The sequence below is a fragment of the Macaca thibetana genome, chromosome 15 (assembly GCF_024542745.1).
Source record: "Macaca thibetana thibetana isolate TM-01 chromosome 15, ASM2454274v1, whole genome shotgun sequence".
Classification (NCBI taxonomy): domain Eukaryota; kingdom Metazoa; phylum Chordata; class Mammalia; order Primates; family Cercopithecidae; genus Macaca; species Macaca thibetana.
The window spans coordinates 106,275,393-106,400,637 of NC_065592.1; the positions used below are offsets into that span (position 1 = coordinate 106,275,393).

Genomic DNA, 125,245 nt, shown 5'->3' on the forward strand with positions numbered 1-125,245 from the left:
TTGGGAGAGTACGGTAGGATAAATCAAGTTTGGTTATTATTAGTAGTATATATTATTTAGTATATATTATTATTAATATATACCCAGAAGTAGAATTGCTGGATCATAGTGTAATTCTCTCTTTAATTTTTTGAGGAGCCACCATACTCTTTACCTTAGTGGCTACACCATGTTACATTCTCATGACAACAGTGCTCAAGAGTTTCAGTTTCTCCATATTCTTGCCGGTGTTACCAAAAAGGGGTCCTGACCCAGACCCCAAGAGAGGGTTCTTGGACACAAGTCCATAGAGTAAAGTGAAAGCAGGTTTATTAAGAAAGTAAAGGAAAAGGCCAGGCGCGGTGGCTCATGCCTGTCATCCCAGCACTTTGGGAGGCTGAGGCGGGTGGATCACAAGGTCAGGAGTTGGAGACCAGCCTGGCCGATATGGTGAAACCCCATCTCTAATAAAAATACAAAAATTAGCTGAGCATAGTGGTGTGTGCCTATAGTCCCAGCTGCTCGGGAGGCTGAGGCAGGAGAGTTGCTTGAACCCAGGAGGCAGAGGTTGTAGTGAGCCAAGATCACACCACTGCACTCCAGCACTCCAGCCTGGGTGACAGAGCAGGACTCAGTCTCAAAAAAAAAAAAAAAAAACAGTGGCTACTCCATAGGCAGAGCAGTGGCATGGGCTGCTTGACTTAGAGTTATTTCTTGATGATATGCTAAACAAGGGGTGGATTATTCATGAGTTTTCTGGGAAAGGGGTGGGCAATCCCCAGAACTGAGGGTTCCTCCCCTTTTTAGACCATATAGGGCAACTTCCTGACATTGCCATGGCGTTTGTAAAAGGTCATGGTGCTAGTGGGAGTATCTCTTAGCATGCTAATGCATTATAATTAGTGTATAATGAGCAGCGAGGACCACCAGAGGTCACTGTCATCACCATCTTGGTTTTGGTGGGTTTTGTCTGGCTTCTTTACTGCAACCTGTTTTATCAGCAAGGTCTTTGTGACCTGTATCTTGTACCGACCTCCTATTTCATCCTGTGACTTAGAATGCCTAGCCTCCTGGGAATGCAGCCCAGCAGGTCTCAGCCTTATTTTCTCCAGCTCCTATTCAAGATGGAGTTGCTCTGGTGCAAACGCTCATTATTTTCTGTTTTTCGTTTTGTTTTACAGTAGTCATTCTGATGGGTAAGAGGTGATGGCCAATTGATTTTTGGCAAAGGTGCAAAAGTAATTCAAAGGAGAAAGGACAGTCTTTCCAAAACCAGTGTTGGAATAATTAGTCATCCGGCAAAAAACTGAACCTTGACCTAAATTTCACCTTATACACAGACTAACTAAAAATTGATTATACATGTAAATGTGAAAATTCAAAGCATATCTAAAAAAGAAAACAGAAGAAAATATTCATGAACTGAAGTTAGACAAAAAGTTCTTAGATATGATGTCGAAAGCCTAATCCACTAAAAACATGACAAATTGGATTTCATAAAAGTTAAAACCCCTGCTCTGCAAAATACACTGTGAAGAGAATAAAAATACACACCACAGAGTTGGAGAAAATGTTGAGAAATCACTTATCTGACAGACTGGTATTCAGAGAATATAAAGACCTCTCAAAACTCAACAGAAGGAAAATAGAGTTTAAGTAAAAAATGGGTAAAAGACTTGAGCAGATACTTCATCAAAGAAGTTATATCAATGGAAAATAAGCACAAGAAAATATTTTCAACATCATTAGCCATCAGGAAGTGCAAATTAAAACCATAGTGAGGCTGGGGGCAGTGGCTCATGCGTGTAATGCCAGCATTTTGGGAAGCCAAGGAGGATTGCTTGAGCTCAGGAGTTCCAGACCAGCCTGGTCAACATAGTGAGACCCTGTCTCTACTAAAAATAAAAAATAGCTGGGAATGGTGGCACACCCCTGTAGTCCCAGCTACTTGGGAGGCTGAAGTGAGAGGATTACTTGAGCCCTGGAGATGGAAGTTACAGTGGGCTACGATAGCGCCACTGCACCCCTGCCTGGGCGACAGAATGAGACCTTGCCTCCATAAAAACAAAACAAAAAAACCATAGTGATACACCACACCATTAGCTAAAATAAAAAAACTGACCTGACCAAGTGATGTCAAGAATGTGGAGTAACTGGAACTTGCACACATTGCTGGTGGGAATGCAGAATGATGCAGTCACTCTGGAAGAACGCTTGTCAGCCTTTTATAAAGTTAAACATATGCTTACTATATGACCCACCAGTCCCACTCCTAGTTATTTACCTTAGCAAATGAAAAGTTATGGCCGGGTGCGGTGGCTCACACCTGTAATCCCAGCACTGGGAGGCTGAGGCGGGCAGATCACAAGGTCAGCAGATTGAGACCATCCTGGCTAACATGGTGAAACCCTGTCTCTACTAAAAATACAAAAAAATTAGCCGGGCGTGGTGATGGGTACCTGTAGTCCCAGCTACTCGGAAGACTGAGGCTGGAGAATGGCGTGAACCCGGGAGGCGGAGCTTGCAGTGAGGAGAGATCGCGCCACTGCACTCCAGCCTGGGCAATAGAGCTAGACTCTGTCTCAAAAACGAACAAACAAGCAAGCAAGCAAACAAACAAAGAAAAGTTATGGTCACATGAAAACTTGTATAGCAGTGTTTCATAAAGCTTTGTTTGTAATACCCCCAAACTGGAAACAACTGAAAACTTCTCCCGCTGGTAAATAGGTTAGTAATCTTTGGTACATCCATACGGTGAATGGAACACTACCGCGCAAAAAAAGGGACCCAGCAAGTTGGTTGGGTCTCAAAGGTAACATTCTGAGTGAAAGAAGCCCGTCTCAAAGGTTTACATATTGTATTATTTCATTTATATGACAACCTCAAAAAGATGCAACTATAAATATTAGAGAACAAATTGGTGGTTGCTAGGAGTTAGTGGGAGAATGTGGCCTTAAGGGAGCGGCACGAGGGAGTTTCTTAGGGTGATAGAGCTCTTTTGTATCTGCATTGAAGCAGTGGCTATATGAATCTGTATTTTTTTAAACTTCTGGAAATGGCCAGTCAGGGTGGCTTATGCCTGTAATTCCAGGACTTTGGGAGGCCAAGGCTCGGGGATCATTTGAGCCAAGGTGTTTAAGACCAGCCTGGGCAACATGGCAAAACCCCATCTCTACAAAAAATACAAAAATTAGCCCAGTGTGATGGTGCATGCCTGTAGTCCCAGCTACTCGGGAGCCTGAGGTGAGAGGATCGCTGGAGCCCAGGAGGTGGAGGCTGCAGTGAGCTGTGATCATGCCGGTGTACTTCAGCCTGGGTGACAGTGAGACCCTGTTTCAAAAAAAAAACCAAACAAACTGATAGAACTGTACATAAGAAAAGTCAATTTTACCGTAGGCTAACTTAAAAATGAAATATCTAAAATAATATTGACATGAATACAATAAAAATGTTAACATAAATAACATAGTTATGCAAAAGAGAACTTCACAAAAGAATATCCAAAAGAAAAATGTTATAGTGAGAAGAATGGCATTGTTTTACAATTTTGCAAAATTTTTTTTCTGCCTTAACAGAAGACATTGGATTCAATTGTATATATATAATACTATGTATCTTACAGACTCAGCAGAGCTCTATTGTACACTCATGAGACAATGAAAGTAAATTAGACAAGTCATTCCCAGTATTTTTTTTGTGTGAGATGGAGTTTCGCTCTTGCCCAGGCTGGAGTGCACTGGTGTGATCTTGGCTCACTGCAACCTCTGCCTCCTGGGTTCAAGCAATTCTCCTGCCTCAGCCTCCCAAGTAGCTGGGATTACAGGCAAGTGCCACCACACCCAGCTAATTTTTGTATTTTTAGTAGAGACAGGGTTTCACCATGTTGGCCAGGCTGGTCTGGAACTCCTGACCTCCAGTGATCTACCCGCCTCGGCCTCCCAAAGTGCTGGGATTACAGGCATGAGCCACCACGCTTGGCCCCAGTATTGTTTTGAGAATACTTTTGACCTCATAGACCGTTCTCCTAAAAAAAGATTTGGGGATTCTCCAGGGTTCCCTATGCCACACTTTGAGAACCACTGGCCTATGTTATAACTTTGTGCTAAAGGAAGTACTTTTCTTCTTATGATTAGTTTTAGGGAAAATATTACTTTATCCTTCACAGAAAAAAAATCATTTAATCTATTTATTGATTGAATTATGATATACAGTCATAATTTTAAAAGTCTAATTCAGATGTTTCTTTTTTTTTTTTTTGAGACAGAGTTTGCCCAGGCTGGAGTGCAATGGCACGATCTTGGTCACTGCAATCCCCACGTCCCGGGTTCAAGCCATTCTCTTGCCTCAGCCTCCCAAGTAGCTGGGATTACAGGTGCATGTGCCACCATGCACCATGCCTGGCTAATTTCTGTATTTTTAGTAAAGACAGTGTTTCACCACATTGGCCAGGCTAGATATTCAGATGATTCTTATACTTAAATGGTCATTTTGTTTATGATTTCCAGTAAAAACCAGCCCTAGGAACCTTAAAAAAACCTTCCTTAAAGGGTTTTTTTCAGGCTGGGCGTGGCAGCTCATGCCTATAATCCCAGTGCTTTGGGAGGCTGAGGTGGGGGGATCACCTTAGGTCAGGAGTTTGAGACCAACCTGGCCAATATGGTGGTGAAACCTCGTCTCTACTAAAAATAAAAAAAGTTAGCTGAGCGTGGTGATGCGCGTCTGTAGTCCCAGTTACTTGGGAGGCTGAGGCAGGAGAATTGCTTGAAACTGGGAGGCAGAGGCTGTAGTGAGCCGAGATTGTGCCACTGCACTCCAGCTTGGGCGACAGAGTCAGACTCTGTCTCAAAAAAAAAAAAAAAAAAAGTTTTTTTTTTTTTCATTATAGGAGAGTAGATATTGTTTTCACCATATGAGAGGAATGACTTACAAATTATTTACTGTCAAAACTTTAACATAGCCATTTCTTTTTTTTTTTTCCACCCCGAGACAGAGTCTTGCTCTGTTGCCCAGGCTGGAGTGCTATGGCCTAATCTCGGCTCACTGCAACCTCTGCCTCCCCGGTTCAAGCAGTTCTCCTGCTTCAGCCTCCTGAGTAGCTGGGATTACAGGCATGCACCACCATGCCCAGCTAATTTTTGTATTTTTAGTAGAGATGAGGTTTTACCAGGTTGGCCAGGCTGGTCTTGAACTCCTGACCTCATGATCCGCCCGCCTCGGCCTCCCAAAGTGCTGGGATTATAGGCATGAGCCACTGCACCCGGCCGCCATTTCTTTTTTAAAGTGAATAATGGGATTCCTTGTAAGGAATGGCCTATCATGGGTGAAAAGATGCTTGTATACCCCATTTCAGGTTATACTGCACTGTTCTTTTGTTTGTTTTGTTTTGTTCAGACAGAGTTTCGCTCTTATTGCCTAGATTGGAGTGCAGTGGTGCGATCTTGGCTCACTGCAATCTCTGCCTCCCAGGTTCAAGTGATTCTCCTGCCTCAGCCTCCCAAGTAGCTGAGATGACAGGCATGTACCATCATGCCCGGCTAACTTTTTGTATTTTTAGTAGAGATGGGGTTTCTCCATGTTGATCAGGCTGGTCTCAAACTCCTGACCTCAGGTGATCTGCTTGCCTCGACCTTCCAAGGTGCTGGGATTACAGGCATGAGCCACTGTACCTGGCTCATACTGCACTGTTATGTGAGCAGTACTATTCTTCTTGGAAACCATTTGCTGTCTATACATCAGAAAGTTTCACTTCCTAAGAAACTTCATGAAATCTATAAGCAGCTTCTTTGAAGATGGCCTTTTGTAATCTGCATATGACCCCAAATTCTGAAACTGACTAGGACTGATTGCAGCATCAGGAAGGAGGAACTTCCTGCCTCTGCAAGGTTTGGGCAATGTGGAGGTTGGGGCAGGTGCCACCACCCCGGGGCTTAGACTCAGTGAGTTTGCCTGGGACCCAGCTCTGTGAGCTTAACCAATATCTCAGAGTAAAAGCTATTAAGTAGGACAATCTGATCTGGTCTAAACTAATTTTGGCCTGGTGCAGTGGCTAACGCCTGTAATCCCATCATTTTGGGAGGTCAAGGCCAGAGGATTGCTTGAGCCCAGGAGTTTGAGACCAGCCTGGGCAACGTGGCAAAACATTTTATTACTAAAAAATAAAAAATTAGCGGGATGTGGTGGCACACACCTATAGTCCCAGCTACTCAGGAGGCTGAGGTAGGAGGATCGCGTCAGTGAACCAAGGTTTAGGTTTAGACCTGTGGACCAAGATGGCACCACTGCACCCCAGCCTGGGAGACAGAGGAATACCCTGTCTCAAACAAACAAACAACACAAGAAAATCCCATTATATTTGGAGTTGGCTGTGTTTCCCTCAGTAGGCACGTTCATTATTGAGAGTTGGAGGCTTACCATCTAGCTAATATTTGTGGATGGTGAGACTGCTTTTCCCTGCCAGTCTCTTGGAAGCAGTCAAGGCAACCAGGCCTTTAGTGGAAAAAGGAGAAGAGACAGGAATACCAGAGGCAGTCCCTCAACCTTGGATTTCTCAGCCTCCATAACTGTAAGAAATAAATTCGTTTTATTTATAAAATACCTAGTTTCAGGAATTCTGATATAGGTAACAGAAAATGAACCAATATAGTACCTATGGCCCAAGATCTTTAAAGGGAGCTCCTAGGTCCAATATCTGGAAGAAATGTTACAACTAAATAACAGAAAGATTAAAATATGGGTAAAGGACTTAGACATTTCTCTAAAGATATACAAATAGTCAACAAGCACATGAAAAGATATTCAGCATCATTACTTATTAGGGAAATGCAAATCAAGACCACAATGAGGTACCACATCATGCCTACAAGGATAACTATATATATATATATATTTTTTTTTTTGAGACGGAGTCTTACTCTGTCACCCAGGCTAGAGTGCAGTGGCGTGATCTCAACTCACTTTAAAAAGAAGGAAATTTTGACACACTGATGAACCTTGAAAACATTATAGTAAGTTAAATAACTCAGTCACAAAAGGAAAAGCACTGTATGATTTGACTTATAGGAGGTACCTAGAATACTCACAATCGGGCAGACAGAAAGTAGAATGGTGGTTGTCAGGGATTTGGGGGACAGGGAGTGGAAAGTCTATAATGGACTTAGAGTTTCAGTTTGGGAAGGTGAAAAAGTTCTGGAGATGGACAGTGGTGTAGGTTGTCCCAAAATGAGAATGTACTTAAATGTTACAGAACCGTGGTTAAAATGGGCCAGGCATGGTGGCTCACGCCTGTAATTGCAGCACTTTGAGAGGCCCAGGTGGGTGGAACACTTTGGGAGGCCCAGATGGGTGGATCACCTGAGGTTAGGAGTTCGAGACCAGCCTGGCCAACATGATAAAACTCCATCTCTACTAAAAATACAAAAATTAGCCAGGCATGGTGCTGCACACCTGTAATCCCAGCTACTCGGGAGGCTGAGGCATGAGAATCGCTTGAGCCCGGGAGGCAGAGGTTGCAGTGAGCCAAGATTATGCCCCTGAACTCCAGCCTGGGCAATAGAGGGAGACTCTGTCTCAAAGAAAAAAAAAAAAAGGAAATGGTTAAAATGATAAATTTTTGTTATGTATATTTTACCACGATTTTTAAAAATAAATGAGGTATTGATACTTCATTGACAATGTAGATGAACCCAGAAAACATTATGACAAGTGAAAGAAGGCAGAAATTGAAGGTCATATGTTGTGGTATGATTCCAATTATATGGAACATGCAAGATAGGTAAATTCATAGAAACACAAAGCAGATTGGTGGGTACCAGGGGCTAGGGGGAGGAGGGAACAGCGAGTGACTGCTTGGTGGGTACAGGGGTTGGTCTCCTTTGGTGTGAAGAAAATATTTTAGAACTAGAGGTGATGTTTCTTACAACCTTGTGAATATACTAAGTGCCTCTGAAATGTGTGTTTTAAATTGGCTAATTTTATATTACGTGAATTTCACCTCAATTTTTTGCAACAGAGACTCCTTCAGGGTGAGCAAAGGCCTGGAAACCAGTATGCAGATAAAGAAAAGGAGAGAAAGAGATAATCAGTGCATGCAGTTGTCAGCTGGCTGGGACCTGAGGAGAGTCACTTCTGGAGGCACCTGGTCTTTATCCCGGTCATCAGGTACAAGGCAGGCATTAATCCTGTGATCCTTATCTGAAGCTCAGGTTTGATTCGTTGTTTTCTTAAGTACCTAGTGTTATCCCCAAGCTTGTAATAATAGTTTCTTAATTGTTACAGCCAGTATCTCACCTTCAGAAGTAAGATGCTTAGGAAACCAAGACAAGGAACTGTGTGTTGCAAACACGATCACCCTGGAGAAGAGGTGGCAGGAGGTGACCTACAGAAAATGGAGCAATAGCCTAGAGCAAGAAACACAGAACAAAAGAGAAATGAGGGGTTAGGCAACCTCCTGGAAGCACCAACGGGACAAGCACATATTCAGGGGCCTCCTAACAGACTCGACTTCCAGCATCCTCAGATGCGGGTAGACATGTGACATAGACATTCAAGACTGGAGAACTCAGGGACTTCTGATTTATATCAAGAAATGCAAAGGCCTGGCGCGGTGGCTCACGCCTGTAATCCCAGCACTTTGGGAGGTCGAGGCGGGCAGACCATGAGGTCAGGAGATCGAGACCATCCTGGCTAACATGGTGAAACCCTGTCTCTACTAAAAATACAAAACATTAGCCGGGCATGGTGGTGGGTGCCTGTAGTCCCAGCTACTGTGGGAGGTTGAGCCAGAAGAATGGCACGAACCCAGGAGGTGGAGCTTGCAGTGAGCCAAGATTGCGCCACTGCACTCCAGCCTGGGTGACAGAGTGAGACTCTGTTTCAAAAAAAAAAGAAAAAAGAAATGCATACACAGCAGACGTGTGCCTGTGGAGTGGAATTCTGGAAAAGCTCACAGCGCAGAACATAATGCAGACTCCCCCAGCCACAGCACCTTCCAATCCTGAGAAGAGTGCTGATTCTCCATCTGCGCACCCATTCTCCTGCAACATAAGGGAGAGGATTTCACCTGAGGTTCAGACCAGCATCTCTAAACCCAGCTCCCCACCTCGGCCTGTTGGTGGCACTTGTAGGAGAAGGGGAGATAGTATGAAAAGAGCCACAACTGGAGTCACCTGGACAGGGTGGAGCTTGATGGAAACTGACATTTGTGCCCGTTGGAGGCAAATGTAGAATTTGGTATCTTCCCTAGTGTCAGGCACATGAAACTCTTCAGTGCCCATGACTTTTGACAGTGACTTCAGAGCACATCTGGAAGACCCATGTGGCCCAGGCTTCACACAGGCAGGAGCTCAGCTTCACTCACAGCAGGATTCCTAGTGCCAAGAACACCACAGGTGCATAGCAGGTGATCAAAATAATTGTATGTGGCTGAATCAGTGAGGGGTGAGAGAGAAGACTTGATCCTAGCTGCAAACTAAGAGACCTCATTAAAACCTAACGTGGCTGGGCGCGGTGGCTCACGCCTGTAATCCCAGCACTTTGGGAGGCCGAGGTGGGTGGATCACCTGAGGTCAGGAGTTCGAGACAAGCCTGGCCAACATGGCAAAACCCTGTGTCTACTAAAAATACAAAAAATACAAAAAATTAGCTTGGCATGGTGGTGGGTGCCTGTAATCCCAGCTACTTGGGAGGCTGAGGCAGGAGAATCGCTTGAACCCAGGAGGCGGAGGTTGCAGTGAGCTGAGATTGCACCACTACACTCCAGCCTGGCAATAGGAGCGAAACTCCAACTCAAAGCAAAAAACAAACAAACAAAAAACACCTAACATGTGAGGTCCGGCACGGTGGTTCAGACCTGTAAGCCCAGGATTTTGGGAGGCTGAGGCTGGAAGATTGCTTGAGCCTAGGAATTCAAGACCAACTTGGGCAACATAGTGAGACCCTGTTTCTGGGAAGAAAAAAATTACCTGGGCATGGTTACAGTCCTAGCTACTTGGGAGGCCGAGGCAGGAGGATTCCTAGAGCCCAGGAGTTTGAGGTTATGATTGCGCCACTGCATTCCAGCCTGGGCAATGGAGCGACACCCTGTCCCTCTACAAAAACTATATATATATATATAGTGTATGTGTGTGTATGTATGTGTGTGATACCAGAAAAAAAAAAAAAAAAAAAACCTATTCATTGTGGGGGAAAAAAGAGCCTGACTTTGGAGGTGTATAAGCATGGAGTCCGGTTCAAATCAGGCTCTGATCTTTCTGGCTCTGTGATATGGGGCAGGGCATATTACCAAGCTCAGCCTCAGCGTCTCTACCTGTGAAATGGGCTTGATTCGGTACCTACCACACAGGGCTATTGTAGAACTATATGAATTAATGTTTGTGAAATATTTAGCATGGTACCCAACACATGGTACTCAGGAAGAAACAACTCTTGCTATTAAGTGCTTTGCACTTTGGTTTCCCCAGAGCTAACAATTTTTACTGTCTAGCTTTGTGTCTTTGAAAGATTTTTGAGCTCTGAGAATAACCTCTTAAGACCCCAGCACTTCTGGAAGAGGTCACACTTTGAGCTTCAGTAGCTGGCATATTTGTCAATTAGTTAACAGTGTGCTGCAAGCAAGTCCCTGTAGAGACTGTTCACGGGCATGAGCCACAGGGAATACAGTGCGAGGTCTGTGGAGGTGGCAGCTGAGGATGTCAACAGGGAAAGCACAGAGTACCAAAGACAAAAGTTGCCCAGGACAGTTCTGTGTTAGCTACCTGGTGGCAGTCTGGACACCCAAAGATAGAGCTGAAGACACCTCTAATGCAAGAGGCGGATGCCCCGGAGACGTGGCTGATTCCTTGGCTGATTCCTCAGCCCCGCCATCGTGCAGCTTTGTGACTTCCTGGAGTGCCTACATGCAAGCAGAAAAGTCCCAGGATAAAGAAATGTGGATATTCCACATATTTTAAAAAGAACTGGAGGGATGAAGAGGATGAGCTGTCCCAGTAGGCCCGGGACTGCCCTGGTTTTAACACTGAATGTTCCACATCCTGATAACCCTTAGTCCCAGGCAAATCAGGCCAGTTGGTCATCTAATTGGAGGTTATCAAAGGAGGTTGGTTTTAGCACCCTCTTCCCTTTCCTGTTACATTGAGACCATAAGGTGCAATTGAATAAACTTGATTCGATTTCTTCAAAAAAGCCAGAAATTGATCTAATAGGTTTTGCTCGTATTTGATAATTGAATTGGACTGTATACAGTCTGCATGTTTACCTTATTTTCTATTATATAATGGTACCAAATATCACAATGATTTTTAAAAATTAATGTCTTTAGTAGTGGATTACTAGGTGTTGAAATGCTTTGTAATATACTTATGAAAACATTTGTACAAATAATTTTATCCTCCACATGACATTTAGAAAAGTTTAGTCTGGCTGGGCGCGGTGGCACACTCCTCTAATCCCAGCACTTTGGGAGGCCAAGGTGGGTGGATCACCTTAGGTTAGGAGTTCCAGACCAGCCTGGCCAACATGGTGAAACCCCATCTCTACTAAAAATACAAAAATTAGCCCGGTGTGGTGGCGTGCACATGTAGTCCTAGCTACTTGGGAGGCTGAGGCAGCAGAATCACTTGAATCTGGGAGTTGGAGGTTGCAGTGAGCCAAGATCACGCCACTGCACTCCAGCCCAGGAGTCGGGGTGAGACTCTGTTTCAAAAAGAAAGAAAAGAGAAGAGAAAAGATGAAAAGAAAAGGAAAGGTTTAGTTTGAAATTCTGTTACTGAAAGTTCTTGGGGTTGGAGGAGGTGGGAGGCAGTATCTTTCTGTTGTTATATTTCTTTTTTTTTTTTTTTTTTTTGAGATGGAGTCTTGCTCTGTCGCCTAGGCTGGAGTGCAGTGGTGCGATCTCGGCTCACTGCAAGCTCCGCCTCCCGGGTTCACGCCATTCTCCTGCCTCCGCCTCCCCAATAGCTGGGACTACAGGCGCCCGCCACCACGCCCGGCTAATTTTTTGTATTTTTAGTAGAGACGGGGTTTCACCGTGTCAGCCAGGATGGTCTCGATCTCCTGACCTCGTGATCCGCCCGTCTCGGCCTCCCAAAGTGCGGGGATTACAGGCGTGAGCCACCGCGCCCGGCCTGCTGTTATATTTCTTATACTCCAGTGTCAGTGAAACTATATCATCCTTTGTAAAATCAATAAAATCCCTGTCAATGTATCTGGCCATTTGATACTTTATCATCTATAATTTTTCAAGACATCTATTTGGTTGAAGTGCCTTCATCAATTGATGGACTGTACCTCAGTCTGGTTTGGCAATTTATATTGTATTTTCATCTGAGTTTATCTTCTCTATTTCATGGGCTTCACTAGGGTCCATGGTTCTCAAGTTGGATGACAAGAAACCCCAATCTTCCATATAGGGTACAATTTGGCCGTTGGTTTTAACTCAGGTCATGGAATAGCAGTTGCATTTCTATGGAAACAAAGCTAACCTTGGAAATGGACCCTAATCAAAGACTCACTAACATCAAACAAGTCATAACCACATTAAGTAATGACTTAAAGGCAAAAATCAATAGTAATTCACTTTGAGCATTTAAAGAGTCAGGCTCTCAGTCACTGTCTTTGAGATTTTGAAAGGATAGTAGAAAACAGCTCATTCAACTGCCTTATTTAATAGATGAGCTCACAGAAATGAAGTAACTCAGTCAAAGTGACATTGGTTTTCATGGCTAAGTGCAGGAACTGGAAAATAATGGAAATATTGTTAGAAATTACAATAATATTGAAATTTGACTTCAAGCTAATGGGTCAAGTATGAAGATATTAGCTTCACAAACTCAATAGCAAACATGTCCTAAAAGAAAAGACAATTTTATTTAGCACTATCTTTTTTTTTGCAAAAGATTTATAATAAGATAAAGAAAATAAAGTTTGTCTGCTAAGAGAACAATGCATTACTTCCATAATTTCTTGAACAACTGTAATGAAGCCAGAGTATCCCAAGCTTCCCTAGCCTAAAACAGTCTACCACATGAACGTGAGGCTGTAGCCTCACACATCTGAGCACCTCCTCACTATCCACATCTGCTCATGCCGGGGTTTAGTCCCTACCCAAGTGTCACCCTAGTCTTGCCCATGAGGACATGCCCAGTGGACTCAAGTGCAAGTCCATCTGTATTTTTGGGCCTTTCTCTCATGATGGTGGCTTTCACTGTGATGCTCCCATGCCCTTCGAGCCCTGAGTGCAAGGCCAGGGTGCCCCACAGCCCCCTAGCTGCTGCTGAGTTCCCCACCCCACAGATGGGAGGTATGTTCCTCCCATTCTGGGTCTCAGTAGGTCACCTGGGCCCTGGTCCTCTGAAAGCCTATTGAATACAAGTCAGCAACACAAGGCTGTTTTATTCATTACCCATACAATTCAAGAAATCCAATTTGCGGCCAGGCGTGGTGGCTCAAGCCTGTAATCCCAGCACTTTGGGAGGCTGAGACGGGCGGATCATGAGGTCAGGAGATCGAGACCATCCTGGCTAATACGGTGAAACCCCATCTCTACTAAAAATACAAAAAAAAAAACTAGCCAGGCGAGGTGGCGGGCGCCTGTAGTCCCAGCTACTCGGGAGGCTGAGGCAGGAGAATGGCATAAACCTGGGAGGCGGAGCTTGCAGTGAGCTGAGATCCAGCCACTGCACTCCAGCCTGGGCGACAGAGTGAGACTCCGTCTCAAAAAAAAAAAAAAAAAAAAAAAAAAAAGAAATCTAATTTGCGAGCCAGTATTGACTTGAGGCCAAAACCTCCAGGGTTATTCTGCCCCAACTTGAATCCTAGCACCACTTATTGCTATGTGATCTCAGATGCCATAACCAATCTCTGTAATTCTGTTTCCCTGCATTTAAAATGCAGACAATGCCCATGGTTTGCCCTAATGACTCAATGACTATGTATTAAAGGGCTTACTATTGGCCTGTCATGTCTCAATAAATGTGCTACCGTTCTTTCTTTGTGTTGACCCTGGATGTACAATTGCAAATAAAACAAATACTTGTCTTCAGGATGCTTGCAGTCTACTGGGCCAGTTGGATTTATTTCAGTTCAACTATTGGCTAACAGATGAACAATAAAAAGTATTGTCAAAAAGATGAACATCCAGAAAGAGTCTATTTGGTATACAGATAATTGTGATAATTACAACAAAAATATGTGCACAGGGTAAAAAGTAACAGGGAAAGTGACCAGGAGACTTTATAATTATAGTAATGTGATCCAGGCTACATTGACTGGCACTTCCCAAACACTCTCCACAGGGGAACCAGGATGGGATCAATCCTAAGACCTCACTCATTCAACTAAGGCAGTGAGGAATGAAACAGACAGAAAGGGGTGGTTTAGACCAGCACTCAAAGTGTTAAAATCAAACCAGTGGAAAAGGATCAGCTGACCAGGCTGAAGGGAAAGGCAAACTAACCAAAGGAGGTGACACAATGCTCAGCGAGTCAACAGCAAGAAGACGAGGGTCTTGGCTGTGGCTTCCACCGGAGTTCGGAGGTACGGAATTTTCCTCGTATGCAGTGGCCTTCAGTGTTGTGCTTGTTGATCCTTAAAAGAATGTTGGTTAGGTGCAGTGGCTTGTGCCTTTAACTCCAGCACTTGGGGAGGCCAAGGCAGGAGAATCCTTGAGGCCAGGAGTTTGAGACCAGACCGAGCAACAAAGTGAAACCAACCTTGGCTCTACAACAGCAACAACAACAAACTAGCTGGGCATGGTGGTGCATGCCAGTAGTCTTAGCTACTCTGGAGGCTGAAGTGGGAAGATTGCTTAAGCACAGGAATTTGAGGCTGCAGTGAGCTATGATCATGTCACTGTACTCCAGCCTAGGTGATAGTGTGAGACCCTGTCTCCTAAGGAAAAAAAAAAAATGTTAACAAACTGTTTAACACTCCCTGTACACTTTTAAGTTGACATTTAAGTTTACCATTAGTTTGTAGATAAAGAATGTATTTTCTGGGATATTGTAGACTGGCTTTCAGTATATTTTTGTCAGACTTTTGAGGCCAATTTGGCTCTTTTGCTTAATGGAAAATGGGAGTGTTTAGGTCTCAGGGTGTGCTCATGAGCAGGCTGGGATGGGTGGGAGGCTTTGGTGAGGTGGCAGAAGGGTGATTGGACTGGGAGGAAAACAGGAACTTGGAGAACAGAGACACTTCAGGGAGCAGGTTAGCTGTAAGAAAAAGTACACACCTAGGACGAGGGCCTGGAAATTGGTGATCTAAAAGCTATCCATGGCCACGTAACCCCTGAAAAGTCTTTCCATATTACAAGGGGTATACATACCCTAGTTTGAACACCAATGCTTACGTTCTCTCAAGTTCACAGTGTGTGCCAGGATTGAGTGAATTAAAAAGTATAGCATCAGGGTAGACAATGATAGTAGTGCTAGGCAAAATTACTCAAAACTTGGAAACAAAGTAAAGAGATTCCACTTCCATCAATGTCATGCTATAAGACGACTGTCTGACAAACCCACCCAAGGGTCTTCTGACTCAAAGGGTTTTGACTATTTATTTTTGATATTATGACTGATTAGGCTCAGATATTTTACAACCCTGTAAAGTTAGAAATTGTCTCCTAAGAAACTGATGAGTTGGTTTTCTTTTCCATGGTGGAAAAATGAGAACCCCAACTGCTACAGTTTGATTGCCCAATAGGACATTAACCGGGGCTACATCTAATGTACCGACATTAATTCATCCTTCCATTTTGTTCACACTGACTGTAATAATCCTAGTTTTTCAAATTCTCTTTTGAACCCACTTTATGGGTTCCCTTATTACTGAGATAAATAAAATGTGGGCATGTGCTCACTATCTCTTGGGTAAGATTTTTTTTTGTTTGTTTATTTGTTTTTGTTTTTTGAGACGGAGTCTCACTGTGTTGCCAGGCTGGAGTGCAGTGGCACAATCTTGGCTCATGCAACCTCTGTCTCCCGGTTTCAAGCGATTCTCCTGCCTCAGCCTCCCGAGTAGCTGGGATTACAGGCACACACCACCACACCTGGCTAATTTTTGTATTTTAGTAGAGATGAGGTTTCTCCATGTTGGCCAGGCTGGTCTCAAACCCCTGACCTCAAGTGATCTGCCTGCCTTGGCCTCCCAAAGTGCTGGGATTACAGGCGTGAGCCACAGTGCCCAACAAGATTATGTATTTTTTTTTTTTTAACATTCAGAGAACTATATGTTGACAGAAATCTAAACAAAGTGTACAGAAGGTGCGAGGAAAGGTTTTGCAATATGGAAAGGGAAACTTGGAGAAGACCTGGTGGAGATCATACCTGAGCTGAGTCTTAACAGGAATTGGAATTCCTATAAACAGGAATTAGACAAATGGCTGGAGGAGAAGGAGAAAGAGGCTATTTCAGACTGAGGGAGCCTCACAGGTGATGGGAGCCCAATGACATGGGTGTAGAAAAATGCCAGGAGATAAGGCTGACAGGTGGGCAGAGGGCAGAGCCTGAGGCATTCATGTCATGCTAACGCGCCAGAGGCCTTTCCTTCATGAAAATGGGGTATCTTGAAGAATTTTTAGCAAGAAAGTGACATAGTAAGATAGATTTGTATTTCAGAAAGACCATTTTTTTTCAAACTTTTAGGTTTAGGGGTACGTGTGCAGGTTTGTTATATAGGTAACCTAGTGTCATGGGGGTTTGTTGTACAGATTGTTTTGTCACCCAGGTACTAAGCCTAATACCCAATAGTTATTTTTTTTCAAATCCTCTCCCTCCTCCCACCCTCCACCCTCAAGTAGTCCCCACTGTCTCTTGTTCCCCTATTTGTGTCATTGAGTTCTTATCAATTAGCTCCCACCTGTAAGTGAGAACATGTGGTATTTGGTTTTCTGTTTGTGTGCTAGTTTGCTAAGGATAATAGCCTTCAGCTCCATGAGTGGTCAAGCAAAAGATATGATCTCATTATTTCCTATGGCTGCATACTATTCCATGGCATGTATGTACCACATTTTCTTTATCCAATCTGTCATTGATGGCCGTTTAGGTTGATTCCATGTCTTTGCTATTGTGAATAGTGCCACCATAAACATACATGTGCATGTGTCTTTATGATAGAATGATTTATATTCCTCTGGGTAATATACCCAGTGATGGGACTGCTACGTTGAATGATAGTTCTGTTTTTAGCTCTTCAAGGAATTGTCACAGTGCTTTCCACAATGGTTTGAACTAATTTACACTCCCGCCAACAGTGTAAAAGCATTCCCTTCTCTCTGCAACCTTGTCAGAATCTGTTAGTTTTTGACTTTTTAATAATGGCTATCCTGACTGGTGTGAGATGGTATCTCATTGTGGTTTTGATTTGCATTTCTCTAATGATAAGTGATATTGAGCTTTTTTTCATATGTTCATTGGCCGCATGTATGTTTTCTTTTGAAAATTGTCTGCTCGTGTCCTTTGCCTACTTTTTAATGGGGTTGGTTTTTTTTCTTGTTGATTTGTTTGAGTTCCTTATATTAATAGAGGCTGGATATTAGACTTTTGTCAGATGCATAGTTTGCAAAAATTTTCTCCTATTCTGTAGGCTGTTTATTGATAGTTTCTTAACTATGTAGAAGCTCTTACATTTAATTAGATCCCATTTGTCAATTTTTGCTTTTGTCACAATTGCTTTTGGTGAGAAAGACTAATTCTGTGTAAAGAGTACATGCATAAGTGGAAGTGAACCCAAAGATATACAGCAAACTACTGTGAAATTGGAAGGGTATGAACTAAGGCAGTAAGCAGGCATAGAACAATCTGACATATAAAATAAAGAGGGCATAACAGTTGCTTTGATGTATGAGTGGTGAAAGAGATAGGAGGTGAGAAAGGGCATAAGCAAGATTTGATCATTGACTATGCGAGGGTGACAAGGAAAAAGAGGAGTTGACCTACATCAGCAATTCCTGCTTCTGGCATGGAGACGGTTGTGAAGACTACAGGGACAGCAGGCAGCATGCTGCATACATTTCCAGCATGTGAAACAGAAGTAGGGCAAGGAAAAATGTCCTTACATTCCTACTTTTTACATGATTCACACACATTGTAGAATAAACCCTTTGCCTGGGTCACTCAAAATTCCACCTTATTATTATTACACTTTAAGTTCTAGGGTACATGTGCACAATGTGCAGGTTTGTTACATAGGTATACGTGTGCCATGTTGGTTTGCTGCATCCATTAACTCATCATTTACATTAGGTATTTCTCCTAATGCTATCCCTCCCCCTGCCCCCACTCCACAACAGGCCCCCGTGTGTGATGTTTCCTGCCCTGTGTCAAGGTTTTCTGTCCTCGTGATAGTTTGCTCAGAATGATGGTTTCCAGCTTCATCCATGTCCCTACAAAGGACATGAACTCATCTTTTTTTATGGCTGCATAGTATTCCATGGTGTATAGGTGCCACATTTTCTTAATCCAGTCTATCACTGATGGACGTTTGGGTTGGTTCCACGTTTTTGCTATTGTGAATATTGCCACAATAAACATACATGTGCAGGTGTCTTTATAGTAGCATGATTTATAATCCCGTGGGTATATACCCAGTAATGGGGTCACTGGGTCAAATGATATTTCTAGTTCTAGATCCTTGAGGAATCACCACACTGTCTTCTACAATGGTTGAACTAGTTTACACTCCCACCAACAGTGTAAAAGCATTGCTATTTCTCCACATCCTCTCCAGCATCTGTTGTTTCCTGACTTTTTAATGATCACCATTCTAACTAAAATCCCACCCTTTTTATAAAACGTTTGCCTGGTCCATCTGACTCTGAATCATCTTGGTATGTATAATTGCCAAATATACTTTTTTTTCAGATGGCAATTCACATCTGCCTTTTAGGCTAGTGCTGAATGGAAGGCAAATAATTGAGGAGTTTCAGTAAGCATAGTTCTCCATGAAAAAAAAAAAAAAAAAAAAAAAAGCACCAACCAAACTGAATACTCTCAAATAGGACTGACTATGCATTGCAAATACTGAAAACAAGTTTTGATTAGAATTTTATCTTAAACTAAAATCTGTTGCCAGGCGCAGTGGCTTACCCTTGTAATCCCAGCACTTTGGGAGACCAAGGCGGGCAGATCACCTGAGATCAGGAGTTTGAGACCAGCCTGGCCAACATGGTGAAGCCCTATCTCTACTAAAAATACAAAAGTTATCTGGGCGTCATGGTGATCCCAGCTCCTCAGGAGGCTGAGGCCAGAGAATTGTTTGAACTCAGGAGGTGGAGGTTGCAGTGAACTGATATTGGGCCACTATACTCTAGCCTAGGTGACAGAGCGAGACGCCGTCTGAAAAAACAAAAAAATTATCTGGGTCTGGTAGTATGCGCCTGTGGTCCCAAGCTATTGGGAGGCCAAGACAGGAGAATCGCTTGGGCCCGGGAGGCAGAGGTTTGCAGTGAGCCAAAATCGCACCACTGCACTCCAGTCTGGGCGACAGAGCAAGAGTCCATCTCAAAAAAAAAAAAAAAAAAAAAAATTATCTGGGTGTGGTAGTATGCACCTGTAATCCCAGCTACTTGGGAAGCTGAGATAGGAGAATTGCTTGAGCCTGAGAGGCGGAGGTTGCAGTGAGCCGAAATTGCACCACTGCACCCCACACTCCAGCCTGGGTGAGAGAGCGATATTCCATCTCAAAATAAAAAAAAAAAATCTGTGAAAATAAGTTTATCTTAACACATTAGGTTATAATTGCAATTACAAAGTAGTGCTTGGAACAAACAAAATTAAGTGAAGTGTGTTTTAAACATTTAGACAATTATCATAAGACAGTCTGATATCCTTTCACACAGGGAACAGCAGACAGGTGGAGAAAGAGCAACAAAGATACCACGTGGAGGTATTGCTTTATACACCTTGGCTGGGATCTGGGCCATGCAGGTGCCAGCTCTGGATTTCCTTCCCAGCAGACAACTGCCAGTACAAGGAGACTCACATACGTTATTGAACAACTCAATTGCATCATACTTTTAAAAAGATTCAAATTATATATAAAAGTGATGAATTCAATACCATTTACCCCTTTCTGTTGATTACAAAGTGACCACACAAGGGAATATTTAGGGTTGTGTGGTGGTAAATGCATAACTCTACCTATTTCTCTTGAACTCCTGGTCTCAAGTGATCCTCCCACCTCAACCTCCCAAAGGCCTTACAGGCCTGAGCCACTGCACCTGGCCCATCCATTTGTCAAAATCCACATTAACTATACACTGCAGAGAGTTAACTTTATGCAAAGTAAAGTGGGATCTTAGGATAGAATGGCCAGTAGGACAAATGAACTTAATTATATTACAAAGGTATTTTATAACCTCACCAAAGTGAATGGGAAAAAAATAAATTGATTTGAGTAAATAAATAAATAAATCAAATTTTGATTGATTACTCAATCAAAGAAGAATTGATTTGTGTAAATAAAATAGAAATTGAATTGATTTGGAAAAGTGTTTTGACTGGCTATCAGGATAAAGACAAAAAAAACTGTACATAAACACTATAGTTGGAAAACTTGCTTCCACAGAGTTAGAAATTCTGAAACTACATGTATTGTTAACACACACACACACTCACATAAGTAGAGAGAGAGAGAACACAGCACCCAGATCCATATCATTGCTGGGAGAATTAAGTGCTGCCCATAGACTCAGAAAGGATAACTGGAAGCTTGTGCGTGGTCTCTCGTGGACTCTGCTGCCTCTTACCTTTGCTGATTTTCATCTGTATCCTTTCACTATAATAAACTGTAACTATGAGTAAAATAGCTTTTTGGGGTTCTTCTAGTGAATCATTAAACCAGAGAATAGTCTTGGGGATTAAAGACTCTCAGTTATTAGATACCCTATTTTAGCATTAAGTTTAACCCAATCTTAGAATCCAGCTTCAAGACCAGATAATTAATTTATTTAAAGCTAAAAATCTCAACAAAAGTATTAAATAGAAATCAGCAAGGCTAGGCACAGTGGCTCACACCTATAATCCCAGTACTTTGGGAGGCTGAGGTAGGAAGATTGCTTGAGCTCAGGAGTTGGAGACCAGCCTGGGCAACATAGTGAGACACTGTCTCTACCAAAAATGAAAAAGGTCCAGGCATGGTTTTATGCATCTGTGGTCCCAACTACCCAGGAGGCTGAGGTGGGAGGATCACTTGAGCCCAGGAGGTCAAGGCTACAGTGAGCTGTGATCGCGCCACTGAGCTCTAGCCTAGGCGACAGAGCAAGATTCTGTATCAAAAAAAAAAAAAAAGCAAATTGTTTGAATTTCTCCTCTTAGGAAAAAGAACTGTATTAGCATATATTACTCTGACATAGTTGATATGGCAATATCAACCATCAAAGATATAATGGTATACTTATCTGGTATAATTTATAAATTTGCCTCAGTAGAATCACAGCCTCTTCTATAGTTAAATATATACACTGCTAGTATTATAGCAAACTTCAGTGGCTTTTGTGATAAAGAAAATAAACTTCAAAAACTTCATTATTCCCTCTAGAATAACTTTATTGTGAGTCTATTTAAGAAGACAGTCCAGGCTGGGCACAGTGGCTCACGCCCCTAATCCCAGCACTTTGGAATGTTGAGACGGGCAGATCACTTGAGGTCAGGAGTTGGAGGCCAGTTCAGCCAACATGGTGAAACCCTGTCTCTACTAAAAATACAAAAGTTGGCTGGGTGTGGTCGCAGGTGCCTGTAATCCCAGCTACTCGGGAGGCTGAGGCACCACAATCATTTGAACCCAGGAGGCAGAGGTTGCAGTGAGCTGAGATCATGCCCTGTACTCCGAACTGGGCAACAGAGCGAGACTGTCTCAAAACAAAACAAAAAAAGTCTACAAAATTTTCTGTTTCATGGATACAGGAATCAGAAAATGATACCCAAGCTCATAAGTGGCATAAACGTAATACTCAAACAGCATGATATAATGCATATATTCCCTTTGTGTTTTGAAAACTATTATTTAAAACAATCATTCAGAAAAGTAGACAAATCTGGGTGTAGTGGCTCACGCCTGTAATCCCAGCACTTTGGGAGGCTGAGGAGGGTGGATCACCTGAGATCAGGAATTCAAGAACAGCCTGGCCAACATGGTGAACTTGTCTCTACTAAAAATATAAAAGTTAGTTATGTCATGGCATGCACCTGTAATCCCAGCTACTTGAAAGGCTGAGGCAGGAGAATTGCTTGAGCCCAGGAGGCAGAGGTTGCAGTGAGCTGAGATCGAGCCACTGATCTAGGCTGGGCGACAAGAGCGAAATTTTGTCTCGGAAAAAAAAAAAAAAAAAAAAAAAAAGGCCAGGCCAGCATGGTGAGTCCGAGGGGGGCGGATCACTTGAGGTCAGAAATTCAATACCAGCCCAGTCAACATGGTTAAACCCTGTCTCTACTGAAAATACAAAAATTAGCCAGGTGTGGTGACGTGCACGTGTAATCCCAGCTACTCCACAGGCTCAGGCAGGAGAGTCGCTTGAATGCGGGAGACAGACGTTGCAGTGAGCCTAGATCACGCCACTGATCTAGGCTGGGTAACTGTAGCCTGGGTAACAGAGCGAGACTCTGTCTCAAATAAAAAGTAACAGTCAAAGACTTCTGCAAAGTGTGTGTGTGTGTTTGGGGGTGTTGGGTGGGAAGAGAAAGAGAGGCTTTTTTTTTTTTTTTTTTTTTTTAAGACGAAGTCTCACTCTGTCACCCAGGCTGGAGTGCAGTGGCACATCTCGGCTCACTGCAACCTCCGCCTCCTGGGTTCAAGCGATTCTCTTGCCTCAGCCTCCCAAGTAGCTGGGATTACAGGCGCCCACCACCACGCCTGGCTAATTTTTGTATTTTTAGTAGAGATGTGGTTTCACCATGTTGGCCAGGCTGGTCTGGAACTCTTGACCTCAGGCAATCCGCCCATCTCTGCCTGCCAAAGTGCTGGGATTACAGGCGTGAGCCACCCCGCCCGGCCTGAAAAAATTCTTTTTTTTTTTTTTTTTTTTTTGAGACGGAGTCTCGCTCTGTCGCCCAGGCTGGAGTGCAGTGGCGCTATCTCGGCTCACTGCAAGCTCCGCCTCCCGGGTTTACGCCATTCTCCTGCCTCAGCCTCCCGAGTAGCTGGGACTACAGGCGCCCGCCACCTCGCCCGGCTAATTTTTTTGTATTTTTAGTAGAGACGGGGTTTCATTGTGTTAGCCAGGATGGTCTCGATCTCCTGACCTCGTGATCCGCCCGTCTCGGCCTCCCAAAGTGCTGGGATTACAGGCTTGAGCCACCGCGCCCGGCCGAAAAAATTCTTAAATGAAATAACTTTAATTCAATTAAAATTATTAATCCTGTTAATAGAAATAATTTTATTCTTTTTTCTATTGATGTTTGTAAAAAGATCAAAATATATTATTGTTTTGTAGTCTTTTTCTTTTTCTTTTTTTGAGACAGAGCCTCACTCTGTCACCCAGGCTGGAGTGCAGTGACGCTATCTCGGCTCACTGCAACCTCCGGCTCCCAGGTTCAAACTATTCTCCTGCCTCAGCCTCCAGAGTAGCTGGGATTACAGGCGTGGGCCACGTGGCCAGGCTGGTCTCTTAACTCCTGACCTCAGGTGATCCAGCCCCCTCGGCCTCCCAAAGTGCTGGGATTACAGGCGTGAGCCACTGCACCAGGCCTCTAGGCTTTTTTATACTTCAGTATTCGGTAAATATCTTTCAAATTAAATAAACATAAAAAGCGAGGCTTTTCCAACTGTTTCCTACACATTCTGCAAGATATTAATCATGTTTCAAGAAAAAGTGTTGTGTTCAAGTACGTTTGGGAAACATTGTTATTATATTATTTTCTTCTTGGAGAATCATAGAAAAACTTGAGAGGTTGGTAGGTTGGCGCAAACCAAGACCAAAAACTGAACTGCAATCACTACCAAACCCTCCCGAGTTTGCTCCTCCCTACTTGCTAGGCTCAGTCCACACTCTCCGGAAAAAGAAATCAGACGTCGGGGGTTCTCGAGATGACGTATTTCCCGCGCGCCGCGAAGTCCTGACGTTAAGGCGCCAGTCGCGAGGTGAAGGCGGGGTCTGAAGTGGGCGTGGCGTCGCTGGAGGCTAGTCAGGCGCGGGACCCGTTCTCGAGGCGGGAGCTGAGGTGCGGGGCGGGGCCTCCTGCCTGGCGCCGGCCTGTGGGGAGGCGGGGCGGGGCACAGTCTCTTGACCGTCCAGCCCGCCCCTGACGCCGGCGGCAACTGCGGGAGTCGGGGTCGGAGCGGTTTCCTAAGCGGTTGGTTCTTAGAGCTGCGGTCCTTTGCTAACCTGACCCGCAGCTTCAGCCTCCGCCGCCTCCTCAGCCCTCGGCGCCGCCGCTGGCGCCGCCGCCCGACCCGCAGGCCGCCGCGGGCCGCAGAGCCCATGAGGGCGCGGGCACCGCCGCCGCTTCCGCGGCGTCGCCGTCGTCCCGGAGCGCCTCGAGCTGGCGCGGGCATGGCCGCGGCATGAGCGTGGAGCCGCCGCCGGAGCCAGAGGAGAAGGCGGCGTCGGAGCCTGAGGCGGGAGCCATGCCGGAGAAGCGCGCGGGCGCGCAGGCCGCGGGGAGCAGCTGGGTGAGCGCGGGCGCGGGGCCCGGCGGCCTGAATCCCGGGAAGGCTGGGTGGGGTCGCACGCGGGGCCCGCGAGTCCGTCGCTCTGGGCGGGGGCTTCGGCTCTCGGAAAGCCAGTCTTTTTCCATGGGGTGGGGGGAGGCGAATTCATCCCGAATACAAGTTTTTCCATCCCGAATACAAGTTTTTCCTAGTGACCGCAGACAGAACTTTACAGGATTTGGTTATTGTTTCAAAAGGCGCTAGACATGGGACAGTGAATATAAGTAGTCATTCGGTTATTTCAGAGTTCTCCATCCCTGTAACAGTGGATAACAGTTTTCCTGGCGCATTTCTGCCCAAGTCTACGTGGAAAACGGGTAGGGAGCATTTGAATCAGGCCGTCGACCGGGAAGTTGGCGGCAGATGCTGGGCAGCGCCTCGCTGCTCCTTCCGTGTCCTCCCGGCGTCGGAGGGGCGGTCGCAGCGATGGGGAGCAGAGTTTCAGGGGCGTTGCTGGGGACCAGCCGAGGAGCAAGTTAGGCCGGCCTCTTTCTCCAGTTTTACTTTTACTTGAGGTCGAGATGGCTTCTGACAATAATACAGAAGCAATTGAGCCCTGACTTAATTGGCCTGGTTTCGGCAGAACAGGCCTTGTCTGTGTCAGTGGTTTCATATGGTGGAATGTCCGAGAGGGTTTGTCGTTTCTTTAAGGCCTGAGTTTAAAAAGGAGTTTTTGTTTTTTGGTCTTAGTACCTGAAATATAGAGAATGTTATAGTGAATAGAAACTCTGACACAATGGGAAAGTTTTCCCAAAGAAAAGTAGAAATTTAAATATATGCTTTTTGGCTTTAGATTTTTAGCGTACATACCTGATTTTGTTTTTAGTTGAAGAATGCTAAGTGTTTACATGAACGTATTTGGGGGATGTAAATCCCTATTAGTAGTTTGGGAGGGCAGGTGAAGCAGGAGGAGCAGTAGGTAGAACGGAGCCGGCAGAGCTGGTTTTTCGTCCTGATTTTGCCTGAACAGTGCGCACTCTGGACAGGGTATTGAAACAGCCTTGCTCCTCAGTGCCTAATCTGTAAGATGAGTACTTAGTTGAAGTCCCCTCCCAGCCCAAGTGACTCCCTATTTTTGAAAAGCATTTCAAAGTTAAGATCTGTAATATGAGAAGCTTATCTTGTCGGGGGAGAGGAATTCTGTAGAATTGCTTTCTCTCATTTTGATTCGTGTTAGGTAGACTTGTCCTCTTCCTGCTTGCTACACAAAACTAAAGCACCAGTTCCTCCTTCTGTCTGCCATGAATTGATGGACAGTAATAACTAACCGGTGGCCCAGCTAGTAACCTGCGAGGTAGCTTCCTTCACCCCTTCCCATGCTTACAACAACCAGAAAGTCCAGCTAAGTTTATTAGATACAGATTTTAGGTTTTTATCCTCTCCTATGCATTCTTGTGCTCATTTCCTCAGCATTTTTGACCCAGACTTGGACTATCTCTTTCAAGACCCTTGCTCACCCCAGCGTCAGTCCACCTTGCACATGGCTGAGTAGTGTGTTCTAGCATGTGAAGATGATCATTACTGCTGTCCTTAATTTTTTTCATTGGCTCCTTATGACTTACAGAATAAAAAATAGATCGGCAGGTTGAAGCATTATTAGCGTAGTGATTAGACGAGCATGCTTGGAATCCCAGTTTCCACAGTTTGGTAAGTTAACATAACTCCTGATTAATAATGGCATTTACCTCATAGGGTTGTGAGGGTTGCTGCAACTTGGCATCTAGTAAGCCCTTAATACATATTAATGTTATTATTTTTTAATAATCTTCGCATGTATGATTGAACGATCATAATCTATAGGTGATCTTCTGACTGTGATAAAAGGAGTAGTTGTCTCCCATTTCCTAATGTTGACAGGAACTAGACCCCAACCTAAAAATTAAAGTTGCTAAATTTATGTGCCTAAGAGCAGAAATTTGTGAGGGATATTTACTCAAAAAAACCTAGACTCAGTTTATTCCCCAATTCTTTCTCCGTTGAATCCTGATGGTAACTTGATTTTGGGCACGGGTAGGTTCCTGCCTGGTCTTTCCTCCTCTCTGAGAACACATGGAGTTGATGTTAATAAACTGATGAATACTGAGTTTTCTTGGTGTTTGCTGTAGATAGAAGACTAGCGTGAGCAGGTAGCAGTGTTTTTCTGTGTGTGTGGACGTTGGGAGAACAGTGAATGCTTTTGATGGTATGTGTTCGTGTCATATGCTAGTACCCCTGAATTATGCATTTTTCCTGTTTGCAGTTTCTAATGTCACCTCCGGGTGCTGTGTCCTATAGCCCCTGTATGAACTGATTTCATTTTAATGTGTTGGAATTTCCTTACAGCTTGGTTTCAGTGACACTCATGATTTCAGGTTCTTAGATGCTACTGGTAATCACAGGGAAGATTGTCCAGCTGATAACTTTTTTGTTTTTTGTTTTTTGTTTTTTTTTTTTGAGATAGGGTCTTGCTCTGTCATCCAGGCTGGGATTCAGTGGCCAGTCATGGCTCACTGCAGCGTTGAATTCTTGGGCTCAAGCAGTCCTCTCACCTCGGCCTCCTGAGTAGCTGGGACAACAGATATGTGCCACCATGCCTGGCTTTTTTTTTTTTTAATTTACTTTTGTAGAGATGGAGTCTTGCTCTGTTTCCCAGGCTGGTCTCAAACTCTTGGGCTCAAATGATCCTCCTGTCTCAGCCTCCCAGTGTTGGGGTTACAGGTTAGAACCACTGTGCCTGGCCCTTCAACTTTTTTCTACCTTGTTTGGCAAAAAGGTATATTGACCAGAAAAAGATACTGGCAAAGAGATGTCATAATCTGAAAAATAAAAGATAATCAAGTATTTGCTCCAAGAGATCATTTCCTTCTAGAAAAGGGAGGTATGCAGCTGGGTGCGGTGGCTCACACCTGTAATCCCAGCACTTTGGGAGGCTGATGTGGGTGGATCACAAGGTCAAGAGATCAAGACCATCGTGGCCAATATATTGAAATCCTGTCTCTATAAAAATACAAAAGTTAGCTGGGCACGGTGGCGTGTGCCTGTAGTCCCAGCTACTCAGGAGGCTGAGGCAGGAGAATCGCTTGAACCTGGGAGGCGGAGGCTGAGACTGGGGAATTTATCAAGAAAAGAGGTTCTTTAGTCTGTACAGGAAGTGTAGCACCAGCATCTACTTCTGGTGAGGGCCTCAGAAAGCTTGCAATCATGGCAGAAGGCCAAGGGGAAGCCGCTTATCATGTGTGGGGGAGGCAGCAAGAGAGAGGGGAGGAGGTGCCAGGCTCCTTTTAGCAATGAGATCTTGGCCGTGTTCGGTGGATCACTTAAGGTCAGCAGTTCGAGACCAGCGTGGCCAACATAGTGAAACCCTGTCTCTACTAAATATACAAAAATTAGCCGGATGTGATGGTGCATGCCTGTATTCCTAGCTTCCTGGGTGGCTGAGACGGGAGAATCGTTTGAAACTGGGAGGCGCCACTGCACTCCACCCTGGGTGACAGAGTGAGACTCTGTCTCAGAAACACACAATAAACAAAACCAATCAGATCTTGTGGTAACTAATGGAGCTAGAACTTACTCATTACCGCGAGAAGGACACCACACAACTGAGCAGAGATCAGCCACCATGACCCAAACACCTGCCGCTAGGCCCCACCTCCAACATTGGGGGTCACATTTCAACATGAGATTTGGAGGAGACAGATATCCAAATGGTATCTGCCTTAAAAACAAGTTGGATAGTTTGGTTTTCTATTCTCTAGAAGAGTTTGTCTAAGATTGGTAATACAGTTCTAGAACTTTATAGTTCTTGGCCTTTTGGAGGTTAATTCTAGAACAGTGTAGGTTTTCTGTTTGATTTTTAGTTCTGTCAGTTTCAGTAAGTTGTGTTTTGTTGGGAATTTGCCCATTTTCTGTAAAATGTCAAATTAATTGGCATAAAGTTGTGAATAATGACCTCTTAGGCTCTTTTCACCTTCTGTAGGGATTCTTGGTGTACATTTTTTTTTTTTTTTTTTTTAGGCAGAGTTTTGCTTTTGTTGCCCAGGCTGGAGTGCAATGGTGCAATCTCGGCTCACTGCAGCCTCCGCCTCCCGGGTTCAAGTGATTCTCGTGCCTCAGCCTCCCGAGTAGCTGGGATTGCAGGCATGTGCCACCATGCCTGGGTAATTTTGTATTTTTAGTAGAGACGGGGTTTCTCCATGTTGGTCAGGCTGGTCTTGAACTCCTGACCTCAGGTGATCCACCCTTCTTGGCCTCCCAAAGTGCTGGAATTACAGGCGTGAGCCACAGTGCCCGGCCCCCCCGCTTTTTTTTTTCCCTTTAAAGAAGTGGGGCCTCACTCTGTCATCCAGGCTGGAGTTCTGTGGCGCACAATCATAGCTTGCTGTAACCTTGAACTCCTGGGTTCAAACCTCCTGCCTCGGCCTCCCTAGTAGCAAGGACTATAGGCACGTGGCACTATGCCTGGCTAGTTTTTAAATTTTTTTGTAGAGATTGGGTCTCACTATGTTGTCCAGGCTTGTCTTGAACTCCTGGCCTCAAGTAATCCTCTAGCCTAAGCCTCTCGAAAGTGCTGGGATTATAGGCATGAGCCACCGTGCCTGGCTGGTGCTCTGCATTGGTAACTTGTGCTTTTTCTTTCAAAAAATATTTAATTTTCTAGCATCTTCTGGATAAATATTCACAAATATTGCATGTGGTGATAATTTTGTATGTTATTTTGATTTTAAATAAACTAGAATATCCAGGAAAGTATTCAATGGTAATGGTAAAAGTGCATACAACCTCCTCTGTATAACAGGAATACATTAATTTTTTCTTACTGTTAGGTATCCTGTTGGCTGTATACATGTAAACATACTTTTACCCTATGGAAGCATTTTTGAAATTTCTCAGTTTCAGCTGGGTGAGGTGGCTCATGCCTGTAATCCCAGCACTTTGGGAGGCTGAGGCAGGTGGATCACGAGGTCAGGAGATTGAGACTGTCCTGGCTAACACGGTGAAACCCCATCTCTACTAAAAATGCAAAAAATTAGCCGGGCGTGGTGGCAGGCGCCTGTAGTCCCAGCTACTTGGGAGGCTGAGGCAGGAGAATGATGTGAACCCGGGAGGCGGAGCTTGCAGTGAGCCGAGATCGGGCCACTGCACTCCAGCCTGGGCGAGAGAGCGAGACTCCGTCTCAAAAAAAAAAAAAAAAAAAGAAATTTCTCGGTTTCTTACATGTGTTCTGTCTTCCCCTTTCCCTCTTCCCTTCCTCCAGTTCAGCATGTCGTAGAACTTTCACAAGTGGTTATGAAATCGTCAGATATGCTATGGAGAAAGAGGTTATGGCATAGCAAGAGCAAGAGCATTGTTCTGTGAGAATTGGAGAGAAATCTATTCTTAATGTGTATTAATTTATTTTTTTACTTTTGAGACAAGAGTCTTGCTCTTTCATCCAGGCTGGAGTGCAGTGGTGTGATTATGGCTCAGTGTAGCTGGGAACTCCTGGGCTCAAGTGATCTTCCTGCCTCACCTTCCTGGTAGCTGAGACTGCACGTACGTCCCACCATGACTGGCAAATTTTTAAATTTTTATTTGTAGAGATGTGATCTTGTTTTGTTGTCCAAGCTGGTCTTGAACTCCTGGCTTCAAATAATCCTCCTGCCTTGGCCTCCTAAAGCATTGGGATTGCAGGTGTGAGCCACTGTGCCCAGCCTTAGTCTGACTTTTTTATAGTTAGCTTTGTATTTGCTTGTCCTTTTTAAACAACCTTATTCAGTTTAATTGACATAAAATGAACTGTATGTGTTTGGAGTGCACAGTTTTGTGTTGCGACGTGTCTATACACCTGTGAAACCATTATCATAATCAAGATAGTAAACATATTCATCACCCTCAAATGTTTGTTTTTACGTCCCTCTGCACCTCCATTTCCAGGCAATAATTTATCTATTCTGTCACTATATATTGGCTTGAATTTTCTTCCCTTTTTTTTTTTTTTTTTTAAAGAGATGGAGTTTCATTCTTGTTGCCCAGGCTGGAGTGCAGTGGTGCGATAATGGTTCACCGCAACCTCTGCCTCCGGGGTTCAAGTGATTCTCCTGCCTCAGCCTCCCCAGTAGCGCGGATTACAGGCATGCACCACCATGCCTGGCTAATTTTGTATTTTTAGTAGAGACGGGGTTTCTCCATGTTGGTCAGGCTGGTCTCAAACTCCTGACCTCAGGCGATCCGCCCGCCTCGGCCTTCCAAAGTGCTGGAATTACAGGCGTGAGCCACCACGCCTGGCTGGTTTGAATTTTCTAGCATTTTTTTTTTTTGTTATTTTATAAATACAGCATATTCTCCTCTTTGGCTTTTAAAAAGTTCAGCCTAAATTATTTTGAGATTTATCAATGTTATGTAAATCCACAGTTCATTCTTTTTAATTACTGAGTAGTATTCCATTTTGTGGATGAACCACATTTGTACATTCCCTTGTTGATGGACTTTCGGCTTCTCACCAGTTTTTGGCTATTACAAATAAAGCTGCTGTGAACATCTGTGTACCAATCTTTGTACATAATACACTTTTTTAAAAGTAAATAGGAGTGGAATGGCTGGGTCATATGGTAGATGTATTTAACTTTTTAAGAATCGGCTGGCCGGGCATGGTGGTTCATGCTTGTAATCCCAGCACTTTGGGAGGCCGAGGCAGGAGGATTGCCTGAGCCCGGGAGTTTGAGACCAGCCTGGGCAACATGGTGAGACCTCCGTCTTTAAAAAAATAATAAAATAAATTGCCAAACTAATTATTTTAAAAGTAATTGTACAGTATTACATTGCAGCTAGCACTGTATGATAATTCTAGTTCATCCACATCCTTACACCTGGCCAATTTTAGCCCTTCCAATTGGTCTTTAGTGATGTCTCATTGTTCTTTTAATTTGTGCTTCCCTATGGCTAGTGGTATTCAATATCTTTACATCATTTTTTTTTTCGAGACGGAGTCTCACTGTCTCGCCCAGGCTGGAGTGCAGTGACTTGATCTTGGCTCAGTGCAAGCTCTGCCTCCCGGGTTCACGCCATTCTCCTGCCTCAGCCTCCTGAGTAGCTGGGACTATAGGCATCTGCTACCACGCTCAGCTAATTTTTTGTATTTTTAGTAGAGACAGGGTTTCACCGTGTTAGCCAGGATAGTCTGGATCTCCTGACCTCGTGATCTGCCCATCTCGGCTTCACAAACCAAAGTGGTGGGATTACAGGCGTGAGCCACTGTGCCCGGCCAAGGTTTTTTTTGTTTTGTTTTGTTTTGTTTTTTGTTTTTTTTGTTTTTTTTTTTTGCCTCTGGCAGAGTCTCACTTTGGTTGCCCAGGCTGGGGTGCAGTGGCATGATCTTGGCTCACTGCAGCCTTGACCTCCTGGGCGCAGGTAATTCTCCCACCTAAACCTCTCGAGTAACTGGGACTACAGGCATATGCCACCATACCCAGCTAATTTTTTAGTTTTTTGTAGAGATGGGGTCTTGCTGTGTTGCCCAGACTGGTCTTGAACTCCTGGATTCAAGTAGTCCGCCTGCCTCAGCCTCCCAAAGTGCTGGGATTACAGGTGTGAGCCATGTGCCCATCTTCCCTAAGCCTATATGTCATCTGTGTATCCCTTTTGGCAAAATGTCTTTTCTTGTCTTTTGCCTATTTTTTGTTGTTGTTGTTGTTGTTGGTTGGTTGTCTTCTTATAATTGAGTTCTGAGAGTTCTTTATATATTTGGGATGCAAGTCCCTTGTCAAATGATTTGCAAATACATTCTAGTCTGTGGTTGATCTTTTCATTCTCTCAGCAGTGTCTTGAAGAACAGGAATTTTAAATTTTGATGAAATTTATCAATTTTTTCTTTTATAGATCAGGGTTTTGGTTTCATATTTAAGAAATTGTTGCCTAATCCCAAATCATAGGAATTTCCTTCTATTTTTTCTTTTTATTAGATGGAGTCTCATGCTCTGTTGCCCAGGCTGGAGTGCAGTGGCACAATTTCGGCTCACTGCAATCTGCATCTCTTGGGTTCCAGCGATTCTCCTGCCTCAGCCTCCCAAGTAGCTGGGACTATAGGCACAGGTGCGTGCCACCACGCCTGGCTAATTTTTTTTTTGTATTATTATTATTATTATTTTTTTGAGGCAGAGTCTCACTCTGTCACCCAGGCTCAAGTGCAGTGGTGCAATCTCAGCTCACTGCAAGCTCCGCCTCCCGGGTTCATGCCACTCTCCTGCCTCAGCCTCCTGAGTAGCTGGAACTATAGGCATCTGCTACCACGCCCAGCTAATTTTTTGTATTTTTAGTAGAGACGGGGTTTCACCGTGTTCGCCAGGATGGTCTCCATCTCCTGACCTTGTGATCTACTCACCTCAGCCTCCCAAAGTGCTGGGATTTCAGGCGTGAGCTCAATCTACTGACCTTAATATCCACCCGCCTCGGCCTCCAAAAGTGCTGGGATTACAGGCGTGAATCATTGTGCTTGGCCTTCCTTCTATGTTTATGGAAGCTTTATAGTTTTAGATTTTACAATTGGGTTTATGTTTCATTTTGATTACATTTTTATATGGTGCAAGATAAAAATGGAAATTATTTATGAATAATCAGTTGTTCATTTGCTGAAAAGTATGTTTTTATTTATTGAATAGCTTTTGCATCTTTTTTTTTTTTTTTTTTTGGAAATGGCGTCTTGTCTTGTCGCCCAGGCTAGAGTGCAGTGGCGCAATCTTGGCTCACTGTAACCTCCACTTCCCAGGTTCAAGTGATTCTCCTGACTCAGCCTCCTGAGTAGCTGGGATTACAAGCACATGCCACCATGCTTGGCTAATTTTTTTTTTTTTTTTTTTTTTTTGAGACGGAGTCTGGCTGTCACCCAGGCTGGAGTGCAGTGGTGCAATCTTGGCTCACTGCAAGCTCCGCCTCCCGGGTTCACGCCATTCTCCTGCCTCAGCCTCCGAGTGAGTAGCTGGGACTACACGTGCCCGCCACCACGCCTGGCTTATTTTTTGTAGTTTTAGTAGAGATGGAGTTTCACTGTGTTAGCCAGGATGGTCTCGATCTGACCTCGTGATCCGCCCATCTTGGCCTCCCAAAGTGCTGGGATTACAGGTGTGAGCCACTGCGCCTGGCCTAATTTTTGTATTTTTAATAGAGACAGGGTTTTACCATGTTGGTCAGGCTAGTCTTGAACTCCTGACCTCGTGATCCGCCCATCTCAGCCTCCCAAAGTGTTGGGATTACAGGCGTGAGCCACCGCACCCGGCTTGCTTTTGCATCTTTATCAAAAATCAATTGTCTGTATATCAGTCAGTCTCTGAACTCTTTATTCTGTTCCTTTGATCTATTTGTCTTTACATCAATACCATGCAGTCTTGATTACTGGAGGTTCATAAGACTTGAAAACTAGGTTAGTCCCCTGATGTTGTTATTTTTTAAAGTCGTTTTAGTGATTCCGTGTCTTTGCATTTTAGAATTAGCCTGGCAATTTCCACAAGAAAACGTTTTGGGATTGCCATTGGTATTCTTTTGCCCTGAAGATCTGTTTGGGAAGAATTGATCAAGTCTTCTGATGCATGAATGTAGTATCTCCATTTATTTTAGATATGTAATTTCTTTCAGCTGAGTTTTGTAGTTTTCAGTTGACATGTCTTTCCCATCTTTTGTCAAATTATTCCGTTTCGTATTTCTTGACGTTATTGTAAATGGTATCATTACATAAATGTAAATTTTTAAAATTTAAATTCGCAATTGTTTGTTGCCATTATATAGAAATACAGTTGATGTAAAAAAATTGTTTAATTGTGGTAAAATACACATAGCAAAGAAGTTACCATCTTAACCATTCTTAAGTGTAGACTTCAGTAGTGTAAGTATATTCACATTGTTCTGCAGCCAATTTCCAGAACTTTTTCTTCTTTCAAAACAAATTCTTTACCCATGAAACAACAACTTTCCATTTTTTGCCACCCTCCCATTCCCTGACAATCACCATTCTCCTTTCTGTTTCTATGTGTTTGACTTGCTTTAGATACCTCATATATATGGAATCATACGGTATTCATCCATACCTTTTTATGATTGACTTATTTCACCTCGCATAATGTCCTCAAGGTTTGTCTGTGTGTGCCATGTGTCAGAATTTTCCTCTTTTTTTTTTTTTTTTGGAGACATGGTCTCTCTCTCTTGCTCAGGGCGGGAGTGCAGTGGCATGATCCCGGCTCGGGAGCCTCCACCTCCTCAGGCTCAGGCGATCCTCCCACCTCAGCCTCCCGAGTAGCTGAGAGTACAGGCGCGCACCAGCAAGCTCAGCTAATTTTTGTATTTTTTGTAGAGTTGCAGTTTTGTCATGTTACCCAGGGTAGTCTAAAACTCCTATGCTCAAGCGATCCACCCACCTGGGCCTCCCAAAGTGCAGGGATTACAGGCATGAGCCACCATGCCTGGCCTCTTTGCCCATTTTTAAATTGGGTTATTTAAGTAAAAATAAGTGTATCTATTTTTACTTTGTTGCCTGGGTTTTTGTTGTCATATCCAAGAAGTCATTGCCAAATTCATACCATGAAGTTTTTGCCCTATGTTTTCTTCCAAGTTTTATAGTTTTAAGTCTAATGATAGGTCTTTGGTTCATTTTAAAAGTTTGTGGTTTAAGAAAGCCCAACTTCTTTCTCTCTCTCTCTCTTGTATTTTTAGTGTCAAAAATAAGAATCTATTATCAAATCCAATATTTATCTGTTTTATGTTTTTAGCTCTTATGTGTAGGCCATTAATCCCTTTGAGTTGATTTTCATATATAATGTGAAGTAGGGGTCCAACTTTATTCTTTTACATGTGAAAAATTAGTTGCTCTAACAGCATTTGTTCAAGAGACCTTTCTTTTATGGCACCCTTAAAATCAGTTGGCATTCACGGCTTATTTCTGGAGTTTCCATTCTACTCCATTGGTGTATGTCTATCCTTATGCAAGTACCACGCTATTTTGATCTCTGTAGCTTTGTAGTTTTGAAATCAGGAAGTGTGCGTTTTCCAATTTTGTAATTTTTCAAGATTGTTTTGGCTATTTGGTGTCCTTTGCAATTCCATATGAATTTGAGGTGACCCTTAATTCTTAATAATGACTTCCTTTTTATTCTTTACTTATTTTTTTGAGAGAAGGTCTTGCTGTGTAGGGATTGTATTGAATCTGTATATCACATTGAATAGTATAGCTTAGTGATAGTAAGTCTTCCTTCCTGTGCACATAAATGTCTTTATTTAGGTGAAATTTGTTTTTGGTAATGATTTGCAGTTTTCAGTGTGTAAGTCTTTCACCTCCTTGGTTAAATTTATTTTTAGGTTTTTTTTTCTTTTAGATGCTATTGTAAATGAAATTACTTTCTTAATTTCATGTATGTATAGAACATATCGTGTGTTTATATAGTTTTTCTGCATTGTCTAATCTGCAGTTATCTTATTAGGCACATTTGGAGCAGTACTACTCATTGTAGGACTAATTATTCTCCACTACCCAGGCAAGGTTTTCCTGATTTTGTACTCAGCACTATGTGAGTGAAATAAGTTTTTTAAGGTTAGTTGGTGGAAACATGCATAGGCTCAGAGTGACATCTGGCCAGATCTGTATACTGGTCAGATGTTTTTTCCCTGGTTTTTGGTAATTATGTCACATGCATGTGCTTATCAGTATCCTGCTGAATTCTTGAAGTGCATCTTCCGCAGATCTCTGGGCTTCTATCTCTCTTCTCTCCATTACTCTGTTCTGCCTTGATCTCCATTAGCTCTCATTTTCATGTCAACTCAGGAAGTTGTCCTCCAGGCCTTTGTCTGGGTTCTTCCTACTAGAGCAGCTCATCTTTTCTTTCCTGATTTTCAGGGATCTCTGTCCTTCATTGCCTGGCATCCAGTTTGTCTTGGTTGTCTAAAGCAGTAGGGTAGTTTTGATTACTATTAACTATTTTTTTCCCACTTTGTTAAAGATGGATTTTGTGGCTCTTTCTTGAGATGGATGAAAAACTCAGCTTTTCAGATTTTTTTCTATCCATTTATATTAATTTTAAATTAACAGTTGTCTTCTCTCTGGCTTAGAAGTTTCTTCCTCTTATAAAATCAGTATTTCAATATGCATATTACTATTTTGCCCCGGTGGTTTTCTACCTTTTCTTAACTTTCGCATCAGCTCTGGGCCATCCTCTCAATATTTTTATGGAGAACACTCTCGTGTCTACTGTGACATTCATTAAGGTGGGTGGGGCTGGGCGCGGTGGCTCAAGCCTGTAATCCCAGCACTTTGGGAGGCTGAGACGGGCGGATCACAAGGTCAGGAGATCGAGACCATCCTGGCTAACACGGTGAAACCCCGTCTCTACTAAAAAAATACAAAAAACTAGCCGGGCGAGGTGGTGGGCGCCTGTAGTCCCAGCTACTTGGGAGGCTGAGGCAGGAGAATGGCGTAAATCCAGGAGGCGGAGCTTGCAGTGAGCTGAGATCCGGCCACTGCACTGCAGCCTGGGCGACAGATCGAGACTCCGTCTCAACAAAAAAAAAAAAAAAAAAAAAAAAAAAAAAAAAAGGTGGGTGGGAAGGGGCACTTCCTAGGAAAGGCACTATGTATAGTGTAAACAAGTTTTTTCCCTCACCATCTTCATTTTCCTATGCTTCCCACATCCCTTTCTGTACTTACTTTTTTTTTGAAATCTATTGTTCTACTAGAAATCATATTAATATTATTTATATACAGTATTAGACCTTTCCACTGAGGCAGAATAACTAAGCACCTAAAAATCTGGATGTTTTCTTGCCTTTTAAATTTAATCTTAATTGCGTGAGTGTATCTCACCTGGTTTTGCTATAATTTTTTTTAGAATTCATGAATATTCTAATTAATGTTCTAAGGAATGTGATATGTTTTTATTGACTATGACTCATCAATTCTCATGATAGCTTTGAAGTAGGTGGTAGAGCAGTGCATGATTTAATGGTGAGAAACATCAGTGCATGGAGATAAATTGACTTGCTGAAAGTGACCAGGCTGACTGAACAATGGAGCTGGGACTTTCCTCATCTCTGTTCTCAAATCTAATTTTTATTTGACAGCTCAGTTCCTTATGTTGCCTAGATAGGCAATTTTGTTTTTCATATTCAACAGTAGAGGTAGGAAAAAGACTCCTGAGTTATCTGAGCATTGTTTTTTGTTGTCATTTGTGTGCTGTCACAGAGTTAGGCATTGTAGTCCTGCCTAAATAGCTTCTCTGCTCTACATTGTCTATTGTTAAATTAGGTCAAGCCAGGAGGAGATCTGAAGAAAAATTTAAAATTCTGTGGTTAGTCTGCTTCTTGGTAATTACTATTCATCTGACTAATTGCTTCAATTTAAAAATAGCAAAAGAGTATGAATTTTATGTATTAGTAGTTCTTTGTGCATAGATCTTTGAAATAAGTAATTAAATGAAAGTGTCTTTTGCACGTAATGTAGAAGAATCTCTCTTTATACTGTGATACAGTAGAAGTACAGAAACTTCATTTAAGATCTGTAACATGGTAATGTGTTCCCTGAAGAAAAATAGTGGCTTTATATTTTAAACTATTAGCCAGCCAGATACATGTGAGTATCATGGGTCATGAAAAAAGAGTCATAAGATGGTGTGTAGTGAAATGTGGAGTTTTTTTTAGCTTTAGGCATCTTGAATACTGCTTTAGAGAAATTCTTAAGTTACCATTCTTTTGTGATATACTGCTTGGGTGGAAAACTTATGGAGGCCAGTTAATGTACACTAAAAAAAAGCCCATACCGATTGACCTGACAGTCACTCTTCAAGGAACTTACTGTAAGGCACTATTGGGACAAGACCACGGAGGTTTATTTGTAAGATATGTGTGTATTATATATATTCATGAAAGATTGTAATTTAAAAGGGACTTGGTGAAACAGTTGTGGCACATACATTAGGTGGAGTACTAAGCTGCCGTTAAAAGTGATGAAATGATTATATGCCTATTGATATGAATATGGTGAATATATTTTTATGTCAATTGGCTACACAGCTTTTATCACATTAAAAATGCGTTTATATATTTGCATGGAAAAATGTCTGGAAGGGTTTATACCAAACTTTAAAACACTAGTGATCATTGCTGGTATTGAGATTTTTGTTGATTTTAATATAATTTCTTGCCTGTTTCTTTATTTTCATTTATATGTTTTCTGGTAAACATGTATATCAGTTACAAAGCCAAAAGAAAAAAATAAAAAGACCAATGGAAAGGATACGTGAATACTGGAAGTTAGACACACCGTTGCCTCACAGACTTCCTGGTCCTGATTGTTTGGGTTGCCTCAAGCTCTTTCTTGTTTTCTGACCTATCTTCCCTCCTTCCTCATTGCCTGTCTAAGGATCCCCCTTTTGTGTGAGTTGATCCTGCTTTCAGATATATATGCACTAGAGGCTATAAGGGGCCTTAGACGCCAGTCCTAGTTTTCTCAGTATATGTATGAAAGCACTAAAGGCCAGAAAATTGGTTAAAGACAGGAAGCTATTAATAGTTAGCAGCAGAGCCAGAAATAGAACTCAGGTTTCCTTGCTTCTACTTGATAATTTTTTCCATATTATGTGTGCTTTTCATAAGTAGGGTGATCAGACATCTCAGTTTATGCCTTTTGTCTACACTTAATTCTGTCTTTTTTTTGTTGTTGAGACAGAGTCTCACTGTTGCCCAGGCTGGAGTGCGGTGGTGGAATCTCGGCTTGCTGCAACCTCCGCCTCCCACGTTCAAGTGATTCTCTTGCGTCAGCCTCCCAAATTGCTGGGACTACAAGCATACACTGTCACCTCCAGCTAATTTTTGTATTTTTTTTTTTTCCCAGTAGGGACGAAGCTTCACCATGTTGGCCAGGCTGGTCTCAAACTCCTGACCTCAAGTGATCTGCCCGCCTTGGCCTCCCAAATTGCTGGGATTACAGGTGTGAGCCTCTGCGCCCATCCTATGCTTAATTCTTAACAAGGACCCCCTTTTATTCCTTATTTATTTGAGACAAGATCTTGCCCTGTTGCCCAGGCTGGAGTGCAGTGGTATGATAATGGCTCACTTTAGCCTCAAACTCCTGGGCTTAAGTGATTCTCTCACCTGAGCCTCTGGAGTAGCTAGGACTATAGGTGTGCACCCCCATGCCTGGCTAATTTGTTAATTTTTTTTGCAGAGATGGGGTCTCACTATGTTGCCCAGGATAGTCTCAAACTCTTGGCCTTAGGCAGTGCTCCCACGTCGGCCTCCCAAAGTGCTGGGATTACAGGCATTAGCCCCATGCTTGACCCCTCTTTTACTCTTAAAAGTGTCTCGGCTGGGTGCGGTGGCTCACACCTGTAATCCCAGCACTTTGGGAGGCCGAGGCGGGTGGATCACGAGGTCAGGAGATCGAGACCATCCTGGCTAACACAATGAAACTCCATCTCTACTAAAAATACAAAAAATTAGCCGGGCGTGGTGTCAGGCGCCTGTAGTCCCAGCTACTCAGGAGGCTGAGGCAGGAGAGTGGCGTGAACCCGGGAGGCAGAGCTTGCAGTGATAGGAGATCGTGCCACTGCACTCCAGCCTGGGAAACAGAGCGAGACTCCGTCTAAAAAAAAAAAAAAAAAAAAAAAAAGTGTCTCATTTGTGTGATAAATGTTTACCCCACTCATAAGGGAAACAGGCATAATGGATAGTGTCATACAGACTAACCCTGTAACCAGGATCCATTAATAGAAATTGGAATGATTGGAAGGAAAGGCAGTTTGTAGAGATGCTTTTCATATGTTGAATTGAAGGTGTTGCCAGGACATCTAAGTCATTATTTTCTAGTCAGTAAAAGTAGCTGGGACATCATTTTGAGAGAGAGATGTTTGTGAGCTTTTTTTGTTTGGAGATGATAGTTGAAGCTGCATCAAGACAGTCCATTCATTTTTAATCTTATCGGGGGAGGATTAGTGAGCTCAGCTTATGAAGATGAAAGAATGGGTTACCCAGTATAATATACATGCCTGAGGACACATGTTGATCCCGCATATGGATGTGCACATGTGACTGCTTTGATTTTTTTCTAGTGTAGACATGCTTGAACATTTATGTTTTGAAATATGTAATACTTCGTTAAATTTCTTTTCTTTCCTTCTCCTTTATGTCACAGAGCATGAAACAATATTTTTTGATAGTGGCTGGAAAGAGTTGGGTAGTACTGATACATGCAAGGCTGGTTGATGAAGAGCACAGTCTCTAGGAATTAGGAGCACCTCAATTCAAATGCTGCCTATGTAACTATGCATAGCTTATTACTTCCTTTCTTCAAAGTTTAGACAAGTTTGATCATGGGAACAATGAGAAACTATGCTCATGATTGTTCTTCAGGAAGATTTATCTGATGCAATGCCTGAGTGTGGAGAGACACAAGAGTTAAGTGATTGATAAGGAGGCAAAACCTTGGGAGAAAAGAGCTTCTGGACCAGGGTCTTGACCTAGTAGAAAAAGATTGGCTGGGTATGGTAGCTCACACCTGTAATTCCATTACTTTGGGAGGCAGATGCAGGAGGATTGCTGGAGCCCCAGAATTTGATGCCAGCCTAGTGTCTCTACCAAAAACGAAACAAAACAAAACAAAATGCTGAGCTTGGTGGTGTGTGTCTGTAGTCCCAGCTACCTGGGAGGCAGAAGGATCACTTGAGCCTGGGAGATTGTGGCTACAGTGAGCTGTGATCAGGCCACTGCACTCCAGCCTGTGCAACAGAGTGAGACTCTGTCTTTGAAACAAAAAAAAAAAAAAAAAAAAAGGAAAAAGAAAGGTGATTAATGTGAGAGATGTTAAGGAACTAGTAGAGGAGCTAGAAGCAGATTGAATTTTGGGGAATGAGAAAATCTAATCAGGTAAAAAATCAGTACAGTACTATCACTAGAGAAGTCAGGAGGAGAAATTAATTACTATGATTAGTTTTCTTTTGGTATTGTTGACTTTGAGAGTGCTGACTACCCTTGGATGTGAACTCTTTAAAAAATATTTTGGCCAGGTATGGGGGCTTAGGCCTGTAATCCCAGCACTTTGGGAGGCTGAGGCAGACGGATCGCCTGAGGTCAGGAGTTTGAGACCAGCCTGGCCAACATAGTGAAACCCCGTCTCTACTAAATATACAGAAAATTAGCCAGGTATGGTAGTGGGGACCTATAGTCCCAGCTACTCCGGAGGCTGAGGCAGGAGAATCCCTTGAACCTAAGAGGCGGAGGTTGCAGTAAGCCACGATCATGCCACTGCAATCCAGCCTGGGCAACACCCCATGTCAAAAAATTTTTTTTTTTTTTTTTTTTTTTTTTTAGTAGAGACAAGATCTCACTAAATTGCCCAGGCTGGTCTTGAACCCCTGGGCTCCAGTGATCCTTCTGCCTTGGCTTCCCAATGTGTTGTGATTACAGGCATGAACCATTGCGCCTCCCCACAACCCCCTTTCTTTTTTCCAGATATGTGTTTTTGAGGCTGGATGGTGAGAAAATCTAGAGATAGGAATCAGGGAGAGATGTTGGAGGTAGAGACACTGGTTATTTGTATCAAAGTTGTAGTGTCAACTGAGCCCATAAGATTGAAAGAGAGCAGGAGATTGAGGGGTGGGAGAAGGGACACTCTAAAGAAACCCTTGGGAATGCTGACATTTCTGTTATTTTGCTCTCCTGATACACACTGTTCATCCTTATTATTGATACTTGTTCTTGATCCTTCCCAGTGCTGGGCTTCCTATTTTCAGCATTCAGACTATACATGCCTTGTACCTTCTCTTGACTGTAGCTCCACCCTGACTTCTCAAGACTCCTTAGACTGCCTTCGAGGAAGATTATAGCTGTTGTTAAATGTGTGATATCTGTCTCAAGATCTTCAATTGAACTGAAAGATTGCAGTATAGTGGGAGTATTTTCTTTGTATTTAAAAGCAATGTGTGGTTTTTTGTTTTTTGTTTTTTGTTTTTTTGAGACGTAGTCTCACTCTATTGCCAGGCTGGAGTGCAGTGGTGTGATCTTGGCTTACTGCAACCTCTGCCTCCTGGGTTCAAGTGATTCTCCTGCCTCAGCCTCCCAAGTAGCTGGGACTACAGGCTTGTGCCACCACACCTGGCTAATTTTTGTATTTTTAATAGAGACGGGGTTTCACCATATTGGCCAGGCTGGTCTTGAATTCCTGACCTTAAGTCATCCGCCCGCCTCGGCCTCCCAAAGTGCTGGGATTACAGGAATGAACCACCGTGCTGGCCTTGTGGCAGTATGTTCAAATTAGGGAAGCACCAGTTTTCAATTTGAATATATTTTAGAATAATATATATTTTTTTGTTTAGAAGTACAGTAGAGTCAACAGTTTAGGCAGTTATATTCTTGATTTCTTAACTTGCTCATAAAAATAAAAAGAATATTTCATTTTAAATAAGTTAGCATTGTGCAAAATGCCTATACCTGATGTATTTGATAATAAGGGGATTTATTATTGCACATAAGAAACTCCAGGAATAGAGTGCTTAGCACAGCAGCTTAATGATATTGCCAAGGACCTAGACTCATTATATTCTTATTTGCTCTTCCCAGTGTGCTGGCTTTTGATCTTCAGGATTGACCCCTTGTGGTCTCAAGATGACTGAGCAACTCTAGCATATCATTACATAGCAATGCCCCCAAACTGGAAGTAATACTGTTTTGTCATGCATCCCTTAGAGAGTGAAAAACTGTCCATAAGCCCTCCCACATGTTTTCCCTTATATCTCATTGACCACAGTTGTACCATGTAGCTCATTCCTGTCTTAAATCATGGAATTACTATGGTTGAATTAGATTCAGCTTCAGGACCTAGTGAGCTCTCTAGCCTGCAGTGTCAAGATGGTGACCATGGTAAGCTTAAGCATGCAGTTAATGAAACATGAACAAAACTGAGAAGATGTTAGCAAGCGATCCTCCTCAGCCTCCTGAGTAGCTGAGGAGTGGGCAGTGTAGGAAGCCAGTCTTTTCTGCCACAACAAATGTCTGTTATCTCTGAGTTCAGGATGCATTTAGAGAAACACTATTGTCTTTGAGAGAGTTGTGTATTATAGGAGGAGGATGTGTGCTAAATGGAAAAGAAGCTGCAGGGGTATGGTAGTGAAGTACCTGCCTCTGCTCAGGAAAGTCATGGGATGTCAGCAGCTTCTCAGATAATAAATTATATGGGTATATTTGTAATATACCCATATAATTGGTATTTGTGAACTCTGCATTGGGTTCTATTTATTCAAAGTGGGGTTGGCACCAGGTGCAGTGGCTCACACCTGTAATCCTAGCACTTTGGGAGGCTGAGGCAGACGGATTGCCTGAGCTCAGAAGTTTGAGACCACATACTGAGTCTCAGGCAACATACTGAAACTCCATCTCTACTAAAATACAAAAATTAGCCAGGTGTGGTGGCACACGCCTGTAGTTTCAGCTACTGAGAAGGCTGAGGCATGAAAATTTCTTGAACCCGGGAGGCGAAGGTTGCAGTGAGGTGAGATTGCACCATTGCACTCCAGCCTGGGCAACAGAGGGATTATCCCCAAATCCAATATTGCTTTATTTTCTTGTTCAAATTGTTCTAGCTTTGGCCACTGGGAGTGCTTTGACATATATACCCCATCTTCTTTTTTTTTTTTTAAACACTTATGTTCCCGGACCAAACTGAGGGTGGGGCTGCTGTTTCTTGTGGCCCAATAACGAGATGCAGATGAACTGGGGAGGAAGAGAGTTTTTATTTCTGCGATGGGTTACAGGGAGAATACCTGAAAGTTATCACCAGGCCAACTCAATATCACAAAGTTTACATAGCTTATATACCTTCTAAGTTATATATCTATCTGTAAGTGTGCATTCGTCTAAAGACATAAATGATTAACTTCTTTTAGTCCGTAACTAAGGTCTGAGTCTTGAACACCTTCCTCTGGAGCCTCAGTAAATTTACTTAATCTAAATGGGTCCAGGTGCTGGGGTGATTACCCTTATCTTGTCTCCTGCTAAATCACGGAGGTTTGGGGAGTTCCTTTATACGTCAATACACTTGTTTGTGGAGGCCTGAGAAGTTTCTTTAGACCCACAGTAAAACTTGTTTAATCCTAAATGGGCCTTAAGAATTCCTTCATTGTTTTGTCGTGCTTTAAGGCCCAGGAAAGGCCTAGGCAAAACTCTTGGTGGGCTTTTGTTAAATTCCAGCCTTTGCATAAGGGTACTGGCTTTTCCCCGCCCACGCCCCTGGAGATGGAGGCTCGCTCTGTCACTGAGGCTGGAGTGCAGTGGCGCAATCTTGGCTTACTACAGCCTCCGCCTCCTGGGTTCAAGCGATTTTCCTGCCTCAGTCTCCAAAGTAACTGGGATTACAGGCACCTACCACCACGCCCAGTTAATTTTTTGGATTTTTAGTAGAGATGGGGTTTCACCATTTTGGCCAGGCTGGTTTCAAAGTCCTGACTTCAGGTGATCCGCCCACCTTGGTCTCCCAGAGTGGCTAGGATTACAGATGTGAGCCACCGTACCTGGCTGGCTCTTTCAGCTTTTAAAATTTAACTTAACTACTCAGTCTGTACAGAAACAGTTGTTTTGGAGGCCTGAGTTAGTGAGACCTGGCCTGCCATGCTTATATTCTGGGATTACAAGATACTCCACGCTCCTCTTACATATTTCCCACTCTAGTCCCAGAATTAGCTGTTTCTCCAAGGAGCCTTGGTTTCTTTTATTTGAGAATGGCATTTGAAACCGAGATGTCACGCTAGATGTGCTTATTGCTGTTGAGTTTCTAGGGTGTCATTTCTTTTAGGCTCTTTCAGCTGATAGAGTGAGGAAACACATGTATATAATACACACATTTGTAAGTATTTCCACTTGTGACCATGTGTATCTATATGAAATTAAAAATGAGTTTATAATGATGTGTCCAACTCTAATTCATGATTACATGGATCATTCTTGCTTCCTTCTCTTGTTTATTTGTAACCTTCCACTCCAGCAGTGAGAAACCTGGCTTCCACCATCTGCCATCCAGTTTATTTAATTGGTCAATCACAGTATACATGGTTTCAGAATTGTTAACCTTTATTTCCGTGGAGTACAACTTTCAACTATAGCGTAACAGTTGTTTAAGTTACAGAAATGCCAGGTGGTAGATCTAGGTCCTGTTTCTTGCCACATGGAAAGCCAGTCACTGAGCTGAGTATTGCCAGAGAAAAAGCCTTTTCTTTTTTTTTTTTTTGGAGACAGAGTTTCGTTCGTTGCCCAGGCTGGAGTGCAATCTCGGCTCACTGCAGCCTCTGCCTCCCAGGTTCATGCTATTCTCCTGCCTCAGCCTCCCGAGTAGCTGGGACTACAGGCGCCCGCCACCTCGCCTGGCTAGTTTTTTGTATTTTTTTAGTAGAGACGGGGTTTCACCATGTTAGCCAGGATGGTCTGGATCTCCTGACCTTGTGATCCGCCCGTCTCAGCCTCCCAAAGTGCTGGGATTACAGGCTTGAGCCACCGCGCCCGGCCAAGAGTGAGTTTCTATGTTTATTCAAAGACCTGTAAATATAATTTCTATGGGGAAATTGAGCCAGTTTCATTTATGCACAGCTTTTTTGCCTCTGGTCTTTAAAAAAAAAAAAAAAAAAAAACAACTAATACGTTTGTTACCTATGATAAAATTCCAGCTTCCAGCTTCCAAGTGAAAAAAAAAAAAAAAAAAAGACTCCACTATTTCCTAAAGTTACTTGGATCACTGCCTTCCCCCATACCCCCTTTAGTGAAGGTTGTTTCATGTGTTTGTACTACAATTAGATTCTTTTGCTACATTCTGCATTCCATCCTGGGATTCCCCACCTCTGAAATGTTTTCTAAAAGTTACCATGTACTGAGGCTCACTCTTGTTCTCTGAAGTTCTGCTGGTTTTGATAAATGTGTGATGCCGTTTACCTATCATTAAAATGTCATGCAGAACAATTTTACTACCTGAAAGTGTCCTGTGCTTCATCCATTTAACCCTACCCTCCAACTCCAGCTACCACTGATCTGGTACTATCTATAGTTTTGCTTTTTCCAGAATGTCCTTTAAATGGTATCTTACACTTTGTAGCCTTTCAGACTCGCTTCTTTCATTTGTGCATTTCAGGTCCGTCCTTCTCACAATTTCGTTTTAGTTTGTATTTTAAAATGACAGTGACACATAATGAACATCTTTTCTACCTTTTTTTTTTTTTTTTGAGATGGAGTTTCACTCTTTCGTGCGGGGTCAACTGCAATAGAAAAGAGGACCCTCAAACACAGGCTGATTTTTTTGTTGTTGTTTTTGAGACAGAATCTTGCTCTGTCACCCAGGCTGGAGTGCAGTGGCACGATCTTGGCTCACTGCAACCTCCGCCTTCCAGGTTTCAAGCGATTCTCCTGCCTCAGCCTCCTGAATAGCTGGGATTACAGGTGCCAGCCACCATGTACAGCAAATTTTTTTTGTATTTTTAGTAGAGATGGGGTTTCACTGTGTTGGCAAGACTGGTCTTGAACTCCTGACCTCAGGTGATCCGCCTGCCTCGGCCTCCCAAAGTCCTGGGATTATAGGCATGAGCCACTGCGCCTGGCAGTGAACATCTTTTTATAGGCATATTTGCCATCTGTGTATCATCTATGAGGAGACTGTTGCGATCCTGTTACCCCCTCCTCCTTTTTCTTGTTTATGATTGGGATTTATTACCTCATTTAACAAGAAATCTGATGGAAAGACAGTTCCAGGAGTGGTCCTTGATTTTGCGTCAAGGACCAGGTTCTTTCCATCTTCAGTGTGTTGATTTGTCTGGCTCTCATGGTCTCAAGGTGGCTGCCGTAGTTGTGTTACAGGAAAGGGGTCCCAATCCCGACCCCAAGAGAGGATTCCTGGATAGACCTCGCACAAGAAAGAATTCAGGGCAAGTCCCTAAAGTGAAAGCAAGTTTATTAGGAAAGTAGAGGAATAAAAGAATGACTACTCCATAGACAGAGCAGCCCTGAGGGCTGCTGGTTGCCCATTTTTATGGCTTTTTCTTGATTGTGTGCTAAACAAAGGGTGGATTATTCATGCCTCTCCATTTTAGACCTATAGGGTAACTTCCTGATGTTGCCATGGCATTTGTAAACTGTCATGGCACTGGTGGGAGTATAGCAGTGAGGATGACCAGAGGTCACTCTTGTTTCTGTCTTGTTTTTGGTGGGTGTTAGCCAGCTTCTTTACTGCAACCTGCTTTATCAGCAAGGTCTTTATGACCTGTGTCTTGTGCTCCTATCTTCATCCTGTGAGTTAGAATTCCTTAACTGTCTGGGAATACAGCCCAGTAGGTTTCAGTCTCATTTACCCAGCTCCTATTCAAGATGGAGTTGCTCTGGTTCACATGCCTCTGTCAGTTCTAGGCTTCACATACAGTTAAAGTATTCCAGAGGCAGAAAAGGAATCTCTCCTTTCTTTTTTCTCTATGGTATTTTAAAAATTGAGATATATATTCACGTACCATATAGTTCATCATTTTAAAAGTATACAGTTCAGTTTTTTTTAATATATATTCACAGTGTTGTAGAACTATCACTATCTAATTCTAGAACATTTTCATCTCCCCTAAAAGAGTCTGTGTCTCTATCCATTAACTGTCACTCTCCGTCTGTCTTTTCTCAGATCATTTGCCCATTTTTAAATTTGGTTGTTGTGGTATTAGTGACTTGTAAGAGCGCTTTCTGTGTTCTTGGTTGAAGTTCTTTATCAGATAAGATTGTTGCAGATACTTTCTTCCAATCTGTGGCTTATCTTTTCTTTCACTTACCGGTGTCTTTTGCAGAGCAGAGGTTTTTAATTTTAGTGAAGTCCAATATATCAACTTTTTCTTGCATGTGGCATGACTTTAATCTTGTGTCTACAGACTCATCTTGAAACCATGTGACCAAGGTCACTTATATTTTCACCTGATAATCCTCTAGAAGCTAATAGTTTTGCATTTTATTTTTAGGTCCATGATGTATTTTGAGTTACTTATTTTTATTTTAGTATATATACATAACATAGTTCAGTAGCATTAAGTACATTCACATTGTTGTGTACTCATTACCACAGTCTGTCTCTAGAATTTTTTCATCATCCCAAACTGAACTCTGTGCCCATTAAGCAGTAACTCTCTAGTCCCTGGTAGTCACTATTCTACTTACTATGAATTTAATTACTCTAGGTACCTCATATAAGTGAAATTATGCCACACTTGATTTTTTGTGACTGGCCTCTCCTCTCCTCTTCTTTCTTTCCTTTCTTTCCTTTCCTTCCTTTCTTTTCTTTCCCCTCCCTCCCTCCCTCCCTCCCTTCCTTCCTTCCTTCCTCCCTTCCTCTCTTCCTCCCTCCCTCCCTGCCTTCCTTCCTTCCTTTTTTGCAATGGCACAATCTTGGCTCAGTGCAACCTCCGCCTCCCAGGTTCAAGCAATTCTTTTGCCTCAGCCTCCCGAGTAGCTGGGATTACAGGTGCCTGCCACCACGCCTGGCTAATTTTTTTGTATTTTAGTAGAGACGGGGTTGCACCATGTTGGCCAGGCTGGTCTCGAACTCCTGACCTCAGGTGATCCACCTGCCTCGACCCCCCAAAATGCTGGGATTACAGGCGTGAGCCACCGTGCCCGGCCATGACTGGCTTATTAAACTTACTACAATGTCCTTAAGGTTCATCCATGTTGTGACAGTCAGTTTCCTTTTTTTTTTTTTTTTTTTTTTTTGAGGTTGAATGATATTCCATTGTATACATTACCATATTTTGTGTAAACATTCATAAGTTGATGAACACTTGGGTTGCTTCTACTGTTTGGCTATTGTGAAGAATTCTGCTGTGAATATGGGTGTATAAAAATCTGTTGAAGTCCCTGCTATTGTTTCTTTTGAATATGTACCCAAAAGTGGAATTGCTGGGTCATGAAGTAATTCTATTTTTAATTGTTTGAGTACCTGCCAAACTTTTTCCATAGGGGCTGCACCATTTTACATTCCTACCAACAGTGTGCAAGGCTTCTAATTTCTTCACATCCTTGCCAGCACTTATTTTCTTATTGAAGAAAAAAAATCACAGCTGCTGTAGTCTGAATGTGTCTCCCAAAATTCATATGTTGGGAACTTAATTTCCAATGCAGGAGTATTGGGAGATGGCGCCTGTTGGGAAGGATTTATCATGAGGGCTACACCATTATCAATGGAATAATGCTGCTATTAAAAAGGGCTTGTGGGAGAGGGCTCACCCTCTTTTGCCTTTCCACCTTCTGCTTTGTGAGAGAATGTCCACCCCAGATGCTAACACCTTGTTTTGGACTTCTCTGCCTTCAAAACTGTGAGAAAATAAATTTCTGTGCTTTATAAACTGCCCAGTCTCAAGTATCCTGTTATAGCAGCACAAAACAGATTAAGACAGTAGCCATCCTAATGAGTATGTGGTGATACCTCATTATGGTTTTGATTTGCATTCCCCTAATGATTAGTGATGTGTATCTTTTCTTTTTCTTTCTTTTTTTTGGGGGGTGGGGCAGAGTTTTGCTCTGTCTCTTAGGCAGGAGTGCAGTGGTGCAGTCTCGGCTCACTGCAACCTCTGCCTCACAGGTTCAAGCAATTCTCCTGCTTCAGCCTCCAGAGTAGCTAGGAACACAGGCATGCGCCACCATGCCTGGCTAATTTTTGTATTTTTACTAGAGACAGGGTTTCACCATGTTGGCCAAGCTGGTTTCAAACTCCTCATCTCAAGTGATCCGTCTGCCTCGGCCTCCCAAAGTGCTGGGATTACATACGTACATGAGCCCCTGCGCCTGGCCTATGTGTATCTTTTCATGTGCTTCTTGGCCATTTGTGTATCTCTTTTAGAGAGGTCTGTTCAATTTCCTTGCCTGTTTTTAATTGGGTTGCCTTTTCACTGTCTTGATAGTATCCTTTGATATACGAAGGTTTTTCACTTTGATGAAGTTTGATTTATGTGTCTTTTCTTTCGTTGGCTGTTCTTTTGGTGCCATATCCAAGAAGTTATTGTCAAATCCAATACCATGAAGCTTTCCTTCATGTTTTCTTCTAAGAGTTTCATAGGTTTTACTTTTATGTTTAGATTTTTGGTCCATTTTGAGTTAACTTTTATATGTGGTTTAGGGTAGCGATCCAACTTCATTCGTTTTAATGTGGATATCCAGTTTTTCCATCACCATTTGCTGAGAGAGTGTCCTTCCTTTCTCATTAAATGATCTTGGTACCCTTGTTGCATATTATTTGTTACATATATGTATTTACTTCCGGGCTTTTTATTTCCAAGCTTTTAATTTATTTTTTGCCATGTTGCCCAGGCTGGACTTGAACTCCTGGGCTCAAGTGATTCTCTTGTCTCAGCTTCCTCAGTAGGTAGAAATACAAGGACACACTGCCAGGCCCACTCGGGGTTTTTTTTTTTTTTTTTTTTTTTTTTGCGACAGAGTCTTGCTCTGTCGCCCAGGCTGGAGTGCAGTGACACGATCTTGGCTCACTGCAAGCTCCGCCTCCCAGATTCATGCCATTCTCCTGCCTCAGCCTCCCGAGTAGCTGGGACTACAGGTGCTCACCACCATGCCCAGCTAATTTTTTGCATTTTTAGTAGAGACGGGGTTTCACCATATTGGTCTGGCTGGTCTCGATCTCCTGACCTCGTGATATGCCCATCTTGGCCTCCCAAATTGTTGGAATTACAGGCGTGAGCCACTACGCCCGGCTCCGCTTGGGCTTTTAATTCCGTTGGTCTGTATGTCTGTTTTTATGCCGGAACCACACTGTTTTGATTGCCATATGTTTATAGTAAGTTCTGAATTCAGAAAGTGTGAGATAACTTTTTTTTCTTTTTCAAGATTATTTTGGCTATTGGGGGTCCCTTCAGATTCTATATAAGTTTTAGGATGGAGTTTTCTCTTCTTGCAAAAAAAAAAAATCGTTGGGATTTTGATAGGACTGGCATTGAATCTACAGATCACTTTTGGTAACAATGATACCCTGACTATGTTAAGTCTTTAAATCCATGAACATGGGATGTCTTTATGTTTATTTATACCTTCTTTAATTTCTTTTTTTTTTTTTTTTGAGACGGAGTCTCGCTGTGTCACCCAGGCTGGAGTGCAGTGGCCGGATCTCAGCTCACTGCAAGCTCCTCCTCTCGGGTTCACGCCATTCTCCTGCCTCAGCCTCCCGAGTAGCTGGGACCACAGGCACCCGCCACTTCGCCCGGCTAGTTTTTTGTATTTTTTAGTAGAGACGGGGTTTCACCGTATTAGCCAGGATGGTCTCAATCTCCTGACCTCATGATCCGCCCGTCTCGGCCTCCCAAAGTGCTGGGATTACAGGCTTGAGCCACCGCGCCCGGCCCCACCTTCTTTAATTTCTTTCAGCAGTGTCTTAAAGTTTTAAGCGTAGAAATCATTTACTTTCTTGGTTAAATGTATTCCTAAGTAACTTATTCTTTATGATGCTATTGCAACTTGAATTTTTTTTTTTTTTTTGAGGCTGGGTGTCACTCTTGCCCAGGCTGTAGTGCAGTGGGGTGATCATAGCTCACTGCGACCTTGAACTCCCAGTTTCAAGTGATCCTCCCACCTCAGCCTCCTGAGTTGCTGGGACCACAGATGTGTGCCAGCACGTCTGGCTAAGTTTTTTGATGATTTTATTTTTTTGAGACACAGTTTCACTCTTGTTGCCCAGGCTGGAGAGCGATGGTGTGATCTTGGCTCACCACAACCTCCGCCTCCTGGCTTCAAGCGATTCTTCTGCCTCGGACTCCCATGTAGCTAGGATTACAGGCACGTGCCACCACACCCAGCTAATTTTGTATTTTTAGTAGCGACAGGGTTTCACCATGTTGATCAGGCTGGCCTTGAACTCCCAACTTCACGTGATCTGCCTGCCTCGGCTTCCCAAAATGCTGGGATTACAGGCGTGAGCCACCATGCCCAGCCGTTTTTTGATTATTAGTAGAGACAAGGTCTCACTGTGTAGCCTGGGAGGGCCTCAAATTCCTGAGCTCAAGCTGTCTTCCTGCCTTGGTCTCCCAAAATGTTAGGATTACAGGTGTGAGCCACTGTACTCAGCCCAATTTGAATTTTTTAAGTTTCATTTTAAAATTGGTAATCTTTAGTGTATAGAAATGCAGCTGATTTTTAATGTTGATTTTTGTATCCTGTAACTTTGTTAAATTCATGTATTATTTGTAACAGGTTTTTTTGTGTGTGGAATTTTTAGGGTCTTCTACTTACAAGATCTTGTCATCTGTGAACAGAGATAATTTTACTTCTTCATTTCCAGTTTGGATGCCATTTCTTTTTCTTGCCATATTACTCTGGCTAGAATTTCTAGTGTTGTATTATACTGAATAGAAGTGGTGAAAGTGGGCATCCTTGTCTTGTTTCTGTTCTTAGAGGAAAAGTTTCCAGCCTTTCCCCATTGAATATGATGTGAAGTGTGGGTTTTTCATATTTGGCCTTTATTATTTGAGATAATTTTATTCTTTTCTTAGTTTTCTAAGTGTTTTTATTATGAAAGTGTGTTGGATTTTGTCAGATGCTTTTACTTCGTCATTTAAGATGAGTTTGTGGGTTTTTCCTCTGTATTTTAATGTGATGTATTACATTGATTGGTTTTCTTTTCTTTTTTTTTTTTTGAGACGGAGTCTCGCTCAGTGCTCAGGCTGGAATGCAGTGGCGCGATCTCGGCTCACTGCAAGCTCCGCCTCCCGGGTTCACGCCATTCTCCTGCTTCAGCCTCCCAAGTAGCTGGGACTACAGGCGCCCACCGCCACGCCCGGCTAATTTTTTGCATTTTTAGTAGAGATGGGGTTTCACCGTGTTAGCCAGGATGATCTCGATCTCCTGACCTCGTGATCCGCCCACCTCGGCCTCCCAAAGTGCTGGGATTACAGGCGTGAGCCACCGCGCCCGGCCACGTTGATTGGTTTTCATAGGTGAACTGTTATTACAGTCTTAGAATAAGTCCTTGGTTATGGTGTATAACCATAATAAACTGCTTAATAAACTGTTGAATTTGGTTTGCTAATATTTTGTTGAGGATTTTTGCATCAATGTGCATAAGGAAATTGTTCTGTAGTTTTCTTTTTCTTTTTTTTTTTTTTTTTTTTTTTGAGATGGAGTCTTGCTCTGTCACCCAGGCTGGAGTGCAGGGGTGTGATCTCAGCTCACTGCAACCTCCGCCTCCCAGGTTCAAGCAATTTTCTTGCCTCAGTCTCCTGAGTAGCTAGGATTACAGGCACGCACTACCACGCCTGGCTAATTTTTGTATTCTTAGTAGAGGCGTGGTTTCACCGTGTTGGCCAGGCTGGTGTCGAACTCTTGACCTTGTGATCCACTTGCCTCGGCCTCCCAGAGTGCTGGGATTACAGGTGTGAGCCACTGTGCCTGGCCCTATAGTTTTCTTGTAGTGTCTTTGTCTGGCTTTTTTAGAGTATGGCAGTACTCCCTGATCTGTGATTTTGCTTTCTGTGGTTTTGCTTTCTGAGGTTTCAGTTACCCGAAGTGGGCTGAGGTTTGATAATCCTAAATGGAAAATTCCAGAAATAAAAATTCGTAAGTTTTAAGTTGCACATCACATTCTGAGTAGTGTGATGAAATACTGTGCCATCTTGCTCTGTCCTTTCGTCCAGCATTTACACTGTATATGCTGCCCATCTGTTAGTTAGCCATCAGTTATCAGATGGACTGCAGTATCACAATGCTTGTGTTCAGGTAGCCCTTATTTTATTTAATAATGACCAAAAGCACATGAGGACTGTGCCTAATTAAAAATTAAACTTAATCATAGATGTATGTAGGAAAAAAACAGTATATATAGATGGTCCCAAATTTGATGGTTGAACTTAGATTTTTCACCTTTACCTTGATGCAAAAGCAGTATGCGTTTAGTATGCACCTCTACTTATGATTGTGTTGTCTGGATAAGCCCATCATAGGTTGAATATGTCATAAGTCTAAAGCGTCAACTTAGTGTATTTTCAACTTATAGTTGGTTTATTGAGACGTAACCCCTTTGTAAGTGGAGGAACAGCTGTATAGGATTTGGTACTTTTCAAGGCATCCACTACAGTTCTTGGAATGTGTCTCCCTTGGATAAGGGGGCAACTACTCTGGCTTCAGAGAGTGAGTTAGAAAGTGCTCCTTCCTCTTCATATCTTAGGAAGAGGTTTAATTCTTTAACTCTTTGCGGGAATTCTGGGAGGTTTTTGATTACTGAATCAGTCTCCTTACTGGTTATAGGTCTATTTTTATTTTCTGTTTATTCATGATTCATTTTTAGTAGGTTATGTGTTTCTAGGAGTTTGTCCATTTTATTTCATTTATCCAGTTTGTTGGCTAATTGTCTATAAGACTACCTTATAATCCTTGCTATTTCTGTAAGGTTGACCATTGTTATCTTCTCTTTCATTTCTGGTGTTAGTAATTCAGGTCTCCTCTTTTCTTGGTTTGTCCATTAGTTTGATATTTGATTTTTTTTTGTTGATTTTTCTTTTCCCTTTCCTTTTTCCGTTTTTTTTTTTTTTTTTTTTTTTTTTTTTTTTTTGAGACGGAGTCTCGCTCTGTTGCCCAGGCTGGATTGCAGTGGCACAATCTCTGCTCACTGCATGCTCCGCCGCCTCCTGGGTTCAAGCGATTCTCCTGCCTCAGCCTCCCGAGTAGCTGGGACTACAGGTGTCCGCCACTATGCCCGGCTAATTTATTTTTTATTTTTTATTTTTAGTAGAGATGGGGTTTCACCATGTTAGCCAGGATGGTCTCGATCTCCTGACTTCGTGATCTGCCTGCCTCAGCCTCCCAAAGTGCTGGGATTACAGGCCATTGCGCCCGGCCTCCTTTTTTTTTTTTCTTTCTTTCTTTTTTAGGCAAGATTTCACTCCCTTATCCCAGAATGGAGTACAGTGGTATGATCATGGCTCATTGCAGCCTCAACTTCTTGGAGTCAGGCAATTCGTCCACTGCAGCCTCCCAAGTAGCTGGGACTATAGGTGTGTGTGCCACCATCCTTGGGTAAACTTTCTTTTTTTTTTGTATTTTTAGTAGAGACAAGATTTCACCATGTTACCCAAGCTGGTCTTTAACTCCTGGGTTCAAGTGTTCTGCCCGCCTTGACCTCGCAAAGTGCTAGGCTCACACTGCACCCGACCTGATTTTGTTGATTTTTCTGTATTGCTTTTCTATTCTGTATCACGTTTGTATCTGCTCTGATCTTACTTTCTTTTCTTGCTTTGAGTTTAGCTTGCTCTTTTCTAGTTTCTTAGGGTGGAAGGTTAAATTATTGATTCGATATCTTTTATAACCACATATCTACGGCTGTACACTTCCTGTTAAGCGCTGCTTTAAGCTGCATTCAACTGGTGTGTCGTGTTTTCATTTTTGTTCAAATGAAAGTTTTGTAACATTCCTTGTGATTTCTTTTATCTATTATTTAGGAGTATGTTTTAATATTTTAATATTCATGAGTTTTCCAAATTTTGTTATGTTGATGTCTAATTTCATTCTGTGTGGTCAAGAACATAGTTTGTATAAATTATATAAATTAACTCCTTTTAAATTCATTCAGACTTGTTTTACAGTCTTCTCATATGCACATAAGAATTTCTATCTTGTTGGGAAGAGTGTTCAATAAATGTCTGTTGGGTTTAGTGCACTGTGTTACCAAAGTCTTCTATTTCTCACTGATCTTCTAATTGCAGTTACTGAAAATGGGTATTGAAGTCTCTAGCTATTGTTGATTTGTGTATTTGTGCTTTTATTTTTAGAGAGTATTGATGCTGGTAGGTGAGGATGATGACTTTTTTCCTAAACGAGACTGGCGTCTCACTTTGTGGCCTAGGCTAGAGTGCAGTGGTACAGTCATAGCTCATTGCAGCCTTAAACTCCCGAGCTCCAGCGATCCTCCTGCCTCAGCCTCCTGAGGAGGTGGTACTACAGACACATGTCACCATGCCTGGTTAATTTTTAAATTTTTGGGAGAGATCGAGTCTTACTATGTTGTCTATACTGCTGTTGAACTCCTAGCCTCAAGTAAATCTCCCACCTGCCACCTGAGCCTCACAAAGTGCTAGGATTACTGGCATGAGCTACTGCACTGGGCCTGTTTTGTTTTGTTTTTTCCCCTCTAAGAGATGGGGTTCTTGCTGTGTTGCCCAGGCTGGACTTGAACTCCTAGGCTCATGTGATCCTTCCAAGTAGCTGGGACTATAGGTGCACACCACCACTCCTGGCTGAGAATGATAATTTGATGTTGCATTGTATAAATCTTTTTAATATTGATTCTAAAAGGGTCCTATAAATCAATATGAAAGATTAAGGTCACCAATAAAAAACTGACAGAAGATGAATAGGCAATTCACAGAAAAAGAAATGCAAATTCCTAATATAGGAAAGAAGCTCAGCCTCATTGGGAGTAAGGGAAATACAAAATAAAATTAGATAACCATTAAAAAAATCAAATTAGGAAAAATTTAAAAATTATTATTATTTGAGATGGAGTCTCGCTCTGTCCCCCCAGGCTGGAGTGCAGTGATACGATCTCGGCCTACTGCAGCCTCCGCCTCCTGGGTTCCAGTGATTCTCCTGCCTCAGCCTCCTGAGCAGCTAGGATTACAGTTGCTCGCCGTCATGCCCGGCTAATTTTTATGTTTTTAGTAGAGATGGGGTTTCGCCATGTTGGCTAGGCTGGTCCCGAACTGCCTGCCTTGCCTCCCAAAGTGCTGGGATTACAGGCATGAGCCACTGCACCTGTCAAAAAATTTAAAAATTATTATGTAGTCTTAGGATATGGCGGGACAGGTATTCCCCAAAAAATTGTTAATGAGACTGTAAGTTGTTCTTTTTTTAAATTGTTAATGACACTGTAGAGTGCAATGGCGTGATCTCGACTCACTGCAACCTCCTCCTTCCAGGTTCAAGCCATTCTTCTGCCTCAGCCTCCCTAGTAGCTGGGATTACAGGCACCCGCCACCATGCCCTGCTAGTTTTTGCATTTCTAGTTTCACTTTGATGGCCAGGCTTGTCATGAACTCCTGACCTCAAGTGATTGGTCTGCCTCAGCCTCCCAAAGTGCTGTGAGTATAGGTGTGAGCCACTTCCCCTGGCCCAGAGTTAATTTTTGCTGTTACAGTGTTTTAGCTTTGTGCATATGGCATCTCATAGTTTAGGGATCTTAAAGAGAATTGTTGCTTCAAAGGATAAATATGTAGTTTGTCTAGATGTTGCCGCATTTTCTTCCATAGTGGTGTACTATTTTTAGTTCCTATTTGCAGTTTTTGTTTCTTTTCAATTGCATCATCAATAGAAGTTTATAAATGTTTGAATTTTTAATGTCTGATACTGAGAACTTGTGTTTGAATTTAGCTTAATTTTGTATTTTTCTTACTACAAATGAGACTACTGAAGGGACATTTGATTTCTTCAGTGAACTGATTCATATTTCTTGCCTATCTTTTTATTGGGCTGTTAGTCTTTTGCTTAACATTTTTAGAAGCTTTTTATATGTTAGAGATATTAGTTGATTAGGTGACATAAGATAAAGTATTTTTTTGACTTCTAATTAGTGAAACTTTTAAATTATAATTGGATTCTAAATTAAAATGTATATATTCTTTGACCCTGCAACTTCACTTCTAGAAATTTATCCTAGAATGCTAATAAAAGGATATTAATAGTCCCAGCATTTTCACCCTTATGTGTATGGCCAGGGGAATTGGAAACATGTTCATACAAAAACTTCTATATCCATGTTTATAGCAGCATTATTCATAATAGCCAAAGATGGAAACAGCCTGAGTGTCTATGAACTGATGCATGGATAAACAAAATGCAGTATCTTGATGCAGCGGAATATTATTTAGCTATAAAATTGAATGAAATACTGATACATGCTACAACATGGATGAACCTTGAAAAAATGCTGATTGGAAGAAGCTAGACACAAAAGGCTACATGTTATGTGATTCCATTTATGAATTCTATTTATGTATAATCCCAGAATAGGCAAATCCATAGAAACAGAAAGTAGATTAGTGGTTCTGAGGGGGAGTAGGGGGAGAAGGAAATAAATAATGTCTCCTAATGGGTGTAGGGCTTCTTTTGGGGGGTGATAAACATGTTCTGGAGTTAGATAGTGGTGATGGTTGTACAACCTTGTGAATATTCTAAAAACCACTGACTTGTGCACTTGAAAATGGTGAATTTTATGAGATGTGACATATTTTTTAAAAATAAAATGTATAACCTCAATCTAATCATGAGAGAATATTAGATTAATTCAAATTGAGGAACGCTATGTAAAATTATTGGTAAAAAGTATACTAGTATTCCTTGAAAGTATCAAGATCATGAAAGTAAAAAAATAAAAGTCTTGGGAGCTGACTTAGATTGGAAGAGCCTAAAGAAATGTGAGAACTAAATGCGGTGTTAAATCTTTGATTAGATTCTGAACCAGAAAAAGAAAATGGGAAAAATGGCAAAATTCAAATAAGGTATGTAGATTAAAGTTTTGTAGCAATGCTAATTTCCTGTTTTAGATAATTATACCATGGTTATAGAAGATTTTAACATTTGGGGAAGCTGGGTGAAGGGGATATACAGGAACTCTTGGTTTTTGCAACTTTTCTGTAGGTTTAATATTATTTCAAAATTTAAAAAAATTAATTGCAGCAGTTTTAAATAAGTGAAAATTCCATGTACTCTTATCAATATTGGAATGGTTAAAATTATGGCACATTCATACAGTGAGATGCTGAGTAGTTAGCTATTAAAAAGAGTGTGGGCCAGGTATGGGGGCTCATGCCTGTAATCCCAGCACTTTGCAGTAAGCTGAGATTATACCACTGCACTCCAGCCTGGGCAACAAAGCGAGACTTCATCTCAGAAAAAAAAAAAAAAAAGCTACATAAGAAACAACCCTAATACTTAATGGCTTAAAACAACAAGCATTTATTGCAATTCTTTGGGTTAGTGGTGTGAGTGAAACTCAGCAAGAGTTCTTCACTGATTTCTCTCGATGTGTCTCATGCTTCTGTAGTCACCTGTAGGCTTGATTATAATTGGGTCGTCTAAGATGGCCTTGCTCCTATGTCTGACAGTTGGTGATGGCTGTTAACTGGTTTGTCTGTGAGGCCTTGATAGGGAGAGTTTCTTACGCTCTCATACTCCTGTGGCAGGAAGAGATTTCTCCTTGTGGTAGTCTTGAAGATCTTTGGCAATCTAGGTTCAGAAATCCATGTTTTCACTTCACCTGACTGTTGGTTACAGGAAGTTGTCAAACCAGCTTTGATCTAGGGACGTGGAGAAATAGACTGAACCTTTTGATGGAATTGGCAGCAAAGTCATATTGTGAAAATGTGTGTGTACAGGGATGAGAGCAATTTGTAGCTCTTTGTTTTTGCAGTTTTCCATAGGAGTGATGGAATAAGATTTGTATTTTTAAAAAGTTCACTCTGAGTGTAATGTTACCACAAGTTTGGAGGGGACAGGGAAAACGAGTCACGGCAGGGTTTACAGGTCATTGCAGTAATCTGTGGGAGAGATGATAAATAAGAGCGTGCACAGACATTGCACACTTTTCATCCTCTGCTTCTAAACATCTCTGGAATTGGGATATCTCAAGATATTCCATACTGATTTAAAGGGGTCTGAGCTGTCCCTCAGGCCTTTGAGCATGTGATACCCATACCCATCTCTCTTATTATGTAGGTAAAGAAACTTCAGCCCTAGAGAAGTTAAGTTGCTAAGGAACACATATTTGCAAGGGACAGAGCAGTCAGATCCTGAAACCTCAGTCTCTTGAAGACCCAGTTGATATTCTACTAAAGCTCCAGTGATTTGCATTGATGGGACAGATCAAAAGTCTATAATCTTTTTCTCTTTTATTTATTTCTTTTTTTTTTTCCCGAGATATAGAGTCTTGCTGTGTCACCCAGGTGGGAGTACAGTGGTAGGATTTCAGCTCACTGCAACCTCTGGTGCCCGGGTTCAAGCAATTCTTCTGTCTCAGCCTCCCAAGTAACTGGCACCAAGTAGCCCGCCACCATGCCTGGTTAATTTTTGTATTTTTTAGTAGAGGTGGGGTTTCACTATGTTGACCATGCTGGTCTTGAACTCCTGACATTGTGATCTGCCTGCCTTGGCCCCCCAGAGTGCTGGGATTACAGGCTTCAGCCTGTGCTATAATCTTAGCACCTTCCCTTATTAGGGGGAAGTGAAAGCATCAGGGATAACACCAAATGAAGTTTTATTTTAAATGACCGAGGTAGGCCCTAACTTTATTTTACACCTTTTTTCTGTACCATTTAAAGATAATAGATTTCTTATATTTCTTTGCTAATTTTCATAATAACTTTATTTTTTAGCTACAAGGCTTTGGCCGACCAAGTGTGTACCATGCTGCTATTGTCATCTTCCTTGAATTCTTTGCGTGGGGCCTGTTGACAACTCCAATGTTGACTGTAAGTATTGCTGAATTGGGTTTTTGTTTTGTAAGAGAAAGAGGTAAGTTCTTAGGCATGTATCACTGTGTATGTCTAGATACGTGTTTGGGAGTAGCTCTTGATAGTGATTTAAAACAGCTTGTTTCATTTTTTTTTTTTCCTTTGTAGTTTCTGAACAACGTGTAACACAAACACCTCTTTAAATATTCCTGGGTAGCACTGCACTCCTATTGAACCAGACTTGGGGGTGCTGTTACACAAATTAACTGTATATGTTTAGGAAGATCTTTAAGATGCTTTAAAGCAGCAATTCCCAACCTTTTTAGTACCAGGGACTGGTTTCGTGGAAGACAATTTTTCCACAGAAGTGGGTTGGTTGGGGGAGGGTTTCAGGGTGAATCTGTTCCACCTCAGATCATCAGGCATTAGATTCTCATAATGAGCGCAACTTAGGTCCCTCACATGCATAGTTCAGAGTAGGGTTCCCACCCCTATGAGAATCTAATGCCACTGCTAATCTGACAGGAGGCAGAGCTCAGGTGGTAATGCTCACTCACCTGCTGCTCTGTGTGACTGGGTTCATAACAGGCCACCGACTCATAGGGTCCTGTCCTACAGGAAATTGCAAAGCATTGTTGAAGTCTGTAACTTCTTTATGGGGATGTTAATGGTCTTTGACTTAAGAACATAGTAAATAGCAGATTGGTGAGTACTTTGTAACAATGAGTAATAATTGTAGGAATATCTAAATTTCAGTTTTTCGTAGCTTATCGATAGCCATTTTCTTCAGAGGTGGTATTGAATATCTTAGCAAGAACTTGTATGTTTGGGCTATGATGTGGTTAGAAGGAAGGGAGATGCCAAAGAAAAGATGACGGGGCAGATCTTAGGTGGCTTACAACTATTTAATGCTTAATTTTAATAAAGTATTTTAAATTGGAGTTAAGTTTCAGTTGTTTTAATTATTCTTTAAAAATTATTGATAGGCTGGGGACAGTAGCATATGTCTTTAGGCCCAGCTATTTAGCAGGCTGAGGTAGGAGGGTTGCTTGAGCTCAGGAGTTCAAGTCTAGCCTGGGCAACATAGCAAGACCCCATCTCTAAAAAAACAAAATTAAAAAAATAAAACTTTGGAGCTCAACTCTTCCTAATCATTTTGCCTTACTGAAGAATCCCTCTGGGTACAGATAATCATTGTTCTTAAATAAGGTTTAGACAGCAGAGAACTTTAGAGGGTGGCTGTTAGCCCGTTAGCCTTACATAAGACTTTGCTATGAACCTTTTAAAGTTTTTAATTCTTCTGGCACATTTCAAATACAGTTTGAGGCCTGATGCAGTGGCTCACGCCTGTAATCCCAGCACTTTGGAAGGCCAAGGCTGGTGGATCACCTGAGGTTGGGAGTTCAAGACCAGCCTGACCAACATTGAGAAACCCCGTCCCTACTAAAAATACAAAATTAGCCAGGCATGGTGGCGCATGCCTGTAATCCCAGCTACTCAGGTGTCTGAGGCAGGAAAATTGCTTGAACCCGGAAGGTGGAGGTTGTGGTGAGCTGAGATGGTGCCATTGCACTCCACCTGAACAAAAAGAGCAAAACTCCATCTCAAAAAAAAAAAATACAGTTTGATTAATTAAAATTATAATTTGGGTGGAACAGAGGACTTAAACATTGCCTGCTTCCTTAATCCTTCTTTTTTTCTTATTGCAGTTTTTCCTTCATAGTAGGAAACCTATAGTAGGTTATTTGTTATTAGTTAATGAGGATAATTAGTCCCATTTTGAGTTTCATGAGATTCTAATTTTCTTCACTGTTTGTGTAGTGCTGCCTGGGATATGGTTGGTGCTTAATAAATATATTCCTTGAACAAATACATGTGTTTGTTCAGGACACATTTTTAGTATGAATATAGACAAACCAGATCACTCTTTTTTTTTTCCATTTAAAAAAATTATGGTAAAATACATATAACAAACTTACCATTTTCACTCTTTTGAAGGATACAGCTCAGTAGTATTAGATACATTTCATAATGTTGGGTATCTGTCACCACCATCCATCTCTAAAACTCATTTCATGTTTTAAAAATGGGTGGCTTGAGTGTGTTCCAGTCTCTTATATGCATGTATATAGTCTAGAGTCAACCGATTTGGGGAGAGCTTTTCAAGCCTCTTGTGGCTGTCTCACCTCCTACAACTACCTGTTGTATCTATCCTGGGCCTAGTCCACCAGTCTTCCGTGTTTGCCCTGTTAACTTGACAACACTCCAAATCCAATGAGTCCTCTCAGGCAGCAGCATGTCATGTTTAAACTAACATACCCCACACAGCTGGGGTTGGGGGAGGGGCAGGAGTCTGGTAGCAGCTCAAAACTAAAACCACCGTTACTGCCTGAAGTTCAGGAACTTAATAAATAAATGCTCCCAGTTTGTTTTATGCCTTTGGTTGAATTCCAGAGCACGGAAATAGGTTCATACAGCTGTATTGAAAGATAATTTGTTAATCTTTTTATACTGTCATGTCAAATGTGAGAAGTCTGACAATCTTTTTTTTCTTGTAGAGGTTGGGTTTGTAATACATTAAAAAAAAAATTCAAGGCCGAGTGCAATGGCTCACGCCTGTAATGTCAGCACTTTGGGAGGCTGAGATGGGCGGATCATGAGGTCAAGGAGTTCAAGATTAGCCTGGCCAACTTGGTGAATCCCCATCTCTACTAAAGATACAAAAAGTAGCCAGGCATGGTGGCATGCACCTGTAGTCCCAGCTGCTCGGGAGGCTGAGGCAGGAGACTCGCTTGAACCCGGGAGGCGGAGATTGTGGTGAGCCGGGATCACACCACTGTACTCCAGCCTGGGCAACAGAGTGAGACTCCGTCTCAAAAAAATTAAAATTAAAATAAAAAAAATAAGAAAGAGAGAGAGAGAGAAAGAAATTCAAATCAAACCATTAGAGGGTTCCTATAATATTTCTGAGTAATATAGTTAGAAAAACCACTGGATTAGCTGATACCTCAGTACTTTATGCACTTTTCAATTTCTGTATTTCCCTGATTGTCCTAAAAACCAGAAAATAGGAAAGATGTTCTTCTACCCTCACAATATAAAATTATAGGATTTTGAGCTGTGTTAGGAGTTTGAACTGAGGAAAATATGATTCTATAGAATGATATATTTTCCTAAAGTTTCCTCATGGCTAAAATAGGAACCAGATACCTTTTTGTGTAAGCTTTTAATTTGAAGTATAATGTGTACAGAAAGATGTACAAATTATAAATACACAGCTTGATGAATTTTTTTATACAGTAAGTACACTTACACATCCAGCATTGTACCACACTCTCAGAAACAATCCTAAGTAATTTCTGTCCTTGACACATTTCTAATATGACAGTTTGGCCTTTGTGTTTGTGTGTTTAATATTATATGAGTGGAATCATACAATGTATACTCTTTGTTGTCTGGCTTTTTTGGCTGAGTACGTTTATGAGATTAATCCATGTTGTATGTAGCAACATTTCATTGTTGTAGAGTGTGTTGTTATATAACCACATACAATTTTCTGTTATCTTGGGCAGGAAAGGATTAACTGAGAAGGCCTGAGTTGCTCAAATCTTTCATGTTCCCAAGAGGACCATTTTCTGTGACTGGTCCTTGACAGGCCCCAATTGAGCTCTTAGAATATTCTGCATTCAATAAGAATGAATCTTTGAACTTCACTGTTCCAGTTTGTGCAAACAGCATTATTTATGATGAACACCTCCTTTCCTTCTCATGAACTAGAGCTTTGGTAACTGGTCATTCATTGTGTGCCTTCAGGATCACCCGCCAAGAAAAACCCTGAACTCCTAGGCTTTTGTGAGCTTCCATAGTAGACAACACTTCACATAATGTTGTTACAGTTTCTCTTTTTCTTTTTCTTTTCTTTTTTTTTCCCCCAAGACAGAGCCTGGCTCTGTTGCCCAGGCTAGAGTGCAGTTGCGCTATCTCGGCTCACAGCAGCTCCGCCTCCTGGGTTCAGGTGATTCCCCTGCCTCAGCCTCCCGAGTCCTGGCTAGTTTTTGTATTTTTAGTAGAGATGGGGTTTTGTCATGTTGGCCAGACTGGTCTCAAACTCCTGGCCTCAAGTGATTCACCCGCTTCGGACTCCCAAAGTGCTGGGATTATAGGCTTGAGCCACTGTGCCTGGCCATTGTTGCAGTTTATTGCTGGAGGAATTAAATGCTTTATGTGTGATTCCACTGGGAGAGGACTCTTAGAAGCATGCACCTGGTTTCCTCCAGACTTTACCTGATGTCCCTTTTCCCTTTGCTGATTTTACTTTGTGTCCTTTTGCTGTAATAAACTGTAAGTGTAACAGTTTCAGAGTCCTGGAATCCTCTTAGCAAATTGCTGAACTTAGAGATGGTCCCGGAGTCTGTTGACACAAATCCATTTGGGTGTTGGACATTTGCGTTTCCAGTTTTTGCCGATTACATATATTGCTGTTGCAATATTTCTTGTATATATCTTTTGGTGAACATGTATACGTGTTTCTTGGAGTATATATCTGGGAGTAAAATTGCATGGTTGTGTTCAGCGTCACTATGTAGTGCTAAAAGTTTTCCAGAGTGGGTGAACAGTTTACTCTTCAGCCAGGCAGACTCCATATCTTCACCGGCAATTTGAATTTCATTCTGGTGGGTACATTATGGTCTTAATTTGCATATTTCTAATGACCAATGAAGTTAACTCCCTTTATATATAACATATATCTTTTGGCCATGTGACTATCTTTTTGTTAAGTGTCAGTTCAAGCGACATCAGTTTTTTTAAAATTGGGTTGTATGCCTTTTTCTTATTTGTAGGAGTTCTTTATATATTCTGGGTACAATTTTTTTTCATGTGTACATTTGTCTCTATACACACATATATACTTATTGTTGATATCTTTTCCTTATTCTTGGATTGCCTTTCTTCCTTTTTTTTTTTTTCGAGATGGAATCTTGTTCTGTTGCCTAGGCTGGAGTGCAGTGGTGTGGTATCGGTTCACTGCAACCTCCACCTCCCAGGTTCAAGCAATTCTCCTGCCTCAGCCTCCCAAGTAGCTTGGAATACAGGCGTGTGCCACCATGCCCGGCTAATTTATGTATTTTTAGTAGAAATGGGGTTTTACCATGTTGGGTATGCTGATCTTGAACTCCTGACCTCAAGTGATCTGCCCGCCTTGACTTCCCAAAGTGCTGGGATTACAGATGTGAGCCAGAATGCCCAGCCTGGGATTGCCTTTCTGCTCTCTTAATGCCTTTGGATGACACTAATTTTAATTGAATTTAAGTTTTTATGTAGTTCAATTTATTTTTCCTTATGGTTAGTGCTTTTAAAAAATCCTGTTTAAGAAAACTTTTTCTACCACAAGCCTTTATTGGTTTACTGTTCTCATGTAGTCCTATCATCTAAAAAGATCATCGTGTTTGGTAGGGGGTCAGTATTCACGTTGGTTGCAAAAGAATATATAGTTGAACCAGCATCATTTACTGAAAAAATTCTTCTTTCCCCACTGTACTGTGTCATCTTTGTCATAAATGAGACAGCCATCCACATATGGGTTTGTTTCTAATTTTTTTAGTATTCTGTTGAGCTGTGTATATATATATATATATATTTTTTTTTTTTTTTTTTTTTTTTTTGAGACGGAGTCTCGCTCTGTCGCCCAGGCTGGAGTGCAGTGGTGCAGTCTTTGCTCACTGCAGGCATTATTTTTTTTATTTTTATTTTTTGGGCAATGGAGTCTTACTCTTATCACCCAGGCTGGAGTGCAGTGGTGTGATCTCAGCTCACTGCTACCTCCGTCTTCCGGGTTCAAGTGATTCTCCTGCTTCAGCCTCCTGAGTAGCTGGAATTACAGGCAGGCGTGCACCACCATGCCTGGCTAATTTTTATATTTTTAGTAGAGACCGGGTTTCACCATGTTGGCCAGGCTGGTCTCGAACTCCTGACCTCAGGTGATCTGCCTGCCTCAGTCTCCCAAAGTGCTGGGATTGCAGGTGTGAGCCACTGTGCACAGCCATAATATCTTGTATAAATTCTTTAGTGTGGTTCATTTTCCTAAAGATTGCCTTGGTCTAAGGCTTTTTTATGTCTCTGTATATTTTATAATCAGCTCTTCAATATCCACAAAATAATTTGCCAAGAATTTTGATTATGATTGCATCGACTATAGATTGATTGTGGAAGAATGGACATATTGTTGTCTTCTTTTTTTTTCTTTTTTATTAATTCTTTGGTTGAGAGTCTCACTCTGTCGCCCAGGCTGGGGTGCCGTGGCGTGATCTCGGCTCACTGCAACCTCTGCCTCCCGGGTTCAAGTGATTCTCCTGCCCCAACCTCCTGAGTAGCTGGGACTACAGGCGTGTGCCACCACACTCGGCTAATTTTATTTTTAGTAGATACGGGGTTTCAGCGAGGCTGGTCTTGAACTCCTGGTCTCGAGTGTGTTGTGGAGAAATACTTTGAGACTATGCAGATATCTTGTTCGTTTTCTTTGGCCTACTAATTTTAGTATCCATAAATGCTTGTCTGCAACAGTTTTTACTGTGGTATTTGTCGAATGACATCTGTTTCCCTATTTTGTTCAAGATCAACCTCGGTGAAACCCCATCTCTACTAAATTAGTCAGGCGTGGTGGCGCACTCCTGTAATCCCAGCTACTCAGGAGACTGAGGCAGGAGAATCGCTTGAACTCGGGAGGTGAGGTTGTGGTGAGCGGAGATCGTGCCACTGCACCCAAGCCTGGGTGACAGAGTGAGACTTTGAATCAGACAACAACAAAGAAAGACAATATGTCTGTTCTTCCCCAGTTAATCTGTAGTCAATGTAATCATAATCAAAATTCTTAACAGGTTATTTTGTGGCTATTGAAGAGCTGATTATAAAATATATGGAGACACAAAGGCAGATCTTAGACCAAGGCAATCTTGAGGAAGATGAACCACACTACAGAATTGGTCATGGATGAAATCATAGGGGGTCGAAGCTGTCTTCTTGAGTTGAGTCAGTTCCTGAGTGGGGGCCACAAGATCAGATGAGCCAGTTTATCAGTCTGGGTGGTGCCAGCTGATCCATTAAATGTAGGGTCTGCAGAATATCGCAAGCAGTGATACTAGGAGCAGTTTAGGGAGGGTCTGAATCCTGTAGCCTCCAGTTGCCTAATTCATACCCATAATTTCTAATCTTGTGGCTAATGTTGGTCCTGCAAAGGCAGTCTAGTCCCCAGGCAAGAAGGAAGTCTGCTTTGGGAAAGGGCTATTGTCTTTATTTTTAAAACTATAAACTAAGTTTCTCCCAAAGTTAGTTCATGCTATGCCCAGGAATGAACAAGGACAGCTTGGAGGTCAGAGGTAAGACGGAGTCAGTTAAGTTAGATCTTTAACTGTCTCAGTCATAATTTTGCAAAGGCTATTTCAAGTTTACAGTCAAGTTGTAGCCAGTTTTCCACCTGTAGTCTAGATACCTGTGGTTACTAGAGTGTAGTTCTTCAGCCCAGGTGGAAAGCCTTATTCCCTAACATTTAATGCAGGGACTGGTTATAGGCACTCTTGCTCTGTGAAAGTGTGGATATTCTACTGTACTGAAGTACTCTATGGAATTATGTGGTCATAGGGCTTTGTGCACTTTTGGCAGCTTAAGAGATCTGGGGCACCGTCCTTTTTGAATCTCATCCCATTCAGTTCTACAAGTATCCCACTTAGAAGTCCCACAGTTTTCAGAGAACTATGCTTGTGATTGTTATCACAATAACAATCCCTGGAGAGGAAGACAGCAGGGAGCTTACTTTGTGACCTTTTAGTACTCTTTCATTTATGGCTATTTTTTCCTACTCCTCTGGTTTGGGAGGTTTCTTTCTGGGTTCTGGAAAATGAACTTCTTCAGGGTCTTCTCTTTCACCTTCAAGTGCTACTTTTCTTCAACTCTTTCAGGTTTTGTTGTCAGCCTTTTCTCATCTGTTTTGTATCATCCAGAAGCACCTTATGATTCTTGGCTTTCCAGGAATGCTGTAAATTTGATTTCATATTTTTTTCTGTTTTATCTGTGGAAGTGGAGAAACACGGCTCTGTGGATGTTTATTACATGTAGATATTTCTAAGCTTTGTTATACTAGAAGACAGTTCATTTCTTAAAACTTTATAGTTACTGTTTTAAAGGTGAGAAGCAAATGTCATTTTTTTTCTTTTAAAATGTTTCCTTTTTTTTTTTTTTTTCAAGCAAATGCCGTTTTATTTTATGTTTACTGTAGTCCATCTCAAGAATACTTACAGGGGATATTTTCCTTGAGTTATTTATTTATTTATTTAGATAGATAGATCGATAGATAAATTGATCGATCGATAGATAGATACAAGGTCTTGCTCTGTTGTCCAGGATAGAGTGCAGTGGCGCAATCATAACTCACTGCAGTCTTGATCTTCTGGGCTCAAGCCAATCCTCCCACTTCAGCTTCCTCAGTAGCTAGGATTACAGGTATATGCCACTGTGCCTGGCTAAGCTTGAGATTTTTTAAATATAGAGATGTTAACAATGAAAGCTTTGATCTCTGAGATATTTAATACACCTTTTATTATTAGGCTTACTTTATTCTGATAACATTTGTTGCCTTTTGTAGCTAAATTATTTACATACTTTATTTTGGTTTTTAAACTTTATCAAAAGCCTGAGTAGAATATAGCTGTTTTATTTACAACTTCTTTATTTTATGAAGGTTAGCCTTTTTAAATTACTGACTTGTTTTACTTTCTTCTCTAGTAAGGGTTCACTGTTTCCTTTTGCTGGGGAGGGTGGGTAGAAAACGGTAGAAGAGTTTCTAAAAGCATGGATTGAAAATTTTTAGAGGAATTGCCTGCATGGTAGCTTGATTGCTTGAAATGGGCCCATACTGTCCGAAATTACGTGAGATCTATTTAGTTTAGTGTGTAGCTCAGTGAGTATATATTCTGTCATTCATCCATAGATACGGTTTTGCCAAATTAAAATGATGCTGTCTTATTCCTAAACTGCATCACCTGTACAAAGGGAATGCAAGTTTGCGTCATTTTCCATGTAGAATTATAGCAGCGGTCTGAGGTTGAGAGGGTAAGGTTTGAGGTGGGATTAGGGAAGGACCAACACTGCTGCTCCTTTGACAGCATGAGAGAACCCTGGAGGTGTTGGTGCAGTGTTGACCAGCACTTACTCCACCCTCTATTTCCCACTGCAAGAAACCAAGAGGAAGCTTGTGGGGAAGGGGAGTCAGAGAAATGTCCATAGTCTCTTAGCTCTGATCTGACAGAGTAGAGTATAGAAGGGAGAATGTGGGACTGAGAGATAATGGGTTAATAATGAACATGATCAGGCTGGGAGTAGTGGCTCACGCCTGTAATCCCAACACTTTGGGAGGCCGAGGTGGGTGGATCACAAGGTCAGGAGTTCAAGACCAGCCTGGCCAATATGGTGAAACTCCATCTCTACTAAAAATACAAAAATTAGCTGGGCATGGTGGTGGGCGCTTGTAGTCCCAGCTACTCGGGAGGATGAGGCAGGAGAATCACTTGAACCTGAGAGGCAGAGGTTGCAGTGAGCTGAGATTGCACCACTGCACTCCAGCCTGGGCGACTGTGAGACTCCATCTCCAAAAAAAAAATTGACATGATCCGATAAGCATTTTTTTTAAATACACTTTTTTTGTTTTGCATTTTACCATATTTTTGTGATGTGTGTGACAAATGAAGTTATTCAACAGTTCTAGTCTTTATATTATTCTTTAAAGAAAATTTCTATATCTCTGTGACTTAAATTTATTATTTTTGGAAGATTTTTCTGAGAACTTTGATATTTTCACTTGAAATATTTGGTGTCCTTCATTTGCTTTTCTTTTTCTTCAGTACATGCAAGTAGAGTTCAAATGTCAGTAGTTGAGATGACAAACTTTTTCTAAACCTTAAAAATAATGTTGTTAGAGAAAAGGTTGGAAATAATTTGTGAGTAGATTTTAATTTCCTTTTTTTAAAGACTTAATTTTTTAGAGTCATTTAAGGTTCACAGCAAAATTGAGAGGAAGGTACAGAGATTTCCCCTGTATCCCTTCCCCTACATACACATAGCCATTTTTTTTTTTTTTTTTTTTTACTATGGACATTCCTTTCTAAAGGGATACATTTGTTTTATTTGATGAACTTACATTGACATACTGTTATCACCCAAATTCTATAGTTTAGGGTTCACTCTTGGTATTCTATACTCTGAGTTTTGATAATGCATATATCCACCATCATAGTATCATACAAAGCATTTTCATTGCCCTACAAATCCTCTGTGCTCTGACTATTCATCCCTCCTTCCTTCACAATCCCTGGCCACCACTGATCTTTTTATTGTTTCCATAGTTTTACCTTTTCCAGAATGTCATATACTTGGAATTATACAATACGATATGTAGCCTTTCAGGTTGGTTTCACTTAGCTATGTGCATTTGAGATTCCTCCACGTTTTTTAGTGACTTGGTAGCTCATTTCTTTTTAGTGATAGTCTGGATGTACCACAGTTTGTTTATTTTTTTGGATTTTATTAATATTTTATAATTTTTCATTGCAGGGCTCATTTATGTAGCATGCCATTAAGAGAGACAGAAAATTTTTCCTTTAACTTAAATTTGAATTTGTCTTGATGTTTGTTTGCTTTTGTAGGTTCTACATGAAACATTTTCTCAACACACATTCCTCATGAATGGTCTCATTCAAGGTGTTAAGGTAAGAAAAAAATTTTATGTAGTTTGTAATGAACCAAAGCCAGGAATCCTTGGTAGTTTAGTTCTGGACGTTTTAGTGGGACTTTGGGAAACAAATACTATTTGTTCTGGGGACTGAAATCTAAATTTTTAGCTGGGTTATTAAAAGTCACTTTAAAATACAACACAAATACATAAGGCATAGAATGGTTTACTGGCAAATAGCAGTGTGAATACTCTATAGGCCTAACTTCATTTTTATTATTGTGTACACAACAGGTCATAAAAGGTTTAATTATATAACTTTTAACTTCTGTGCCTGTCAACAGAATAAAGTGGGCAATTGCTACCGTCTTCTTTTTAGGTATATTAAAAAGAAGTGTATCTGAGGAAGAAGGAAGCCCAGCTGATACATTGGCCATAGCTTTATAATAACCACTTGATATAATTAATCTTAATTCATTATGTCGATTTTAATATGATATATATAAAAACGGCTTTTAACCGTTTTCCTGTTTGCACCGAGAATACTCACTAGTGGTGCTGCATTTACTCCAAGATAACTTTGCCACAAAATATGTTGCTTTTATTATTATTTTTGCATTGCTTTAGTATATAGACTTTGGAAACAAAAGACATCATTCTACTGATAGCATTCTTTTTCCTCATTCTTTTTTTTTTTTTTTTTTTTTTTTTTGAGACGGCATCTCGCTCTGTCACCAGGCTGGAGTACAGTGGTGTCATCTCGGCTCACTGCAGCCTCTGCCTCCTGGGTTTAAGGAGTTCTCCTGCCTCAGCCTCCCGAGTAGGTGGGACTACAGGCATGTGCTACCACGCCCAGCTGATTTTTGTATTTTTAGTAGAGACAGGATTTCACCATGTTGGTCAGGATGGTCTTGATCTCTTGACCTTGTGATCCACCTGCCTTGGCCTCCCAAAGTGCTGGGATTACAGGCGTGAGCCACCGCACCTGACCTTTCCTCATTCTTTTAAATAATTTTATTTTTGAGATGGAGTCTCGCTCTGTTGCCCAGGCTGGAGTGCAGTGGTATGATCTCAGCTCACTGCAACCTCCACCTCCTGGGTTCAAGCGATTCTCCTGCCTCAGCCTTCCGAGTAGCTGGGATTTCAGATGCCCGCCACTATGCTCAGCTAATTTTTTGTATTTTTAGTAGAGATGGGGTTTCACCATGTTGGCCAGGCTGGTCTTGAACTGCTGACCTCAAGTGATCTGCTCGCCTTGGTCTCCCACAGTCCTGTAATCACAGACATGAGCCACTGCGCCTCGCCTTCCTTCTGTTTTCAGTAGTGGTATTTCCAGTTACAAACTATAGTAACATTCTGTCACTGAAAATGTCAAATCCTAGAAAACGCAGCACTTCTACCTGTGGTGTTAACATTGTTCTTGAACAGTTATCAGCTTAAAGTTCATTTGATGAATCCAGTTTTTTGAAATAGACAGTTCTGATGATTCAGGTTATTGATGTTCTGTTTAGAAATAACTCTAAGAACACTTTTTATATTTTACTTTCGCATTGAAAAATCAGCCAGCTTTGCTTCAGCCTCAAAGAGTGTGTGTATGTAAAATTAAATGAATGCTGGCGGTGAACTGCACTTGTTTTTTCTAAGTAGGAAAAGGGTTAAATAGGGGTTTAAAGTATAATAGTATTTTTTAGTCTGTTATAGTAAAGCATATGAGTATAAGGTCTAATTTGTGCTTTCCAGTTTAGATAATGTCAATCTATGCATAATTATACTTTGTACTGAACAACATACTTAAAATTATTCCCAAGGCCGCACGTGGTGGCTCACACCTGTAATCCCAGCACTTTGGGAGGCCAAGGCGGACAGATCACAAGATCAGAGATCGAACCATCCTGGCTTAACACAGTGAAATCCTGTCTCTACCAAAAATACAAAGAATTAGCCGGGTGTGGTGGTGGGTGCCTGTAGTCCCAGCTGCTGGGGAGGCTGAGGAAGGAGAATCGCTTGAACCTGGGGGATGGAGGTTGCAGTGAGCCAAGATCACGCCACTGTACTCCAGCCTGGGCAACAGAGGGAGACTCTGTCTCCCCCCAAAAAAAAAATTATGCCCTAGTAATGTGCCGAATTTAGCCATTGTAATTCGCTGTTTTCATAGCTCTTACAAAACACTCATATAATAAATAATATTAAATACTAATAAATTAATAAATATTATTTGCCTGTTTTCAGAAAGAAGTTGAGGATATTTATATGTAAAACAGCATTTTATTTATTTTTTATCATTTGGGTACTTTTTTTTTTATAGCGTCATGTCTTTTTACTAAAGAAAAGCAAAGTTCAAATGCCCAACAGTAATTATGTTGAACACTTAGTACATATAAATAGACAAAAGGCTACTGAGAACACTGGACTTAGATAAAAGTGTTATAGGTATAACTACAACTTAATTTATAAATAAATAAGAAAAAAGTCCCTGACTGAAAGGATAGTGAAGATTTATTTCTCAATATTCTTTAATTTGGACAACCCCCACCAACTGAGCAGACGTCCCAGTGTTAGACGAAAATGACTGCTCTCCCCACCAGCAGTTACAGTACTTGACACCACTGGCCCCACTGGTTCAGAGGAGAGAGTGTTTGGTCCGTGCCTCTATGTGGTTCCAGCTTCAGGAGGCCAACCCATGCCTTTGGTCACCTGAGACTTTTTAAACAGCATTGGCACTTTCAGCTGGTCTGAACCATTTTGAATGCTACCACCCAGCAGAGAGGAAGCTCTCATTAGATTCTAAATCTGCTATTTCAATTACTTTTCACTTAAAAAAATAAACTTATTAGAATAAGGCCACCTAGGAATGTTGTTAACCTCTTCAGCCTTTGGCTGATATTACATGAGACTACAAATAATAAATACAGCTTTTCCCACAGATGCAGCTTCTGGGGCTTGGTCTACAGTGTTCAGAAAGACACATCGTGGAAAAAAAAAGTCAGGCTAGGTCAGGTGCAGTGGCTCACGCCTGCAATTCCAGCACTTTGAGAAGCCGAGGTGGGCGGATCACCTGAGGTTGGGAGTTTGAGACCAGCCTGACCAACATGGAGAAACCCTGTCTCTACTAAAAATGCAAAATTATCCAGGCGTGGTGGCAAATGCCTATAACCCCAGCTACTCGGGAGGCTGAGGCAGGAGAATTGCTTGAACCTGGGAGTCGGAGGTTGCAGTGAACCAAGATCGTGCCATTGCACTCCAGCCTGGGCAACAAGAACGAAACTCCGTCTCAAAAAAAAAAAAAAAGTCGGACTAGTGCAGGAGCTCCAGTGGCCTCTGCAAATGAGGGCTTGGCAATTATCAGTGGACGGACACATGGTATCCAGCACCAGGCCATGGGCCTTCCTGTTTCCTGAGTTTCACAAGTAGGATGCATGTGAGGGGAGCAGCCCATACCTCTGTTGAAGGAAGGCTAGAGTACTTTCCAGGACACAGCCTGGACGAATGATGCCTAACTTTGTATGCACAGATAAGTCAACCACAGTTGAGCCAAGGCAACACTCAGGGGTCTGGCTATCCCTAGTTAGTCCCCCATCAATGACCAAGGACAACTGAGGCCAGAGGTCTTATAACTCCATGACATTCAGAGAACTGTCCTGGGAGCTGAGGTTGGCGCTAGTGAGAGCAAGAGGATGCTCATACATCTTGGCCAAGTCTTACATAAAGGCATAATCAGGAATCTGGATGCCTTATAAGAGGAGTTAAAGGTGTTTGGGTCCTTGTTGAGCTCCTCTGAACGTTCCATCTCTGGGGGCACTGGTCCTAGCAGTAGATCTTTCAGGAGCTCCTGGGGTACTCTCATACAGCCAGTAACTTGGCCTTCCTGCAGCCCTTGAGACGGTACACAGTGCGCAGGGCAGCTTGCTGCACAGGCCAGGCCATGTGGCATATCGGTGGGGATGGCTACCATGGTGCTGGTGTGCAGCTCAGCCATGGCTGAATGCTCTGGGCTTGCCCCCTCACTCAGTCCCATACTGGCAGCCACTGTGGTCCTCGGATCTCCCTGGACTGACTACAAATAACAAATAATGGCCTTTCCCACAGGTGCGGCTTCTGGGGCTTGGTCTACAGGGTTCAGAAAGACACATTGCATAAAAAAAAGTCAGGCTGGGTCAGGCACGGTGGCTCACACCTGTAATCCCAGCACTTTGGGAGGCCGAGGTGGGTGGATCACCTGAGGTTGGAAGTTTGAGACCAGCCTGACCAACATGGAGAAACCCTGTCTCTACTAAAAATACAAAATTAGCCGGGCCAACCAGAGACATCCTCCCATTTGGGTACTTTTATTATTTACCAAACATTGTGGACACATAAACAAGTGAAACACAACCTAGAAATAGTTTACAGACTTTCTGTTTCCAGTTAAACAGAGAACTATGACTAAAGTGTTAATAACATATAGAGTTTATGCATAAGTACATTTCTAAATAAAATTCCCAATTTACCACTTTTTTGTTTGGAATAATCCTCACAAAACCATTAGAATCCTAAAGTAAAAATACATTTAACTTACATCAGAAACAATGAATTCAAAATGGAAAGTAGTTAAAAATCTGAAATGTTTTTTCTCATAAACTTGGAAAGAAACAATGAATTCAAAATGGGAAGTAGTTAAAAATCTGAAATTTTTTTTTTCATAAACTTGGAAAGAACTACCTTCTACTTCCATAAATACATTATGCTTTATAACAATGTATTGTGTTGCCACATAAAACAGACCTTTATGAACTGCTAATATAACTTTTCATACTCACTCTGAACAATTCTAGATTGTTGAGAAACCTTTTGTTGCTGTTATTGAAGTAGGTGGCGGGCGCCTGTAGTCCCAGCTACTCGGGAGGCTGAGGCAGGAGAATGGCGTGAACCCGGGAGGTGGAGCTTGCAGTGAGCTGAGATCTGGCCACTGCACTCCAGTCTGGGCGACAGAGCGAGACTCCGTCTCAAAAAAAAAAAAAAAAAAGAGAAGTATATTCTACAAATATGAAAGAAAAAATTGTGAAATAACAATTTGGGTAAATTTTTAAATTTACTAAAAAATATTCTACGTTAAACTTAGTTTTAAAATCAATACTTTAAAAATTTTGTTTTTAACAACTATTATGACCAAATTTAGGTAATTTGTGTTTACCACTAATGTGCGACAATATAATCTTACCAGTGGCTGAATAGGAAATTTTAGCAATATTCAAGACCTGTCTTTTTTTTTTTTTTTTTTTTTTTGAGACGGAGTCCCGCCCTGTCGCCTAGGCTGGAGTGCAGCGGTGTCATCTCAGCTCACTGCAACTCCCCACTGTCCGGGTTCAAGTGATTCTCCTGCCTCAGCCTCCTGAGTAGCTGGGATTATAGGCACACACCACCACACCTGGCTAATTTTTGTGTTTTTAGTAGAGACGGGGTTTCACCATGTTGGCCAAGCTGGTCTCCAACTCTTGACCTCATGATACACCTGCCTCGCCTCCCAAAGTGCTGGGATTACAGGCGTGAGCCACCGCGCCCGGCCAAGACCTGTCTTATTTCTTGGTTGTTTCAATATCCACACAGATTATCCTTCCAATAATAGTGGTCTTTCAGTTCCTTGATCTATTTCCCTCCACCCTAAGTTAGCCATTCACTTATAATAACTCTAACCATTACGTAGTATTAATAATGGCAGGCTTTCTAAGAGATAGGTACTCATTATTCCCTTTCATAGATAAGTGAATTGAGACATAAAGATAAATACTTTGCCTGTTGTTTCACAGATGCAATTGCTCAAACCAGAATTTTATCCCAAAAAGTATTGCTTCCAGCATCCAGACTCTAACCATTATACATACTGTTTCTCTATATACCCTAGTATTCAACCACTACCTCCTTACCATTCTAGCTTATAACCACTACCTCCTTACCATTCTAGCTTACTGTATTTTGTACTACAGCTCAATATATCAGCACTGAAAACCCATCCTACCTGCCTTTCACTGTCACCCCTAACCCTGTATCTTCACTTTCATCTTTCTTGGCTTTAATTCTGTGGTTAATCATTATGATCACTGCTTTGCATATAAAGCTTGCTCTCTTTTTACTCTATCACACTTGGTTGGCTAAACCCCAACCCTTGAAAACTTAATTCTCTAGCTACTCTCTCTGGAGGCAATACCTTTTCCACCATCTGATGACCTTAACTATGTCACTAAATAAATAGAAGTAATCCAAAGAGAAATTTCAATCTCCCATCACCACATCTACCATCCACCTACATGTATCTGTTCTCATATACTCTACCTCCTCTCCTGTTTCTAAGGATGAACTGTCCTTGTTCCTTGCTAAAGCCAGCTTCTTCACATATCTCATCCATTCTCAGGAATTCAGCAATTATGCCTTTTTTCCCCAGTATTTTAAATTTTCCCTCTAAATTATTCCTTCCAGCATACAAGCATTCTATTTCTCCAGTCTTAAAAACAAAACCTCTTTTCCTTTTCTCCTCAGTCTACTACCGCATTTCTTTCTTTCCCATACTGTCTTACATTCATTACAAGTAGACTTCCACACTCACTTTTCTACCAGAATTATTCTGATCCTTTTTCCTTTTTTTTTTTTTGAGACAGAGTTTCGCTCTTGTTGCCCAGGCTGGAGTGGAATGGCGCGATCTCAGCTCACTGCAACCTCTGCCTCCTGGGTTCAAGCGACTCTCCTGCCTCAGCCTCCCGAGTAGCTGGGACTACAGGTGCACACCAGCATGCCCGGCAAATTTTTTGTATTTTTAGTAGAGACAGGGTTTCACCATGGCCAGGCTGGTCTTGAACTCCTGGCCAGGTGATCCGCCCACCTCGACCTCCCAGAGTGCTGGGATTACAGGTGTGAGCCACCGCGCCCGGCCCCTTTTTCATTCTTAAAAGGCTTTCTTTACTTGCTTTCTTCACTTGGCCTAGCATAGTTTTCTTTCTACCTGTTAGGCCACTCATTCTCAGTCTTCTTATACTATAATTCATCTCTAGATCACTTATAATACCTAATACTATGTAAATAGTTGTTACACTGTATTTTTTTAATTTGTATTTTTTATTGTTGTATTCTTATTTTTAATTGTTTTCTTCCAAATATTTTTCATCCATGATTGGATGAATCTACAGATATGGAGCCTGCATATACAGAAGGTTGGCTGTGTAGTGATTTAAACTAGATACATGGACAATGGGCAAATGATCCGAACTAGATCAGTGATATTTCTCCAGAGGAATTTCCTGCTAGAGCTATTGAGATTTTCTCAGTCTACTGGGGTTACTTAACTTGTAGTAAGCCTAGGATTGCAAAAACTGTCCTGCTTACTGTGTTGAGACACCTTACTAAGAATTGGTGGCCGGGCGCGGTGGCTCAAGCCTGTAATCCCAGCACTTTGGGAGGCCGAGGCGGGTGGATCACGAGGTCAGGAGATCGAGACCATCCTGGCTAACATGGTGAAACCCCGTCTCTACTAAAAATACAAAAAAAACTAGCCGGGCGCGGTGGCGGGCGCCTGTAGTCCCAGCTACTCGGAGGCTGAGGCAGGAGAATGGCGTGAACCTGGGAGGCGGAGCTTGCAGTGAGCCGAGATCGCGCCACTGCACTCCAGCCTGGGTGACACAGCGCGAGACTCCGTCTCAAAAAAAAAAAAAAAAAAAAAGAATTGGTGAGAGAACCCAGATGATACCACATGAACAACTCCTTCCCTGTGTCCATCTAGCTGTGCCTGAAGCTCAACTTACCCACAGCTGCTTTTATATAAAGTATTAAAAATAATCCTTCTTTTGTATGAGGAAGCTCTCTTCTTTCATTTGCCTATTAAACTTTCCCCTCCTTCACCCACCCATGTGTGCCCATGTCCTTATTCTTCTTGGTGCAAGATGATGAACCTTGGGTATTTCCCCAGACAACGAAGCTGCTTCACTTTGAGTCGTTCCGCTTATCAGTTTGTCTGCTGTCCTGGGTTAATCAGTTGGTGGCTGATAGGGTATTGGAATCTGTTCCTCTTTCTTTTGAGCTATGTGAACTTGGAGACTTCTGTGAGTTGATTTTCTCCGAAAAGTTCTATTCAATTCACCAAATGTATTTGAAAACCGGTGTTTACCAGGCCCTGTGATGGGCACCCCGGGTACGGAGGTAAGAAGAAACCTCATCCTTCTGACCTTAATCTCAATTTTGAGTCCAGTAGAGAAGATAGACAAATAACAAGTGATTTAATGGAGTGTTGAAATCATAATAGAAGAACTAAGAGACTAGATAGAGGAGAGGAGGTGCTTCTCTCCCAGGGTTGGGAAGAATCACTAGCAGTTTCTAGGCTCCAAGTGTGGGATGGACATGCGTGCAAAGGCCCGTGCAAAGGCCCATTGGCACACAGGAACATTGTATGTCCAGAAAACTGGAAGTATTGCATGCAGCCACAGCATAGGATGTGTGTCAGGAGCCAGGTTTTGGAGTGTCCTATTTATGTGATGTGGTGAGGAATTTTTAAAATGTATCATGGAAATTCAGATACACAAAAGAATCGTGTAATGAATATCTGTGTACTCATCACCTATTTCATTATTCATCAGCATTTTTCTACTCTTGTCCATCCCTGCTCTCCCCACTCTGCTGCTTATCTGTAGCATTGAAATGAAGGTGGCCAGCCAACAGAGTGACTGGCAAATAGTGGGCAAGCAGTGAATGTGAGTTCCTTGACTTCCTTTGCTTCTGTGTGGTGTTACCTGTGTCTCACACTCTTCCCCTTAGTTTCAACTGTAGTTGTTATTCAAGTTGGATTATCTCCTTCTTCCTAAACTCATCAGGCAGAGAGAACTTTACTTTGACAAAGTTGACAAAGAATCTTGTTTTCTTTTGAGCATTAAGCATATGTACACTCCTCTTCTTTATCCCTGTGAGGCCCTGGGGATAGTATATGGTGTACATTCATTTGGGTGTCATTGTACCAGTTAATGCAGAGTTTTGTGCAGAATTGATATGCCATGTATATTTATTAAAGTGATTTAAATTTCTAGCTTCTTCCCATATGCTTGGTGTGTGTTCATCTTAAGGGCCAAGTGGGGGTGTGTGTGTATATATATATATCATATCATCTCTCTTTTCTGATTCCTTCTGGAAAACAAGCTTTTTTACTTCTTCCTTCCCTTTCTGATAGAACATTTACATTTTTGTTTTTACATTATTTTATTTTATATTTTATTTTAATTAGACAAGAGTTTTGCTCTTGTTGCCCAGCCTAGAGTGCAAAGGTGTGATCTTGGTTCACTGCAACCTCTGCCTCTCGGGTTCAAGTGATTCTCCTGCCTCAACCTCCTGAGTAGCTGGGATTACAGGCGCCTGCCACCAAGACCAGCTAATTTTTTGTAATTTTGTATTTTTAGTAGAGATGGGGTTTCACCATGTTGGCCAGACTGGTCTTGAACTCCTGACCTCAGGTGATCCACTTGCCTCGGCCTTCCAAAGTGCTGGGATTACAGGCGTGAGCCACCATGCCAGGCCTAATTTTATTTTTTAAATATTAGTTTGTATTTAATGTTTCAAATTATTATTCTGTTTTGGGGCCAGTACAATGAATTAGAGCTAATGCATTTAGAAAATATGAATTACAGGTAGTTGAGGGATCAAATTACAAAACTAACCTTTTCTTCTGTTTCTTCTCCAGGGTCTGCTCTCTTTTTTGAGTGCCCCACTCATAGGTGCCCTGTCTGATGTGTGGGGGAGGAAACCCTTTCTTCTCGGCACTGTATTCTTCACCTGCTTCCCAATCCCGCTGATGAGGATCAGCCCATGGTGAGTGACTTGGCCCTTCACCTCCCGACTGCCTGTTTTGAGTCACATGTAAATTATACTTACATTTGCAGAGCACTTCTTAACTATTAACAAAGCAGTTGTACTTGTGTTTTCATTTGATTTCTCTGGTAATACTGAAAGCCACTTTGGACAGTTGTCATTATATCCATTTTATAAATGGGGAAGTGAAGACATTCTAGAATTAAGTCTGAGATAAGTTATTTAGGTGAAGAAATAGAAATAAAAGATGCCTCTTCAGGCAGCTGATGTTGCTATGATGTCAGGTATGGGAGTTTAACCCTGGAAATGGGCTAACAATCTCCTGTCTTCATCACTGTGGCTTTTAGTTGATTTTGTAAATATATTATTTTGTCAGCTCATCGCTATGGGGCACTGACACAAACATAGTTTATATCATAATAGGCGGGAGTCACTTTAAAATATACTATAGTAAGGCTGATAGCCTATTTTAAATCATAATGTGAATTTGAGTTCGTTTTTTTTCCTTCTTTTTTTTGAGATGGAGTGTCTTCCCCTGTCGACCAGGCTGGAGTGCAGTAGCATGATCTTGGCTCACTGCAACCTCTGCCTCCCAGGTTCAAGCAATTCTCCTGCCTCAGCCTCCTGAGTAGCTGGGACTACAGATGGCTAATTTTTGTATTTTTAGTAGGGACGGGGTCTCACTATATTGGTGAGACTTCCCTTGAACTCCTGACTCCTGGTTACCTGCCTCGGCCTTCCAAAGTGCTGGGATTACAGGCATGAGCCACTGTGCCCAGCCCTTTTTTTTTTTTCCTTTGTATAAATCAGGAGAGTATTTAGCATGTGACAAAGCCCATTTAGTTACGAAAGGTGGGTCGGAATTTGCATGTGAGCTGTAACTTAGTTGGTTTTTTTTGGATAACAGAAGATGGTATTTTGGTGTGTATTCCTATTGCAGAGATGCTCTTATGTGAAGAACACACTTACATATGGAAGTTTTGTTTTGGTTTTTAATCCTATTAATATATTTTTTTGGGGGGGGCTCGTGTGAAAATATTTTCATTTGATTATTTGGTAGGAATTTCATGCTAACATCTATCACATTCTAAATTTATTGGGTACCCATAATCATTTTATTTTCTATGAGTTGATGAATTTTTTGGTATTGAGTTTTTATGTCCAAGATGTCATGCTTTTCCAATGAGTTGGGACTTTTTAATGTCCTTTTTTTAGCTTAAAATTTTTTCTTTAGATCTTGTACATTTCTTGTTAAGTTTTGTTCCTATAAATTTTATCCTTTTTGTTCTGCTGCAACATGAGCTCTTCTAATTGCTTGGTTTTCTAGGTATGTTAATATCATCTGTAATTTTATCTCTTTCCTTCCTGTTTTCATACTGCTCACTGCTTTTGCTAATTGCTTTCACTAATGAATATTAGTAAATCAAAGTGATGATTTTGGTCTTATTTTTCTTTATATATATAAAAAGGGAGTATTGTAGTGTTTCGTCATTAGGTGTTAAGCTAGTTTTTAGACTGAAAAATATTCCTATTGTATACACAGATTTTTAAAAAACATTAAGAGTACATGTCAGATTTTGATGACTTTATAGCATTAATGGATATTATTTGCCTTTTCTCTTGGTTTTTTTTTTTGAGATGGAGTCTCGCTCTGTTGCCCAGGCTGGAGTGCAGTGGTGCAATCTCGGCTCACTGGCAAGCTCTGCCTCCTGGGTTCACGCCATTCTCCTGCCTCAGCCTCCTGAGTAGCTGGGACTTCAGGCGCCCGCCACCACTCCTGGCTAATTTTTTGTATTTTTAGTAGAGATGGGGTTTCACCGTGTTAGCCAGGATGGTCTCGATCTCCTGACCTCGTGATCTGTGATCCCCTTTTCTCGTTAGAGCTACTAAAATGAAATATTATAGATTTTTAAATATTAAATATTTGTCTATCCTGAAGTAAACCCCACTTTTTGTTCTATAAGATTTTTTTTTGTTAATTTTAAACTAGGTTTTTAAAAAAGCATCTATCACATGATAGAAATTTTTGGTCTTAATTACACTAATATAATATTTTTCATTATGATTTCTGCTTTTATGTAGATCTTCAAATCATTTGTTGTATGTCTTTTTCTTACTTATAGCTAGGATATTTGAGAAGGTTTTTTTCCTGTCGGCTACCTTTAAAAATAAAACTTTTACCTAATCCCTTTATTCTTTCCGTTTTTTCTCTTCTTTTGTTTTTTTAGGGGGCATGTACTGACCCCCTTTGAACAATGATGAAATTAGTATGTTTCTACTTCTTCCTGTCTTAAATTTTTTTGGTATATTTAAGTATATATACATATACAAGTATACTTATTTCTTTATGTGTAATCTTGACATGATGTCTTTGGCTCAGGTAATAAAGGTGTACATATACTCTTGGGTCATTAAAATAATCTTTTTATAGGTGGTATTTTGCGATGATTTCTGTGTCTGGAGTCTTCTCGGTCACGTTCTCTGTTATATTTGCCTACGTAGCTGATGTCACTCAGGAGCACGAGCGAAGTACAGCTTATGGATGGGTAAGATAATAGACTATATATTTTTTTAACCAGAATAGTAATTAACATTGTATTAGAAATTTACTGGAAAGTGAATTAGTCCTTTCCTGCACTGCTATAAAGAAATATCTGAGACTGGGTAATTTATAAAGAAAAGAGGTTTAATTGTCTCACAGTTCTGCAGGCTATAAAGGAAGCATAGAGGCTTCTGCTTCTGGGGAGGCCTCAGGAAGCTTTTACTCATGATGGAAGGCAGAGCCGGAGCAGGCATCTTCACATGACTGGAGCAGGAGGAAGAGAGAGCGAAGACGGAGGTGCTACACACTTTTAAACGACCAGATCTCAAAGAATTCACTCACTATTACAACCAAGGAAGGTGGTGCTAAACCATTCCTGAGAAACTGCCCCCATGATCCAGTCACCTCCTACCAGGCCCCATCTTCAACAATGGGGATTACAATTGAACATTTGAATTTTTAAAAAAATTATTCTGATTTGTTTCTTGTTATCTGATCCTGAGGAGTGTTAAGCAGTCAAGGTGCACGAGTCTTTGTGCACCTAATTTTAATTGGAGAGGTGCTGAACCTCAGCAATGTTAATCCATTGTTAACTCTATTGGTGGTTGTGTGTTTTGGACATACATTTGGGACATGGTATGTAGAAAAGGACTACGTTCACTCATTCATCAAATACATAGTTGCTGAATAACAAAAGTTATAGGAGACCGTTTTTCTGATAATTTCACACCAGACAGTGTTTCTAATTTTCTCAGGCATGGTAATGGCATTATGGTTATGTAGAAGAAAGACTTGTTAGAAGATAGCTGAAGTGTTTTACATCAGTGTCAGGACTCTGCCAGTTATTTTCAGATAGTTCAGGGAAAAGATAGCATAGCATGTGGATGTGCATGGGTGGGTATGTGTTCCAAGCCTGAACCTGTGAGACATGGAAGTATGCTTTGTACGATTCTCCCATCTTCTTCTGTATTTGAAAACATTCAGAATAAGAAAGTGGAAGAAGAAAGATGATCTGGCTAGGTTGTGGGGAATAGGCTGGAGAGAGATTGAATGCCAGAAACTTAAGTTATTTATCTCCTTTTCCTGGGTGTTTTAAATCTGCTTCCTGGAGTAGAGTAAGTTCTCATTCATTGCTGACTGAATGAATAACTTCCTAAATCAATGATGGGCATATAAATGAGTTACTACCGTTTCACAGAACACAACAGTTTTTACTTTGTTGACTTTAGACATCAGTAGTTTGAAAACTACTCTTTCAAGCCTACTTCCCTCTGACTATTCTACCTTCCCTCTCTCTCCTTGCTTCTTCCCTCCACTCCTGAATGTCCCTCTCATGCCATGCCCCAAAAAGGGGCTTCTCCAGAGTCGTGATGGAGGAGGACAGAGATAGAAGCTGATAGGAAAGCTTCAAATAAGGCAAGATTTGGAGCTCACTCAGGAACACCCAAAACAGAAATAGGCCGGGTGCGGTGGCTCACGCCTGTAATCTCAGGACTTTGGGAGGCTGAGGCGGGGGCAGATCACAAGGTCAAGAAATCAAGACCATCCTGGCCAACATGGTGAAACCCCGTTTCTACTAAAAATACAAAAATTAGCTGAGCGTGGTGGTGTGCACCTGTAATCCCAGCTACTTGGGAGGCTGAGGCAGGAGGATTGCATGAACCCGGGAGGCGGAGGTTGCAGTAAGCCAAGATTGCGCCACTGCCCTCCAGGCTGGCAACAGTCAGACCCGCCTCAAAAAAAAAAAATTCCACCCCCCCAACTCCAAAAGTTGCCCACCCCCCCGCGCCCCCGCCAAAAAAGAAAAAAGAAGGCAGGTTGTTCATGTTCAACATGTGCCCATAAGGCTTGGCCAACAGAGTGGTGAGGGACAGCTTTCTTCTGCAGCATGGGAAATACTGTTGAGATACTCATTTTTCTGCAATATTATTAGATTTTTGTTCCTCCCTTTCAGCTGAGAAACCATTCACACAGCTGTTGTGCTGAGCAGTAGTGCTTTCAGGAAAGATTTAAGAGAGTTCTAACCAGAAGTGCCTGTGACTTCATTACCCTCTCCAGCTCAACTCCTCATTGTATAATGGCAGTTAGGATTAATGTCTACTCATAGGGGCACTGAGAGAAATCAGTGAGCGTGCACATCCGGACTGAGACAGCACTCAGCTGAAGTGTGCTCCCAGCCAGCATAAGCAACTGAGCATGCAAGGCTGCCTGGATTGCAGTCTACCTATCTTACAGATATAGGAGAATTTATTGCCAATTAATTACAGAATGTGTCAATCAAGTTCTAAGGAGCATTTTGAGACCCATTAAAGAACAGTATAAAAATATGTGCAACTTCCTTACTCAAACTTCTTCATTAAACCAAGAAAGTAGTAATTCTTTCAGGGCTACAGCAATGATTAGTCAAATTAATAAGTGAGTTAACACTAAGAGTTTGTTGTGGTGAAATCATTCTTTAGATTTATTCATCAGAGTTGTATTGAATGTTAAATGAAAGAGGAGTTTAGATAAAAAAACAAACAAAGCAAGTAGGCTACTTTAGGCTTTAAGATAGACACATTTTGCAGAGTTTCATGAGGCCATAGACCCTTTAACACCTGAAGATGCTGCAGCAGTGCTGCCCTAACACCTGAGAAGAGTGTAGGAATGTTCCCATAACTTTGCATGTCGTTGCAGTTTATAATGCAGTTATTTGGTTGCCCTGATACTCTTGAATAAAGCGGGAAAAACTGAGGGCAAGAGCTTTGTTGTCTTTGTCTGGTACATAGTAGATACTCAGTAAATATTGAATGAAGGATTCCTATTCCCCAAATTGGAATTTTCCACATTCTTTTTTTTCCCTTCAAAAATACTTATTTTTAGCTTTTATAGTACTTTTAGTATAATACTAATTTCAGATATAGTGTTTTTTTATTCAGTTGGGAGATGATGGATAAAAATTTTTTTTATTGCCAGAATTTTTATGATTTTTAATAAAATCCATTAGAAGTTTAAAAAGCTAACTTAGAGATATGCATTTGACATTTAGTGTGGTTATAATTTGGAGTTTGCCCAATAATCATCTGACCATTCAGATTGTGTTCTAAATAAAGTGGGCATTCCACATGCTTATAGAAATGCAGTGTGAAGGGCTTCACTGTGGCTTTAGGTTGTGGGTGTGCTTAGCTGGTTCTGTGGTCAGGTGGTGACAGAGAGACAAATCTACAGCTGTCTAGTCAAAAAGCTTCAACTTCCACCTCAACGAATTCTTTGTTGTTAATAGTTTTTTTTCTAAGAATAGCAGATGGTTCCCCCTGACCCCCAGCAGTGCTAATGAAATGACCACCACATGATAAAATGTTCAAACGGTGCAGTGTTTTTAGAAGATTAAATCAAGCACAGTTCCTGAGTAGTTCATAGGTTTTGTCATCAGCCCTACAGGAATTCTTTTCATACCGTCTCACATCCCCAGTCCCCAGTTAAAGAAGACCAAAGAGCTAATGTTTTATTTGTGGGGAAGGTTTTTACGGTTTTTATTTCTAATAAGATAATTGTTTTTCACTCTTGTAGCTCTGCAGGGTATCTCCAGTTAGTTAATAGTTTGTGAACACATTCTTAAATCCCTTTAATTCTTTTTCATTGTTAAAATTTATATGCAACACATTTCTTTTGTCTTACTTAAAGCTAGGGAGGCATGGCTGCAGGTATGCACCTGTGGGAGCCTGGTTGAGTGTGCTTTCCTGAAGGTGTGCACCTGCAGCGGGCAGGACCTGGGTAAGGAGATGCTTTCCCCACAGGTGTTTACCTGTGGGACCCTGGGTGAGAGTGTGCTTTCCCACAGGTCTCAGCCACCTTTGCGGCTAGTCTTGTCAGCAGCCCGGCCATTGGAGCATATCTTTCTGCCAGTTATGGAGACAGCCTCGTTGTGCTGGTGGCTACAGTGGTGGCTCTTCTGGACATCTGCTTCATCTTAGTGGCTGTTCCAGAATCTCTGCCTGAGAAAATGAGACCGGTTTCCTGGGGAGCTCAGATTTCTTGGAAACAAGCGGACCCTTTTGCGGTAAATAAAAATATGGAAATATTTACTTTCCTAAATGTCTTTCTAAGCCAAGCAAATGAAAGTATGTATGTGCAGTCTCAAAGATCCTAGCAGTTGTTGAGTTATTTCTTTAGTAAAAATAGAAAAACAAAATTAATTGCAAGTAAGGGATTTAGTCTTTGTATTAAGAAACATATAGAATTGGTACTTAAGCATGTCTTAAGGGAAGAGAGAGAAAATGTCTAGTTAATTCTTGATGAGAATTTGGGAAGAAAGTTTCTTTTTGCATGGTTGTTTTCATCCTTTTTAAACAAAATAAGTGAAAGTGATCATTTGAAGTGGTCATTTTCACTCATTTTAACTCAAAAAGGATAAATGCCTTTGGTTTGAATGAGTTATTTTAATTTTGACCAGAGATGTTTAATTTGTATGTTACAGATTATTGTTTTCTATAATATGTCTCTTCCTCCCTGTCTCCCTCCCTCTCTCCCTCTCTCCCTCTCTCCCTCTCTCCCTCTCTCCCTCTCTCCCTCCCTCCCTCCCTCCTTCCCTCCTTCCCTCCCTCTCCTCTCCTCCACCCCCTTCTTTTTTTTTGGCATGGGAAGGTGATGTGTCACACAGCTGGAAAAAGTATCTTATGTCTCACCTTCTCTCTACCCTACCTGGTTTGAAATTGTTCTTGGGGAAAAAAAAAATTTGTACACAAAGAAAAGAACCAGCGGTTTGGTTTTCACTTTTTGTCCCCCAAGTTTACCTTTCAGAAAAATTCATTTAATTAGTTAAAAATTACTTTTTCTAAAATACCACGAGCACATGACCTAGGGATCCTGCTTGTTCTATTATTGTCACAATGTCAGACACCAAAAGAAATATTTAGAGAAGGAAGCCAGTAGTGGGGTTGGGAGCCAGCCAGTTAGGCTTCCCACCTTCTTTTGTAGTGATCAAGTTACACATCAAAGCTCCTCTGTGAAGTAGAGCAACTGTGGCTTACTTTTCAGGGCAATTGTGAGGATTATTGTTAATGTGTATAAATTAACTAGCGTAGTGTCTGTTGCCCAGCAAAGTCTCAACAAACATTAGCTGCTTTTGCTATTAATTACATAAAAGCTATGGTCCGATGACCTAGAAACTCTGCAGCACTTTCCATTCCTTTGGTATTAACTTACCATTTGGTTCTATTCAACAATCCTATGTATGTAAGAAGGATTTTTCAACAAGGTTGTAACATTCAACAAGTTCTTACCAGTTTGACCCTATGGCTGGAGCATACTTATCTGTCTACCAGATATACAGATAAATTGAATATGAACACTTTGAAGAATAGAGTGATTTACATATATGGAAACCTCTGTACTGAATATGACTTTAAAGAAGTTACATTATGAATCGAGAGAAGTGATTTTCTTAAAAGGTTCTGTAGGAATGTATTTCCAGGTTTTGTTTATAGGAAGTTCAGGATCTGTTCAGGAATTTTAATCAGTGTGTTAACAAAGATGAATAAGTGTGTTTTGTGGGGTTTTTTTTTCTCCTTCTTTTTAGCTATATGATTTGAAATACATACCTCTGAAATTAAGACTTGTAACTTTCTCAGAAAGATGGTGATAGAACTTCCTTTTATTACCATTTGACTTTTGTTATTCATCTTAATAGATCAAAATAATGAAGCTAATGTCCCAGAACATTGGCAACATAAATGGGTATTGGCATTTTAAGTGTGTTCTTTCTGCTTATTCTCAGTCGTTGAAGAAAGTTGGAAAAGATTCTACTGTCTTACTAATCTGCATCACCGTGTTTCTTTCATACCTTCCTGAAGCTGGACAGTATTCAAGTTTTTTTCTCTATCTTAGGCAGGTGAGTAGTGAGTGGCTAGTAGCCTTTCAATACCAGGAAAATCAAAGATGGAGATTTGTCTAAAGATATTTTGAGGAAACCACTGCAGAGGAAAAAACATGTGAACTTGCTTCTAGTTATAAATGTAGGTGCTGGCATATAATTACTAAACAGGGCACCTTTAATGCAATGATTTATAGTAAGATAATTACTGTGGAAAATTTTTTTTCTTGAGAATCAGAATTAGCAGAAACATAATTTTTTTTTTTTTTCTTTTTGAGACAGAGTTTTGCTCTTGTCCCCTAGGCTGGAGTCCAATGGCATGATCTTGGCTCACTGCAACCTCCACCTTCCAAGTTCAAACGATTCTCCTATCTCAACCTCCCGAGTAGCTGGGATTATAGGCATGCACCACCATGCCCAGCTAATTTTTGTATTTTTAGTAGAGACAGGGTTTCACCATGTTGGCCAGGCTGGTCTCAAACTCCTGACCTCAAGTGATCCACCCGCCTCAGCTCCCAAAGTGCTACGATTACAGGCATGAGCCACCATGCCCGGCCGGTTTTTTTTTTTTTTTTTTTTTTTTTTTTTTAAATAGACTATTTTTCTACAACAGTTTTAGGTTCACAGCAAAATTGAGAGTAAAATATGGAGATTTCCCATATATCCCCTATCCCCACACATGCATAGCCTCCTCCACTATCAACATCTGCCACCAGGGTGGGGAAATTTTTACAGCTGATGAACCTACATTGACAAATTATCTTAACATAAAGTCCACAGTTTACATTAGGGTTCATGCTTAGTGTTGTACATTCTATGGGTTTGGACAAATGTATGATGACATGATAACATGTATCCACCCTTACAATATCAACACAGTGAATTTTCACTGCAAAAATCCCTTGTGCTATGCCTGTTCATCTCTCCCTCCACCACCAACCCCCGGCAACCACTGATCTCTTTATTGTCTCCATAGTTTTGCCTTTTTCATTCAGTATGTAGCCTTTTTAGATTAGTTTCTTTCAATTAATAATATGCATTTAATGTTCTTTCATGGCTTGATAGCTCATTTTGTTTTTGGCATTTGTTTGGATTTGCCACTGAATGACACCTTACTTGCTTCCAATTTGACAGTTGAGCATAAAGCTGCTGTAACATTCATATACTGTAATGTTTTAAATCTTTAATAATATTAAATTTAACAGATAAAACTTATTTCAGACATGCCCTTGTTCCAAGTCTGACTGAAGCCAGCTTGCTGAGGCATCTTCAGTAGGTCATGGCTCAACTGCTGCTGTGGACTTCAGAGGGGCTCAAAAGCGTTAATCAAAATCTTCCCTCTCTAGAGTCTTTTACACTTTAAAAAAATTTATACCCCATTTTGTCCCTCAAAACAGATAATTGACTTAAGGCAATTAAAAAAAAGAAAACCAAAAACTTCCCCTTTCCGACTGTTCTTCAGCTCTCTGGGATTGCTCAGACCTAAACTGCCTTCCATTGCATCCTGTGCTCTTTTACTGATTTCACTGCAAGGCAGGCCTTTTCCTAATGGTTTACTTTGACAGAGCAAGCTTCCTCCTAAGATAAATTCCTCTTTTTCTGGTGATATTTAAAAATGAAATATATTAAATTCTTCATTCTGATAGTTTTCCTAGGTCTTTTTCATTAGCCAGTTGTGTGCCTGGAAGCAAGACACTCATTTATGAAATGAGAACAATGTATATAATTTAATCCCATAATTTTTAAGGTCCTTTTCCTGAATTTTAATATAGGGCAAAATAATGTAACTTTTTTTTTTTTTTCTTGAGACGAAGTCTCGCTTTGTTGCCCAGGCTGGAATACAATGGCATAATCTTGGCTCACTGCAACCTCTGCCTCCCGGGTTCAAGCTGTTCTCCTGCCTCAGCCTTCTGAGTAGCTGGGATTACAGGCGTGCGCCACCACGTCTGGATAATTTTTTGTATTTTTAGCAGAGATGGGGTTTCACCGTGTTGGTCAGGCTGGTCTCGAACTCCTGACCTGATGATCTGCCCACCTCGGCCTCCCAAAGTGCTGGGATTACAGGCATGAGCCACCGCGCCCAGCCCCAAAATAAGCTAACTTTTTAAAAACTTGATATTTAAGACTTAAAAGTTGTAGACATTTCAGAGATACTGTTATGGTCAGAGGCTTAGAAATCATTGCCTGGTTACTTTGGCTGCTTGTTAGAATCACCATGGGAGCTTTTAAAACATACCAGTGCCTGTGTCATACCCTCAGAGAGCCTGATTTAATTGGTCTCCAGTGGTCTTCCAGCATCTCACTGCTCTCCTTCCCTTGCTCTCCTTATCCCTTGTCTTTTGCTCACATCATGATTTTAATGTGCAGGCAAAGTTGAAAGCCTCTAGCTTTGCTAATGAGCAGTGCTGTATTGGTAGCATCAAAAGTCAGTCATTTTCTTTTCATTTTTTATTACTTGATATTATATTTATCAATTTGTGGTTTGGGGATGGAGAGGATATATAAAACAACAGGTAGACATATAATAGAAAATGTCTGAAAATAACACAAGTTGTTCCTGCTTATAATGATTTCTTATATCAGTTTTAGATATAAATTAGTGGTTACACAGGTTCAGCTTTCAGCACTGTCTTAATTTGCCACTGGTTTTATGAATTTTCCTCAACTTACTGTAATAGAACATAATATTCCTTATTATTTTATAATATCTATATTACTAAAGTGTTTTCATTCCATTTCCTTAGGTCATAGGTTTTGGATCTGTTAAAATTGCAGCATTCATAGCTATGGTAGGAATTCTGTCTATTGTGGCTCAGGTGAGTATCATTTTATCTATACTTTAAAAATTAAAAAAAATCCTGATAACCATAGTTTCACAGGAAGCCACATATAAAAATACAGGGAGATATTCCCTGAACTGCTACCTCAGTCCCTCACCCCCTGCTATGGTAAGGTCTTGCACAGCTATAGTATAATACCAGATCAAGAAAACTGATGTGAATGTGGTCCACAAAACTATTCCTTCTTATATAATGTGTTGAGGTTATTTTCTTTTTTGAGGGTGTAATTTAGGGGAAATTTTTTATGTTTTTATTTAAAACAATGTTTTAAAAATTATGTCCTTGACCAGGCAGCCCAGCTTGGTGACTGGCATCCACTCCTTGTCTTCAGCCTTGCCTCTCTCAGCTCAGGGGCCCTGGCCCGATGCCACTGCCTAAGCCTTCTCACCACAGTGGTTCCCCGTCCCAGGCTCCTGGGGGCCTCTGGCGCTCCCCTTGCACCGGTGTCATCTGCCATTTAGTGTTTTCTCGGAGACGATGATTTAGGAGAACTTTGATACAACTTTCCCTACTTTTTAGAATATTTGTCATAACCTCTGCTGGGTCAATTATTTTATTTGCTTTTACACCATCCAAAATAGTAAATAATTATAATCTATCTCTGGATTGCAAAATCAACTAAGAAAATGTTTCAGTGTTATTTTAATCTTGAAATGTAAGTAGAAGTGAAAAGCAGAAATGAAAATTGGTAACTGCTTCAACTCCTACTGTTCCCAGGACTGAAGAAATATGAATCAGAGCATTAAAATATATTCAGTGAGGGCCGGACATGGTGGCTCACACCTGTAATCCCAGCACTTTGGGAGGCCGAGGCAGGTGGATCACCTGAGATCAGGAGTTCCAGACCAGCCTGGCCAATATGGTGAAACCCTGTCTGTACTAAAAATACAAAAATCAGCTGGGTGTGGTGGCACGTTCTTGTAATCCCAGCTACTCAGGAGGCTGATGCAGGAGAATCGCTTGAACCTGGGAAGTGGAGGTTGCAGGGAGCCGAGATGGTGCCACTGCACTCTAGCCTGGGTGACAGAGTACGACTGTCTCAAAAGAGAGGGGGGGAAAATATATACATATATAAAATTTTCAGTGAGTAAAGAGCATTAACCATTTCCCCATCTGTTGTAAATACAGTACCGGAAAAGGTGAAGCATATTGTCCTCAAATTAATTCACTGTTGTGCTGAGGCACATTCACTGTATTGTGTGGTACTGCCTACGGGTTGTTTCCCTGAAATGGCTACCAGGGAAGCAGAGCATTCTTCTGTGGTAACCCTCTCTCAGGGAGAAATGAGAAGGCTGCAAAACTGCTTTACGAAAATACTCCATTTGACAAGGCTTATGGGAATGCATCAAGGCAAAGGCCATTTTTGTTTTTGTTGAAATGTGTTGCAAATGTAAATTATGTTAACCTTTCAAGTTGATCATTTTGGTTTTTTACAAAATCAAACATTAACTCTAGTTAGTTAGCCCAGCCATCTTTTTTTTTTTTTGAGATGGAGTCTCCCTCTGTCACCCAGGCTGGAGTTGGAGTGCAGTGGTGTGATTTCGGCTCACTGCAACCTCCACCTCTCGAGTTCAAGTGATTCTACTGCCTTAGCCTCCCAAGTAGCTGGGACTACAGGTATGCGCCACCATGCCTGGCTAATTTTTGTATTTTTAATAGAGACAGGGTTTCACTGTGCTGGCCAGGCTGGTCTCGAACTCCTGACCTCGTGATCTGCCTGCCTCGGCCTTCCAAAGTGCTGGGATTACAGGCGTGAGCCACTGCACCCGGCCAGCCCAATCATCTTTTATCCAATCCCTTTTCAGACTGTCTCACTCTAGTTATATTTAGCAGAGTATATATTTGTTAAAATCAAACTTACATCAATTCCAACTTCATAACCTTCCAGCAGAAGCTCTTATGTTCTGTAAATGTTCAGCAGGAGTTTGCTATTCACAGATATTTAAGTGATTAGCATTTCTCCAAAGAGACTGAGGCTGTCCCTGTCAATCATGGTAACTGGTGAACAGTTGTGATATTCTTTCGGGAAGTGCCAGCAGAGCACCAGGTAGACAGGCTTCTTAGGGAGGGGGCTGAAAGCGTTGAGCCCCAGGTCAGGCTGGGAGCCCCCAACACTCCACCCCTGTAGAGAGTCATCAGTTCTGTCTAGACTCTGAAGTTGCAGGTCAGGCAGTGTGCCCTTAGAGGTCCCTGGTCATCAGGGAAAGGTCTTCACACACAGAGCTTGTATTTTAATTCTGTGTGTTGATGTGGTTTTTCAGAGTTGTCTCCTTTAATTTGCAGACGGCCTTTCTTAGCATCTTGATGAGATCATTAGGAAATAAGAATACTGTCCTCCTTGGCTTGGGCTTCCAGATGCTCCAGTTAGCCTGGTACGGTTTCGGATCTCAGGCCTGGTAAGCCTCACTCTTAGATTCTCATAAACTGCCAGACAGATGCCTCTTAGGGAGCTTGGGGTGGACGGGTATGATGAGAAGGAAGCAAGGGTTATTTTACTGGTTTGGTGTATTCAACGTTGCAGAAACCATTAGGCTTTAATTTGGGGAAATGTGTAGCTAGATAACAGGATTATTTATAAAGACTGCCTTCATGTCATTGGACTTTCACAGAATTGTTCCTTAATTGAATGTATCTCTCTCTTCCCTCCAGCCCCCAAATAAAGTTTTATGTCTACTTTTTAAAGCATATGCCAGTTTTTTTTTTTTTTCCTTCCCTGAGACGGAGTCTCACTCTGTTGCCCAGGCTGGAGTGCAGTGGCACGATCTCAGCTCACTGCAACCTCTGCCACCTGAGTTCAAGCAATTCTTCTGCCTCAGGCTCCTGAGTAGCTAGGATTACAGGCGTGTACCACCACGCCCAGCTAATTTTTGTGTTTTTAGTAGAGACGGGGTTTCACCATGTTGGCCAGGCTGATCTCGAACTCATGACCTTGCGATCTGCCCGCCTCAGCCTCCCAAAGTGCTGGGATTATAGGCATGAGCCACCTCACCTGGCCACATATGCCAATTTTGAGACACTGAATATAGTCAAAAGCAAAACAAAAAGATACAAAAAAATGACTGATTATGGCAAGCTTCACTATCATTGACTATCATTAGCTATCATTAATTGAGTGACCTTGGGGCAATAACATAACCTTAATAAATCATTTGAGTTTGAACACAAAGATTTCTTCCAAAACCATGTGCATTCTGCCACAGTTATTACTACCATATTAGATTCCCATAAACAGCAAGGAAGGTCAAAATAAGCCCAGTGGAATAAGAAAAAATAGAAGGAATTGTGAGTTTTGTTTTGTTAATGTGGCAGGTTTCTCCATGTGCCTGGTGGGCAAATGCAGAAATGCCATCTCCATTTTAGATGGTAGAGCTGGTCCTTACTTTGGACACATAAACAGACAACATAATTTAGAGAAACTAGAATTGCCTTAGTTATCAGTGTTTAGTTTGGGGAGTAAGTACATGTGCCCATTCGGAAATTCGGAATTTCATTTGATCCGCTTGCTCTTTTTTTTTTTTTTGAGAGAGAGGGTCTGGTTCTGTTGCCTAGGCCAGAGTACAGTGGCACAATCATGGGTTACTGCAGCCTCAAGCTCCCAGGCTCAAGCGATCCTCCCACCTCAGCCTCCTGAGTAGCTGGGAGTATGTACATGCACCACCACGCCAGGCTAATATTTTGATTTTTTTTTTTTTTTTTTTTTTTGTATAGACAAGGTCTCATGTTGCCCATGCTAGTCTTGAACTCCTGGGCTCAAGCAATCCTCCTGGCTTGGCCTGCCGAAGTGCTGGGATTACAGTCATGAGCCACTGCCCATAGCTGTCTGTGACTTTTTACCAGATTAACTTGTTTGATTCTCCTTGTTCTTTTTGATTTTGCTCCTGTGAACTTTGCTTCAGTAGGTGATTTAGTCACATCCATGCAGTGTTAAAAAGACTGTCATCATGTAAGGTTTTTCTTTTTCAGTAATGACCATCCCAAAGTTGGGGCCTGACTTTACTCACTCACACTTCATACTGTTAAAACTCTTTTATTGAGAGAAGGACAAAGGTCTAAAGAGGAAAGCAGGGTCTGTTTTTCCAGTTGGAGGCACACCATGCTGTTGAGGGGTAGCAAACTGTGTAGCTCAAGGGCATTGTGAAGGTGAGCCTTTGAGAGGTACAAAGAAAAAATGAGAAGTCAGTGGAGAAAATGTGATATTTATAGAAACAAAAATCTCCTTGCGAACTTCATTGAGGGTATGTCTAAAGACGGCAATAGGGAGACCAGAGAGAAGAAAAGTTTGTAAAAGAAGTAAAATCAATAAACAAAGGTTTCCTGGCCCTTCTGTCCGCATCCTAGGCCATTAGTTTTCTACAATGTGATATGTAACCTTGTAGGTTTAAAAAAGAATGCATTTTTAGAGACAAAAAAATAAATAAAATGTAACAGGAGAAAACAGAAGGCATTTGTACTTTTGCCACTGATTGCATTCTGAATAGTGAGCTCTTTGAGGCTGGCCTGCTGCCTGACTGTGCCTGTCCTGTCATTGCAGGATGATGTGGGCAGCAGGGACTGTGGCTGCCATGTCCAGCATCACATTTCCAGCAATCAGTGCCCTCGTCTCTCGGAATGCAGAGTCAGATCAGCAAGGTGAGGTCACTGCCCGCCCTTGTTTTTCTCCTTCAGTGGTAGACCTCCCTGCTACAAGCCAGAGAAGCTCTGAGTTCTCCCCATCGACAGCAGGAGCTGACAGCCATGTGGCCCCTTCTCAAGGATCATACCTATTTTCTTTGTCAGATAGAAACATTCTGTTTTCCTCTCTGCTTTAATCTTACACTTACATTTTTTAAAGCTAGACTTAGCAGTTCAGATTACTAACAATTAGAACTATTAATATTCCCTTTTCAGTTTTGATACCTCTTTTCTTCTTTAGTGTCACAATTAAGCAGACTATAGTCACATTTTAACAGATGTCTATTAAATAATGAAAAACCAGTTAACCACGAGTTACTTAATTACTTTATTCACTAAAATGTATTTGGAATAACTCATAGTCTGTGAGCGTAATTTAGAAAATAGTATTTGAGAGTAGTAAGAAAAAGTCTGTGTGGTTGTTGATAGTTAGACGTTGAGTGAGAGATTAAATTAAAATTAAGACTGCTATGTGGAAAATAGCTTTCCACCATCTAGATCCATATCTCATCCTTCCCGTGCTTCTGCTTCCCTTCCTGTCCTGTCTTGTCCTGTCCTCCCTTCCTCCCTCTTTTTCCACCCTTCCTACCCCCACCCCCCACCCCCCATCCTCTACCCCCACCTCCCACAGGATCTCACTCTGTCACCCAGGCTGGAGTGTAGTGGTGCGATCTTGGCTCCCTGCAGCCTCCGCCTCCTGGGCTCAAGTGATCTCCCAGTCAGCCTCCCAAGTACCAGGGACTAGAGATGCACACTACCATGCCCAGCTAATTTTTTGTATTTTTAGTAGAGATGGGGTTTCACCATGTTGCCCAGGCTGGTCTCAAACTCCTGGGCTCAGTTTACCTGCCTTGGACTCTCAAAGTGCTGAGATTACAGGCGTGAGCCCCCGTGCCTGGCCTGCTTTCCTTTCAAGCAGTTCCCATGGCTAGATTTAATCCCTTTCCTTCTCTATCTGCTAATGGCTCACCTCATTGTATTCAGGAAGAAGTAGTAGAGAATTTTAGAGGGAGAAAAAATTTTAATGCCTAAGAGCCCTTTAAAAAGTTTTAGTAAAAAACTATATTGGAAAGGATAGTTTATTCATTGCTTTTTTTTTCTATATCAGAAGTTAGGTATCTTACTTATATTCATTGTTAAATATTGTCCCTTGAAGACCACACATTCTGTATGTCGTCACTCCTGACTACAGTAACTCACTTGGCTTGCATCCTCAGGGAGGTGCTGTGTCTGAAGTGAAGATGTGACCCATCCGTGGAGTACTGTCACTGCCTTGGCATCTGACAGACACCATCCTGTCATTTGGGGCATGGATTTTCTTTTGACTGTTTTTATACTTATGTCAATATACATGTTTCTGAATGTCAGCATATAAAAGTTTTGGAACACATTGTATTAGGCTGAATTATATACTACCATTTTTGATTTACAGAAACATTCATTTCATACAGTTCAAGCTAACTTTTTACTTGCTATGTTAGAAAGCATTTGGCACTTCTGGATTTTTCAGTGTAGGTCTCTAGGGAGACAGGCCTGGAATACACCTGTGAAGATGAAGTCTGCCTAGTGGGGACTGATCTGTATTCCTGAGACCAGGGCTGGCAGAGGTGAAGAGCAGGTTTTTGTTGTGAAAGCACCAGAAATGACCAGAGCAGGGAAATCTCAGTTGACAGAAAAGTGGAAATTGCCTGAAATGGGAGGATATTAAAGTTGGATTTTATTTTATAATGGATGAAGTCTTCCTAATCTACTTTCATTAGCATGCTTTCTCCTCAGTCTTGCCAAATTAGTATATCTTGGTTGTGAGAAAGTACTGTTCAGCTCCAAATCTTGTGATGCCTTTCTGAGAAGACTGGCATTCTTTTCTTTGTTCTGATTTAGGAGTTGCCCAGGGGATCATAACTGGAATAAGAGGACTATGCAATGGCCTGGGGCCAGCACTGTATGGCTTCATATTCTACATGTTCCATGTGGAACTGACTGAGTTGGGCCCGAAATTGAATTCTAACAACGTTCCCCTGCAGGTAATTTGGTCGTAAGTCTAGTTTTGTAACAACAGTTATGTATGATTATAGCAAAATCCTGTGACCTTAAATTTAGAGAGCATTCTTACTTGTATGTTACTATATTTTATTTGACAGCAATAAGTATTGTGTTCATTGCTTCTCAGGATCAGGGAGGGGTCATTTTAGTGATTTAATTAATATCTTATGTAAAAGATACGTCTTAACTTTGTTCAGATTCTGTTTTCACCTACACAATCACTATGCTATTCTCTGGCTAAGCCCAGACCAGTTAAAATTTGAAATGACCTAAAAATCCAGCTAAAAATTGAGCTAAGGTACTTTTTGTGCTATTTATTTGAAATTTCTTCCCTTGTTCCCTCTAAGCCATATTTAGTATAGATATCTATATAAAGCTGGAATTAATGTTAACGTACAAAGGTGCATGATCTGAAGTCATAGGATGGGATTATAGGTTAACAGCTGTTGCTTAAAAGCTTACAGTTTTGCTGAAGCTATTTAGAAGTGGTACAGAAAGCAGTTAATTAGTTGCCCTTTTTCATATTCCAAACACCAAGCTCTAGTGGAGTTTGCCTTGACATTTAATGAAACATTTGCTTATGAGAATATGATTCACTTTTTGGTGGTGTGTTTTTTTGGGTAATCTAGGAATAATTTCGAGTTAAAAGACTAACTGTATTCTTGGTTTCCATTTGTTTTCCACATCCATCAGGGAGCTGTCATCCCAGGCCCACCATTTTTATTTGGGGCATGTATAGTCCTTGTGTCTTTTCTGGTTGCCTTATTCATTCCTGAATACAGTAAAGCCAGTGGAGTTCAAAAACACAGTAACAGCAGCAGCGGCAGCCTGACTAACACCCCAGAACGGGGCAGTGATGAGGACATTGAACCACTGCTGCAAGATAGCAGCATTTGGGAGCTCTCTTCATTTGAGGAGCCTGGGAATCAGTGCACTGAGTTGTAAACTCGGCAGAAGGTGGGATTCTGCATACGCCATCTCTGAGAGCCATGGAGGGAGCCACACCCCTGGTGACTTCATGGTGCTGGATGGGAGATGCTAGCGGCATCCTTCAGGGCCAAGTTTGATAAATACCACCACCATCGTTCTGCTCTTCCTCCTCCTGTTTTTTTTTTTTTTTCTCTTACCTTTTTTTTCCTGTTTATACATTAGAATAAGATAAGATTTGAAATACTTCCCTGCAAATAATGTGCAACTCTCAAGGTGAAACTCAAATAGAAAAAGTCATCTCTCTGGTAGAAAGGATGGCTTTCCTGTAATGACTGTAGACTAAGTGACAGCAGTCTTTCCATGCCCTTTTCAGCAAAAGGTACAGAAGTATAGTGGGACTGCCATCTCTGGCAAGATTTCAGGTAAAGAATGTCTTCTTAATTTCTACCTTCCTGTTTCTCTGAATCAGCCCATAGGTGTTGATGAGTGGCCACTCTTAAGAGTCACTCAGTATCAGGGATCTATTGTCTTTGTTCAAAGGTCAAATAAAAACCTAGTCTCCTTTTATTCTACTTCCTATTCTTGGCTAGAATGAAACTCAGCATATATACACTTCTGGACATAAATAATATTGAATAGTGATTACCTTTACTAGATGAAAGAAATTTTTATTACAAACTTAAATCATGTAAAACTCACAACGCAGATTCCTGGACCTAGTGTCCTGATTTGGTCCGAGGTGATTTTACAGAAGAAAAAAACAACTCAAGCATTCTGGTGACAACACAGAAATTGTAGGCTGCTTCTAAGAAAGTTAGTAACAATTTGGAAATTCCTAAGTAGGATGAGAGTTAATAACTGGATACAAGTGAAGTTTATATCCAAGTTCAGACTCATAGGCATCATTATGATTTGCTTCTTCCTATGTCTCCCATGTCCTACTTCTCATCCATTACACTCCTGCCTTAACTGCTCTGTTGTAGTATGCATTTGTTTTTAATTCATCTTTATTTCAATCTGTTTGACTTTCGAATCGCATGGGAATATGCACATTAAGTTGCTTTCTAAAATAAGGTTTTATGAAGCTGAGTTTCATGATAAGTGTCTTGCTGTTTTTTGAGATGTTTTATGGACAAAGAAAACTTTACAGATTTATATGTATTTTGCTGCACCGGTAAATGGACCATTAACTAGGGCCCACCTTTAACAGAGCACTCCTTTGAAAGTTTTATAGGTATGAAATATATGTAGATATTTGTAAAGGGTTTTAATTTTTTTCTGATGGGGTGCTGTGTAAATCTTGTATTTATAAATGTAATGAAGGTATTGACAGAAAAAATATATACAACTTTTATAAAGGATTGTGTACTGACTGAATACATTTAAAAGAAAATATATTTTGAAACCTGTTCTGCTATGAACAGAGATAACATATCTTTTTACTATGCTATTGGTTTTTAGGTTAAGCTTCTTAATGCATAATAAATTTACAGTGGATACTTTTATGTCTTTTGTGTCTTTTTTTTAAAAGCAAATAGTATCATTGCTCTTTTGTGTTCTCTGTTGGGTGGGTTTCAGTTAAACTGAGTTGTAATCTTTCAGCTGATGCAAAAGGTTTGTATTTTCAAAAAAATTTTATTTTTAACAAAATTCCTTCAAAGTCTCCCTTCAAAAACATCATAACTACAGATGCTCCTTGACTTACCGATGGGGTTCCAATCCTGATAAGCCCATTGTAAGTTGAAAATATCATATGTTGCAAATGCATTTGTTACAGCTTAGAAGCTTCCGCACTTTCATTATCAGCATGGTAGAGTATTGGTTGTTTACCCTCCTGATTGCATAGTGATTGGGAGCTGCAGCTCACTTGCCACTGCTTAGTGTGAGAGAGTATCATACCACATATTGCTAGCCTGGGAAAAAAATAAAAATTTGAAGTATGGTTTCTACTGAATGTGTATCACTTTTATACTGTCATGAAGTTGGAGACCATCTGTATTTTTATTTTTAAAAAACAGGGACAGAACAGAAATGCATATATCCATGTTCACAGCATTCATAACAGCCAAAAGATGGAAAAAAGAACCTAAGTGCCCATTGACTGATGATGAATGGATAAACAAAATAGGTATATCCATACAGCAAACTATTATTCAGCCTTGAAAAGGAAGGAAATTCTGACATATGGTGCAAAATGGATGAGCATTTAACACATTATGCTAAGTGAAACAAGACAATCACAAAAAGACAAATACTGTATTGTGCCACTTAATGATATGCCTAGAGTAGTTACATTCAGAAAGCAGAGTAGTGCTCACCATGGGGAGGGAGAAGTAGGAAGCTGTTATTTAATGGGTACAAAGTTTCATTTTGCAAGGTAAGAAAAGTTCTGAGATGGTAATGGTAGGTTGTACAAAAGTGTGAAAGTGTACTTAATGCCACTGGACTGTATCCTTAAAAATGATTAAAAGGATAACTTTATATGTATATTTTACCACCATTTGAAATAAATGCTCTCATGGCATCTTTTTTATCATTGCTTATCACAATTGCAGTTACTTTACCCATTTTAACAAATATCCCAGCATGACAAACATCATTTTTTAAAATTAGTTTTAAATTTCGAAAAGATTTACCATTTCAACCATTCTAAAGTGTACAATTCTATGTTTTAAATATATTCACAAGGTTATGCCTGAACTTTACTTTTCCCAAAAAGAAATCCTGTGCCCTTTAGCATTCACTCTCAATCCTCCCTTTCCCCTCCCCTGGCAACCGTTAATCTACTTTGTCTCTCGAAATTTGCCTGTTTTGAACATTTCATATGAATGGAGTCATGCAGTATATGACCTTTTGTGTCTGGCTTCTTTCACATGTTTTCAAGGTTCATTCATGTTATAGTATGTCCAAATTTTATTCCTTTTTAAGGCTGAATAATACTCCATTGTATATACATACACGTTTTAAAAATTCATTTATCAGGTGATGGACATTTGAACTTTCTCCCTCCTTTTGGCTATTATGAATAATCCTGTGGTGAACATTTGTGTACAAGTTTTTGTGCAAACATATGTTTTGAACTCATCATAGGTATATAGTTGGGAGTTAGATTGCTGGGTTCTGTAGTAACTTTATGTTTAACTGTTTGAAAAACCACCGAACTGTTCTCTGCAGCAGTTGCGCACTTCAGTTTCCATCAGCAGTGTAGGAAGGCTCCAATCTCTATATCCTTATTAACACTTGTTATTTTCTGTTTTGTTGGTTATAGCCATCTAGTGGGTTTGAAATGATCTCTGTGTGTGTGTGTGTGTTTTGAGACGGAGTCTTGCTCTGTCACCCAGGCTGGAGTGACTGCCACTTCCACCTCCTGGGTTCAAGCAATTCTCCTGCCTCAGCCTCTTGACTAGCTGGGATTAGGCACTCACCACCATGCCTGGCTAATTTTTGTATTTTTAGTAGAGACAGGGTTTCACCATGTTGGCTGGGCTGGTTTCAAACTCCCGACCAGGTGATCCACCCACCTTGGCCTCCCAAAGTGCTGGGATTACAGGCGTGTGCCACCGCACCCGGCCCCTCATTGTGGTTTTGATTTGCATTTCTCTTAATGCCTAACCAAGTTGGGCATCTTTTCATGTGTGTGTTTGCCATTTGTATATTGTCTTTGGATAAATGTATTTGAGTCCTTTTCTCTGTTTTACAATTCTGTTGTTGCATTATAAACATAGTTCATGTATTCTGGATATTATTTCTATCAGATACGTGATTATCAGATACATGGTTTGCAGTATTTTTTCACATTATGTGGGTTGTCTTTTCACTTTGTTGATGGTACCCTTTCATGTACAAGGTTGTAGTTTTTGATGAAATCAAGTTTAGCAATTTTTTTCTGTTGTTGCTTGTGCTTTTGGTGTCATGGCTAAGAATAAATACATTACCAAATCCAGGGTCATGAAGATTGTGTGTTCCTCCTATAGTTTTACGTTTTAGTTCTTATGTATTTAGTTCTTTAACTCATCATGAGTGGGTTTTTGTATAAGATGTCAGGTAGGAGTCTGGCTTCATTCTTCTGTGTCTGGGTATTTGTAATCTCAGTACCGCGTTGAAGAGACTATACTTTCTCCATTGAATGGTCTTAGCACCTCGTCTAAAAAGGTGACCATAGATAGATATATAGATTTGTTTCTGGATTTTTTATTCTATCCCATTGGTCAATATGCCTATCCTTATGCCCAGCACCACGACTTTAATTACCATAGCTTTTATGTGGTAATTGTTGAAATTAGGAGGTATGAGTCTTCCACCTTTGTTTTCAGTATTGTTTTGGCTATTCAGTATCTCTTGTGATTCCTTATGAATTTTAGTTTTGACTTTTCCATTCTTCCCTGCGTGCTCTCCTCCTCCCCCACCACCAAAAAAAGAAGAAGAAAAAAGGATTTTGATAGGGATTGTATTGACTATAGATCACTTTGGGTAGTACGATCGTCTTAACAGTATTAAGCCTTCCTGCACATGAACGTGAGATGTCTTTCCATTTATGCCTCTAATTTCTTTCAGTAATGAGTTGTAGTTTTTAGTGTACAAGTCTTGTTCCTCCTAGCTTAAATTTATTCCTGAGTATTTTTTCCTTTTTGATGCTATTGAAAATTGAATTATTTTCTAGATTTCATTTTCAGGTTGTTCATTGCTAGTGTATAGAAATATAACTGATTCTTGTGTGTTGATCTTGTTTCCTACCATTTTGTTGAATTTCTTTACTCCAGTTGTGTGTGTGTGTGTGTATTCTTGAGGACTTTCTATGCATTAGGTCACGTCATCTGCAAATAGAGATAATTTTACTGCTTCTATTCTAATTTGAATGTCTTTGGATTTATTTTTCTTGCCTAATTTTCTGGTTAGAACTTCCAGTACATTGTTGTATAGCAGTGTCAAAAGCAAGCATCCTTGTCTTATTCATGATCATAGAGGGAAAGCTTTCAGTTATTCACCAATGAGTGTATTAGTTGTGAATTTTTCATAGACACATTTTATCATGTGGGAAGTTCCCCTCTACTACTAGTTTGAAATAGGAAGTTCAGTGTTTCTATCATGAAAGAGTGTTGAATTTTGTCAAACGCTTTTTTTTTTTTTTTTTTTTGGCAGCAGCAGATGTGTGTTCATGTGATTTCCCCCCCTCATTCTATTAATGTAGTGTATTACATTGATTTTCATATGTTGACTCACCCTTACATTATTGAGATAGACCCCACTTGTTCATAGTGAATAATAACTTTAATATGCTGCTGGATTCAGTGTACTAGAATTTTTTGATGTTTGCATCTATATTCATAAAGGATATTAGCCTGTAGTTTTCATTCTTATAAGGTCTGTCTGGCTTTGATATCAGGGTAGTGTTTGCCTCAAAATGAGTTAGGAAATGTTTCCATTTGTTTTGTGGAAGAGCTTGAGAAATATTTAATACTTTTTAAAGCATTTGATAGAATTCACTGAAGCCATCTGATCTCTTTACTCCAGTAGCAACTATGTTAGAGTGTTACACATGTTATTGAAACCGGTAACATAGAATTGTCAACTGTAAATGTTAAGGAGGCAGCTGAGTGAGTGAAATAAGAACTCCAAGTCAGTGGGCAGTGGTTCTCAAACTTCAGCATGCGTCAGGGCTCATTAAACAGATTCCTGGTGACACCATCAGAGTTACTTACTCAATAGGCTGGGATGCTTAAGAACCTGAATGTCTTAACAAGTTCCCAGGAAATGCCAGTGTTGCTGGTCCTAGGATCACAGTTTGAGAACTACTCTAAGGTATTGTAAGGGTGACAACAGCAGTTTCCCCAGGGCTGATGGAACAAAGGGTGTAAGTTTGAATTATTGCAACTTACAGAAGGGTCCCTATGTAATTGAGTCAGACGTCTGAGGAGGGGCCACCTGCTGGTTGGTGGTGGTATTTCTAGGTTTAGAGAAAAGGTCCATGAGGGGTAGTGGCTGGGGCTGGCACAGTGTACCTAATTTGCATATGTTGGAAAAACTGCAAAACTGCTAACTCAGTTCAGCTGCAGCTATGGGAGGGAACTGCCTTTGCCAGGGTGAAGGAGCATTGTTGGAATTAAGCTGTGAGAAGCAGACGGGAAGCAGTCAGTGCCTCCCCCTCTTCAGTTTGCAGCCTCCCTGTAGTGTCCTCTGTTGGTAGAACTAACAGCCAGTTGACAAAGAAATGGGCATGCCGAGCAGAGGACGACAGAAGAATTGAGGGACTGAATCATTGGTACCATCAACATACCTGCTACGTGTGTGTGCGTGCTTCTGTGCAGCCATCAACTGGCTCCATTTTCTGTCAAACGAGGTACCAGATAGTGGGGGACTGCTGTCAAGATACCCGAAAATGTGGACGTGACTTTGGAACTGAGTAACAGGCAGAGATTGGAACAGTTTGGAGGGCTCAGAAGAAGAAAGGAAGATGTGAGAAAGTTTGGAGTTTCTTAAGAGACTTGTTGAATGGCTTTGACCAACATGCTGATAGAGATATGGACAACGAAGTCCAGGTTGAGGTGTTCTCAGATGGAGAGGAGCAATGTGTTGGAAACCGAATGTGACTCTTCCTATGTTTTAGCAAAGAGACTGGCAGCATTTTGCCGTGGCTCTAGAGATCTGTGGAACGTTGAATTTCAGAGAGATGATTTAGGGTATATGGTATAAGAAATCTCCAAGCAGCAAAGGGTTCAAGAGGTGATTTAGGTGCTGTTAAAAGCATTCAGTTTTATGTATTCACAAAAATATGGTTTGGAATTGGCACTTTACGTTTAAAAGAGAAGCAGAGCGTAAAAGTTCAGAAAATTTGAAGCCTGACAGTGCAATAGAAAAGAAAAAACCAATTTTCTAAGGAGAAAATCCAGCTGGTTGCAGAAATTTGCATAAGTAAGGAGGAGCCAAATGATAATCACCAAGGTAATGGGGAAAATGTCTCCAGGCATGTCAGAAGTCTTCATGGCAGCCCCTCCTATCATAGGCCCAGGGGCCTAGGAGGAAAAAATTGTTTCCTCAGCCAGGCCTAGGACCTTGCTGCTTTGTGGAGTCTCGGGACTTGGTGCCCTGCGTCCCATCTGTGGCTAAAAGGGGCCAATGTACAGTTGAGGCCGTTGCTTCAGAGGGTGCAAGCCCCAGGCCTTGCTGGCTTACACGTGGTGTTGGGCTTGCGGGTACACAGAAGTCAAGAATTGAAGTTTGGGAACCTCCACCTAGATTTCAGAGGATGTATGGAAATACACGGATGTCCAGGCATACGTTTTCTACAGGGGTGGTGCTCTCATGGAGAATCTCTGCTTGGGCAGTGCGAGAGGGAAATGTGTGGTCACAGCCCCCAAAGTCCCCACTGGGGCACTGCCTAGTGGAACTGGGAGAAGAGGGCCACCGTCCTCCAGACCCCAGAATGGTAGATCCACCTACAGCTTGCACTGTGTGCCTGGAGAAGCTGCAGACAACCCCTGCAAAGCCACAGGGGTGGAGCTGCCCAAAGCTGTGGGAGCCCACCTCTTGCATCAGAATGCCCTGGAGGTGAGACGTGGAGTCAAAGGAGATCAGAGCTTTAAGATTTGGCTGCCTTGCTGGATTTTGGACTTGCATCAGTCCTGTAGCCCATTTGTTTTGGCCAGTTTCTCCCATTTGCAACAGGTGTATTTACCCAATGCCTCTACCCACATTGTATATAGGAAGTAACTAACTTGCCTTTGATTTTACAGGCTCATAGGTAGAAGGGTCTTGCTGCCTTGTGTCAGATGAGACTTTGGACTCAGACTTCTGAGTTAATGCTGGAGTTAGTTAAGGCTTAAGGGGACTGTTGGGAGGGCATGATTGTATTTTGAAATGTGAGGACATGAGATTTGGGAGGGGCCAGGGGCAGAACAATACGATTTGGCTGTGTACCCACCCAAATCTCATCTTGAATTGGGGTTCCCATAATCCTGTGTCATGGGAGGGACCTGGTGGGAGGTAAATGAATCATGGGCGCGGTTACACCCATGCTGCTCTTCTCGTGACAGTGAGTTCTCACAAGATCTGATGGTTTTATAAGGGGCTTTCCCCCCTTTTGCTTGGCACTTCTTCCTGTCAGCATGTGAGGGACTTGTTTGCTTTCCCTCCATCATGATTTTAAGTTTCCTGAGGCCTCCCCAGCCCTCAGTGGAACTGTGGTGTGAAATAAACTTTATAAATTACCCTGTATTGGGCAGTTCTTTATAGAAGCATGAGAATGGACTAATATACCTTTCTCTAAATGTAGAAAAGACAACCACCACACTGCACACATATCTAGCAATGAAGACAGAGCAGGCATGAACAAAGTATACTCTTTATTCAACTATATCCTTTGCAAAACTGAATTGGAATGTTTAAAAACCTTCATCATAGAATTTTCATGTTTCCTGAGCATTATACATCCAAAGGATGTATAATGTTGGAGAGGCAAGATGTTGCTAGGTCTTTTCTCCCCTGTTCTGTTAACATGTGTATGTTCATGTCATTACTGTATTCAGTGTTTCACCAAGGCATCCATGTGATTCCAGTGCTAGGTGATAGAGTCTGAAGGCAGTGGCTGTTTCCTCCATCTAGGCTTGTTTTGTTTGTTTTGAGACAGAATCTCACGCTCTCACCCAGGCCGGGGTGCAGTGGCACCATCTTGCATCTTCGCTCACTGCAACCTCCACCTCCCAGGTTCAAGTGATTCTTGTGCTTCACCCTCCCAAGTAGCTGGGATTACTAGACGTGCACCATCCCTGGCTAATTTTTTTTTTTTTTTTTTGGTATTTTAGTAGAGACAGGTTTTGCCATGTTGGTCAGGCTGGTCTCGAACTCCTCACCTAAGGTGATCCGCCTGCCTGGGCATCCCAAAGTGTTGGGATTACAGGCGTGAGCCACCGTGCCCGGCCTCCATCTAGGTTGCTAACAGGAAGTTTGGCTTGTCTTTATTGAATGAGCTAAGGAACCTCTTTTATCCTTGATCTCCCTATTGTATTCTGGGATTGTCCCTCTGGACAGTCCCAGGTGTGTAGGGAGGCTAGGCCAGCTTGCATTTGAGGCAGCACTCCTCTCTGAAGTGGGAAAGGCCCTTATTATTGAAAAAACAACATACAGGCACCAAGGTACAGAAAAGAATGTGGAGAAAAGAGAGAAATCAGTGGGAATGAGGGTCAAGAAGGTGAAATGCTAATGGGTAGAGATTCATTTGGGATAAGAAAAATAAAAAGACTCGCATTTTCTAAAATTTATAAAAAGGAACATAACCTGAAAAGTTAGGAAAAAACCCATGAATGGGAATAGTAATATGGAGGTTATTAGTCCCTTTATATTTCAGCATGAATTTTTCAGTCCCATCTGAGATTAGCTTGATTAAACTGAATCATTTAGAATATTCAAGAATGCAGAACATGTAAAGATAAGTGGACTGTCAAATATTTTAATAAGGTGTATTAGAATATCTAGGTCTTTTGTTTATTGTGGTTTTGTTAATGGGGCATATATTTTAAATTGTTTTTCATGGGCATTGTTAGAAAGCTGTTTTTAACTTTTTTTTTCTTTTTTTTTTGAGACCGAGTCTCACTCTGTTGCCCAGGCTGGAGTGCAGTGGTGTGATCTTGGCTCACTGCAAACTCTGCCTTTCAGCCTTCCAAGTAGCTGGGACTGCAGGCGTGAACCACCACGTCTGGCTAATGTTTGTATTTTTAGTAGAGACAGTTTCACCATGTTGGTCAGACTGGTCTTGAGCTCCTGACATGAGGTGATCCACCCGCCTTGGCCTCCCAAAGTGCTGAGATTATAGGCATAAGCCACCGCACCGCGCCAACAGTGTCATTTTTTTTTTTTTTTTTTTTTTTTTTTTTTTGAGGCGGAGTCTTCACTCTGTCGCCCAGGCTGGAGTGCAGTGGCACCATCTCGGCTCACTGCAAGCTCCGCCTCCCGGGTTCGCGCCATTCTCCTGCCTCAGCCTCCCTAGTAGCTGGGACTACAGGCGCCCGCCACCGCGCCCAGCTAATTTTTTGTATTTTAGTAGAGACGGGGTTTCACCGTGTTAGCCAGGATGGTCTCGATCTCCTGACCTCGTGATCCGCCCGTCTCGGCCTCCCAAAGTACAGGGATTACAGGCGTGAGCCACCGCGCCCGGCCAACAGTGTCATTTTTATAAAGCCACTTTTGCTTGTCTTGGAAGTGGAGTGATTATTTTGTCATTGTTTTAAACTGCAGTGACCACTAGGTGGCAGTGTTAGATGGCCATTTTTAAAGTTAGACCCAGCGCAACAAACTTCAAGTACCTATATTAACAATATGCATCATGTTGTATATTAGATGTCTAGAACTTCAACTTAGAACTCAAAGTTTGCACCCTTTGCCAACACTGCCCTTTTTCTTCCCACACCCAAGCACCTGGTGACCATTGTTATTTTTCTGGGTTTGGCTTTTATAGATTCTATATATAAGTGAGATCATGTAGTATTTGTCTTCCTGCATCTGGCATATTTCACTTATCATAATGTCCTCCAGGCATATCCACGTTGTCACAGATGGCAAGATTTTCTTCTTTTAAGGGTGAATAATATCAAATTGTATACACACACAGACGTCACATTTTCTTTATCTGTTTGTGAATGGAAATTTAGATTTTTTTCCATATCTCAGCTGTTGTGAATACTGAATTGAACATGGAAGTGCAGATATGTCTTTGAGATGCCGGTTTTATTTCCTTTGGATATATACCCAGAAGAAGGAATTACTGAATCATAAGGTAATTCTACTTTCAGGTTTTTGAGGAACCTCCATGTGTCTTCCATAATGATTGTAGCAATTTACATTCCCACCAACAGAGTATAAAGTTTCCCCTTTTCTCCACATCTTCATCAGCACTTGTTATTTTTTGACTTTTTGATAATAGCCATTCTAACAGGTCTGAGGTGATATCTCTTTATGACTTTGATCTCCCCTGCCCCCCCCTTCCCCCTCCCCCTCCTCCCCCTCATCCCCCCTTCCCTCTCCTCTCTTCCTTTGTCATCCAGGCTGGAGTGCAGTGGCACAATCTTGGCTCACTGCAACCTTGGCCTCCCAGGTTCAAGTGATTCTTGTGCCTCAGCCTCCCCAGTAGCTGGTATTACAGGCACATGGCACTACGCCCGGCTAATTTTTGCTGTTTTTAGTAGAGACGGGTTTCCCCATGTTTGGCTGGGCTGGTCTTCAATTCCTTACCTCAAGTGATCCGCCTGCCTTGGCCTCCCAAAGTGCTAGGATTACAGGCATGAGCCACCGTGCCAGGCCTGGTTTTGATTTTCATTTTCCTGATGATTAGTGATGTTGGGTAGTTTCTCATATACCTGTTGGCCATTTGTATGTCTTCCTTGGAAAAATGCCTATTCAGGTCCTTTTCCATTTTAAAATCAGGTTAGTTGTCTCTTTGCTATTGAATTGTATGAGTTCATTATACATTTTGGATATTAGCCTCCTATCATATGGTTTGCAGATATTTCCTCCTGTTCTGTAGGTTGCCGTTTCATTTTATGGATTGCTTCCTTTGCTGTGCAAAAATGTTTCAGTTTGATGTGGTCCCACTTATTTTTGTTTTTGTTACCTATGTTTTTGGTGTCACAGGCAAAAAATCATTGCCAAGACCAGTGTCAAGGGGCTTTTCCTTTCTGTTTCCTTTTACAATTTTTATGGTTTCATATCTTACATTGAAGTCTTTAATCCATTTTGAATAGAGTTTGACATTGAAGTCTTTAATCCATTTTGAATAGATTTTTGTCTATAGAGTAAGGTAAGGGTCCAATTTCATTCTCTTTGCAAGTGAAAATTCAAGTTTTATAGGGATTGCATTGAATCTGTTGGTTACTTTTGGTAGTATGGACATATTAACTAACCATCATAGTCCTTTCAATCCAGACATGCGGTATCTGTTTCTTGTGTCTTTTTCAATTTATTTTTATCAGTGTTTTATAGTTGCCAGATTACAGATATTTCACTTCCTTGGTCAAATTTATTCCTAAGTATTTTATTCTTTTTGATGCTGTTTCAAATGGGATATTTTTCCCCTTAAATTCTTTTTCAGGTAATTCATTATTACTATATAGAAACACAACTGATTTTTGTATGTTGGGTTTATGTTCTGCAACTTTGCCAATTTTTAAAAACACAAAAATTAGCCGGGTGTGGTGGTGGGAGCCTGTAGTCCCAGCTACTCAGGAGGCTGAGGCAGGAGAATGGTGTGAACCTGGGAGGTGGAGCTTGCAGTGAGCTGAGACTGCACCACTACACTCCAGCCTGGGCAACAGAACAAAGACTCCGTCTCAAAAAAAAAAAAATTGCAACTTTACCCAAAAAAAGTATTATTATTTTTTTTTGGTTGGTATGGGTTTACTACATATAAGATCATCTGTAAACAGAAACATTTTTAAATTTCTTCCTTTCCAATTTGGGTGACTTATTTTCTAATTGCTCTATTTAGGATTCAGTACCAAGTTGATTAGAAGTATTAAGAGTGGGCATTCTTGTCTTCCTTGTGATCTTAAAGGAAAATATTTCAGCTTTTCACCACTGAGTATGATGTTTGCTGTAGGCTTGTCATGTATGGCTTTTATTGATAGTGTTTATTATGTTTATTACATGCCTTCTCTGCCTAATTTGTTGAAAGTTTTTAACATGAAATGTTGATTTTGTCAAATGCTCTTTATCTATTGAGATGATGTGATTTTTTTAAACTTCATTCAGTGAATGTGGTGTATCACATTTATTGATTTGCATATGTTTAACCACCCTTGCATCCTACAGTTAAATCCCACTTAATCATGGGGGAAGATTCTTTTAACATGCTATTGAATTCAGTTTGCAAGTTAGTATTTTGTCAAGGAATTTTTGCATCTATGCTCATCAAGAATATTGGTCTGTGTCTTTTCTTGTGGTGTCCTTTTCTGGCTTTGTATCAGGGTAATGCTGGCCTCATAAAATAAGTTTGGAATCGTTCCCTCTTAAATTTTTGGGAGATCTGAAAAGAATTGGTATTGATTCTTTAAATGTTTGGTAAAATTGACCAGTGAAACCTTCTGGTCCTAGGCTTTTGTTTGCTGGGAGATTTTGATTATTGATCCAATTTCCTTGCTTATTATTGGTCTGTTCAGAATTCCTATTTCTGCATGATTCAGTCTTGGTAGGATTGTATGTTTCTTGAAATCAGTCAATTTTTCTTGCTTATCCAATTTAAGTGTGTTTGTGTCTTATGATCGTCTGATCTTTTTTTTTTTTTTTGAGATGGAGTCTCACTTTGCCACCTAGGCTGGAGTGCGGTGGCCTGATCTTGGCTCACTGCAACCTCCGCCTCCTGGGTTCAAGCGATTCTCCTGCCTCAGACTCCTGAGTAGTTGGAATTACAGGTGCCCACCACCACACCCAGCTAATTTTTGTATTTTTAGTAGATAGGGGTTTCACCATGTGACCAGGCTGATCTTGAACTCCTGACCTCAAATTATCTGCTTGCCTCGGCCTCCCAAAGTGCTGGGATTACAGGCATGAGCCACTGCGCCTGGCCGATCCTTTGATTTTTTGTGTTATCAGTTGTAATGTGTCCTCTTTCATTTCTGATTTTGAGTCTTTTTTTTTTCCCTTAACCAGCTGAAGATTTTTTTTCATGTTGTTTTTCTTTTCAAAAAACCATCTCTTAGTTTGTCCATGTTCTAGTTTCGTGAGGCATAATATTATGTTGTTCATTTGAGATTTTTTCTTAACGTAAGCATTTATTGCTACAAAATTCCCTCTTAGAACTGCTGTCTCCCTTAAGTTTTGATATACGGTGTTGTGCTTCTCTTAGGTTTTGATATGTTGCATTTTTGTTTCTCAATTTTTTTTTTTTTTAATTTCCCATTTGCTTTTCTCTTTGGCCCAGTGGTCATTCAGGAATGTGTTAATTTCCATGTATTTGTGAATTTTCCAGTTGTACTCCTGTTAGGATTTCTAGTTTCACTGTTAGAAAAGATACTTGATATGGTTTCAATCTTGTTAAGGCTTGTTTTGTGGCTTAATATATGACCTATCCTGGAGAATGTTCCTTATGTGTTTAAGAATGTATATCCTGGCCAGGCGTGGTGACTCAGTCTGTAATCCCAGCACTTTGGGAGGCCGAGGTGGATCACCTGAGGTCAGGAGTTCGAGACCAGTGTAACCAACAGGGTGAAACCCCATCTCTACTAAAAGTACAATACAAAATTAGCTGGGCATGGTGGCGCATGCCTGTAATTCCAGCAACTTGGGAGGCTGAGGCAGGAGAATCACTTGAATTGGGGAGGCGGAGGTTCCAGTGAGTCAAGATTGCGCCATTGCACTCCAGCCTGGGCAACAAGAGCGAAACTCCCCCCACCCCCCGCAAAAAAAGAGAATGTATATCCTGCTCCTGCTGCGTAGAATGTTCAGTATATGTCTATTAGGTTTATCTAATCTAAAGTGTAATTCAGGTCCGGTGATTTGTTACTGATTTTCTGTTTGGATATCTATCCACTGTTAAAAGTTACTAAGAAAATAAACACTTAAAAAAAACCAAAAGAATTAAAATGGTACACTATAAAGGTGGTAAAAAAGTAATAGAGGAACAACAACAAAAAGACATGAGGCATATAGAATATAAATACCACAGCTGGGTGTGGTGGCTTATGCCTATAATCCCAGCACTTTGGGAGGGCAAGGTGGGTGGATCACTTGAAGCCAAGAGTTAGAGACCAGCCTGGCTAACACACAAAAGCCATCTGTATTAAAAATTCAGAAATTAGTCAGGCATGGTGGCATGCACCTGTAGTCCCAGCTACTTGGGAGGCTGAGATGGGAGGATTGCTTGAGCCTGAGAAGTCAAGGCTTCAGTGAGTTCTGATCATACCACTGCACTCCCGCGTGGGCAACAGAGTGAGACTCTGTCTCTCAAAAAAAAAAAAAAAAAAAAAAGAAAGAAAATGAAAATGGCAAACAGAAATCTCACCATATCAATAATTACATGAGATGAGAGTGGATTAAACACTCCATTCATAAGTTCAAAAGGTAAAGATGGTTGGGTGTGATGGTTCACACCTGTAATTCCAACAGTTTGAGCAGCCAAGGTGGGAGGATCACTTGAGCCCAGGAGTTCCAGACCAGCCTGGGCAACAGTGAGACCCTGCCTCTCTTTTTTTTAAAAAAGGTAGAGATTACAGCTACTCTGGAAAATGATTTGCCACTTTCTTACAAAGCTAAATGCAATTTCCATATGACCCAGTAATTGTACACTGGGCATTTATCCCCAAGAAATGAAAATTTATGTTCACACAAAACTCTGTACAAGAGTGTTCACAGCAGTTTTATTTGTAACAGACAAAAACTGGAATCCACCCAGATGTCTTTCACCTTGGGAATTGTTAAATTGTGGCACATCCGTACCATGGAATACCACTCAGAAATAAAAAGGAACAAATTATTGGTATATGCAACAACTTGGATCAAACTTGAGGGAATTATACTGAATGAAAATTATACTGAGTTAACCCTGCAAAGTTCTAATCTTTACAATTCCATTTATGTAACTTTTTATTTTTTTTTCATTTTTGAGACAGAGTCTCACTCTGTCACCCAGAGTGGAGTGCAGTGGCACAATCTTGGCTCACTGTAACCTCCGTCTCCTAGGTTCAAACAATTATCATGCCTCAGCCTCCCAAGTAGCTGGGATTACAGGTGCGTTCCACCACACCCAGCTAATTTTTGTATTTTTGGTAGAGACAGGATTTCACCATGTTGGCCAGGCTGGTGTGGAGCTCCTGACTTCAGGTGATCCACCTGCCTCGTCCTTCCAAAATGCTAGGATTACAGGCGTGAGCCATTGTGCCTGGCCATGTGTTATCAATGTTTTAAAAAATCTGCAATAGGGCCAGGCGCAGTGGCTCACACCTGTAATCCCAGCACTTTGGGAGGCTGAGGCGGGCGGATCACGAGGTCAGGAGCTTGGGACCAGTCTAGCCAACATAGTGAAACCCCGTCTCTACTAAAAAAATACACAAAAGCCAGGCGTGGTGGTGTGTGCCTCTAATCCCAGCTACTCAGGAGGCTGAGGAGAATCGTGTGAACCCAGGAGGCAGAGGTTGCAGTGAGCTGAGATTGCACCACTGCACTCCAGCCTGGGCAACAGAACGAGACTCCGTCTCATCAAAAAAAAAAAAAAAAAAATCTGCAGTAGGATTTTGTATTTTTTCTTTGATTAAGAGATTTTGAGGGTCTTAAAATACCAAGCATAATAAGATAGATGTTCAGCACAGGATTATGCTGTCTATCCATTTGTTTAAAGTTTACTTTTAATATACAGTGTTCTGACTTTTTCTCAAACAGGAATTGTATATTTCATGTTGTTTATTAGTGTCTACTGTGAAATGGAGGGGCGTGTCTTTACTTCCATCCCATCCTTAAACTATTTAGTTTATTTATTTTTTTAAATTTATGTGTGTTTTTTTTTTGAGATGGAGTCTTGCTCTGTTGTCCAGGCTGGAGTGCAGTGGCGCAATCTTGGCTCACTGCAACCTCTGCCTCCTGGGTTCCAGCGATTCTCCTGCCTCAGCCTCCCAAGTAGCTGGGGTTACAGGCATGTGCCACCACACCCGGCTTTTTTTTGGGTTTTTTTAGTAGAGATGGGCTTCACCACGTGGGCCAGGCTGGTCTTGAATGCCTGACCTCAAGTGATCCACCAGCCTTGGCTTCCCAAAATGCTGGGATTACAGGTGTGAGCTTCGGCGCCCAGCCAACAATTCTTTATCTAAGGTCATCCTCTATGGACCAGAGAACTCTGGGAATTTCTTGCCCCTCGGGACCCAGAACCAGAGAAACAGCAGAGCACAGGGTGACTTGTGGGTTCCCACAATCAGAAGGCCACTCAGACCTGCTGTTTCCCACCCCTGACAGGCAACAGAAGGCCTCCAGGTAAGCCCATTCCTTCTCCAGATGCAACTGGGACTCTTCAGACTACCAGACAGGCTGCACCACCAGCAAAGGGGATGGATACAGGCGCCACACCAACAATAAGCAACCAGGGAAGGCTCCATATTCCTTCTGGGCCTGGGGCTGCCTTTTCAAAGGAAAAATATCTAAAAAGGCAGAACCTGCAAGAGAGGTGCAGCTACGTCAGTGACCTGACCAAGGAAGGCCCTTTGTCCCTGCAGGTTTGAGATGGAGAGTCTCCTCCCAACCCAGACACAGAGGCAGAGGTGGTGGAATAGGTGAGGGGATACTGGGAAGAGGAATCCTTCCAACCCCACCTCACCGACATCTCCCCTAGCCCACCCCACCCCACCCCACCCCACCCCACACACTACCACAAGCCTGGTAAACCCTTCTGCACCCTCAGCCAGCACCAGCAGAGAGCAGTGGCACTAAATCCAGTGAGGAAGTAAAAGCAAAACCTTAAAGGCTCCAATAATCAAACTATCATTGAAGCCTCCTCCCCAGTCCACAAAATAGTCTAAGGCCCACATGCCAAGCCCAAACAAAGTGCTTCCTTGCTAAAATTAAAGATGTAAATAGCACCTTGCATTACATAACATGACAGACAAAAGGGCCAGGATACAATCATCACACCAAGAGCCAAGAAAATCATGACTTGAATGAGGAAAGACAATCAACTGACCCCAACTGAAATGAATCAGAGGTTGGACCCATCTGAAAAGGATCTTAGAGCAGACATCTTTTTTAAATGCTTCAGTGATCATTTACAAATTTTCTGCAATCAAATGAAAACAAAATTTAAAATTTCAGCAAAGAAATAAAGGTTACAAAAAATGAACAAATGAAATTATGGAACTAAAAATGTAATAATAGGAGTGAAAACTCACTGGGCACAGTGGCTCCCGCCTGTAATCCCAGCAATTTGGGAGGCCCAGGCAGGTGGATCATGAGGTCAGGAGAGCAAGGTCATCCTGGCCAACATGGTGAACCCCCATCTCTACTAAAAATACAAAAAAAAATTAGCTAGGTGTGGTGGCGGGCGCCTGTAGTCTCAGCTACTTGAGAGGCTGAGGCAGGAGAATTGCTTGAACCCGGGAGGTGGAGGATGTAGTGAGCCAAGATTGTGCCACTGCACTCCAGCCTGGTGAAAGACTGAGACTCCATCTCCAAAAAAAAAAAAAAAAGTGAAAACCAAACATTGCTAGATTTTCTTAATATTAGAATTAATATTAGAATTGAAATGAGCAAGATCATTCTAGTGCTTTCCTTTTCATCCTATTATATTGTGTTGTTTTTAATTACAAGTTAAAAATTTTTTTATACAGCCATATTAATCTGTCTTGTTTTTTCTATTGCTTAATTCAAAATGTATTCTGCAGACATAGTGGCTGAATAAATTTAGAAAGAAAAACAAGATCCAACCATATGCTGCTTACAAGAGACTCCCTTCAACTGTAAGAACACACAGACTCAAAGAAAAGTGGTGGGAAAAGGTATTCTATGCAAACAAAAACAAAAAGGGCAAGAGTAGCTACACTAATACAAAATACTTAGACTTTAAGCCAAAAACTGTAAAAAGAGAAAAAGAAGACCATTATGTAAAGGGCCATATCAAATAATCAATACAGCAGGAAGATGTAACAGTTACATATATTCATCCAACATTGGAGCACCTAAATATATAAAGCAATTATTAATAGACCTAAAGGGAGCAATGAAGTCTATACGAATTTTAAAAGTCAAAAATTGTATCAATTATCTTTTCTAACCACAATAGAATAAAACTAGAAATCAGTAACAGGAAGAATTTGGAAACTGTACAAATATGTGAACATTAATATGTTCCTGAATAACCAATGGGTCAATGAAGAAATTTAAAAAGAAATTTAAAACTTTCTTGAGAAAATGTAAAAAGAAATTTAAAACTAAAAATGTTGTTTCCATATGAAAATGGAAACACAACATTCCAAAACCTATGTGATACAGCAAAAGTAGTTAAAAAGCAAGGGGACAAAGTTAAAGTGTAGAGCCTTAATTAGTCTTCTATTTGCCTGTCAGTTTATGCAAGCAGTGTTAAGTTGCTATCAGTTTAAAATTAAGTTATAAAATAGTATCACAAGCCTCATGATAACCTCAAATAAAACAACACATAAAAAGGATACACAAAAAGTAAGAAGCAAAAAAAAAAAAAAAAAAACCCCCATATCAGAGAAAATCAATTTCACTAAAAAGAAGACAGGAATAAAAACAAAACAAAACAAGACAGAAAAAAAAGGGAAGAGAAGACCACAAAACAACTGAAAATAACAAGATAGCAAGAGTAAGCCTTTACTTATGAGTAATAACAATGACTGTAAATGGACAGAACTCTCCAATCAAAAGACATACATGGCAGAATGGATTAAAAAATAAGACCCATTTATCTGTTGCCTACAAGAAACACACTTCACCTATAAAGGCACACATAGGCTGAAAATAAGGGGATGGAAAATATATTCCCTGCCAATGGAAACCAAAAAAAGAACAGAAATAGCTGTACTTATATCAGACAAAATAGACTTTAAAACAACAACTATAAGAAGAGACAAAGAAGGCCACTATTCAACGATAAAGGGGTCAATTTAGCAAGAGGACGTAATGATTGTAAATATTTAAGCACTCAATACCGAAGCACCCAGATATATAAAGGAAATATTATTACAGTCAGAGAGCTAGAACTCAATACATTTATAGCTACAGACTATAAAAAAGCTATATAAAAGACTATAAAAAGTACTATTAAAGCTGGAGACACCCCACTTTCAGTATTGAACAGATCTTCCAAACAGAAAATTAAGAAGCACTTAACTTAATCTGCATTATAGACCAAATGGACCTAATAGATATTTACAGAATATTTCATCCAAGAGCTGCAGAATACACACTATTCTGCACATGGCTCATTCTTAAGCACATACGATATGTTAGGTCACAAAAGAAGTCTTAAAACATTAAAAAATTTAAATAATATCAAGCATCTTCTCTGACTAGAAAGGAATAAAACTAGATACCAACAAGAAGAGAAATTTTGGAGACCATACAAGCACATGGAAGTTAAACAATATGCTCCTGAATGACCAGTGAGTCAATGAAGATATTAAGATGAAAATTGAAAACTTTCTTGCAACAAATGGTAATGGAAACACAATATACCAAAACTCACAATACACAGAAAGCACTGCAAAGGCAGAAATTTATAGCTATAAGTGCCTACCCTCAAAAAAGAAGAAAATCTTCAAATAAACAACTTACAAACTAGAAAAGTAAGAGCAAACTAAATTCAAAATTATGAGAAAAGAAAGATCATAACAGAAATAAACAAAATTGAAATAAAAAATACCCAAGATCAACAAAACAAAAAGTTGGTTTTCTACAAAGTTAAACAAAATCAAAACACCTTTAGCCAGGCTAGCTAAAAAGAAAGAGAAAATTCAAATAAAATCAGAGATAAAAAGGAGGCATTACAATGGATACTGCAGAAATTCAAAGGATCATAACTTACTACTACATGCCAATAAATTGGAAAACCTAGAGAAACTGATAAATTCTTAGACATAAACAACCTATCAAGATTAAACCATGAAAACATCCAAGACCAGAACAGATCAGTAGCAATAACATTGAAGCCATCATAAAAAGTCTCCCAGTAAAAAAAAGCCCAGGAACTGATGGCTTCACTACTGAATTCTACCAAACATTTAAAGAACTAGTACCAATCCTACTCAAGCTATTTTGAAAAACAGATGAGGGAATACTTGCAAACTTATTCTATGAGGCCATTATTACCCTGATACCAAAATCAGACAAAGACATCAAAAAAGTAGACCAGTATCTCTAATTAATATTGATGCAGAAATCCTCAACCAAATACCAGCAAAGCAAATTAAACAATACATTGAAAAGATAATTCATCATGATCAAGTGGGATTTATCCCTGGGATGCAAGAACGGTTCAACACACAATCAGTGTGATACATCACATCAACTGAATAAAGGACAAAACCATATGATTACTTCCACTGAAGCTGAAAAAGCATTTGATAACATTCACCATCTCTTCACGCTATAAATTCTCAAAACACTGGGTACAGAAGAAACATACCTCAACATAAAAGCCCATATATGAGAGACCAACAGCTAGAATCATAGGGAATGGGGAAAAACGGAAAACCTTTTCTCTAACATCTGGAACATGATAAGGATGTCCACTGTCACCACTGTTACCTATCATAGTACTGGAAATCCTAGCTAGAGCAATCAGTGCAGCCCCCTATACCATCCCCAACCCACCCCCAGCCTCAGGCAATGCAGCACCCGGTAGCATCCCTAACCTGCCTCTGGCTGCAGGCATTGTAGCCCCCCCCAACCATGGCTCACCAAACCCGCCCCCGCTATGGGCTGTGCCAGCAGCTGATAGTGTTCCCAACCCGCCCCCTGCTGCAGGCAGAGTAGCTGCAGATATGCACCTACCCCGCTGCTTTTCTACCACTCTAGCTGCAGTCTTCCTCGTGGCCACCAACTTCAGTGAAGCTCAAGCTCCAGCCTCCAGCCTGTGGCAGGGGCTCCCTCTTCTCCTGTAGCAGGGCACAGAGAAACTTCCGCTGCAGGCAGCCCTCCTACTGCTCAGGCAGCGCTGCAGTTTCCATCTTCGCCACCCACCACAGTGAGGTGAACCGTGGAACAGCAAGCTCCAGCCTCCACCTACCACAGCGAGGAGAGCTGCAGAGCCGAAGCCGCAAGCTCCAGCCTCCAGCATGCAGCAGGTCGGGCTTCCAAGCCCGATATGGACCAGCAGAACCAACAAACTCAGAAGAGCCTGGAATGGCCTAAGGCCGCCTTAGCATGCTTTATATACCAAGGTTCCTGGACTACATGTTCTGATTGGATGAGAGCAGATCTTAGGCTAACCAATCAGAACATGATAATAAAGTCCAATCAGAATAGGCTTAGAGGTTTTCTCTCATCCAATCAGAACATGGGTGGCCACGACAGAGACGGAAGTGTCGCCAAAGTGGTAAGACCGGGGCAAGGCAGTCAGAGCTGCTCCCTGCCCTTCTACAGGAGGAGAAAAGGGAGCACCGCTGCCACAGGCTGGAGGCTGGAGCCTGCAACACCATGGCTCGCCTCGCTGAGGTTGGTGGTGGTGATGGAGGCTGCATTGCGCCAGCTGGGAGTGGTAGAAAGGTGAAGGCAGGGTAAGTGCGTATCTGCCGCTGCACTGCCTGGCGGTGGAGAGCGGGTTGGGGGCACTATTTGGGGCATCACTGCCTGCAGCGGGGAGTGGGTTGGGGTGCTATCCAGGGCTGTGCTGCCTGCAGTGGGGGGCAGGTTGGGGTGCTATGCTGGGCATTGCTTCCCGCGGCCAGCAGCAGGTTGGGGGCACTACTGGGTGCTGCAGTGTCTGAGGCGGACAGGGATTAGGGGTGCTATCGGGGGATACACTGCTGGTGAGTGGGGGGTGGTGTTTAGGGCACTATTGGGGGATACACTGCCGGTGGGGGTTAGGGAAATATCAGGCTGCACTGCCGATGGCAGAGGTGGCTGCCACAGTGGTGGTTTCCAGGGAAGGAGCCAGACTCGAGACTCCTGGTTGTGCTGTAGTGTGGCGGGTGCACAGCATTTCCATGGGAATCTAGAACACTGCAGGACCTCCACACCCGCTGTAGTGTCTGGATCTGCGTCCTCTCATTCTGTGTGGCAGAGACAACCTGGGACCCCCAGGCATGGAGTAGCGGGCACCATGGGCAGACAGGGCCCAGTGAGTGGAGGCATCAGGAATGGAAACCGGCACTTGAGTGTGGGGGGAGGTGGCTGGGTCTGAGTTTCTGCTGTTCCTGGTCCTGAGGACCGCAGCCCCGTTGCCCAGCAATTCCTGTGGAGTGGGTAGCCAGCCACTATGGAGTCTCCAGTCCCCACCATGGGCCCCAGTTCCTGGCCCCTTGGGCCAGAGGAGAGGCTGGACTTTGGAGGGTGTGAGTGCCTTCCGTGAACCAGCCCCTCCCACCCAGTGGCCAGCCTGACAAGGTGAGGCTTTGCTACCTCTCTCTCCATCCTGTTCTAGGCTTTTCTGGCTTTGCAAGCCAAGCTGCTCTGTGCCAGGAGGAGGAGCCTCTGCTACACTCTGGAGGCTGGGGCATGCCACACTGTGGCTCACCTCGCTGCCACCACCTGCTGCAGTGGGTGGCCGTGACAGAGACTGCAGCGCACTGGAGCAGTAGCAGCGTGGCTGATTATGGCCAGGGTCGGGGCAGGGATGTGGCAGTGGCCAGGGGGTAGGAACCTTGTAGGGTGGGCCGGTGCATTGAGGGTGACAGCAGGAGTGGTTGTATTGGCATTGGCGCTAGTGGTGGCAGCCGCAACAAGTCTGTGGTCAGGGAAGTGGGAGTGGGAGAGCAGTGGTGGCCTACCTGGCCTGGCGTGGGTAGGAAGCTGTGGGTGCTGTATCATGGGCCTCAGTGGCAGCAGTGGAGGCACAGCCAGGGTAAGGAGGAGTCCTTCCCGTTTTCCTGCAGAATCTGAAGTCTCTTCCTCCTGCTGACACCTGAGCCAGGTGTGAGTGGAGCCTTATTTCACTCTTTAACAAAATTGATGGGGTGACTAAAATTGGTGTATCTTTTTGCTTGTTTTTGTTGTTGTTATGACAAAGTCTTAAACTTTTTCAAATTTCTTGAATCAAGGAGGGGAATCAAGGTATCGTAATAGGCCTTCCGATTCCCTCACCTGTTCTTTTTCCTTTCTTCCAGTCTGTTTTTTTCTTTTTCTCATCATCATCTTCTTGTTCCTCTTTATTTGCTTATGCCGCTACTTCTATTTTTTGTTTCTATTCTTGTTTCTGCTCCTCCTCCTTTTGTTTGCTTTTTCCCAAGCAATGGCATTAACAAACAAAAATGGAGTTAAAAGTAATCTACTTGTCAGGGTGTTGTAGTTTAGAAATAATCAGTCCCATTAATATGTTTTAGAGATTTGCATAATTCTGTAGTTACTTGAATAGCTATGCTTTCCTGATCCAGTTAATGCATTCTAAGTAGTTACTCAAGGAATTTTAAAAAAGGAATTGAAAAAACGATACAATATAGATTTGTTTCTTTAAAGTAGTCAATAAAATGCATAAACTTCTAGATCAAAAAAAAAAGAGCTCATACTAAAGGTTGTAATACTAGGAATAAAATAAAGCTCAATACTGCAGGTTCTTAACGGCAAAAATTAATAAAGCATTGTTTTTGGTTGTGAATCCTGGCCTTAAAACAGACACAGGATCCCCCCTTCCTTTTTTTGTTGCAAAGATGTGGTGACAAACAAGGTTTGCTCATGCAGATAATGCTCTTGAAAATAGTGGCAGAGAAATAACATAAAGGGAAATATAGTTCACTTAATGATCTCATAAATTGGAACTTAATTCTTCCCTGTGCCTCTTGCCTATCTCCGGACTAACATGTGAGAGAGGTGAAACGGCTGTTTGCTAACAATATTTTACTTGATGCTTCTTTTTTTAAATTCCTTGAGTAACTACTTAGAACGCATTAACCAGATCAAGAAAGCATAGCTATTATTTCTAAAATACAACACACTGACAAGTAGATTATTTTTAACTCCATTTTTGTTTGTTAATGCCATTGCTTGGGAAAAAGCAAACAAAAGGAGGAGGAGCAGAAACAAGAATAGAAAATTTTATTTGAAGATGACTCTAGGACAGTAATTCTACTGCCAGTTCTTCCTTAGGGTGCTAATGCCAGGAAACATCAGTAGAGGAGTGGGGAACAGAGACAGGAAAGGAATGCAGCAGTTAAAGGAAACTTCATCAAGAAAGTATCC

The 125,245-nt window shown here is 41.5% G+C and overlaps 1 protein-coding gene and 1 pseudogene across 1 annotated transcript; one reads left to right on the plus strand and one right to left on the minus strand.

Moving 5' to 3' along the window:
• Positions 1 to 24,239: 24,239 nt before the first annotated feature.
• MFSD14B (major facilitator superfamily domain containing 14B) lies at positions 24,240 to 101,937 on the plus strand. Its single transcript, XM_050761390.1, has 12 exons — positions 24,240 to 24,573; positions 60,948 to 61,043; positions 71,717 to 71,779; positions 81,428 to 81,555; positions 83,987 to 84,101; positions 87,918 to 88,136; positions 89,853 to 89,966; positions 92,693 to 92,764; positions 95,072 to 95,184; positions 97,320 to 97,417; positions 99,341 to 99,483; positions 100,196 to 101,937. Exons 1-12 carry the CDS (start codon positions 24,466 to 24,468, stop codon positions 100,445 to 100,447), a joined length of 1,521 nt encoding a protein of 506 aa, XP_050617347.1. The 5' UTR covers positions 24,240 to 24,465; the 3' UTR covers positions 100,448 to 101,937.
• Positions 75,144 to 75,857, minus strand: LOC126937720 (threonylcarbamoyl-AMP synthase-like; annotated as a pseudogene).
• Positions 101,938 to 125,245: the final 23,308 nt, after the last annotated feature.

What these genes read in the sequence shown, in the direction of transcription:
- MFSD14B (XM_050761390.1), top strand. Translation starts at nt 24,466, where the DNA reads ATGAGCGTGGAGCCGCCGCCGGAGCCAGAGGAGAAGGCGGCGTCGGAG. An exon ending in TGCAGAGTCAGATCAGCAAG is followed by an intron (nt 97,418 to 99,340) that starts GTGAGGTCACTG and finishes GTTCTGATTTAG; the next exon opens with GAGTTGCCCAGGGGATCATA. An exon ending in CTAACAACGTTCCCCTGCAG is followed by an intron (nt 99,484 to 100,195) that starts GTAATTTGGTCG and finishes CACATCCATCAG; the next exon opens with GGAGCTGTCATCCCAGGCCC.